General features: G+C 33.4%; 2 protein-coding genes across 2 annotated transcripts; one reads left to right on the top strand and one right to left on the bottom strand.

The window, feature by feature from the left end:
• Positions 1 to 49,646: 49,646 nt before the first annotated feature.
• On the top strand, positions 49,647 to 106,704 carry LOC126967023 (odorant receptor 46a-like). Its single transcript, XM_050811336.1, has 9 exons — positions 49,647 to 49,851; positions 95,248 to 95,459; positions 98,827 to 98,939; positions 100,355 to 100,430; positions 100,790 to 100,955; positions 103,983 to 104,082; positions 105,420 to 105,533; positions 106,030 to 106,185; positions 106,565 to 106,704. Exons 2-9 carry the CDS (start codon positions 95,270 to 95,272, stop codon positions 106,616 to 106,618), a joined length of 969 nt encoding a protein of 322 aa, XP_050667293.1. The 5' UTR covers positions 49,647 to 49,851; positions 95,248 to 95,269; the 3' UTR covers positions 106,619 to 106,704.
• A 1,448-nt stretch (positions 106,705 to 108,152) lies between these two features.
• On the bottom strand, positions 108,153 to 109,703 carry LOC126967313 (uncharacterized). The gene is made up of 2 exons (XM_050811775.1): positions 109,193 to 109,703; positions 108,153 to 108,937 (listed from the first exon to the last, which is right to left on the bottom strand). Exons 1-2 carry the CDS (start codon positions 109,701 to 109,703, stop codon positions 108,153 to 108,155), a joined length of 1,296 nt encoding a protein of 431 aa, XP_050667732.1.
• Between the last annotated feature and the right edge of the window lie 34,476 nt (positions 109,704 to 144,179).

Raw genomic sequence — 144,179 nt, 5'->3', positions numbered from 1 at the left:
AACGGACTGCACTTTATTGAGTCTTTGAAAAAGTGAAAAGTAAAAAATTGCCACAGTTGTCTGTCGTCTAAGTCTAGATTAGGTATGGTAGGTTCATAGAAATGTAAGTTAATAAGTAGTACATACATAATATTTCCATGTTTAATCATTAGACTAAATTGGATTTGGTATCGCATTGTTTTCTGAGCGATAAGATAAATTTAAGCTAATTATTTTTGCATAACAAAAACCTATAAATATTGTTAACCAAGCAAAAATTAATTACTGGCTATAATTCAAGCTTCCAGGCAGATACTTCCAATAAATGATAAAAGAGGTGCTAGATTTTATGAAATTCAAGTGTTTTATAGAGCTCCGAACTTATTACAATATATTTATGAAAATAAATTATTGAAGTGAAAATGGGAATTTTGTCTTTATGATAAATCTTTAAAATTTATATTATATTTAAATCATTAAAATTTTTATTATATTTAAAATTTATGTTAAATCAAATCAAATCAAAATCACTTTTTTCAAATAGATCAAAGAAATGTCACTTAGAAATGTCAAAATTTTGTCTTCTTTTTACTTTTGTCGATGCGACATGGGTACCTTCAAAAAAAGTGCGTACACCTTCCTTAAACGCCAGCAACACTCCTGCGATGCCCTTTGCGTTGCAAGAGAATGTGGGCGGCGGTGATCACTTAACACCAGGTGATCCGTACGCTCGTTTTCCTCCTTTTCCATAAAAATAAGTATCTCTCTCTCTAGTATACACAATTAGAAATTGAATTGTTTGCGACCGGTCTAGAAATATAGTCCAAGGCAGAAAAATTAAAACTTGTTTGGCCCTTGGAACATTCTAAAAATAATAATAAATAAAAATAAAATCATGGCCCCCTAGGCTTCATAGTTTGGAGACCCCTGCCTTAAACGATAAGTCAAAAAAAAAGTATATGCAAATAACTAATTAAAAACACAAGAGTTATTGAGTACAGTAGATGCTTCAATCCACACACCATAAATAGATAAGGTATTATTATTCAACTACGCGATTATAAAAAATATAATTTCATAAAAATTTAATATAATATAAAAAAAAATATTTTTAATTTTAAATACTTGAACCAGAGTTTCTGGTAACAAGATCATCCTCTCGCCACAAATAGCGCCCGTTCACAAGCATGTCATACGCCATCGCCTCCACCTCCAAACACAAACTGTAATCTCAGTCCCACATAAGATTATGATGATTGGGAAGTTGTAGCTTAGAATTAGTGGTCGCTATCCCAAGAAATCGCCAAAATAGAGCATTATTGTAACCATTTCATGGTGGTTTATATAAAGCTCATATTTCTACAAAAAATAATTATATATCTACACATATGAGAAGAAATTCAATTTTTCTTTACATTTCTATTTTTTATAGACAGTGCGAAAAAAATCATCAATCTACCCCTAACTTTTACAAGCTTGCCATGCTGAAGAAATAATTTATTGGCGCACGTCTCGAGATTTCGGTATTCTATTTCATATGTCAGTTAATTCGACTATTATATTATTGTATTACCATCAACTGAAAGTACTGCTCGTCTCGTCCCTTATTTTCATTAAAAAAAACCTTTTAGGGCTATATTTCACTGGGACACCACGGCGGCGCAACCAGTCGCGTCCGTAAGCTACCAAACTAACCAGAGTCACGAAGCGTCCGCGCTGGTCGTGCCACAAAATTGCTTGAGCAACCAAACGGACACCAAGTGAGGAACTCTGTACAGAGCTTTATATATTTGTTGGTAGCGACGACTGGTTGCGCCACCATGGTGTCATAGTGAAATATAGCCCTTATGGTCGGTTCTTTTGATTCCTTTGGTGTTACAAGATAATATGGGCTGCGGTGAGCACATACCATCATACCATAAAGAAACTATATAACAAGAATGATCTTTAATGTGTTAAATAAATAAAACGTCCAGTAAACAATGAAATGAATTTACAAATGGAGTAAATATATTTTCATTTTATAAATCGACCTGAATAATTTGAAACTTTGTTGACGGCCTTACAAAAAGGTATCGCGAATATCTAGAAGCATCTGACAGCCGGTACTCTTGTTTCTGAGCGACGTTAGATAAACTGATTGTTGCTTGTAATAAATTATCGGAGTTTATTCAAAATGGTGGACTTAAATTATTGTGATTTCATGCTTTGTTGGCCGCCTATTTGATAAATCGTTGTGTAAATATTATGCTTAACGAAACATGCTTTTATTATTTTACAAAGGTAACTCTGATTACCTCATTAACTTAACTTTATCTAGGTCTTAATTATTGACTGATCTCAACGTCCAACAACATTTTTTTTAATACTTATTAACGGGTCAAGGTAATCGTCTACCGCCGCCCATCATGCAACACCAGAGGAATCACAGGAGTCCATAACTATAAGCGGTGCCTTTCCCAGAATACAACGAGTGGCTGGATTCTTTGACTATGCCAGACTTCTTCTGGAAAATGTGCGTAAATGTGGAGATTCGTTGCCAAAGGTAGTCATAGCATTTTGCTTTGATTAACGCGAGTGTGTAAGGTTTCGAGTAATTGTTGTTATTATAATTTTATTCAACCCGACGTTTCGTGACCTTTCCAGAGCACGTCCCACAGTTACACGCGTTTTAATCTTTTAAAAAGTGTTTTATTTAAAAATAGTGATTTCAAATAGAAATACTATTCTATTCACATATTTCTGTAACTTGAATAAATAAATTTATATGCAAGTTCTTTTTAATGTCAGTAAGGGATGAGACGAGCAGGACGTTCAGCTGATGGCAATTGATACGCCCTGCACAAAACAAAACAACGCAATGCCCTACAATTGCGCTCGTCACCTTGAGACATAAGATGCTATTTTGACATTTGCCCAGTAATTTCACTAGCTACGGCGCTCTTCAGATCGAAACATAGTAATGCTTAAACAAAACTGCTTTACAGCAGAAATAGGCACCTTTGTGGTACCCATAATCTAGCCAGCATCCTGTGCAAAGGAGCCTCCCACTGGTAAAGTAATTGTAAGATTACAGTCATTAAAATACATTAATATTTGTATTATTTTATATAGTTATGGCTAGAATATTTACTTATCAACACAACAAATTTTTAATCGAATGTAATAGAATCCGCATTAAGCTTGTCTAATAATTATTAATTATCAACTACGCACAGGATTCCGTTAGCTGTGAAAACTTTTTAATTAACATCATCGTTTTCTTAATTAAGTATTCTGAAGAGAGGTAATTTGTAACATTTCAATTATAGCGTTATACTTGTCCGGAAAATATATTGAGTCTATCTATTATATCTGAGTTTGAGACTAATTTAACCTTTAAGGTTCGGTTAAAATTATTAATTTTCTCGAAGAATATTGTATACACAAAAATATAACTATTAATGAAACATGTTTTAGCAGCGGTAATTCATACACACTTGTGTCCGCTTGATGTGTTTACAAGCGCTACCAACGTCATGAACTGTCATAAGACATTTTTGACATTATGTGACATTTTGAGTTCACGATTTATAATTGATTAGATTAGACATCCGAATTAATTATAACATTTATTTAACTACCTACTTTGTTAGTACTATTTTATATAATTATAACTACAATTTTAGAAATAACTATCATAGCATATTTTAATCAGATCTTTGGTTAACTTTATTCGTGTAAGTTAGTTGGCACTTTTAAATTAAATTATTATTATTATTATTATTATTATTATTATTATTATTATTATTATTATTATTATTATTATTATTATTATTATTATTATTATTATTATTATTATTATTATTATTATTATTATTATTATTATTATTATTATTATTATTATTATTATTATTATTATTATTATTATTATTATTATTATTATTATTATTATTATTATTATTATTATTATTATTATTATTATTATTATAATTATTATTATAATTATTATTATTATTATTATTATTATTATTATTATTATTATTATTATTATTATTATTATTATTATTATTATTATTATTATTATTATTATTATTATTATTATTATTATTATTATTATTATTATTATTATTATTATTATTATTATTATTATTATTATTATTATTATTATTATTATTATTATTATTATTATTATTATTATTATTATTATTATTATTATTATTATTATTATTATTATTATTATTATTATTATTATTATTATTATTATTATTATTATTATTATTATTATTATTATTATTATTATTATTATTATTATTATTATTATTATTATTATTATTATTATTATTATTATTATTATTATTATTATTATTATTATTATTATTATTATTATTATTATTATTATTATTATTATTATTATTATTATTATTATTATTATTATTATTATTATTATTATTATTATTATTATTATTATTATTATTATTATTATTATTATTATTATTATTATTATTATTATTATTATTATTATTATTATTATTATTATTATTATTATTATTATTATTATTATTATTATTATTATTATTACTTCAGTAGTGCCTACTAACAGTTGGTAGCATCATCACTGTGACAGTCGTGCCTTATATAAGCCAGAGCGCTCAGTTCGAGAGAACTGGTTTTCCCAGTTTCCTGGATTTTCCCCCACAAACCTTATGTTCTCAACACGTAGATAGGGTTGTAGAAATAAGTTTTCTGATACCTACATATATAAGGCTTAATTGTAAATTGCTTTTTTTAAGTAGATTATAAGTTATTATGTACATATCTTATTAACAAATAAAGAAATTTTTTTTTCGAGAGAACATTACACATTATGTACTGTATGGGGTAACGCTGCCCAAATTGTATTAAATATTAGTGGAAAGTGTTAAAATTACCAACCCCTTCTACACTTGTTATAGTGAGAAGAATTTTTTAAACATATTAACGAAGTCTGCAGGAAAACGAAGTAAACGAATATTTTAAAGATCGTTAAACGTGATGAAACGTCTTAGAAGTTTCTTAAGTGTGTTGCGTGAAAAGCGATTAACGTTTTGTCTTCATCAATCTCAATAGGTATGTAATTAGCCACAGTGACGTTAGTCGGTCACTAGTACACCACTAATGACTGAAGGGGCGTAGTTCACGACTCACGCTTGTACGTTACACCTATGTGTAACTCTACATTGCCTTATCAAAGTAGGCGTGTAACATTTCAACCTGTTAAGAGCTTAGAAATATAAAAAACTTAAAACAATTTGATATTTTTTTAAGTGATGACCCCCACTTCTTTTATTAAGGATTAACTACACAAATTCAATTTAAAAACAAAACTAAATTTTAAAAACAAAGCCATGAACAGATATATGAACTTTATATCACTCGAACGGTTGGCCCAGTGGAAGAGCGCTCGCACTTCGAGTTCCGCATCGTCCACAAATTTTGTTTTTAAGTTTAATTTGTGTAACATAAAAACACCACATACAACCATGGTTAGTGTCATCAAGATTCCAGGTCTCACTAAAAAAATAGGCCGATAATGGTCTTGTAATTCCTCTGGTCATGCAAGAGAATTTGAGGGACCGTACATTGTTGTTTTCCTCATCCATAAAAAAATATTATCATCGCAAACTGTATTAAAATGAAATAAACCTTCATTTAGTACCTTAAAAAATATTTAGTTGATAAATATTTCTTTAAACGAATAGAACTTTTTACCGTAATCATAGTTGGTCTCAACCTAGATGGTATAAGAATAGTAATATTATTATATATATATATACTTTTCTTATGAAGAAACTACAAAATAATTTTTCTATGAATCAAAATAATAGAAAATAAGGAAATATTTAACTTCTCTGGTAAATAAAACAAAAAGGTGTCGAGGGATTTTCCAACGTGAAGTTATAGTCTATGACGTAAAGTCTCTGAGACAAAATATATTTCCGCTTTTTATACTCCTGCATCGTACTTCGTTACGGCCAAGGAAATTTATACCCAAATAACTAACTGAATTGTGAAAATGAAAAAAATGTTGGTTGGTCCTTTTTAAGTACAATTGTCACACTTTATTTTTGCTTCATAAATTTATTTTAGATAGAAATTGTGTACTTTGATGTTTTGAGTTTCGGTTTGGATAAAATAGGGGTACATTTCAATTTTGGTAGGGTGAAATAATAGATTAATATAAGAAATATTAATCTTCTTCTGTAAGGGTAAAACCGTAAATAGGATTTAATATCTGGTTAATGGATAGCGAAAATATGACATTGCACCTTATTTTCTTATTCTAACATATTTGATTCTATTAACTAAGATTAAGGATTGGTCTCCGCTGCGCTCCAACTAGATACTGCACTACCAATAGCTTTTTATTACGGAAACAATATATGATGCTTGTGTGCGTGGCATCTTGATACTCAATGGCATCTCTCAAATTTTGTAACATTCGCTTCGCTTACATTGAAATTAATAAAATACAAAATATTTTCTGATGATATGTCATCGCAGTATCTTTATTATTTCTTGTAGTTATTTTTTTTTGCATTTTAGTTTCAATTATAAGTAGAGTTTAAGAGAACATGTGGCACATCAACGTCACACATTGTTCGAGACTGGCTCGAGTACGCCCTAATGGGCAACCTTAAATAGGTCGGCACCTTATTATTGCAGAATTCTATTTTATCGTCGGTGGGGTCATATGGAACCGTTGACTATAACTACGGTGCCAACGGTTCGATCCTCACCCGCCACGCACCAATTGTTTTTTAGTTCTTGAATTGGGATGTGTTAATTAAAACTTTAAATTTGATACAAACAGCTATAAAATTGTATATTTACATAATTACATTTAAGTAATAATACATCTATAATTTGACATTATGTTTGACAAACATGAACCAAATTTACAAAAAATAATATACAATCTAGATTAACAATTTCATACGCAATATAATTAAAATACCTACAAAAATATTGGTTTTGCACTATAACTGTCGCAAGCCATCTCCGAAACCAGTTAGTTTCTTTTTCATTAAAATGATAGAATAACAACTCTCAACTTGTTATATTTAATGTAACAAAGATTTAATTATTTTAAATATTATGTCCGAATTAATCTACCTTTAGTTTTGGAAAAATATTAATTATTTTAGTAGCATACTTTTTTGTACAAATTCGTGCCCGTGATTTCTAAATCGTACCCAATTAATTTTAAAAGCAAAGCTTATTTGTATTACTTTAGTATTTTGAGATAGTATGGCCGTTAATTCGACCGCTTATAGAATCAGTAACACTCTCGTGATTCCTCTGAAGTGACAAGAGAGTAATGGCGTATGTGTTCTCGTGTGTCCCTATCTTCCATAAAGAATAAACAGTCTTCTTTTACGAAACTTTTTTTAGTGATGGTTTTTTGATCAGCGACCTGCATCGCTGTTAATTAAGGTCTGTATCTACAGGTAATTACTTCCCAAACGTTTTTGCATTTGTGTGTGTGCGGATACGTGTACGGTCAGCACATAAATAAATATAGAATACTTTAACATTTTTTTATAATTTTATGAAATGATATGAAAGACCTAACTTCAAACGATATTAAAATAGTGAAAGGAAATTTAAATTACTAGTTTGTAATTCCTGTATATATACAAATACTACTACGTATGCAAAAACGTCTCTAAAGTAATTTACCTGTACGCTGTATTGCCCTCGGCGTATTGTCAAGGCGTTTGCTATGTCAGACTGAATAGGCTTCACATACTAGCCAAGTTGTAAAATATTAATTTCCTATTAATCTGAGATAATTTTGTAATAGTTTTTTATTCCATGAAAAGAATACAACAGCAATTTCCCCTTTGGGTAAAAAAAAAATAAAAAAAAATTGACAAATAGCGCTATAATATGACGAAGTATATATAATATGGAATATCTGGAGAACTTAATTATTATGATTCATCAACTTCACATTAATGTTGAAATAATATATTACACGAGGGTAAAAGTTAATACTTATATGATTATATAAGCACTCGAGCTTTGATTTAAGCTTTATAAGTGAAGCGAAAGTGAATAAATTAAATATTTCTCTTTTTATTTGTACTAACCTTAGCACAACATTGAATGATTGATTATATTATTGGAAGAACTGTGAAGTTAAAAATTTATTTACATGTCGAACCTTTGAAGAACCGAGAAAAGCCAATTTAAAGTTTAATTAGCTAAAGTTTGTAATTTCTAATTCTTGAAAGATTTAAAATATATCTTAGCAATTAGATATATAAGATATATATATTAACAGAACATACAGGATAACCGTTAGCTTATAAACTGCTTCATTCAGTGAAATGTGGGGAAATATATTATATTGGCAAAATAATACGGATATAGAGGATGGCTTTTTTATTTATTTATTAAGATTCACCGGTGGTAATTACAATATTACACTTTTATAATTATGATAAGTGAAAAAGGTCTTATTACTAAATACCTACCTAATTACCTTTTAAGGTAAATACCGTATGCGAAAATATATGTGTTATAGTTTTATATTATATGAAACATTATATGATGTAACAAAATTAAAAAATTCTGAACTTCAGAAGTAAATGATGTGGATATTCACTTCGAAGGCTTTCCATTAAAATTAATAAAAAAAATAGCTTTTATTTATGAATACCTGGACATTACACATAATTCAACATTTTTATTTTCACTTAGAACTTTAGAACTTCTGAATTTATCTGGAATTTTCCACTTAAAGCGTATAAGCTCAGATATTATAATTGAAAATATCGATAAATTTGACAGTAGGTATTATTCTATAATTATTTCAAAAAACGATTATATCAAGCAGTATATTAGTTATATTAGACATCTACATTACTGTTTGTGATACATTATTTTAAATGTATCAAGTCTGAAATGGTGATTGAACTGATTAAACTATTAATAAACAAAAAAACAAACAAACAAAAATATTTTTATTTCCGAGGTAAATTTCATTACACTTGAAATATGTAATTTTTTCTTACAGCTCGTTCGGAAGGCAGATTTCCTTAGAGAAGAACGACCAAGAAACTCTAAGATTGCTCTTTTCAAAACTGAATGATATCACAGATTCTTATTTTCGAATTAATTTTACAAATCATTTCAATTACAATATATAAAAAGTGATGCACGAAATTACTAAATGCCTTAATCACCTAGAATACATTAAAGTTTATACATAAAATTATTTATTAAATCTATATATATATATATATTAGTTATTATAAAAAACAGTGAAAATATCTTGGAACATTGATAAATATTTAACAGACATTTTGTTCATGTTTTCCAGCGTAACAAGAGAGCAATACTATACAAATGGAAACTTAAACCGGTTCAAATAACAACCAGGAAATTCCTGTGAGGAAACATTTGTGAAATAAATATATATAAGATATGCGATATTAAGAGCAGTTCCGCAGTTCATGATGTACCTATGATAGTAGTTGTTTCAAACCCCGAGGATAAATAAATATATCGTGTGAAATGTAAACTGCTTTTCATCCATATACAATAACATAGATTAAGGATTGGTCTGCTTAACTTTTTTATTACGGCAACTATTAGATGCATGTTTGCGTGGCATCTTGACACTCAATGCATCTTTCAAATTTGTAACATACGCTTCGTATTATTTTTAATTGTAATCATAAAAATACAAAATACTTACTGATGATATGTGATCCCGGTGTCTTTCTTATTTCTGGTAGTATTATTTTTACAAAGTTTTACAACGCAAACCAGCATTCGAGTTTCGATTATTAGCAAAGTTTAACAGAACATGTGGCATGTCAAAGTCAAACACTGTTCGATGCTGGCTCAAGTACTTGGGCGTAGTAATAAGTGCCGCACTTTGCGACTACGCCTGCGGTATCTAATTGCAGCGCAGCGGAGACCAATCCTTAATTTAAGGCTTGACTTGAACTTTTATTCTACAACTTTTTCGAAAATGATTATGTTTTTCATACAAAAAAATCTGTTCGGAATAAGAAGAGAACTGCGTGTAATACTAATAGTCTCTCTTGAATGTGGTTTCTTATATTATATGATTGCAAATTCAAACTCCAATCCATATTCTTCGTAAAAGACAATATTTGTTGACCCTCCGTAAAATACTACATTCTGAGCTAGACTCCCACGCTTTGCTATCTCAGATAAACATAAATATTAGACAATTGGACCAAAAAATCTAAACCCTTTACTCTAGACAATTTCTAATAACACCTTGTATTATAATCAAGTCATAAGAATGAGTCGCTCATATAATGAAATAGCCAAATTACACATAGATGTTTCTTGATTAGAGACTTTCGTCATAGTAGACATACATATGTCTGAAAAACAAATAATACACAGATAAAATTTGAAAAACAAAATTTTATGAACGATGCGGGACTCGAACCCACGACTTCCGGCGTTCCGTGCCGGTGCTCTAACCAACTGAGCTAACCGTTCGAGTGACGTATCGCTATAAAATCTAATTTTATTTGTGTATTAATCCTAGAAGTGAGGGTTATCACTTTAAAAACATAACAAATTGTATACATATATCTACTGTGCCTTCGTTACTTTTTAATAAACTAAGTAAAGTAATTACTAATTAAGTAGATTAGGAATTTTGTAGTTTACGTGTGATAAATATTTCGCGCGCCTGATTTAAAAATCTTATTCAAGCTACGCGACCCTGTAGAAGTGCAATACGATTTAAATGTAATTTAATTAAGATCAGGTTAGAAATTTAAGTGTTATTTATTAATAAAGTAAGTTCACCAGTGGGAAGCTCCTTTGCCCAGGAAGCCGGCTAAATTATGCGTACCACAACGGCGCCTATTTCTGCCGTGAAGCTGTAATGTGTAAACATTACTGTGTTTCAGTCTGAAGGGCGCCGTAGCTAGTGAAATTACTGGGCAAATGAGACTAGACATCTTATGTCTCAAGGTGACGAGCGCAATTGTATTGCCGCTCAGAATTTTTGGGTTCTTCAAGAATCCTGAACGGCACTATATTGGAATGGGTAGGACGTAACAATTACTATCAGATGAACGTCCTGCTCGTCTAGTCCCTTATTTTCATAAAAAAATATTACTGTAATGTTTTTGGATTGCTTAAATAAATAAATAAATTCTAAATTATATCTTAAGCTTACTTATATTATATCTTGAGCTTACTACTGAACTATGATAGAATTAGTTTATCCAACCAAAATGATTAAGCAACGAATATGCGACAGTATTCACAGAGAGGTATCAATATTCTCAGTATTGGGTCGCTTCCAATTTCTGTAGCTTGGTGTAAATCTAACTTCAGGTTAAGTGTAACTTGACTAGAACCTGATGTTTACTTAATATCTCATTTATGTACGAGAGCACCGAAGAAATCTAATTTTGAAGGCAACTGAAATATAATATTATTTATAAACATAATCAGGCAAAGTAAGCCGGGTGCGTGTCCTTCCCTCAAATATTATGTGCAAAGGGAACAATGGCTGGTTCATGCGTCAACTCGTGAACGGGTGCTGCTTTTGGTGCCTGGTCGACCTGCTACAGTTAATAAATCATTGTTGAATGCAATTACTAATTGTGACAGTAATTAGGACCATCATGTTCATGAAGCATCCTTACACTAACAATGAGTTCAAGCTCCAAAGGTTGCATCTAATTTACGATAATTTATATTTATTCATTTAATTCTTTATTAGTTTTTGTGAAATAATTTATATTATATAACACGACTAATACTAATTTGATTAATAATAATAATTTGTTATGTATATTACAGCCATTGTAAAGTACTCTATTTGATTGAAAATAGTGGCCGTTGAGTTTCTTATATGTTCTTCGCATGAGCTCAACTTTTTACGAACATATGCTAAATTCAGTTATTTAAAAGAAATATTTATAGTGACGTTTCAAAAGCGCTTAGTTTATGCCTATTTGAATAAAGTTTATTTGACTTTGACGTTGACTAAGCTTAAGTACCACACAAGGAAACTTATCATTTTTATTGCAGAACTGTTGAGGAACGCCATACATCCAGCTATAAAGGATTATATCTTAGTTTGCGGTTAGCGATGCGTAATACCCTTCCTCCAGTAATAATTGCGATAAAAGGCTTACAAAAAGCGACGTCTCTACGCAACGTCAAGCCATCTGTAGCTTAGTAGGAGATACGGCAAGAAAGAACACAAAAAACAAGCGAATCTATTACTACTGTAACCGATATTGATTAACAAGTCATAAATAGTCAGCCACACTTGGAAAATCGGTCAGGTCATGTTTACGCTAGTATATGCTAATTCTTTGATCAAGCCGATCACAGAGCTAACCAGATTATCAGCGATCGGATAATCTCTACAAAGAACCCATAAAATGGGATACGCGTGAAAGATATAATTTAAAATATTGATTTCCGTGCTAAAAACAAAGTCCACGAAATTCTAACTGAATACCGAATCGATGGCCAGATTGCCACGAAATTTAATTTACACGTTCAAAGTAATACTGTGTAATCAAAAGACATACATCATCTATGAACAGACTTCTTGGGATCTTTAGAAATCTAATTGAGAAGGTGCTCGAAGTGACGTTACAGCCTTAAACATGCCGCCTGGAAGGTTATAGTTGACCTTAGTAGATAGATGACAGATGTGAAACAACGTGTTCTTTTCTTGCCTTACCCCCTTTTATTGTATATGTGTTAATTATTTATACATTAAAACAAAGTGTGAATGATTTATATTTGCCATCATAGTATGTCGATATAATTAGATTACGACATTTTAAATCCTTATAGGAAGTAAATAAGCGATTAGGGTTTATTCTAAGCTAATAAACTTTGATAAAGGAATGGTCTCCGCTGCGCTCAACTAGATACCGCACTACCTAAGCACAATAGCTTTTTTATTGCGGCTACTATTAGATGTTTGTTTGCGTGGCATCTTGACACTCAATGGCTTCTTTCAAATTTTGCAAAACACGTTTCTTGTTATTTTACATTGAAATTAATTAAAAAGAAAAATCTTACTGATGTTATGTGATCCCAGAGTCTTTCTTATTTCTTGTAGTATTATTTTTATAAGGTTTTACTACACAAGCCGGCAGTTTAGTTTGAATTATTACCAACATTTAACAGAACATGTGGCACGTCAACGTCACACATTGTTCGAGACCGGCTTGTGTACGCCCACTTGGGTGTTGTAGTATTAGTTGCCACTCTTTGGGACTACGCCTGCGCTATCTAGTTGGAGCGCAGCGGAGACCAATCCTTAATCTAAGCTTATATAATATAAATACTTCAACAGACGATTTGATTGAATGGAAATAATAACGTGTTAATTATTGACTGTTAAATGGCTCACACATTTTAACTCTGTAACACGATTCACAGCTAATTTTGATTCAAACTACGGGGTCAAACAACTGGCTGGGAGCTGTGTTCCATTTTCAAATCAGGTCTAGTTGAGTAACACGTCTATACTAATAATTATATAAATATTAAAGCCTTTGCCATAAATAGGTCTATTATTTACATAATATGTTTTCTTTATAAGGTGGGAATCAATAAATTCTTTATATGGTGGACGAGGTATTTTTTATATGAAAATAAGGAACGAGACGAGCAGGACGTTCAGCTGATGGTAATTGATACGCCCTACCTATAACAATGCAGTGCCACTCAGGATTCTTGAAAAACCCCAAATTTCTCACCGGCACTATAACTGCGATCGTCACCTTGAGACGTAAGATGTTAAGTCTCATTTGCTGTTATTTCACTAGCTACGGCGTCCTTCAAACCGAAACACAGTAATGCTTATACTTTACTGCTTAACGGCTGAAATAGGCGCCGTTGTGGTACCCATAATCTAGCCGGCATTCTGTGCAAAAGAGCCTCCCACTGGTAATATATCAACGATTTGCAAATAAACATCTAAAAAAGACACTGAAAGATGTAACAGTGCTCTAAAGTACTTGAAGTAACTTTGCTTAAATGTATAAAAATAAATGAGTTTATCCCTGGGACATCTAGGTCCTGGTGTATATGAAATACCAGAACTTGAATGGATTATTAGAATAATAATATAACAATATCCACACGTTGAAAAAATATATATCTGGTATCGAGGCGCAAGCTCGCAACATTTAGCTAGTCAGATTGTCAATATCCTGTCTCCAAGTAGGTCTAAATACTTCATAAACAGCGCTATGATAAAGTTGTTGAAATATTCCACAAATTTAAATATGGTAAAGTTGATTTCATTATTGAAAAAGGGTTAGCCTCGATTATATTTGAGTGCGTATCGGTCTAATGTCCTAATCTTTATAGCCTTTGGACCCGACCGCAAGGATATAAATTTTTTACAGCTTATCAAGCCAAGTCTAAAACCAATAAAATATCTCACGATAGAAGTATGATACGGATTTTACGATGTAACATCACTTATTCAGTCTTACATAATATCTCGTAAATATTTTTCTAAAGTAATAATTTCATACGGCGCGTCGTGTGCTCAATTTTTAGGCATTCAATCGAGACGTAGCCGACTTATACTCACTCAGTGAAATTTTTTAAATACTTTCTTGACTAAGAGGATATTGAACACTGCAATCCTCATGGATCCTACAGCATCTATGATATAGCTTCTCGCATCGCAATGTGGCTGATAATGTTTTAAGGAGAAGAGGTTATAATTAACTCTGAAGGGAGTTCATGTACTTCTAGATACTGGCGCCTTAAAGAGTTTCATACTTTTCACACTCTCGATGGGCATAGTTGTATTTCGTATTTTGCTGTTTTTACTTCTGGCACACAAGGTTTTTTTTTCATAATGTATTTGACGGAGTTTATTCAAGTTTGTGTGTTTGCTTATTAGATTTTCTTCCATAATTATGTATCTTTGAAGTGTAATAAACATCAAAAATACACTCTTACGCAATTTAACAAAATTTTAATACAACACTGACTGCATTGTATACATCACATAATCTAGAAACATAATTTAGTCATTGTTTTAGAAATCATGTAGTTTGATATATATTTTAGTTAGTTAGTTAGTTTTGTATTAACTGTAGATAAATTACTGTGATAAAATAAATAAAACTTGAATTATGAATGTCAATATTTATGGTAATGTGTATGTGTTATCTAAATATTATCATTCTTTTTTTTCGTTAAGCTTATAATTTCGCTTTACTCAATTATTTCACTCTAGGCTGAAAGCTAAGTTTTATATTTTACAATTTTGGTCCAGTTATCTAGATTCACCAACTATTCAAAACTATTAAAAATATTTAAAACATAAAATATTTTCAATATTGATATGGTCTCTATAAAAAGTTGTTAAGTTAGCTAATTAAGTAATAACTTAGGACAGCTGAAGGACCCAGGATTAAGTAGGAACTAAAAAAATTGACAGACATGGATATTACACGGATCTCACAAATTTCTAAGGTAGAGGAACTGAGTTGCGAGCTTTCGTTTTTTTTACAAGTTATGTTTTAATGGCATAGTATATAAATATTAAATAGGATAATGTGTATGTGTATATAAGTAATTAACTACTAACTATTTCTCGGTAAATGATATGCGTATCATGGCAGTATTCTTAAATAAGCATTTTTTTTTTCAATTTAAAGAAATTAACAAACGAAAGACACAGAAACTTGGTAACACCAGTTTTGTCTGAAGATTTGTCTGCACCTGAGCCATCCATAATATGTAAAAGGAAGAGAATAGAAAAAACAAATAGCGAAGATCTTGCAGAATTTAAAGAAGAAGTATTAGAATTATTTGATATATGGGCAAAAAAAAATAATGAACAAATGACAAAGCTTTATCCTATTTTAGATGGTATAAAAACTAGTAACACAAATATTGAGTCATCAGTTGCTTTTCTTGCAAAGCAGAATGATGACTTAATAAAGACGATTGAGAACTTGGAGCAAAAACTAAAAATTAAAGATCAACAAATAATTATACTTGAAAATAAAATAGAAGATATGATGCGAATGAATCGTAATAAGAGTCTAGAAATAAAAAATGTTCCATTGAATGCCAGTGAAACCAAAGAAGGACTTATCAAAATAGTCGAAAATCTGACTCAAGAAATGAAACTTGAAACTAAAAGGTCAGACATAGTGGACATTTTTAAGATTAAGTCAAATAATGAAAAAAAAATCTATTGTTGTAGAGTTTACAACAGTATTAGCGAAAGAAAACATATTAAGATCGGTGAAAACCTACAATAAAAAGAACAAAAATAATAAGCTATGTGCCAAAAATCTTGGAATTACAACTAATACAGATACACCTATCTTTGTATCAGAGCATTTGACCCAAAATGCATCGAGACTATTTTATTTAGCTAGAGATCTGAAACGATTGAAGAATTACAAATACTGCTGGACTTCATTCGGCCGAGTATATTTGCGGAGAGAAGACAGTTCACCTATTATTATGGTGACGGGTGAAGACCAAATTATTAAACTAAGAAACCAATGACTAAACTTAGGTAAAAATATTTTTATTTTAACTAAAATAATTTATTTATATATTTTATCATTATTATATTTTTGCAATTATTATATCAACATATTGTACAAGGCCAACTACACACACTCATTTATATCAATAATTATAATATTAATTATCTACCAAACACATAACATAACGGGTCATTACTTAAAACATGAAAATAGTATTTTAGCGATTTATAAAATATATTGTAATGGATAATACAAACACTGTTTTGCATGAATTAGACAATCTCACTAATATAATTACACATCAAGGTTCAATTGATACATTTCATAAAAACGCTTTAAAAAAAGTCCCTGCATTTACATTAGTTAATCAAAATATTCGCAGTATACATAAAAACTCTAACTTAGATGACTTAGACATTAATATTAGTTTGCTAAACATAAACATTGATGTGATCATTCTAACTGAATGCCGAATAAACCTTGATAAACCCCTCCCTCAAAAAAGTAATTATGTGACTTACAGTACCACAAATAAAATTAATCAAAATGATGGAGTTGTCGTATTTATAAATGAAACTTTAAAACACACAGTCAAAGAAATAAAAATAGAAGGTGCTTCATGTCTTGAAGTAGGTTTTACAGATGGTTTTACTCGGCTTAAGCTAATATGTATATATCGTCCTCCTTCGGGAAATGCAGAAATGTTTGTGAACTCCCTTGAAAAATATTTAGAACAACCTTATCTTAATAATAACACATTAATAACCGGAGATATTAATATAAACATAATAGATGGAAATAATGATAAACACTCGGACTCTTATCTTGAAATGCTAGCTGCACATAACTTACTACCAGGTCATAAATTTGACACACGTATAAATAGTTGTATAGATCATGTAATTACAAACATAGATAATACCAAATTCACAACTTATCTTGGGGTATTAGATACTACTGTAACCGACCACAAAATGACGGCAATATATTTGTACCACACAACTATATCCAGTCAACCTCCAAAAACAAAAGAGGTTACAAATTACAAGGGTGCATTAGATACATTACAAGCCAATTATGATCCTAACTTATTAAAGGAAGAAGATCCCAACACACTTACCAAGAAAATAATAACCTTAATAGTAGATTCACTTAATATAAATACTAAAACTGTAAAAATACCCTCCAATAAAAGAATAATTAAACCTTGGCTAACTCCTGGTCTTCTTAAATGTATAAAAAATAGAAATCTTCTGCAATACAAACTTAAAAATGATGACACTAATGAAATATTAAGAATAACATATAAGAGGTACCGAAATTATTGTAATAACTTAATTAAAAAACTGAAAAATACTCATGAAAGACAACTACTTGAAAAATCAAAGACAAATAACAAATCATTATGGAAATGTTTAAAAAGTATTACAAATTTAAATAATACAAAAAGTAAGAATATAGAACTTATTAATATAAAACCGACAGCCATCGAATCAGCAAATTACGTGAATAACCACTTCAGAAATGTGGGTAAATTACTTGCTGAAGATATACCTGTAAGTAATAATCATTCAACTTCCGCATATTTTAAACAACTTCCATCACAGATTAATAGCATTGGCATAATAGAACCTGATCCACTTGAGATCGAAAGTATTATTGATAACCTTAAATCTGAATCAGCCACTGGATACGACAATATCCCTACAAAATTTTTGAAATCAGCTAAATCCGTTTTGATCCCAATTATTACACACCTAAGCAAGATCTCTTTACAACAAGGAGTATTTCCATATGAATTGAAAAAATCAATAATACATCCAGTGCACAAAAGTGGGCCTAAAGACAATGTAAACAATTACCGCCCAATTTCTGTTCTTTCAACTATATCTAAAATACTAGAGAAAATTATTAACAAACGTTTACTAAAATATTTAGAGACGTATAACATACTCTCACCATCTCAGTATGGCTTCCGTAAAGGTGTAAGCACTGAAGACGCTATACAAGACTTAACTCAGAATATTACAAATCAACTTGATAATAGAAACAGAGCTCTTTGTATTTTCCTCGATTTAAAAAAGGCATTTGACACCATCTCTGTCCCCATCCTCTTGAAAAAACTTGAAAATATAGGTATAAGGGGAACTTTTTTAAGTTTAATAACGGATTATCTACAAAATCGCACACAAAGAATGAAAATTAGTGATGATATAATTAGCTCTGATGCACCTATACTACAATTCGGAATACCGCAGGGAAGTGTATTAGGGCCAACTTTATTTTTAATATACATAAATGATTTATCTAACTTTAAATTAAAATATGGAAGGGTATTTTCCTACGCTGAAGACACCGCGTTACTCTTTCATGGAAGCAGTTGGGCAGAAGTATTTTCCACAGCCGAGTTGGGATTAAACTCAGTGCTTAAATGGTTACGATTAAATCTCTTATCTCTTAATTTAACTAAAACAAATTATATTACTTTTGCCATTCGTAATTCTACACAGCCTAATAAGAGCATGAGATTAACTGCTCACTGTTGCAACTTAATAAGTCCTATTAATTGTAAATGTTCTCAAATAGAAAGATAATACCACAAAGTACTTGGGTGTGATTATTGATCAAAATTTGTCATGGTATCCCCAGTTAGAACTTGTTGCTAACAGAGCTCGGAAAATGATATGGATATTTAAACGCCTGCGAAATGTATGTAATAGAGCGCTGCTAACTTATATTTATAAAACTCTAGTGGAATCCGTTCTCCTATACTGTATAAGTGTATGGGGTGGTACCTTTAAAACAAAATTTCTACATATTGAACGTGCACAACAAATAATAATAAAAATCATATATTCCAAAAGTAAATTCTATAATACTAGCAAACTTTACCATGAAACATCACTACTTACAGTCCGCCAGTTATATATTCTGCAATGTATATTAAAAATTCAGAAACATAGAATCATTGACTCTTCCCTTGCTTTGAAAAGAAACCCCTATACTGTCCTAAAACACAAAATCGTAAGAACAGAATTTGCCTCAAAACAATTTGTCGCACAATCCACCAATATGTATAATAAAATTAACAGATCCCTTAATATTTATTCACTTACATTTAGGGAATGTAAAATTAATGTTATTAAATGGCTAAAAACACTCAACTATGAAGATACGGAAAAAATACTTAAAAATTAATTAGATTAAAAATTTGTAACGGTTTCTAACTATAAGATATTATTTAAAAAAAAAAAATGTATTATTATAAAACATAAAAATTATAAGATTTACAGCCCGTTCACAAAATTTGCTCCTATGTACCGTATATATATTTTTATATAGGTTTAATATATATATATATATATATATATATATATATTGTTAAGATGTTATATTTATGTAAGTTCCTATGTTTACGTGCATATATATATATGTGTGTGTGTGTGTGTCATAATATGTTTCAAAATCAGTAATAATAAGTAACTACAATGTTTGATATATTGTACATTTTTACTATAATCTTTATTTATATCAAAAAAAAAATGTTTGTACATGATCCTAACTCCCATGTTTATGTAGTCGTCCGGCTGCGTACCTGCGGCTAGCATGACGCTAATATAACCTGATCCACATTGAAATTAATGACTTATTTCGCGTGCGATCGCCCGGGCCGCCGGGCCGACTAGATAACTGGTTTTGTTTGTTTATAATCCAATTCACTTGAGTCAACAACTTCCTTACTTTTAGTTTTTAATATTGTTTTGCATAACTTGCAATGAGCGATTCTCTCCTAACACAGATTATCTAAATCTACCAGGAGAGTTTCATATGTGATTGTAAATGACTGTGTACAAATAAAGAAATTTTGAATTTTTGAATTTTGAATTTTTGAAAGAAGGAAGAATTTTATAATTCAAAATTGTATGACTTTGGGTATTCGAGTCTCCGGATATTGAAAACGGATTATCCGATCTTTCTATATTTAGAATATTTTTCTTAAAGAAAGTCGATTTCTCAAAATATAAGTAAAGTTATTACCAAATATTTTATTTATTTGAAGCCGATATTTCGACCCAAATGAATCGTATTCATGGCAGTAACACGATTGTATCTATCGTGAGTCACCATAATAATAATAATAACTTTAGTACTTTCAGTTACTTATTTAATAAAGCTTCGTTTTTGTAGTAGTAGTAGTGTCTAGTTTCAAAGGATTGATTTATACCTTATAAATTAAATATATTGCAATCTATATATTATATAAAAGAGAATGTATGTTTGTATGTTCCCTAATAACTCCTAAGCTATTCGACCGATCTCAATGAAATCTTTTGTAATAGATTCGTTGAAGCTCAAGGAAGGTTTACATATATAGTTTGTCGTGTCACTCACGCACTTACCCACGCATTTACCATATCTCTCGAACCGTTTATTGACAGAACAACGTCTGTCGGGTCAGCTAGTTATATTTAATTATATTACACACAGATATATTACAACTGGGCAGGTCCAATTTCGGGAAAGAGGGCAGTCGTTGAATCCAACTTGGATTGGCAGCGTTCGGGAAGCTCCGTAAAATCTTCTCGTCCAAAATACCACAGTGATGACATACGGAACGCAGAAGTTGACGCTAACAATGGGCCTTTTGGGGAAGCTCATTGTCGCTCAGAGGGCAATGGAGAGGGCTATGCTCGGAGTTTCCCTGCGAGATCGAATCAGAAAGGAGGAGATCATAGCTCATTGACCGACATAGCTCAGTTGGTTGTGCAACAGACAGCCGTTGAGCAGTAAAGTCCTCGAATGACGACCACGTACCGACGATCTGGTCAAGATGACCGGAATATGTTGGATGAAAGCTGGACCGATCGACCGATTTCCGGCTGAAATGATGATGATTTTATTACAATTATTATAATAATCATCAAACTGTTAGAAAAAACAAAAAAAAAGTAAACAGGTATTAATGTTTTTATGAGCAAAAGTGACCAAAATTGCAAATCGTACATCTTATGGTATGTGATACTCCCTGCCCATTCAAATCAAATCAAAATGACTTTATTCATGTAGGTCACGGAAATGACACTTATGAATTTCAACAAAAATATTTTTTCTTATTAAATCTACCGCTACTTCGTAAAGGGTTGAGCTAATGAGAAGAAGTAGCAAGAAACTCATTGCCACTCTTTTATATCAAGATTTATATTTTCATCGATAAACATATCATTTCAAATAGAATATAATAAGTAAAGTGATGCAAAAAACATACTTAAACATCAAGTCAATGCTTTACACGAGTAAATCAAAAAGTAAATGTAAATTAATGCAACAGTTATTGAGTACAGTAGCTGCATCATCCTCACACACCGTAAATAAATAAAGGTATTCTGTGAGCATTTTATAAGCGATTATAAAAAAAAATGTATATTATCATAACTTTTGAGAATCTGAAGCCGAGCCTCCGGCAACAGGATCATCCTGCCACCACAAGCAGCGCCCGTTCACGAGAATGACGCATGAGCCAGCCATCGCCTCCCTCAATCATTGTTTAGGGAAGGGGATGACCCGTCCCATGCGCCGCCACAAGCAGTGACATTTAAGCGAGCATTACGAAACCTGTTACAAAAACTCACGCAAACAACAATAAAATAATCCTAATCAACATATCATGCAAAACTCACCGAATACCTCTATTTACATTTTGACAATTCGGCTTAAATTGGTAATTAATATTATATTTGAGGCTATCTAGTCGTAGGCGAAACGGTCACTCACGTATTCTTGGAATGTGCGGGGGTAGCCAACCAACGGGTAAAAACCTTAATAAATACGTGGTTGCTCCAGGAATGTTCTGAACTTCTGGAAGGAGCTCTGCTGGTTGGAGTAACTGGCCAGTACTGCACGCAAAATGAACGCAACCTAGTGGTTTCTATATTTGCTTAGAATAAATTTTACATATGTTTAATTAATCCTTTATTTAATTCACATAAAATAAAGATTAAAATTTCGAAATTTAATGGAGGCATACTATAGCAACTATCACAATTTGTATCTATGTATGAATCATTAACGTTAACATTTATAATGTTAACACCAGAAACAAATATAAACTTATAATGCCTACTACTCCGCTAAGTCAAGTTAGTAAGTCTTTTGTGGGCCGTTGTATATGCTTTTACAACAAGATCCCAGATAATGTTCAAAAGAAATGTATTACGAAATTCAAAAGAATTGTTAAAAAACGTGTTTCGGGTAAAAGTAAAAGGTTACTAAAACATAAATGACTTTCTTAATGATACATTGGGAATAGAGCGACCACCCACAGGCTATTAAATAATAAATTTAATTTTACGATTATACATTGTAACCACATTTTTATAAAAAAAAAGGAGCTCGCTGAGTTTGTTGCGCCCGTTCTTCTTAAGTCTGAGGCATACCTTTTGGAATGAGTGGTAGTAGGTTTTGTATTTCAATTAGTGATTTTATATCCGATTTTGAATAAAAATATTTACATTTGAATTAAATCATAAGCTACATAAGAAGTAGGAGAAGAAAATAATCGATCGTAAAGTACTCAAAGCAGATGACTCTATACAGGGATTTGGTATTTGTATCTATTCAACTTGAGTTACTGTGATGAACAAAGTTTTTAGGTGGCATATGATTGACGCTATTTACCAAGGTACAAAATACTTAGTAACTCTACTTAACTAAGTATTGGGCAATACAAGTTAATGTTTGTACCACGTGTTAATATGATAATCCCAGTTTCTAGAAAATACGCGAATGTAATTATATAACACTTTAGTTTCATGTTTTACACATTTACAATATTTATTATATAATATTAGGGGTTAAAGTATGAAATTGCCGATTTCTACCGAAAAATTTAAATTAGTTTTTTTTTTAATTTAACATATTTATTTAATCCAAAAAATTTATAAAAACGCAACATTGATATTGCGAGCTGTTTCTGCCACGTAAGTTCCGCGTAAGGAACTCGTATTCAAAAATCACTCGAATTTTCGAAGTAACCATCTTTCTTGTCTAAGCTGAATAAAAAAACAACTGAAATTCGATAATCGAATGTTGTACATTTTTTAAAAGAAGAACGATATGTCTTTATTTTTATTGTAATAAAATTCAAAAACGGTTTTGCAGTAATATCGAAAGGGATCGACCCTTAACCCCCGAAACTAGTTATAACTGGATCTTCGGGACAGAATATAATGTGCATACACTATATAATCAAAATGTAAGTCACAAATCAATATAATAATTTCTTTAATTTTTTTTAGGCATTTTAACCGAATTCAAAGTGAACAAATAACCACCGACAAACAATAGATATATTATGTTCTATAAACGATATAAATAATTACGTATTTTATCCAATCTAATTGATTAATCTAATTGTAGTTATGAATATTGTTATTTTTGGAATCGACTGTCCTCCCACGCCCCCGCTCTCGCCTCTTGCCTCCCCACGTCGCGCGTGCGACACAAGCACATCTCACATATAACTATGTATGTAGTTACAAACCTACCTTGGCTGACAGTAAAGAAACAAACAAGAAGTTTTTACGTCCTACAAGCAGACACATCTTGAAATATTTGGGTTTCATAGATTTTAGCCTAAACATTTCGAAAATAAATAGTTTATTTTTTCTTTGAAGTTGTAAAACTAGTTTCGTTAAAATAATAGTCAAAGAAACTTTAATTTGTGTTGTGTTTCACACGATATTTCAACCTAAAATTATATCCTTTTATGATCACGTTATTTCAGTGCATTGTATAAATTCAATTTATAAGTCTATTAAAAGTGCTATATAGGTATACGAGAAAAACTGTTTAAGTTCCAAAAATAACAAATAAATTTAATTTGGTAAGAGAGAATTTCACAAACTTACAAACACTGGATAAAAAGGTTTATTCACGACTGAGTTGACGCCTAAGCCCAATTTATTCACATTCATTTTCAAGATATTTTTACGAGAAAATCCTTCTATCCGCCATAGCCTTGATTTGCCATTCTTTTGTTCTGAAAAGAAAATAAAGGGCTCTTTAAATATTTGATTACATGTTTGAATCAAATGTATGTGTAGTGTTTAAAGGATTTTTTTACACTTTGTAGTGATGGGTAAACCTGAAAGAGTTGAATCTTTATATCTCTTCTGACTTTACTTTAGACTTTTTTCAGTCAATTATTTCATATCAGTAAGATTTTGTCAACGCAAGTAAGTCAACTGAACTTTATTATTACTTCAAAATATTGGCGTTGTTTCAATATAAAACTATTTAAAAATGATGCGCAAATTTTGTGTTTATTTCTAACGTGAAAATATATTTTAATCGTATTTCGATTCTCCTATACAATACTTTGAATAATATACATCAAAAACTAGATATTTCTAAAATAAAGTATATACATATAAATATTTATTGTATCTATATATATATAAATGAATTGCTGTTCGTTAGTCTCGCTAAAACTCGAAAACGGCTAGACCGGTTTGGCAAATTTAAGTCTTGAATTATTTGTGGAAGTCCAGGAAAGGTTTAAAAGGTAAAAAATAACAAATTTCTTTTTCCTTTGATGTGTCCATACATAATATCTATGAGAGAATTTATTGACGCACGGTTTGACAGTACTGCTGTGAAACAATTTCATTACGACAGCAGGGTTTGCCCTGTGCTGCCCCGGGGCGTAAAAAGAATAGGGTAGTCCCAGGTCCAAGGGTGTCGTAAGAGGTGACTACGGGCTTTTTGAAAGTGGGAGAGTCACGCTGCTGTCTTATGACGTCAGCACAATCGGGCCAAACTCGTCCGGGTTACTTACCATACTCGCACAGAATACCGGCGTGAAGTAGCGGCCTAGTGCCGCTATGTTTCGCATAGGTTGGTGTCGAGGACCGGAGGCCATTGATGACGTGCTTGCTCAGATCCCCTCCGCTGAAATCGTAGTCTTGGGTGATTTCAACGGGCACAATGCCGAATGGCTTGGATCACGTACCACAGACTACGCAGGGCGATCTGTGCATAATTTTGCATTGGCGTATGGTCTGTCCCAATTGGTTGAGTCGCCGACGCGGCTCCCGGATGTGGATAGCCACATGCCGTCCTTATTAGATCTTCTGCTGACTACACATCCCGATGGTTACCAGGTCTCTGTAGACGCCCCTCTCGGAACGTCCGACCATAGCCTGGTCAGAAGTGTAGTGTCTATCCGACGCCAACGTCGCAGACCACCAGCGACTCGCCGCGTTTGGCACTACAAGTCAGCAGATTGGGATAGGATGCGTTCCTTTTTTGCATCCTACCCTTGGGGCAGGGTTTGCTTCCCTTCGGATGATCCTAGTGCCTGCGCCAATGCAGTAGCCGATGTGATACTGCAGGGCATGGATATTTTTATACCAAGCTCTGTAGTACCGATCGGTGGCAGATCACAGCCCTGGTTCGATGCGTCAGTTAAAGCAGCATCTGACTGCAAAAAACAGGCGTATCGAACTTGGGTTGCGGTGCTGGGCTCAAAGGATCCGAACTGCAAAGTTCTGAAGAGGAAATATAACCGTGCCTCCAGATTTTTTAAGCGGCAAATCGCCCCAGCGAAATCGAAGCACGTCGTCAAAATTGGCGAGCAGCTTTCCAGTTACCCGACCGGAACACGCAAGTTCTGGTCGTTGTCGAAAGCTGCTCTTGGTAACTTCAACCAGCCGTCCATGCCGCCGTTGCACATGAGGAATGACACCCTGGCCCATACGGCAAAAGAGAAAGCCGATCTCCTGTGCACTCTTTTTGCCTCCAACTCGACTCTTGACGACAACGGAAAAACACCGCCGACCATTCCGCGGTGTCAGAGCTCCATGCCTGAAGTACAGTTCTGACAGAAAACTGTTAGGCGAGCTCTGTTTTCGTTGGACGTCAGGAAGTCGAGCGGGCCGGATGGCATTTCTCCAATCGTGCTTAGAACGTGTGCCCCTGAGTTGACGCCGGTGCTAACGCGTTTATTCCGGCACTCTTATTCAAAAGGCGTAGTCCCTGATTCATGGAAGTCAACCCTTGTCTATTCGATCCCAAAAAAAGGAGACAGTTCGGATCCGGCAAACTACAGGCCTATTGCTATTACCTCCCAACTCTCCAAAATCATGGAGAGCATAATTAACCGCCAGCTGTTGGTATACCTTGTCGGTCGACTGGCGATCTTCTGGTATACCTAACACATAGATGGGTGGCGGCTATTGAAAGCAAGGGGGAAGGCCTGGCAGTTGGTCTGGATATAGCGAAGGCCTTTGATCGTGTATGGCACAAGGCGCTCCTCGCAAAACTTCCATCATTTGGGCTTCCCGAGAGCTTATGCAAGTGGACCTCCAGCTTCCTCACTGGGCGCAGCATACAGGTCGTTATCGACGGTTATTGCTCGAATCCCAAGCCCGTGAACGCTGGAGTGCCCCAAGGCTGTGTGCTATCTCCCACGCTGTTTCTTCTGCATATCAATGATATGTTGGGCACCGCCAACATGCATTGCTATGAAGACGACAGCACTGGTGATGCCGTATACACGGGCCATGCAGGTCTCTCTCGGGAAAACGTCAACCAGTGCCGGGAGAAACTTGTGTCTTCTATCGAGTACTCTCTCGAGAAGATCGCGGAATGGGGTAAGTTGAACCTTGTCCAATTTAACCCCCAGAAGACTCAAGTTTGCGCGTTTACCACTAAAAAAAACCCCATTTGCCGTATCACCGCTCTTCGAGAACACTTCCCTTAAAGCCTCGCCTAGTATCGGAATACTGGGTCTCGAAATCTCGAGCAATTGCCAATTCCGTGGCCATCTGGAGGGCAAAGCCAAACTGGTTTAAAGAAACTAGGCGTCATAAATAGAGCACGGCAATACTTCAAGCCGGCCCACATTCTAGCGCTCTACAAAGCGCAGGTCCGGCCTCACATGGAGTATTGCTGTCATCTCTGGTCTGGCGCACCCCAGTATCAGCTCGATCCATTTGACCGCGTGCAACGCAGAGCAGCTCGAATTGTCGGGGACCCAGTACTCTGTGAACGGCTGGATCACTTGGCGTTGCGTAGAGACGTCGCTTCATTGTGTGTCTTCTACCGCATTTATCACGGGGAGTGTTCCGAAGAGCTGTTCAACCTGAATCCTGCCGCCGAATTTCACCTTCGCACGACACGCCACAAGTTACGATATCATCCCCACCATCTGGATGTGTGGCGGTCCTCCACAGTGCGGTTTTCAAGGAGCTTTCTTCCACGTACCACGAAGCTGTGGAATGAGCTTCCTTGTGCGGTTTTTCCGGGACGATACGACATGGGTACCTTCAAGAAAAGCGCGTACACCTTCCTTAAAGGCCGGCAACGCTCTTGTGATTCCTCTGGTGTTGCAGGAGAGTGTGGGCGGCGGTGATCACTTAACACCAGGTGACCCGTACGCTTGTTTGTCCTCCTATTCCATAAGAAAAAAAAAAGGGTGCATATTTTACGAAGTAATTCTTGATGTTATGATATATTATTGACAAATTCATAAAAAACATTATTTTATTTATCATATAAAGAACAACGTCTGTCGGATCAACTACTTATTAATATAGAAATATTTTTAAAGACTCTATTAAAACATTTTGATGGAAAGTTGAACTATTAAAAAAAATTCATGTCAATCTTCAAGGATTAATCATAACGTATTGACTATTTCGAAATGTGTTTTTTTTCCGTAAAATATTTCTTTATTTCTTTATGAAACAAATCTATTCATAATTACATGGTACGAAGTGTGAAATTTTTATGTCAGATAGAAAATATGGCATCAATACTTACTTTAATGTTTGTCCCAAATTTAAAAATTTGTAGACAAGGACTTCCTTTAAAAAATATGAAAATTTTTGGCATTGTACAAAAAATAGGTACTAGGAAAATATACGTATGTTTAATATTGGTATATTATTAAACCAAGTAGGTCTAGAAGTTTTATAAAAAGCACAGTAATAAATTAATCTGTACTAATATTATAAAGAGGGATGATTTCATTGGTCGTCTGTTTGTTTCTTTGTTTTTTTTTTATGACAGTAAGGGACGAGACGAGTTCAACTGATGGTAATAGATACGCCCTGCCCATTACAGTGCAGTTCCACTCAGGGTTCTTGAAACACTCAAAAATTCTGAACGGCACTACTCTCGCGCTCTTAACCTTGAGAAATCAGATGTTAAGTCTCATTGGCCTAGTAATTTCACTAGCTACGACGCCCCTCAGACCGAAAACACAATAATGCTTGTACATTACTGCTTCACAGCAGAAATAGGCCGTTGTGGTATAATCAACCGGGCATCATGTGCAAAGAAGCCTCCCCCTGGTCCACTGTTGTCTTGGTTGGCTTCATTGAATAGGCTCCTAAAATACTGAACCAATTTGATTTTTTTTTCCGATTTCCACTGTTGGGAAGCATACCGGCGGATCCTTAATGAAACTCCGATAATGTAAACCAAGGTGGAAAAAAATTACTTAAAATATTCTTTACGTTTATTTCCCAAATATTGCAATATTATTAATAGTACAAGTATAAAATATGTTTCTTAAATATATTATTTACATACAGGTAGCAAAGACAGCTAAACAAGTATGAACTGTGTGCCATAAAGTGTTTTATGTGTGATAAAATTTGATTTACTTACTGGAAAAGGTTCTAGCCTCGATCAAATTAGAGTGTGTATCGAGTCTGATGTCGTAATTTTTATAACTTTAGTACCAGACCGCTAGGATATAAATTTTTACAGCTTATCAAGCTAACTCTACAACCAATAAAGTATGCTACGAACTTAGATTAGGTAATGGTCTCCGCTGCGCTCGAACTAGATACTGCAGGCGTAGTCGCAAGGAGCGGCAACTTATACGACGCCCGAGCAAGTCTCGAACAATGCGTAACGTTGACATGTTCTGTTACACTTTGCGAATTTCAATAATACTACAAGAAACAAGAAAGACACTGGTAACACATATCATCAGAAAGTATTTTGTATTTTATTAATTTCAATATAAAATAACACGAAGCGTAAGTTACACAATTTTAAAGATGATATTGAGTGTCAAGAAGCCACACACACAAGCATCTAATAGTTGCCGTAATAAAGAAAACTTTTGTTTTTAGGGTGTACGGTACCTAGTTGGTGTGCAACGGAGACCAATCTTAGCTTCAGCTTAGGCTATGAATGATACGATGTAACATCATTTGTATATCGTATTGAATAAGACTTGGTCGTCAGGTCGACTATAAAAAGTTCGGGTAAAGTTGATTGTAGGAGTTGGTCGGTGAACTATAGACAGAGACGAATATATATTTCGTGTTGTTAGCCACGGTTTAATAAAGTTTCAACATCAGTGTATGTGTAGTTATAAGCACACACCATTTTTATTGATATTTTAGATGAGATATTGAACATAAACTTGGTTTACTCAAGTTGGAGTCAATTTATTACACATTAGAATTTATCACACGAAATATATTTAATGACGGTTGATAATAGTGTTTGTTAGACCAGGCACTAAATAAATTTTCATTTAATATAAATTTTATTTTCGAGTCATGGCCGTTTCATATACTTATGTATGTTTATTTATTTATTTAATAGATACACACAACAGAATTACAACAAATACATAATTAACAAAAAAACTATCAGTTAAATACAAGATAAGTTGCAACTCCATGAGGGTGTGCACACAGCATGTTTTTAGCATAAATGCACTTTTAAAATAGACTAATAATAGCGATTTTTAAACTAGCTTTAAGTAATGTAATATTATAAAAGACAGAGAAAGCATATATTTGGACAAATAGACGTGAATAGTTTTAGTAATGGTAATGGCTGTGTTAAATAATATATCGTGTCCGGTACTAATATCACAGGCCATATTAATTATTACTTGAAAAAGACAACGCTTTCTGACGGGAGTCCTTTTCTCATATTTTTACAGCTGTCATCGAACTAAAACCGTCCCGCTCACTAAAGCAATCCCGAGATTGCCGGTAAACTCAGAAGTTTACCCGCAGAATGGAATGACAAGCCGACATTTTTAGTTTGTTTAACTGGTTTGGTACAATAGGTCACAACCTTGAATGAGGCCACATCATCTTTATAATGAAAACTAATATGGTGTAACGTAAAATTATTAAAGGCTTTACAGCTGAATCAAATAAAGTAACATCTTTTACGGGAAATATCACTTAATTTATTCAACAAACCAATCTGTATCAATCTGTGTCGGCCTAAACTTAAGAGCGTACACACGTTACTTAAAGGCCGGCAACGCTGCTGTGATTCCTCGGTGTTGCAAGAGAAAGTGGGCGGCGGTGATCACTTAACACCAGATAACCCGTGCGCTCGTTTGTCCTCCTTTTCCATAAAAAAGAACCTACATAAAATTACTATTAATTAATATTTTATTTTACTATTACCACATGAGTAAGTACTATTGTGCAAATACAACCCTTCTAATTTCGAAAGTATCATTGTATATTAAATAAGACATCAATAAATATTCGTGTTATATTGCCTCGTTAAGCAAGTTGATTAGCTTCGTACGACTCCAATTGTAAATTTTCATAAAATCAAATTACCAATCAACGTTATTTCTCTAAGAGACAAACAGTACAAATATAAGCTTTGATTGACTTATTATCATTTTAAAATGTTTCTGTACTATTTTGATGTTAAATAAACATATTATGATGAATTAAAACAGTCCCAAAACTGAGTCAGAAAATCAATATCACTTTAATGAAAGAACTCTGTGATCACTTTGATATCTTTCGTAGGCAATTCAAAGCGAATCCTTTTTAGATTTAATATTGGAAACCTCATTAGGCAAAACACTTGAGTAAATGTTGGAAAATGAGGCTGATTCATTTCCACAGTCCAAAACTAGCGAATGAATACAAGTGTCTGGAACCCAAGGACCAAGTTAAAGAGAGAGAAGAAAAATAGAATACCTGAGCTAAAATATTTTTTTGGTAGAATGAGGAGTTCCTTCGATACTGAGTCACTAAGAATTCTTCTTTACGGCTTGGTTGGCATAAGTGAAGTAGCATATTTTTTTATGGAAAAGTAGGACAAACGAGCGTACTGGTCACCTGATGTTAAGTGATCACCGCCGCTCACATTCTCTTGCAACACCAGAGGAATCACAGGAGCTCTGCCGGCCTTTAATCAAGGTGTACGTCCTGGAAACACCGCACAGCTTTGTAGTACGTGAAGTAAAGCTCCTTGAAAACGGACCTCGTGGACCGCCACACATCCAGATGGTGGTGATGATATCCTAACTTGTGGCGTGTCGTGCGAAGGTGGAATTCGGCGACGAATCAGGTGATACAGCTCTTCGGAACACTCCCCGTGATAAATGCGGTAGAAGACACACAATGAAGTGACGTCTCTACGCCAAGTGATCCAGCCGTTCACCGAGCACTGGGTCCCCGATATTATAACTACTTTAGCTAGGTTTATTTTAATCTAAGTATAATGAATACGGGTAACGAAAAAAAAATATTTGGGTTCGTTTTTGAAATCACACGCATCAATATTATTGCAACAATATAGATATGGATAGTTTCCAAGGTTCTGAGTGGCAGAGAATAATTTGTGATCATATTTTGAAGACCATTGCAACAACCAGTGGGAGGACCCCTTGCACCAGTGTGAGGCTTATTTGCACAGGATGCCGGCTAGATTATGGGTACGTGAAGCAATAATGTGGAAATATTATTGTGAATGGCGCTGTAGCTGGTGAAATTACTGTGCAAATGATACTTAACATCTTATGTCTCAAGGTGACGAGCGAGTTTTTCAAGAATCCGGAGCGGCACTGCATTGTAATGGGAGGCAATTACCATCAGGTGAACATCCTGCTCGTCTCGTCCCTGATTTTTATAAAAAAGGCAGATACCAAATTCAAGTTTGACGAGGCCGCAAAGAATAAAAAAGAATCATTTTACAAATGTGTCGCAGCCACACACAAAGAGGAAACAGAATTTAATTTTTTAATTAGTGATATGAGTGATTTAAATGCTTATTATATATTTATTTCTATGTTGTTCTACATAAATGTTTGCATTGATATGCGCGGCCGAATCTCAACACAGAGAGGTTTCAATTTTCACAGTATTGGCCCATTTCCAACGGTAACTTGTTATAACCTGGTTAACTCTAACTCTGTTAGCACCTGTCGCTAATTTGTCTTTATATTACTTATTCATGGAAGCTTTATTAAGAAATGAAACTTATTAGAAACGCTCATAGCATTAGTTTTACGATTTTTTTAGTTTTTGTAACGATATTTAGTAATTTAAATCTTAATTCTCCTTAACCCTCAATCTTATACTATTTTAAGAATAAGTGCATCGTGTCGGTAAATCATGTAACAAAGGCGATTAATTGTAATAAATGTAATAACTATTGTTTAACCTCCAAAAATCCAAATCTAAAGTTTGTTTTTAAAGTTTATTTACATACATTTATAGCAAAATTCATTTCCTTTTTAATTATAAATATATGAATATTGAGCGAAATGAGTTAATTTTTATTTGTAGTATTAAAAAGGTGATGATTCTTCTCTAATAATAATCTATTTCATTTTTGGAAAAATCTATGAGAGTTTCCCGTTAAAGTGACACCATTAAAAACGTATAATTGTTTTCGTTTATTTAAGGTCGCTTTTTAACAACAAGGTCATTAACGACCACGGTATTTTACAAATATTTATATAAATCTGTAATTTTTAAAAATTCTAGTGTTCTTATACATCCATCTTGATTTAACAATCTTTTATAGTATTCGGAAGATTACATTTAATTTTTACATTAGAATAAGAATTACACTCTAACACTACAACACAGCTAAGTCTAGTCCACATTTGTTAGATTCGGAGTATAATTGGTAATTAATAATATTTTTTAAAGCGTTAAATAAATTCTGACGTGCCCACACAAGAACAACTGAAAACTTTTTAGTCAGGCATCTGGGAACATCAACTACATCAGAATGATAAAGCTGATTAGATTATCGAATAAGAAAATAAATGAAATGCAATTGAAGATATGTTTTTCACAGACATAAAAATATTACAGCCAGATTGCATAATATCTGGAAATCACCAGGAATAGACAACATTAATATTATTTTTTTGTACCAAATGTTATTAATTAACATTTGGTACAAAAAAATATTTTCTTTACATAAGATCATGGCCAAAAATTTTACAGATATCATTATTGGTAAACAGAAAACTCCAGACTTCATTGCTACTGGAATATATGCTCCCAAAATCACCGATATCTCCACAACCTTCACAATACAGACCAATCACATGCACACCAACTATATATAAACTCTTAACATCAGCTATAACAACTAAAATCAATAATGCCGAATATGTTGAACATTATAATATAATTGTGGAAGAACAAAAAGGATCCAGACGAGGCCACATGGGATGTAAGGAACACTTAATAATATATTCTACTATTCACAAACATGCGAGTTCAAAAAATAGAAACCTATATAGCTCATATATAGACTATAAAAGCTTTCGAAAGTATTCCATGTGGAATCTTCGTTGATTAAAATATTACGAAACAAACTCGAAAATAATAAACCTTTTACATGATATTATGGAAAACCTTACTTTATCTGACCACGACTTGAAATAACATCACAACCAGAGAAATAGCCATTAGAAAGGGCATCTAACAAGACGATTCCTTGAGCCCTCTGTGGTTTTGCCTCACCTTAAGCCCCCTGTCTCATTTACCGCATGATTGTCGGACAGGATATCGCCTCAAACACGATAAACAAGAAATAATAGTCTTCATCTCATATATATGGGTGATATTAAGGTATATGGAAAAACAAAAATGGAAATGAAAAAGTTAAAAGATACTGCACAATTTAGCAAAGATATTAATACGGAATTTGGTATGGATAAATGTAGAACACTTCACATAAAACGAGGCAAGATACGGCTGGGCCGTTGCAGTTAATAATATCGATATTATTACAGCCATGGAATCAACCAACCTATATAAATACTTAAATACAATAGAATTTAAAAAACGAATTAATGCTCTTTGTATAACTCAATTAACAAGCAAACATCTCATTAAGTCCCTAAATACATATGCTATCCTAATTCTAACATATCATAAAATGGATAAAAAGAGACATAGAACAAATAGAGCGCACGATTCGCACCACACTCACTAAACACAACAATCTACAATCAAAATCTGCAATTGAAAGACTTACTATAAAAAGAGAATATGGAGAAAGGGGCCTTATTGATTTGAATCATCTCTGTCAAAAACAAGTCTGCAATTTAAAAGCTTTTTTCCACTTAAAATCACAGACCAGGGAAATACATAAAGCCTTAGTTAAAATTATATTAACTTTATTCCACTTAATTTACACGAAGACATAAGCTTTCAAAACACTCGAAGTAACGATCCCCAAATACAAAAACTAGACAGCTGGAAGCGAGAAGTGTAACACGACCTAGAACAACCCCACATAAACACCGCCGCCTCAAACAAGTGGCTTAAAATAGGAAATCTATTTCCAGAGACCGAAGAATTTATAATAGCGATACAGGACTAACTAGTCAACACCAAAAACTACACAATATTCATAATCAAAGAACCCTCAATATCAAACGATAAATGCTACAAATGTCACGTTCAACCAGAGACCATCCAACATATGACCAGAGCATGTACAAAACTCACACAAACAGATTACACGCATAGACATAACCAAGTAGTCAATATGATTCACCAAAACTTAGCACTCAAAAACAAACTCATAAAAAACACAAATACACCTTATAACAAAACTTGTATATTTTATATAAGCCACAAACAGTTTTAGAAAACGTAACATAAACTTTATTTTGATCACGCAATACTTACAGACAGAACCATTCACTACAATAGACCGGATATAATGCTCCAAGATAAATTAAATAAAATAACCTACCTGATAGATATTGCTAATATTCCCAACACTCATAACTTACAAAAAATAATTCCTGAATAAATCAACAAATACACTGAACTGAAGGTAGAAGTGGCTAGAATCTGGAACCAAAATAAAGTATATGTAATTCCAATAGTCCTATCTATCACAGGTCTTATCCCAAACCATCTGTTACATAGTCTCAAAATACTAAAATTAAAGGAAACTCTTTACATCACCTTACAAAAAGCCGCCATCTTAAATTCATGCCGAATTGTAAGAAAGTTCTTGCAAATAGATACACTTGCAAATAACATGGCATTCCCCCCAACACCTAAGTTAACACACAACACGCTGCATTTACTTGGTTTTGACCCGTAAATTCAGACAAACCAGCTAAAGGCTGAGAAAAATTATCAAATATAAAAATAATAATAAAGACAATTATATAATATCGACACAGAAAATTAAGAAAAAAATAAGAGCAGTTATTCAATTAAGTTTGATTTCTTAACAAAACGTGATAAAAAGTTTTAAATTTTTCATATTAGAGAGTCTATGTTTCTCTTTCGGTTATATCGCGATATAAACTTTTATAATATTTAGATAAGCAAAATGAAAATCTAAGTCTCAACTTTATAATTCTCATTTTACGTAATAATACTGCAAAATAAATTACTTAACACTTTTAAAACAAGTCCTTATCATTCCTGTCCCATATGTAATTCTCTTACACTGCAAAATTTATGAATGTCTATAGAAAGGCTAATTATTGCATTTTCGCGCCAATACCGTGATAAATGGCCACCCCTATTGTGGTGCAGTTTCTAAGCCTTTGAATAAGACCGCCGCCTCCATAATGCAGCCTTGGGTCCCAAATTACTTAGGCGTGATTTATCAATCTATAACGTTGTGTTCAAAGTTTGTAAATTGTGATATTAGGAAAATGTGTGGAAATATTAATATCTCGGACTAAATTTTCATGTTACATCATGAAAGTCAAAGTCAAATAAACTTTATTCAATTAGGCATAAATCAGGCGTTTTTGAATCGTCACTATAAATGTATCATTTAAATTACTGAAGGTACACACGTACGGAAAAAGTAGAGCTCGTGAAAAGAACATACAAGTAACTCCACGGCCCCTTTTTTCAATCAATTAAAGTTTTTTACAATGGCTGTCTTTAATTAATTATATTATATGCCTTACAAACTAATTGTACATAACATATTAGTTTGTAAGGCATCCAATGTATTAATCGTGTTTAAATGATTTCATAAAAGTAATAAAGAATAAACTGTATAAATTTAAATTGTCGCTTATTGGATTCATCAACATTTAGAGCTTGAATTCTTGTTTTTTATGGAAAAGGAGGACAAACGAGCGAACGAGTAAGTGATCACCGTCGCCCACATTCCACACTCTTGCAACACCAGAGGAATAATCATGTTTTGGGTGTTGGCCTTGACACTAATCTATGCGAAACATACCTAGCGGCTCTAGGTCACTGCTTGTTTAGCCAACCAATTCATTGTTTGTGTAAGGATGCTTCGTGAAATTGATGTGTTTGTCAGAAAAATCATTAAAATATTAGCTTTTCTACAAGTGAGCGCTGAAATAAGTAAATGATCCACCTCAGGTTGAGGTTAGCCACATAGATACATTCAATGTAAATATATATTTGCAAAGACATGCACTTAGCTCACTATAAAAGCTAGAAAGAGGCTCTTGTGCTTCTTCCAATGTTAAAATAGTATTGGCGGTGGAGATCGCTTACCAACAGTTGATTGATGATGTTCATTTAAACAATACCATGCAACATATTCAACCCGAGACTCCGGGGCGGGCTATCATTGTATAAAATGAAACATCAATCTTTCACACCCAATTAGCAAACAAGAGAAATGAACAAAGTTAACCACTTTTGTAAAAGTGAAATAATGCACTGAATCAGACCATAGACAACAATGAAAAACAAATTTATGCTTATATACCTACTACTTTCAAATACTGACAAGACTCAAATAAATTAATGAGGCAAAAGTTTTGATGTAACCCTCCACAATTAAAATTGAAAATATATTGTAATCATTACTACAACAATGGATATTGTTATATATTAAAAGCTGTCGATAATTGTGTGCTTGATAATGAAATCATTTTGGGAAATTAATTTTGTTCGCAACGAAAAAATATTCGTCCTGAAAGTTCCAATAGCTGAGTTGTTAACTTGTAGCAACAGATAGCGTTTAGTTGTAATTTCTTTTTTACTAACTCAAAACAAACACGTTAAACATAATTTGTACAGCTTAGTCAATGTATTGTATATGGCTACAAAATTCTGAAATAGCCTGATGAGTGCATATCATATTCTCCCCAGTTTTGCATCAATATTATTATTATAGTTATTTATTAAATGACACATTTTCATTTCCGAATTTCTTACTACCTCCAACACTTAATTCCATTATTGCTATTTTCACGGGTGGATTCACAAAAATTGTAACTCCGGAGTATAAACTTTATAATATACTGCAAACAGTATTGGGCAAACCCAGTGCATTTGTTATAGTGTGTAGGACTTTTATTTATGTGAATAATAAAATTTTAAACTGTTAAAAACACTTTTATCAGAATTTTTTAATATTTTATGTTACCTTCGTTATCCATTGACAATGACCATATTTTTATAATTAACTACATATTTTCACGTACTTACGTCGGTGGTATTTCTATACTGTAAATTTTTCCAGTATATAAAACGAGTATGTATTTAAGTATAATATTATAACACTGCAAATATAAAGTATAGTTTTTACTTACAGCTTATTTAAATAGTTTTATTTTAATTTTAATTAAAATTAATTAATTATTAATTTATTTAGTTTAAAATTGTATAAGTTTTGTTAGCCCTTTATTAACCTAAAGGAGACACTGTATTTATATAATTTTCTATAAGAAATGTAATTATATTGTATTTTTTCCATAGATTATTATTAATCATGTTGCCCCACAGGTGACATACCAGAAGCAAGTAAATAGTGAATTAGTATTTAGCTTTAGTTTTTTTATTTTAGTAACGTTGTGCATACCTTTAATTTTGATATATAAATAGTAACACTTATTCATATCTATCTTATTCGTAAAAAGGCATTTATGTTATTTTCTCAAAATTGATTCCTTTAGAATTATTTTTGATGTCATTTGTAATAACTACTAGATACTACTACCGCTTCGGAGACAAATGGCGCTCTGAGAGAGAAGAAGTGGCGCCAGAAACTCTCCCAGCATTCTTTTTTTGCGCTCTTTTCAATAAAACTATACAACATTGCACAGTCATTTCTATTGCTATAAAATAATCACAATCTAGTCCCAGGCTGTCCGCTCATTTAGATATTCAGCAGTGGAGTAATAGAATTTACGACAATGCCATTTTTTTATAAAACATTTAAATTTATTTATGGATAACGCTTGAACAGTGGCTGGGACTTTATTACAGAAGTGTATACATTTACCCTTAAATAATAATATTTAATAGAAGTGTATACATTTACGTATATGTTAAATTATGTATCTAGTTGGTAAGCCTTAAGGCTTTTTTATTAGGCTAAGTTTATATTTATTTATTTATTAATAAATAATAAAAATTAAACTCCTCCACAACCTGCAACTATACCAATAAAAAACATTACATTTCATTGCTAAGTCCATTTATAACTGCTGTTTATTTTTAAATATAATAATACAGCACATCACCGTCTTCATTCTCCAAGAACTTGGCATAAAACAACGCCTTTCGGTGTGAGTACAGAGTCGCATTCTTAAGTTCTTCGGACACGTTTTCGTGAGTCCATAGAGCGCCTTGTCGTGCAGGGCAAAGTGGAGGGAACCACGGGGCGAGGAAGGTCGTTCATGTGATGGAAACGAGTGTATCAGACTGTCCTTCAGCAGCGAAAAGTGGCGAATGCTCGTGGGGCTAATCACATCTGCCCCAAATGATATCACTTCACACCACGATTGCTCTGCCAAGAGTGTAACGAAGAAGAAGATATGGCGATAATTTTTCTTGTGAGATTCTAAATCCATTCGTAAAGCCAATTTTGCATACTATTGCTGCAAAAGTCCCTTAATATCGAGTGCGTTGCACGCGTACGTACATAGCAAAGTAATGTATGTTGACAGAAATAATTGCACTAATAACGTTTCTATAACCTTCCTTTTAGACTTCGATGATTCTCTCTATAGGGTAAGCTAAATCCAAAACATTTCCCAACTTGTTCCGTGTACACAAAATTTATCTTCTCATATATAAAATTCTCGGAGTTTGTTATCAAACTCCTCCGAAACGGTTGAACTGATTTGTATGAAATTGTGTGTGCATATCGGATAGGTATGCGAATCAGCCAACATTTAATTTGAATTTAATTTATTATTTGAAATTACAATATTTTTTATTTTTTTAATCCCTTTTTTTGTATCGCGATTTTTATATAATTCTGTTCCATCCACAGATCCGCGATAGGGTTGCAAGATGGCAATTGAATATAAATATGATTGTAGTACGATAAAATGTATGTACGGTATATTCCGTCGTCATCTATTTTTTATTCCCCAAAAATTTTAATTATCAATTTTTTTATTACTTTATATGGCAATACAACGATTGCTGGGGCAGCTAGTAGTTCTATAATAGTTGGTTATCCATCAGTATACGTCAGACAATAGGACTAAGGGATCAAGGGTGTTGTGCCATGTTAAATTATTGTTGTCTCGTACACACTGTGGACGTAGCGCCCGCATGTTCTAGAACAATCATCCTAACGATGCTTTATACGAAACTAGACACAAGTGGTGATTAACAGAACACGTATTGTACTCCATTACGTATTATTATCTTCACAATTTTCAAAAAAGTTTATTTAGAAGCTATAGTGAATCATTTTGATGCATGAACGCAATTTAGTATTCAGGTTTTCGAGCAGTTTCTTTGAAAACAATAAAGATTTATTACATACAATTATTTTTGAAGTAAAACTTCTTTAGGCGCGTATTTGTTGCCGCGTTTACGACCACGACAACGCCTGCGGTATCTAGTTGAAGTGCAGCGGAGACCAATCCTTTATCTAAGGCTTACAGACTTTGAATGACAGACTCCAACTTCGTTTTTATCAATAATTAGAACAAAAATCTTAGACATCACATGACAATCATAATTTTACATTAAACGCCAGTAATTAAACACTACATTACAAAATTCAAATGATATTTATATCTACATGAAACCACCTCTGGGTTTTAAACCCATATATCATGTACGGCACTGCTTTTAATCTTGGTAGTCTTAAATATTTATTCACATTTATCCCGCAAATGTTTCCTCTCAGGAATTTCCTTCTTAGAATTTCAACCGTTTTCCGTTTCCAGCTGTATTGTATTGCTCCCTTTAGTATAATGAACAATATGTCTACTAAGTATTTATTATTGTGACACAACATTTTCCTAACGGGTCATTTTTCAATATTATTTTTTCAAAAGTATAAATAAAATACAATAATTAAAAATAAATGTAAATCATAATAATTTAATAATATACTAGTTTCGTTTCAATTTATTAGTTACAGATTGATTTTAAACTGGTTAATCAATTGTATTTTTCCTAGTTTTCTGTAGTGTCAGTGCTAAAATATATTAGTGAATTTTCAATAAAAAGGTATTAAAATTTCGATTATTAAAAGTTTACGTGTGACTTAATGTTTTTTTTATTTGTTTACATCCAACGAAATAGTATAAACTTATTACTTAGTAAAAAACTAAGTACAGACATAAGTTACCAAAAGTTAGTTTTACCGAAAGTTTTAGAGTAAATTGAAAATACTTATTCATAATATTATACCTAAAACTAAATGCAATATTAGTAACTAAGTTTAATTTATATTTATAATTATAAATATAATTTGGTGTAAGCGAAGTTCCAACAATAAAATCGATCAAAGGTTTGTAAGTAGATGCGATGTTCGCAACTCTACTCGCAAGTTTCGCCAAGAATGGGTGAACCAACACTAGTAAGAAAGATACTATACTTAGGGGCTGTTTCACAATGTCCAAGCAAAAGAAGCAGATTGTCATAGGCTAGATAAATTAATGGCTACATAAAAGTTCTATTTTTAATTTTTAGCATCTAATCCTCACAATCCAATAGGTGCCGCTCAACGCTCGAGTAAATCTCTAGTTAGCTCTTGAGCTCCCCTACCATTACATAAATTGACATTATTTTGTAAAATGCTTGTCGCTCTGCTAAGCACTACTCTGCTAGATAACCATGATATTTGCCACTAGATATATACATGTGAAACCCAAATGATGTGATAAGTAGCAAGTAGGCTATTCGTAACTTTACTAGGACATCGTGAAACTGTCCCTAACTCTATTATGTTTTTTTTTTTTTTCAATATTGTGAAAGACACTGACGCATTAATATTAGTTCATGCGTCAGTGTCTTTTCGGAAATTTTATACTCTTGGAAGCTTATGTCTGCCATCTCGTCTGTATGCACTTGATACTTGGCACTGAGGTGATAAAATTGTAATTAGTAGTAATTACTAATACAAGTACATAAATACAATTAAAAATTAGTATTAATTACACCAAACAAATGAACCGAAAAATGGTCCCATTAATGATATTGACACATGCAATGATTTAAAAAAGATAACGTGATTAGAACTGTTAGAAAAAAGAAGAGAGAAAACGTATTTTAATGCACAATAGATACACAATAGAGACAATAGATTATTGTGCATTAAAATATGAGTGTGGTTATAATAGAATCTATACATTAATTAGTTATACAGGCATTTAGAAAAAAACTCACGGAAAAAAAATTGGCGTTTTAGGCCTGTGCTGGCAAGTATGAAGGATGGTGAGGGGCTATAGGAATATGGGCATATATCTCTAAATTTCTTAAGCGACATACTCCAGAGTATGTTATTTTTTTTCTTACAATATTGCTTCCCCTCCAGTACCCTCTCTTGTTTATAAAAGTATTTATTTATAAAGACTGAATGAAAGGGTGATATGGAATTCTTTGTGTCCGACTGACCATTTATTTTATGATTAATTCTGATATTATACTTCGGTGAATACTAAAGGATCAGTATAGAACACTTTTTAACTCTATAGAACCTCTATATACCTTTGAGAGAGGAACTTTTATCTAATCACTTCATTGCCCTAAGTATTTCCGTCTCTTAAACCGCTTCTTTGCATGAACTCATTCAAAAATTTGACGGAAAGAGCGCTCTTAGAAGAGAAATTACGTATATTAGGTTCAATAGCTATAAAAGATTTTATTGTCTTAAAGTGATAACCCTAACTTCTGGAATTCATTACACAAATAAAATTTGAAAACAAAATTTTATGAACGATGCGGGACTCACGCAGGACGGGATGCGGGAGTTGAATAAAGCATACAAGATTTTAACAAGTATACGTCAGGAACGGTTGGCTCAGTTGGGAGAGCGCTCGCACGAAACGTGAGAGATCGCGGGTTCATATCCCGCATCGTTCATAAAATTTTGTATTCAAATTTTATTTGTGTAATTAATCTTAGAAGTGATTTGCACGAACATGTCGCTCTCTCAAGTAAAGTGGGTCCTGTAGATGAAGCCACAACCTCAGTAACCTAAGTAAACTCATTGTTAAAACAAAGCTTACAAGATTTTATCAACGATACGTCATTCAAACGGTTGGCTCAGTTGGGAGAGCGCTCGCACGGTCGCGTCGCGGGTTCGAGTCACGCATCATTTATAAAATTTTGTATTCAAATTTTATTTGTGTAGCTATAGAAGTGGACTTTTGTTTTTGTGATGGTTTTACTGTCGTGCCGCAGCTTTCATCTAATATAATAATAATATTGACACACTTTATACAAATTATCTTGCCCCAAACTAGGCATAGCCTGTACTATGGGTATAAGACAACGATATATTTAATACAATATACTTAAACATATGTAAATACATATAAACATCCATGACTGGGAAACAAACATCCATATTTGTCATATAAATATTGCACCTCCCGGGATTCGAACCCGGGACCTCTAGCTAGTAGAGGGTCTCTAACTATTCGGCTATATGGGTCGTCAAACGATATCAAATCTCACAGATATATTTCTCTCTCTGAGTTCTCGATTTAATTCGATTCATTCGATTTCTCTCTGTATTCTTTCTCTCTTGTCATTCCATCTGTACCGACGCTCGACATAAGAGTGTATTAAAGTCAGCCACACAACTGATTTTCAATTGTATCAACATCATGACAAAAGCGCAGTTAAAGCTTCATATCGAAGGCCTATACTGGTAAATAATAAGTTTAATTATTAAGTTTATAAGACATTTGTTTGAGTATACTTTGTCATTTATAAATATTTCTAAAACGATTCATTGATTTAAGATTGACCTTAAGTACATTTTTGTTTTCTTAAACGACATCCAAAATTGTTGGTTTCCTAGATGTATTTAGGTTATTACCGCATTAAATATTGGCTTCCATAAATACGTACTCTGGTTAAAATCCTATATAAGAATTCTAATTGAGAAATGAATTCTATCATTGTAATATTTGTATGTTGAAATACACCAAGCACAAAACTTTCCTCAAAAAGGCGTCCAATATTCTCGATTATTCAGTGAAAATAAATTGTTTGGAATCAAACCACAGCTGAGACAGTTTTTCCAATATGGAGTATGTTGTATTAAATCCGTACAAATACTTGGTCGTTGGCAAAGAGGACTGATTTTTTTACGAAATGTTTTACTCAAACTTTCATGAGAACTTTGTAGAAGGCAAAAGTTTAATGGTACACAAAAACAAATACTTAAGGTGTCTCTTCAAGTTCTATATACATTGAAACTATAAGATATATGTCTTGAATATACGCCTTCTTCTTAAAACTCGTTAATAATTAGCTGTATAGTGTAAGTTGGAATTATTAATGTAATAATTATATTATCATCATTGTAGTAGACATTATGTTCGATAACATTTCTGCAAAATAATCGAATCCAATCTTATGTTTTGCTTGTCGAAAAGATGTGTATTACGAATATAAGATATGTACAATAACTGTGTTTCTGTATATTAAGTGTATTACGCAAAATTTTTGTATTACTCATGCCGGAAAAGTAGTATCTTGGCGCTGGCGGTTGAAAAAGAGCCGTTTGACCATTTTAAAATTACGCGTGAGAGTTTTCGTAAATGAAACTGTTGTTTCATTGCAAATCGTTTACATTTCGCATGCAAATTATATTTGGCACACGGAAATTAAGATAAAATTGCTTAAATACATAAAATAATAACTAACAATAATAACAAAATTAAAGTTACAAAAGTTTAAAAACGAATATGGAGTGAAAAATAATACATAAATGTTGGCATTTGTAATACTAAATAGTATGTGCAACTCGAGCAACGTTGGGGATCGCCCAACAAAGTGATGTTGACGGTCATTCGCTTAAGTACAATATGCTATTTCCTATAGTACTTACACAACGAGAGCGTCCGCTCACCGCTGTCCACAACCATTACAATTTGCTGAAGCAACATAATACCTTCTCTACTCAAATGTTAACTTGCATTCAGTGATAAAACATTTTGATTGACTGTATGACTGTATAAAACGAATTAAAGATATAACTAATTTAATACATCTAAGCCAGTGGGAGGCTCCTTTGCACAGGATGCCGGCTAGATTATTGGAACCACAACGGCGCCTATTTCTGCCGTGATGCATCAATGTTTAAACATTATTGTGATTCGCTCTGAAGGGCGCCGTAGCTAGTGAAATTCCAGGGCAAATGAGACTTCTTATGCCGAGCCGATTATAAGGTGACGAGCGCAATTGTAGTGCCGCTCAGAATTTTGAGCTTTTCAAGAATCCTGAGCGGCATTGCAATGGGCAGGGCATATCAATTAACATCAGCTGAATGTCCTGCTCGTCTCGTTTGTTCATAAAAATATCCTTTACTTAAATTATCATTATCGAGTCAACTTATATATTGTTTTTTTGGTGAGTTTCAGTAGGTAATTCTTTCACCATTTTTCATCTTAAAATCCTTGCTCTGCAGCTTGAGGCAGCAGAAAGATAACATCCAGTTAATATAATTACAAATATATAGATAATACTTTTGAAAAGTTCAATATGAATGGAATTCGGATTTAATCATTTTCATTAAAGGCAATGATGCAGATGGCTCAGTAGCAGATTAAAGAAGCGTGGGGCCCATAGCAAATTCTTTCCAAGAGCCCTTAGCCTATATTGGAAATAGTCGGTTACCGAGTGTCTGTTATGGATTGTCTTAGAAGTTGTAACGATTCATGTTGTTTTTGTGACATCAAGTAATTTTTATAAGTAGTTTGAAAACATGGGACGAGACGGGCTGGACGTTCAGCTGATAGTAATTGATACGTCTTGCCCATTACAATGCACTGCCGCTGAGGATTATTGAAAAACCGAAAAATTCTGAGGGGCACCACAACTGCGGTCGTCACCTTGAGATATAAAATGTTAAATCTTATTTGCCCAGTAATTTGACTAGCTACGCTGCCCTTCCTACGGAAACATAATAATGCATACATTACTGCTTCACGGCAAAAGTAGGCGCCGTGCCCATAATCTAGCCCGTATCCTGTGCAAAGGAGCCTCCCACTGGTATATATCATCAAGTAAATAATAAGCTTTACTCAAAAAATTACGATTAGGCTGAGATGAGTGGGCTTAAATATGCGGGGCCCCCTTTCGCTCGGGACCCGTAGAATTTGATACTCTTGCTACGTGGTTAATCCAGCACTGTGATGGTTTACGAACTAGGACATGTGTCATCGTTGAAATTTAACTACTAAATGAAACGAGAACAATAATTAAATATATCTGTGCCAGGCCACAGAAATTTAAAAATACTTCTAAAAGATATCGACGAATGAAACTCCGAGGAGGTGTCTTTTTTAGTAGGGCTTAGATAAAATTATTAATCAGGATAGCAGTCTAAAAAAACAGCTACGCTATCATAAAAAAAGAAGATACCGTATCTCATCATTTTACTTATTTATTTTACTTGAATTAAAACAGTTCACACCAATTACATTAATTTCAGATTAATCATAATTAATTCAGACATTCGTCTCTCTCACAGTACTTGAGGCATTCTGACATTCATCATAATCAGCCGGAAGACGTCCACTGCTGGACAAAGGTTTCTCCCAAAGATTTAACATCGGTCCTGCGCTGCCCTCATCCAACATATTCCGGCGATCTTAACCAGATCGTCGGTCCATCTTGTGTGGGGCCTGCCAACACGACATCTTCCAGTGGTCGCTATCTGCCCACTGGCACTTCAGTTTCGCAACCATCTGGGCTATGTCGGCTACTTTGGTTTTCCAACGGCTTTGACGCAGTGCTGCGTCTTCCGGTACGTGGTTGCCGTTTGAGAACTTTACTGCCCCAACGGCCATCTGATAAATAATAATGATATTTTTCTGATATTTTTCCCGTCCATTCCTCCGCGAATAAGTCACACTCAGTGTTTGCGTTCAGAAGAGCGTTGAGCACGGTGAGGGTGCGGGTTATAAGTTACTATGCATGCGTTACTGTACGCCAGTGCAAACCGCAAACGGTTCATGCCTATGGTTACGGAGGTTTTTTTCGGAACAAAAAACCGACACAGCTTATAATTTAACTCGGGAGCATCTATTTTACCGTTAAAACTTGACAGGCAGTAGTGAATTGTCGGTACTCCCGCGTTTACTTTCAATCATAATCAGTAATCGCTCAAGGCCAATGCATTTCGGAAAAAGTTTCATTGTAATAAAAGTACAATTATTAAATTCATTGAAGGTTTGTCTGGGAAAATAGATCCAACTAATATTGTGATACCTGTACTCCCAGCCCATCAGAGTCATTTTCAAAATGTTTCTCATGCTATATTTGGAAATTCCGCATTATAATTATTGCCTAACTTACCTACACAAATAAAATATTATCAAACTGAGAATTGTCACCCGAACGACGTTGATACCTGGCATTAAATAACCAAGTAGTAAAACAGATGTATGTTGCCGATCCAATACGAACTCAAAACCTAGGGTTTTGTAGAGCCCCGAGGGAAGCGAGTGAATCAAACTGCCCAAAATTAAGACAGGTTTTATGACAGAGGTTCATAGTCTCATTTTCATACCATAAGCTAAGTCTGGTGCTATGCTAAAACTTTCATTCTGGCTGTATGGATAAGAAAAAAACATCTTATTATCGTTGCCATTTCCATATCAGACGCCACGGCCAATAAAAAAGTTGGATTTTTTAATAAGCTCTCTTAACAAAGAATGTAGTTCCGTATGCTAAGAGTATTCGTACGAATTCTAACGTTCCCTATTCAAATCATGTTACTGGGGAGTTTTTACAATATTATTTAGCTCTGCGATTTGAAAGAAAATAATGACATTCTTTTCTTTGATATTTCGTAACATAATATAGTTGATAATTGCCGACCAGGAGGTATGAAAATTCTCTGCGCAATACCTCTATGCTAGGTGTTTTCTTACGAATGTTAACTCTTTCAATTAAAACAAATCCTTCCCTTCCATCCCTTCAAAATATTATCTAACTCTGAGTTTCGAAGTAAAGAAGTCTTGATTTCTTGAACATTTCCAGAGGTATAGTTGGATAGGAGATATGAAGCTCAAAACATTTTCTCGTCCACTTTGAGGGGCTCTGCTGCTATTTTTCAGTTTTCATAGTCCATTACTTATATTATTTCTACGTTTAGACAGGCTATGACAGTTGTGAAAAAGTCGTTAAAAGTATTAAACCTGGCCTGTTTTTATCGGTTGTCTAACAGCAAGAGATTGTCTAACAGCAAGAGATTGTCTAACAGCAAGAGATTGTCTAACAGCAAGACACTTTATCTAGACGTATGAATTATCTAAGATCCGCCAGGTGAGTGACTTGTTCATTTTAATACAATGAAATAGAATTGTGTAAAGTATTCAACTATATAAAATTTGCTTTGAAATCTCTCATTTTAACAATGGACAATTGACGTACTTTTAAAATTAAATTTATTTTATGTTCATATTCAAATATTTTTAATCAAAATAGTATTTAAATTCACTTATTGAATGATTTTTTTAATAAAATTTATTCGCAATATATATATATATACCTGTTGGCGGTCGCTCCATTACCTTTCTTTGGTATCATTAAGAAAGTCATTTATGTTTTAGTTACAAAAGACTCACTAACTCGACTAAAACGTTAACAAATATTAGTTTGCTCTTTCTGTAAACATTGAGTATCACAGTTTCTAGAAAATTTGCTAATGTGCCGATTAACTTAAATAAAATTATCATATATTGAGAAGAAATAGTTAAAATATTTATTTATTAAAATTTTTCTCTTTCATACAATAGCATTTTAATATGTATTATCAAACAAAGTCAAAAAGCAAATCTACACGTACAATAGAAGCGTAACAATATAAGAGCTGTACATTGAATATTTCTTCAAAAGAATGCTGTGTGTTCCACAAAACATTCCGAAGCCAAAAAAGTACTAAAGCCAAAAATATCTAAATGTCGTACATATTATATGCAATTGTAGATATTAAATTATAAATATTGTGTTATCATGATACTTTATTCATTGTACCCTTCATTAATTCGCTTTTTTATATATAGTTATGTATCATCCATACACACAGATTGAAACATGAAATTTATAATATTTTTTGACACAGAATCTAAAATATCGCCCAGCGCAAGTAATTTAACAAAATAAACGAAAACAGGTCATGATAAAAATAACCTTAAAAGGAATAAAAATAATATTTAAAGGAATGAAAAATAAAGTTAATTATCTTTTTTTTAATAAGTTTTTATTTTATTAAATAAATTATATCTTCATAAACCTTATTCATCTTCCCTCTCTTGTCCGCAAGCGGATAATTATATATATATCCGGTTTATTTCGAATGGGACTGAAGATACGTGAACCGTCGATACATCGTAGTTGCAACTGGTTGATTGAATCATTCATTCAACGCCCATCGCCAGTTACCTTCCGGTCACCGATATATACGCAGGTGCATTCGTGAATCGAATGGCACCGCTCGCCCACTGCACCGCAAATCAACTCGTGGATTCTTGACACCGCATTTACTAGTAATATATAGGTACCTCCTATGGTGTAGTAAATTGTAAAGGAAACCCACAAATCCGGAACAACAGACGATTGAAGCTGCATCGGCGCACGAGCATACCATCACTGTTATATTTCAGGTTAGTGCGCTTGTTCCCTTTATCAATCCTTTTGTTCACACCTTAACTCATCCAGCAAATTACTCTCCATTATAAATTCTTCAATCAGCTGGGGATCCTAGAACCAGATCACTTTCAAAGTTGGCCTTCTCTGGAAAACAATATGTTTGTATTATTAAAAGATTAGATATACATTAGTTAATAAGTTTATATTAGTAGTTGATTATTAATTATGCGTGTAGTGCCTGACTTATTAATTCATAGTGTATAAGTTGTTTGATTGCTAAGTTATTGTTATCTAATAATAATTTTAATAGTTATATAATAGTAAACCTAATAAACCAAACGAAAAAATCAGATATTGTGCGTCGGACAGTGATATTCTCCAAGTCGTTAATAGCTTAGAGCTATTTGATGCTTCGGAAGATTTTGTTATTTAATTAATAAAATATATAAATAAAAAATATTACAATAGAAAGTTACACATGAACGGATCTTTATTATCCATTCAATCTCGTACATTACATTTCAAAGAAAGTATGAAATACACGTTTCGTGTTAGCTTAGATTTCCTTTCCTTTGTTGGAAGGAAAGGAAACAAAGGGCTTTTTAAATATGATTTTATATTAGAAGCCAATGTTTTTTTCAAGCCCTTTCTTGACAATTTGAAACGATAATTTCTTTATAAAATATAGTATTATTTTTGGTTTGTTTTTTTGATGTCACTTTACACCGAAAGATCAATTTAGAAACCAGATTATCTCAAAGATTAATTTATTTAAGTACTGTAATACTAGTCCCCCTGAAAACGAGATCTAAAAGGTCTTGAAATAATAAAAATGTAATTTTTACGCAAAAACATCTACTGTTAAAATAAAGTTACAATTACACGCGTTTTAATCCTCTAAGAAGTGTTTTATTTAAAAGTATGCTCTAAGCTTAAGTCCCTAAGTCGTATCAGTTCAGGAAAACAGCAGCCTGTAATTGATTTCATAAAGTGGCTGTGCGTGGCAAGAAGTCCGTCGCAAAATGCGCGAATGTAGAATGCCTGACGTCAACATGATGCATCACCTCGTCTATTTCTTACTAAAACGGTTCATTAATGAAGGGGATATAGTTCAAAGTTCAAACTTCGAATCCGTTTATACGTCTCCGAACCATTGAATTTCCTCAGCTTGCCACATCTATTGTCTCTCGACTGTAGACAACTCCCTGTCATTATAATTAAGAATTCAGCATGTCTGGTGTCAAGGCTGAAGCGACTATTTGTGTTTGTGTTCTTGAAGATAATATTGTGTTGTCTTGTATTCAGTTCTTAATTTATCGCTTATTTTCAGTGCCGTCGGTAGAAAAGTATATTTATGTATTTCAAACTTCTATATACTATATATTATGTAAAGGAAGACATAAAAAAATACTGCCTTAATGGAATCGCAATGTATAATATATTTTGATAATTAGTTTATAAGAACGCCTTTTCAAGAACTTGATATATTCCATTTGGATTTTCCGCTCCGAAATGATTTTCAATCAAGCCACCTAATGCGGGTGATGCTAATCATAAAAATGGATTCACTGTTTTAGGATCTGAATGTAAATTAGATAGTAGAGTATGAAAAAAATTGTTAATTGTGTATGAACCTAAGTGAGATTTCAGCCACTTGTACAGAACTAACTGACACGGCAAGTCAAATAAAAAATTCTAGAAAAAAAAGGCTTTACCAATCTTTTACCAATTTATTTAAAGCACGTGACAAAAAAAAAGAACGAGGAATTATAAGATATGATTTTTTTAGGACATTGAGTATGTACAGAATAGATATGATTTATTTAGGACATAGGGTGGGTACAGATTAGATAAATCTAGGGTAGACAACAATGTGAAATTTATGTTGGGTTTACAATTCTTTTGTAAGTGGATCAAAAAGTGATGCGAACGAAGTCGACGGCTGAAGCTAGTATTAAAATAATATTATCATTAATGTTACTGTGAGTTAATTATTGTAGCGTAACTAACTGGAGTATGCTAATGATCCAAAGCGAAAGGCAAAATTAAATATTCAACGTTCTTGATCAGAAATTCCAACAAACGTTTAGATTGGAGGGAAATTGTTTATTTACCTCATTATTCTCAGCTTCCGCAAAATACTGTTTAATGAAAGCTTTCCTAATTTCATGATATTCATAAATAATTTGATTTGGCTTATTCACACCAAGGTACGTCGTAGCGTCCTTGAATAACCGCGCAAGGAAGTTTATTCCATCGTACGGTTGCACGTGGAAGAATGTCATGCAAAGGTGGTATTTTCGTCGTCGATAGATCACTGGATCTCCGACTGGTCAAATGGTTTGAGCTGAACTGGGGAGCACCAGACCAGAGATGAGAGCAATACTCTAAATGTGGCTGAACCTGAATTTTGTAGACAGCTAGAATGTTGATCGACTTGAAGTCTAGCATTGCTTCCCAGTTACTTCGAAGCCAATTTGGCTTTGCCTTCCAGCAAGTATAGAATTGACAATTGCTTGACATTTCGAGACCCAGCATTGTGATACTAAGCTGAGTGTTGTCTAAGAGCGCCCAACATATCATTGATATGCAGAAGAATCAGTGTTGGAGACATAGCATACAGCTTTGAGGCACTCCATCATGCACGGACTTCGGTTTCAATTAAAATCCGCTGATATCGAAGTGTATGCCGTAGCCAGTGAGAAATTTGGTGATCCACTTGCATAAACCCTCAGTAAGCCCTCATAAGAGTCTGGCTCATTCGTGCTATCGTCATAGGATGGCAGTGCACCTCTCCCACATTTAACTTAATAATTAGGCTCTTAGTCACCTCTTACGACACTCATGGAGCTCGGACTCCCCTATTATTTTTACACCCCGGAGAAGTATAGGCCGGTATAACAGTAAAATATTGATTATTAAGTAAGTAAGAAGACAAAATATTATATTAAAACAGCAGTTTAAATAAATAGTGATTTTGAGAGCATTCAAGAATTTATTTAGCTGATGGGACATAAGGCTCTAAAATTTATTCACTTCGAAATCGCCATTTTGGTTTAATTCTTTTCGTAATAGTGGCAACAAACTCTGTTAGAATTTTAGCTGTTGAACTATTGCGGTTCATGAGAATCGTTAACAGACAGACAGAGGGACAAGGAAACCATAACAATGAGGGTTCACATTGGTTACACAGAACTATAAAAAGCTTCTTAATTACAGAAACGTTTCTATAATAATCTGTGAAAGATCTAGAAGATTTGCGAGAGAGATAGTTCTAGAATTTGTTTCGAATTTACGGTGTCAAGAGAACATTGACTTAATGTAGTTTGCTGTTTGGATGATTGGATTCAAACTTACATTTTAAATAAGAGAAACTAATGATATAATGATGAGATGAATCATTGTTACTTTGTACAAGCAATAAATCGATATGAAACGCAGGATAAATGGAGCATTTTAATTGTCAAAATTTTTTTGGTCTAATAAATACTCTGTTTTTGATTTTTAATTACGGTGTTGCTTTTATTTTTACAACCTAACTTGATACTTTTTAGCAAGCAACAGAGCGAATGTAACCGTGTGCGCTATATTAGTGTTACATAAGAATAATTTAATCAGCTTTTTAGTTAATCAAGTCAAATGAATAAGCCATGAAATTCACTCGATATTTAACAATATACTCTCATAAAGTCCTAGTTTAAGATATGTTGCAAGCCAAAATGAACAATCACAATGAACAAACAACAATACACAAAACACGTAGACAGTATATATAAACATCCTTTATAAGATTAGATTGTATAAAATACACAACTAATAGTAAAAATCAAGGTTTTAAAAGATCAAAAAGTTTTACTCTTTTAAATCCATGCACAGCTCGTTAGATAATCTCTCTGAGTTTGTTTAATCAGAAAGGTAAAACATAGATTTGCGTGTTTGCAATCAGAGGGAGTAAGTAGTGCATTTCTAATTAATAGCTCGATGTTACGTGAAAACAAGCACTTCCTTTTCAGACGAGGATACAATCAGAAATAGGATTGCAATCGCAAAAGCGCTTAAATACATTTAATAAAATGTTTATTTGCATGCTGGATTGCTATGTTGGATTATTCATCCGTAAAAAGATAATAGTATAAACGTCCCAACGAGTCCAAATTATAATTGAATACAATACCTTATTGTGTATTTGAATCCTTATTACTTACTATACATAAATAAAAATAAAACAAAGTATTTTTTTCAAGCTATTATGCGGATTTATGTCGTATGCATAGCGATAGATGGATTAAATCAATAATTTATCCAACGACTTATAGAAGGCATAAAGCGCATAAAAGGCATTTATTTTCTCAAAATTGATTCCTTTAGAATTCTTTTTGACGTCATTTCTAATATACTAGATACTACTACCGCTTCGGAAACAAATGGCGCTCTGAGAGAGAAGAAGCGGCGCAAGAAACTCTCTCAGCATTCTTTTTTTGCGCTCTTTTCAATAAAAATATACAATATTGTACAATCATTTCTATCGCTATAAAATAATCACAATCTAGTCCCAGGCTGTCCGATCATTTCGATATTCAGTAGTGGAGTAATAGGATTTACGACAGAGCCATTTTTTTATAAAAAAATTAAATTTAGTTATAGATAAGGTCAGGATACCTACCGTGGAATGCCTGAACAGTGGCTGGGACTTTATTATAGAAGTGTATACATTTACCGTTAAAGCTATTATGTATCTTATTAGCCTAGTCGAATTAGTTACAAGCAATCCCTTATTTCTAGTGTTATAATAATGAAAATCACTATTAAGAGCAAAAAGGTGACGATTTTTGTGAACTTATATTAAATTTTCATAAATGCACTGAGAATGAACAGTCATGATATTGATTTCTTTAAATTTTTCTTTGAGAGACTGTCTATAAGAAGGCTGATATATAGCACGAACAGCTCTCTCTATAGTACGGTCAATTGGTCGCCAAAGAATAAGAGATAGATACATTTATTAAAATGTTAATACCGGACTTGATGATCAAAACCTGGGATACTGGAAACTATAAAGTGTTAGGGGAGACCTACGCCAAAGAAGCGATTACTAATATTGCGATTGTTAATATTGTAATTTTGTAAATTAACTATAGTTTTTTTAATTTTGCAAAACAATATAGTAGAATATGACTTTTACGTACTTATTCGCTACGAAATAACATAATATACCACTTTTATTTGTGAAATAAGAGCACAAACAAGCTTACTCACCTTAAAAATAATAAAACCAAGAAAATTAATTCCGAATTAATGAATTTTTACAAGTTTATGTCATACACCTAGATAACACCAAATTTATTTTATTTCAATCAAAAACATACATAGATAACATCACTGGCGCTAAAACACGAATGAATAAATACATTGAGGAGAAGGACACGGTTCTAATTTGGAGAAAATATTCGTGCGAGAAAATTTCTCCGAAATAATTTTGAATGAATAGGGATTGAGGGATTAAAAGTGGGTTGTCATTTAAGAACGGTCCCGCATGTGGGGCTTAAAATTTTGAATAATAAATACTTTATCAAAGTCAAATAATATATCATTTGTATTTATTATATTTATTTTCATATAATTAATGAGTGATAGCGCCACGTTGCGCTCCTTAGGACACAACCGATTTCGGCCCTCACCACGGAAGAAATACCACTCTCGGACTTAAAACCGACGTGAAATAACGGGTCTGTATTTCGTTTGGTCTATAGGCTAGCTGGAGACCTAGAAAAAAAATAGAAAATACGATTTGGTGAAGTGGAACGATGAACAAGACCACAAATGGTCACCGAAATCTGGAATGAGGTATTACCGAAGTTCTCTTTAGCAATTCTTGAAAATATTGGTTTCAGAAATTAAAATTTATAACAATAAGTTTATAGACCATCTAGGCGTCCATATAAATGAAATTGATACAGAAATAAAAATAAATTTTTGAGTTGAAAGTTGTGTGAAATGATTTAAATTGTTGGGGTTTGCGCAAATGAATTAAATCCCATAATAATGTGAACGAAATCCGATTTAATTATCTCAATGATGTATAAAATATCTCATATCACATAAGTACAGACGAAGTCACGGGCGGTTTATTGTTAAACGTAAAATATAACCACGATACACGTTTTTTTATTTTAGTATCCTATGAATTAGGGGCACAATACATCTACAGAGATATCTACTCGTATATAGATGTCTGCTTGAGCAGGCAGTCGTTAGCAAGCTGTACTTTTAATTGTTGAATTTTGAATAGCCCAGGCCTGCTGTCACTATGATATCACTAAAATGATAGCCCACCCTAACTTAACACAGGGTTACTAGAAATTATTTTGAAGTAAAACTTCTTTACAGACGTTTGACTCAGGGAATAAGCTGGTGAATGTGTGACGAGAGCGTTATGAACTAAGGCTAGCGTTACGCGAACGACGATTTCTTAATTATTTCATAATTAAATTTTGTTTTTTAATATTTTTTTTAATTTATACTTTGTTTTACTTGTCTTGTGCTGTTTACCGTTTACAAATCTTATTAAACACCTTTGGCCTTTGAATGAGTATTGGAGAAGCCATTTGATAAGGCTTGCGGCAATGTATAGTACAATTACAACTGGCAGCACCTTTCAGCACACAAGAAAAACACCATCCACCAGATGTCGCACATGCGTGCAGATTCTTATCACACGTGCTGCTGCCTACTAGGTAATCCACGCTTCTTAATAGTGCCACGAAAAAGCCGTGTAGTGAAAGCTCCTGCAGGCGATCATATGTGTACCGTATATAGCAGTTCTGGCTGTCTACAAACAATCAAGATCTTCAATCATTACTGTCAGTACTCTCTTTTATCATTTAAATTGCCAATTTTATTCCACCAATTAGTAGATTTTCAGAACGGTGAGATTCATATCTTGACCCAATATCGTGAAACTCATCAACCCCACATGTGGTCGACAACGATTAGTTAACTCTGTAATTAAAGTCTTTTCCACGCTCTACCCCAATGCTACAAAAGTTAAAATGTTAACGTTCATTATGAGAAGGTGCATCCAGTGTGAGAGAAGTTTTATCTAAAGCTTGACCTAATTAGTGACGCTGTCATAATGAGGACTCTTTTTGTAAATTCATTTGTTGCTATAATAACTTCGGGTTTCTGAATACAGTACTCAGTTTAACTCAGCTCTATGTAGTAACGACGCTTAATTTGCTCATTAAATTTATTTGGGAAGCATTGAGACGGTTAAATTTTGCTAATTGTTAGAACTGTCTACATAAATATTAATCCATTACTTATAAGTTAAAATCTTATATTATTTATAAGTCTAGATAGACTATGATACATGTGATAACGTCTATAAAAATTGTATATAGAACTAACCTCTATTTTGAGCAATTCACGCTCCCTAACACAAATTGTTATACAAATCGCGAGTGTAAGACGTAGCTCGTCACACACACTAGACTTATATTCCTGACTCTATCTAGAAATATATACTATCTAAGCTTAAAATATTATCATGATTTCTTTTTATGTGAAAACTTCTTTCGGTGTGATTTTTTCAGATTGGAAAAAATCCATTACCTACTCGTGGTCACACCAGTTTGTAGCACCAGTGTGACTACGAGTAATTTTTTTTTCCTCGTCGTCATACCAAGGGTATTACTACACCCTGTCGGTAATTGATATAAGTGATTTGTCAATTTCTATTCTCATGATCTTGACATTCTCGATAGTTTAGATAACGGATGGCTAGGGACGGAAAATGTTTTTTTCCTATTCTTTACACCACGGGTTTTACTACAATATCTTAACGTTAGTGGTGTGATAAGTATAATTTACGTAGTACTTTTGTATATAGGTTTATTAATTTACGAAGTATTTTCATAAAATAGCCTCTTCAGGCTAATAACGAAACTTATTAATAATTATATATCATAAATAATATTATCTTTATATATAATTATTAATAAGTTTCATTTGCGTATTAATAACCAATATATCTTTCTTAATTTTATTTCAAAAGTAAGTAAATAAGAAAGTAAGTATAGTTTTATTGCAGCCACTCCACGCTAAACAAAATAATTAACAAAATTTGTGTGTCTTAAAAGAGGACATGGAAATTGACATGGAAAAAGATAAATTGGCTATTAATGTGCAAACGAAACTTATTGATAAGTATATATAAAGATAATATCATTTATGATATATAATTATTAATAAGTTTCGTTATAATTATTAATTATATATATTTAGGCCATTTTATGGAAACACTACGTTAGTTAATATACCTATGTACAAACAAACAAACACATCACTTATATCAATTACCAACAGGATGTAGTAAAACCCTTGGTGTGACGACGAGGAAAAAATATTACTCGTAGTCACACTGGTGTGACAAACTGGTGTGACCACGAGTCGGGAATGAAACAGTCATGGAACATGCGACACTGTAAACATTGCCATTACTGACATACTACTACTGTTTATAAGTATGTACATTTACTATTTATGTACGTACATAGATGCACATTCATGTTGAGATGGGCAAAAAGCAAAAAACTATTGAACCGGCGACGCTGTTACCGTAACCGTTGCGAAAACACTTCATTTAAAATTATTTCCTGCACAATACAATATTTCCTGAGAGTTCAAAAAATACACACGTAATTGTTGTTTTTAGCTGTCGAGTGAGGTTTTAATCACCCCCCTGATGTTTCATCATAAATCAATATGCGCTGTCATTACTACTAACTTACTTAAAGTGATGATTAACCAAAACTGTGTTTATCAATACAAGACCAATCTGTTTAAAATTTGTTTGAAATTAACGATTTATTCCTTTTATGCGGTTACCCGGGCTTATCTTACTTTGAAGTAATACTATTTATGGCGTATTTGGGAAATATGAGAGTACATTATATTTTTTACAATACGGCCGCGCAATAGTGTTACAGTTTTCCGACACCATGAAGTCAGTTGGTAAATCTCTTTTTCGTATAAGATACGAAAGATAGTATAGTGTGGAGTGATATCTACATAAGATCTAGATATTTATTAAGAAAAATACGCCAGGTAGCTATAGTGGCTCACGTCAGATCACTACACGGTTTTGTATTCAAACTAGTTTTAGTTTAGCTTCGGTCACATTTTCGCGAAAAGGTGACGACATACATTCATAACATTGTGTTTCAGTTTGAAGGGCGCTGGAGCTAGTGAAATTACTGAGCTAAAGAGTCATATTATCTCCAAGATGACAGCGCAATAGTGATGTCCCTGAGAATTTAGGCCTCAAGAATCCTGAGAAACACTGCCTTGCAATCACTTACTATCAGCTGAACGTCTTATTCGTCCGATCACTTTTTCTCTTTAAAGAAATCTTAGCAACAAGGCAACAAATAATTATAAAATAAATTTATTTTGTATGTTGTCTTTGGACCAGGTGGTATTTTATACATTCTCTCGATATAAACAAACATACAAAAATACTTAAAATCTTGCCATGGTATCTATAACAACTAACTAACAAGCAACAGAGCGAATGTAACCGTGTGCGCTATATTAGTGTTACATAAGAATAATTTAATCAGCTTTTTAGTTAATCAAGTCAAATGAATAAGCCATGAAATTCACTCGATATTTAACAATATACTCTCATAAAGTCCTAGTTTAAGATATGTTGCAAGCCAAAATGAACAATCACAATGAACAAACAACAATACACAAAACACGTAGACAGTATATATGAACATCCTTTATAAGATTAGATTGTATAAAATACACAACTAATTGTAAAAATCAAGGTTTTAAAAGATCAAAAAGTTTTACTCTTTTAAATCCATGCACAGCTCGTTAGATAATCTCTCTGAGTTTGTTTAATCAGAAAGGTAAAACATAGATTTGCGTGTTTGCAATCAGAGGGAGTAAGTAGTGCATTTCTAATTAATAGCTCGATGTTACGTGAAAACAAGCACTTCCTTTTCAGACGAGGATACAATCAGAAATAGGATTGCAATCGCAAAAGCGCTTAAATACATTTAATAATATGTTTATTTGCATGCTGGATTGCTATGTTGGATTATTCATCCGTAAAAAGATAATAGTATAAACGTCCTAACGAGTCCAAATTATAATTGAATACAATACCTTATTGTGTATTTGAATCCTTATTACTTACTATACATAAATAAAAATAAAACAAAGTATTTTTTCAAGCTATTATGCGGATTTATGTCGTATGCATAGCGATAGATGGATTAAATCAATAATTTATCCAACGACTTAAGGCATTTATTTTCTCAAAATTGATTCCTTTAGAATTCTTTTTGACGTCATTTCTAATATACTAGATACTACTACCGCTTCGGAAACAAATGGCGCTCTGAGAGAGAAGAAGCGGCGCAAGAAACTCTCCCAGCATTCTTTTTTTGCGCTCTTTTCAATAAAAATATACAATATTGTACAATCATTTCTATCGCTATAAAATAATCACAATCTAGTCCCAGGCTGTCCGATCATTTCGATATTCAGTAGTGGAGTAATAGGATTTACGACAGAGCCATTTTTTTATAAAAAAATTTAAATTTATTTATAGATAAGGTCAGGATACCTACCGTGGAATGCCTGAACAGTGGCTGGGACTTTATTATAGAAGTGTATACATTTACCGTTAAAGCTATTATGTATCTTATTAGCCTAGTCGAATTAGTTACAAGCAATCCCTTATTTCTAGTGTTATAATAATGAAAATCACTATTAAGAGCAAAAAGGTGACGATTTTTGTGAACTTATATTAAATTTTCATAAATGCACTGAGAATGAACAGTCATGATATTGATTTCTTTAAATTTTTCTTTGAGAGACTGTCTGTAAGAAAGCTGATATATAGCACGAACAGCTCTCTCTATAGTACGGTCAATTGGTCTCCAAAGAATAAGAGATAGATACATTTATTAAAATGTTAATACCGGACTTGATGATCTAAACCTGGGATACTGGAAACTATAAAGTGTTAGGGGAGACCTACGCCAAAGAAGCGATTACTAATATTGCGATTGTTAATATTGTAATTTTGTGAATTAACTATAGTTTTTTTTAATTTTGTAAAACAATATAGTAGAATATGACTTTTACGTACTTATTCGCTACGAAATAACATAATATACCACTTTTATTTGTGAAATGAGAGCACAAACAAGCTTACTCACCTTAAAAATAATAAAACCAAGAAAATTAATTCCGAATGAATGAATTTTTACAAGTTTATGTCATACACCTAGATAACACCAAATTTATTTTATTTCAATCAAAAACATACATAGATAACATCACTGGCGCTAAAACACGAATGAATAAATACATTGAGGAGAAGGACACGGTTCTAATTTGGAGAAAATATTCGTGCGAGAAAATTTCTCCGAAATAATTTTGAATGAATAGGGATTGAGGGATTAAAAGTGGGTTGTCATTTAAGAACGGTCCCGCATGTGGGGCTTAAAATTTTGAATAATAAATACTTTATCAAAGTCAAATAATATATCATTTGCGTTTATTATATTTATTTTCATATAATTAATGAGTGATAGCGCCACGTTGCGCTCCTTAGGACACAACCGATTTCGGCCCTCACCACGGAAGAAATACCACTCTCGGACTTAAAACCAACGTGAAATAACGGGTCTGTATTTCGTTTGGTCTATAGGCTAGCTGGAGACCTAGAAAAAAAAAATACGATTTGGTGAAGTGGAACGATGAACAAGACCACAAATGGTCACCGAAATCTGGAATGAGGTATTACCGAAGTTCTCTTTAGCAATTCTTGAAAATATTGGTTTGAGAAATTTAAATTTATAACAATAAGTTTATAGACCATCTAGGCGTCCATATAAATGAAATTGATACAGAAATAAAAATAAATTTTTGAGTAATTTTCTGTGTGAAATGATTTAAATTGTTGGGGTTTGCGCAAATGAATTAAATCCCATAATAATGTGAACGAAATCCGATTTAATTATCTCAATGATGTATAAAATATCTCATATCACATAAGTGCAGACGAAGTCACGGGCGGTTTATTGTTAAACGTAAAATATAACCACGATACACGTTTTTTATTTTAGTATCCTATGAATTAGGGGCACAATAGATCTACAGAGATATCTATACAGATGTCTGCTTGAGCAGGCAGTCGTTAACAAGCTGTACTTTTAATTGTTGAATTTTGAATAGCCCAGGCCTGCTGTCACTATGATATCACTAAAATGATAGCCCACCCTAACTTAACACTGAGGGTTTCTAGAAATTATTTTGAAGTAAAACTTCTTTACAGACGTTTGACTCAGGGAATAAGCTGGTGAATGTGTGGCGAGAGCGTTATGAGCTAAGGCTAGCGTTACGCGAACGACGATTTCTTAATTATTTCATAATTAAATTTTGTTTTTTAATATTTTTTTTAATTTATACTTTGTTTTACTTGTCTTGTGCTGTTTGCCGTTTACAAATCTTATTAAACACCTTTGGCTTTTGAATGAGTATTGGAGAAGCCATTTGATAAGGCCTGCGGCAATGTATAGTACAATTACAACTGGCAGCACCACCAGCAAGAAAAACACCATCCACCAGATGTCGCACATGTGTGCAGATTCTTATCACACGTGCTGCTGCCTACTACGTAATCCACGCTTCTTAATAGTGCCACGAAAAAGCCGTGTAGTGAAAACTCCTGAAGGCGATCATATGTGTACCGTATATAGCAGTTCTGGCTGTCTACAAACAATCAAGATCTTCAATCATTACTGTCAGTACTCTCTTTTATCATTTAAATTGCCAATTTTATTCCACCAATTAGTAGATTTTCAGAACGGTGAGATTCATATCTTGACCCAATATCGTGAAACTCATCAACCCCACATGTGGTCGACAACGATTAGTTAACTCTGTAATTAAAGTCTTTTCCACGCTCTACCCCAATGCTACAAAAGTTAAAATGTTAACGTTCATTATGAGAAGGTGCATCCAGTGTGAGAGAAGTTTTATCTAAAGCTTGACCTAATTAGTGACGCTGTTATAATGAGGACACTTTTTGTAAATTCATTTGTTGCTATAATAACTTCGGGTTTCTGAATACAGTACTCAATTTAACTGAGCTCTATGTAGTAACGACGCTTAATTTGCTCATTAAATTTATTTGGGAAGCATTGAGACGGTTAAATTTTGCTAATTGTTAGAACTGTCTACATGAATATTAATCCATTACTTATAAGTTAAAATCTTATATTATTTATAAGTCTAGATAGACTATGACACATGTGATAACGTCTATAAAAATTGTATATAGAACTAACCTCTATTTTGAGCAATTCACGCTCCCTAACACAAATTTTTATACAAATCGCGAGTGTAAGACGTAGCTCGTCACACACACTAGACTTATATTCCTGACTCTTTCTAGACGTATATACTATCTAAGCTAAAAATATTATCATGATTTTTTTTTATGTGAAAACTTCTTTCGGTGTGATTTTTTCAGATTGGAAAAAATCCATTCCCGACTCATGGTCACACCAGTTTGTAGCACCAGTGTGACTACGAGTAATTTTTTTTCCTCGTCGTCATACCAAGAGTTCAAAAAATACACACGTAATTGTTGTTTTTAGCTGTCGAGTGAGGTTTTAATCACCCCCCTGATGTTTCATCATAAATCAATATGCGCTGTCATTACTACTAACTTACTTAAAGTGATGATTAACCAAAACTGTGTTTATCAATACAAGACCAATCTGTTTAAAATTTGTTTGAAATTAACGATTTATTCCTTTTATGCGGTTACCCGGGCTTATCTTACTTTGAAGTAATACTATTTATGGCGTATTTGGGAAATATGAGAGTACATTATATTTTTTACAATACGGCCGCGCAATAGTGTTACAGTTTTCCGACACCATGAAGTCAGTTGGTAAATCTCTTTTTCGTATAAGATACGAAAGATAGTATAGTGTGGAGTGATATCTACATAAGATCTAGATATTTATTAAGAAAAATACGCCAGGTAGCTATAGTGGCTCACGTCAGATCACTACACGGTTTTGTATTCAAACTAGTTTTAGTTTAGCTTCGGTCACATTTTCGCGAAAAGGTGACGACATACATTCATAACATTGTATTTCAGTTTGAAGGGCGCTGGAGCTAGTGAAATTACTGAGCTAAAGAGTCATATTATCTCCAAGATGACAGCGCAATAGTGATGTCCCTGAGAATTTAGGCCTCAAGAATCCTGAGAAACACTGCCTTGCAATCACTTACTATCAGGTGAACGTCTTATTCGTCCGATCACTTTTTCTCTTTAAAGAAAACTTAGCAACAAGGCAACAAATAATTATAAAATAAATTTATTTTGTATGTTGTCTTTGGACCAGGTGGTATTTTATACATTCTCTCGATATAAACAAACATACAAAAATACTTAAAATCTTGCCATGGTATCTATTATTTTTTCAAACAAAATAAATCTTATAACTATAATATTCAGTACATATACCATGACTACGCATTTCCGTGTTGGATAGCTAGGCTGATCCGTTGACCGAAATAGCTGCCAGCGCTTGGGTTTTCAGTAGCCTTATTGAGGCGCGATGATAGTACTTTGTACATTCTTCGCGCCTCTGGGCCTCACGGGCCACGTGTCTCAGCACCAAACTAAACAAAAATGTATGACTCTCTCTGTATGTATATATATATTTATTTTTCTATATATTGTGTCGGTGTTGTATATATACATATATTTTTATTTCTAGAATACTTTATGTCTTTACTCCAGTGAGACTCTTCTGTATTCGAACAAAGATGTTGATTGCAATAAAAATATATTGCTTTAAAGAAATAAACAGAAACAAAGGAAGCAAGTTTTAAATTAGTTCGACGCAAGGAGTTTAGCTAAGATAGAGTCTAAATAAGTTTGCTAAACGCCTTGTTTGAACAAATACGTTTGGGTGAAAATTTTATACTAGTCTTGAAATTCTATGTTTTAATAGAACTTTATTTTGCTTAGTATAAATTGTGTTCAGAATTACTTGATACAAATGAAAGATTTCTTCACTTTCACTATAGGAAATATTTAAACTTAAACTTAAAACAATTCAATTATTAAAATTTTATTTGAGGTGAATCCAAAAAAAATAATTGTATAATTAATGATAACAAGTTGTGTATTACCATTTGATTAAGAAGGGGATTAACATCCCATTTTAATTCATGTTTTCGTTTGTGACTGTTTATTTCTACGTGAAACTTAATTAAATATACTTATTAATGACAAAGTCCTCCAAAATCTTTTATAAATGCGAAAATAAATGACACATTTTTTATATATAGCCTGGTATATAAAATCTCTCAATCTATATATATAAAAATGAATTGCTGTTCGTTAGTCTCGCTAAAACTCGAGAACGGCTGGACCGATTTGGCCAATTACCGTCTTGAATTATTTGTGGAAGTCCAGGGAAGGTTTAAAAGGTGAATAAATAGGAAAATGCTGCCAAATTAAATAAAAACAACAAATTTGTTTTTCCTTTGATGTGTCCATACATAATTTCTATGAGAGAATTTATTGACGCACGGTTTGACAGTTCTGCTGTGAAACAATTTCATTACGACAGCAGGGTGCATATTTTACGAAGTAATTTTTGATGTTATGATATATTATTGACAAATTCATATAAAAACATTATTTTATTTATTATATACAGAACAACGTCTGTCGGGTCAGCTAGTTCACAATAAAATTCTGTCAATTCAGGGCTTACACTGAGCGCAAATTTATTTTATTCGCTGTGTTAATTTGAAGGCTTGCTGCTTCAAATTATCAAAACATTTTCTAGACATAGACAGTTTATCACTGCATCTTAGATTAAGTACTGGTCTCCGCTGCGCTCCAACTAGCTACCGCAGGCGTAGTCGCAAAGTGCGGCAACTAATACTACGTCCAAGTGGGCGTACTCGAGCCAGTCTCAAACATTGTGTGACGTTGACGTGCTACATGTTCTGTTAATTGCGTAGTAAAACTTTGTAAAAATAATACTACAAGAAATATGAACAGAAACATGAAGCGTTTCTTAGAAAATTTGAAAGAAGCCATTGAGTGTCAAGATGCCATTACACAAACATCTAATAGATACCGCAATAAAAAAGAATTGTTCTTAGGTAGTGCGGTATCTGGTTGGTGCGCAGCGGAGACTAATCCTTAATCTAAGCACTGCATTATGTAAGATTTTATGTGACTTATCCTTTCCTTTATTATTATTATTTTAACTCAATAATTTATTTATCAGAACAAATTTTATTCGTAATTGTGTTCGTTACGGTGTTACTTGTCATATTTTCTTTCCACTCCAATTTGTATTTAATTTAAAACAAAATAATTCTATACATTTTAAGGACAAATTTTGCTGTTCAACTTGAAATATTACAAATCGAGTTGAAAATGTTTAATTAAGAAAGCGACGTTGTTAATTGAAAATATTACACGGTTATAGCTCCTCGTTTCTCAGAGTAACAGATTATTTGAGACTGATTTTGTTCGGAAACTTATTAAATCCGTATTATAAAAATATCGTCTAAAATAATAGCAATAACCCGTTTTTCTTCCCGCTTCGAGTCCCGCAGTGTCCATGAAATTTAATGAAATAAATATGTTAAAAGAAAAAGTAAAACATATTTTTGAAAATACGTCATACATGAATTCACATAACAGTTGTTTTACCTGTTCTGTGCAAGAATTACGTTTATTTTTGGTAATTTTATGATTTATCAGTGTCCTAATTATTCAATTCTCATTCCGATTCCGTGATACATGGTCATTTCTATTATGCTACAATTTGAAAGCCTTTCAATAGTACTGCCAGCTCTATTGTGATGAGGCCTTTAGTATTTCGTATGGACCGAATTTATTTAATGTTATTTTACCTCAGTATTATAAGTCAGTAATTAAATGATTGCAATTTTAATGAAATTGAGTTTATTTTACAATTTGAAATTATACTGTACTATTTTGATATGTATAATGTAATATAAATACATTCCAATTATAATATAAAAGGAAACATTGAATTTATTTACTATAAGATACATAATAGCTTTAAGTGTAAATGAATACCTTTTTATAATATAGCCACTGTTCAGGCATTATCTATAAATAAATTTAAATGTTTTATTAAAAAATGGCTCTGTCGTAAATTCTACTACTCCATAGCTGAAAATCTAAGTGATATATATGATAGCAATGACAGTACACTATTATATATTTTATTAACAAGAGCGCGAAAAAATAATGCTGGGAGAGTTTCTTGCGCCGCTTCTTTTTTATCAGAGCGGCATTTGTTCCCGAAGCGGTAGAAGTATCTAGTATATTAGAAATTACATCAGGAAGGAATTCTAATGGAATCTATTTTGAGAAAATAAATGCCTTTTATGCCTTTTTTTTTCAGCCAATTACCTCATTAGATTTGAGGCTAGTGGACTGGGCGGCTGCCTTACCAACTCGGCACTCTCTTCCGCCTGGGTCCTGCACAGTGGACTGTTAGCGACACCTACATTAAACAGGTACTCAATGATCTATGTATTCGATGCTCTTAGTCACCTCTTACGACACTCATGGAGCTCGGACTCCCCTATTATTTTTACACCCCGGAGAAGTATAGGCCGGTATAACAGTAAAATATTGATTATTAAGTAAGTAAGAAGACAAAATATTATATTAAAACAGCAGTTTAAATAAATAGTGATTTTGAGAGCATTCAAGAATTTATTTAGCTGATGGGACATAAGGCTCTAAAATTTATTCACTTCGAAATCGCCATTTTGGTTTAATTCTTTTCGTAATAGTGGCAACAAACTCTGTTAGAATTTTAGCTGTTGAACTATTGCGGTTAATGAGAATCGTTAACAGACAGACAGAGGGACAAGGAAACCATAACAATGAGGGTTCACATTGGTTACACAGAACTATAAAAAGCTTCTTAATTACAGAAACGTTTCTATAATAATCTGTGAAAGATCTAGAAGATTTGCGAGAGAGATAGTTCTAGAATTTGTTTCGAATTTACGGTGTCAAGAGAACATTGACTTAATGTAGTTTGCTGTTTGGATGATTGGATTCAAACTTACATTTTAAATAAGAGAAACTAATGATATAATGATGAGATGAATCATTGTTACTTTGTACAAGCAATAAATCGATATGAAACGCAGGATAAATGGAGCATTTTAATTGTCAAAATTTTTTTGGTCTAATAAATACTCTGTTTTTGATTTTTAATTACGGTGTTGCTTTTATTTTTACAACCTAACTTGATACTTTTTAGCAAGCAACAGAGCGAATGTAACCGTGTGCGCTATATTAGTGTTACATAAGAATAATTTAATCAGCTTTTTAGTTAATCAAGTCAAATGAATAAGCCATGAAATTCACTCGATATTTAACAATATACTCTCATAAAGTCCTAGTTTAAGATATGTTGCAAGCCAAAATGAACAATCACAATGAACAAACAACAATACACAAAACACGTAGACAGTATATATGAACATCCTTTATAAGATTAGATTGTATAAAATACACAACTAATTGTAAAAATCAAGGTTTTAAAAGATCAAAAAGGTTTACTCTTTTAAATCCATGCACAGCTCGTTAGATAATCTCTCTGAGTTTGTTTAATCAGAAAGGTAAAACATAGATTTGCGTGTTTGCAATCAGAGGGAGTAAGTAGTGCATTTCTAATTAATAGCTCGATGTTACGTGAAAACAAGCACTTCCTTTTCAGACGAGGATACAATCAGAAATAGGATTGCAATCGCAAAAGCGCTTAAATACATTTAATAATATGTTTATTTGCATGCTGGATTGCTATGTTGGATTATTCATCCGTAAAAAGATAATAGTATAAACGTCCCAACGAGTCCAAATTATAATTGAATACAATACCTTATTGTGTATTTGAATCCTTATTACTTACTATACATAAATAAAAATAAAACAAAGTATTTTTTCAAGCTATTATGCGGATTTATGTCGTATGCATAGCGATAGATGGATTAAATCAATAATTTATCCAACGACTTATCAAAGGCATTTATTTTCTCAAAATTGATTCCTTTAGAATTCTTTTTGACGTCATTTCTAATATACTAGATACTACTACCGCTTCGGAAACAAATGGCGCTCTGAGAGAGAAGAAGCGGCGCAAGAAACTCTCCCAGCATTCTTTTTTTGCGCTCTTTTCAATAAAAATATACAATATTGTACAATCATTTCTATCGCTATAAAATAATCACAATCTAGTCCCAGGCTGTCCGATCATTTCGATATTCAGTAGTGGAGTAATAGGATTTACGACAGAGCCATTTTTTTATAAAAAAATTTAAATTTATTTATAGATAAGGTCAGGATACCTACCGTGGAATGCCTGAACAGTGGCTGGGACTTTATTATAGAAGTGTATACATTTACCGTTAAAGCTATTATGTATCTTATTAGCCTAGTCGAATTAGTTACAAGCAATCCCTTATTTCTAGTGTTATAATAATGAAAATCACTATTAAGAGCAAAAAGGTGACGATTTTTGTGAACTTATATTAAATTTTCATAAATGCACTGAGAATGAACAGTCATGATATTGATTTCTTTAAATTTTTCTTTGAGAGACTGTCTGTAAGAAAGCTGATATATAGCACGAACAGCTCTCTCTATAGTACGGTCAATTGGTCTCCAAAGAATAAGAGATAGATACATTTATTAAAATGTTAATACCGGACTTGATGATCTAAACCTGGGATACTGGAAACTATAAAGTGTTAGGGGAGACCTACGCCAAAGAAGCGATTACTAATATTGCGATTGTTAATATTGTAATTTTGTGAATTAACTATAGTTTTTTTTAATTTTGTAAAACAATATAGTAGAATATGACTTTTACGTACTTATTCGCTACGAAATAACATAATATACCACTTTTATTTGTGAAATGAGAGCACAAACAAGCTTACTCACCTTAAAAATAATAAAACCAAGAAAATTAATTCCGAATGAATGAATTTTTACAAGTTTATGTCATACACCTAGATAACACCAAATTTATTTTATTTCAATCAAAAACATACATAGATAACATCACTGGCGCTAAAACACGAATGAATAAATACATTGAGGAGAAGGACACGGTTCTAATTTGGAGAAAATATTCGTGCGAGAAAATTTCTCCGAAATAATTTTGAATGAATAGGGATTGAGGGATTAAAAGTGGGTTGTCATTTAAGAACGGTCCCGCATGTGGGGCTTAAAATTTTGAATAATAAATACTTTATCAAAGTCAAATAATATATCATTTGCGTTTATTATATTTATTTTCATATAATTAATGAGTGATAGCGCCACGTTGCGCTCCTTAGGACACAACCGATTTCGGCCCTCACCACGGAAGAAATACCACTCTCGGACTTAAAACCAACGTGAAATAACGGGTCTGTATTTCGTTTGGTCTATAGGCTAGCTGGAGACCTAGAAAAAAAAATACGATTTGGTGAAGTGGAACGATGAACAAGACCACAAATGGTCACCGAAATCTGGAATGAGGTATTACCGAAGTTCTCTTTAGCAATTCTTGAAAATATTGGTTTGAGAAATTTAAATTTATAACAATAAGTTTATAGACCATCTAGGCGTCCATATAAATGAAATTGATACAGAAATAAAAATAAATTTTTGAGTAATTTTCTGTGTGAAATGATTTAAATTGTTGGGGTTTGCGCAAATGAATTAAATCCCATAATAATGTGAACGAAATCCGATTTAATTATCTCAATGATGTATAAAATATCTCATATCACATAAGTGCAGACGAAGTCACGGGCGGTTTATTGTTAAACGTAAAATATAACCACGATACACGTTTTTTATTTTAGTATCCTATGAATTAGGGGCACAATAGATCTACAGAGATATCTATACAGATGTCTGCTTGAGCAGGCAGTCGTTAACAAGCTGTACTTTTAATTGTTGAATTTTGAATAGCCCAGGCCTGCTGTCACTATGATATCACTAAAATGATAGCCCACCCTAACTTAACACTGAGGGTTTCTAGAAATTATTTTGAAGTAAAACTTCTTTACAGACGTTTGACTCAGGGAATAAGCTGGTGAATGTGTGGCGAGAGCGTTATGAGCTAAGGCTAGCGTTACGCGAACGACGATTTCTTAATTATTTCATAATTAAATTTTGTTTTTTAATATTTTTTTTAATTTATACTTTGTTTTACTTGTCTTGTGCTGTTTGCCGTTTACAAATCTTATTAAACACCTTTGGCTTTTGAATGAGTATTGGAGAAGCCATTTGATAAGGCCTGCGGCAATGTATAGTACAATTACAACTGGCAGCACCACCAGCAAGAAAAACACCATCCACCAGATGTCGCACATGTGTGCAGATTCTTATCACACGTGCTGCTGCCTACTACGTAATCCACGCTTCTTAATAGTGCCACGAAAAAGCCGTGTAGTGAAAACTCCTGAAGGCGATCATATGTGTACCGTATATAGCAGTTCTGGCTGTCTACAAACAATCAAGATCTTCAATCATTACTGTCAGTACTCTCTTTTATCATTTAAATTGCCAATTTTATTCCACCAATTAGTAGATTTTCAGAACGGTGAGATTCATATCTTGACCCAATATCGTGAAACTCATCAACCCCACATGTGGTCGACAACGATTAGTTAACTCTGTAATTAAAGTCTTTTCCACGCTCTACCCCAATGCTACAAAAGTTAAAATGTTAACGTTCATTATGAGAAGGTGCATCCAGTGTGAGAGAAGTTTTATCTAAAGCTTGACCTAATTAGTGACGCTGTTATAATGAGGACACTTTTTGTAAATTCATTTGTTGCTATAATAACTTCGGGTTTCTGAATACAGTACTCAGTTTAACTGAGCTCTATGTAGTAACGACGCTTAATTTGCTCATTAAATTTATTTGGGAAGCATTGAGACGGTTAAATTTTGCTAATTGTTAGAACTGTCTACATGAATATTAATCCATTACTTATAAGTTAAAATCTTATATTATTTATAAGTCTAGATAGACTATGACACATGTGATAACGTCTATAAAAATTGTATATAGAACTAACCTCTATTTTGAGCAATTCACGCTCCCTAACACAAATTTTTATACAAATCGCGAGTGTAAGACGTAGCTCGTCACACACACTAGACTTATATTCCTGACTCTTTCTAGACGTATATACTATCTAAGCTAAAAATATTATCATGATTTTTTTTTATGTGAAAACTTCTTTCGGTGTGATTTTTTCAGATTGGAAAAAATCCATTCCCGACTCATGGTCACACCAGTTTGTAGCACCAGTGTGACTACGAGTAATTTTTTTTCCTCGTCGTCATACCAAGAGTTCAAAAAATACACACGTAATTGTTGTTTTTAGCTGTCGAGTGAGGTTTTAATCACCCCCCTGATGTTTCATCATAAATCAATATGCGCTGTCATTACTACTAACTTACTTAAAGTGATGATTAACCAAAACTGTGTTTATCAATACAAGACCAATCTGTTTAAAATTTGTTTGAAATTAACGATTTATTCCTTTTATGCGGTTACCCGGGCTTATCTTACTTTGAAGTAATACTATTTATGGCGTATTTGGGAAATATGAGAGTACATTATATTTTTTACAATACGGCCGCGCAATAGTGTTACAGTTTTCCGACACCATGAAGTCAGTTGGTAAATCTCTTTTTCGTATAAGATACGAAAGATAGTATAGTGTGGAGTGATATCTACATAAGATCTAGATATTTATTAAGAAAAATACGCCAGGTAGCTATAGTGGCTCACGTCAGATCACTACACGGTTTTGTATTCAAACTAGTTTTAGTTTAGCTTCGGTCACATTTTCGCGAAAAGGTGACGACATACATTCATAACATTGTGTTTCAGTTTGAAGGGCGCTGGAGCTAGTGAAATTACTGAGCTAAAGAGTCATATTATCTCCAAGATGACAGCGCAATAGTGATGTCCCTGAGAATTTAGGCCTCAAGAATCCTGAGAAACACTGCCTTGCAATCACTTACTATCAGGTGAACGTCTTATTCGTCCGATCACTTTTTCTCTTTAAAGAAAACTTAGCAACAAGGCAACAAATAATTATAAAATAAATTTATTTTGCATGTTGTCTTTGGACCAGGTGGTATTTTATACATTCTCTCGATATAAACAAACTAACAAACGATAAAATCTTGCCATGGTATCTATTATTTTTTCAAACAAAATAAATCTTATAACTATAATATTCAGTACATATACCATGACTACGCATTTCCGCGTTGGATAGCTAGGCTGATCCGTTGACCGAAATAGCTGCCAGCGCTTGGGTTTCGAGTAGCCTTATTGAGGCGCGATGATAGTACTTTGTACATTCTTCGCGCCTCTGGGCCTCACGGGCCACGTGTCTCAGCACCAAACTAAACAAAAATGTATGACTCTCTCTGTATGTATATATATATTTATTTTTCTATATATTGTGTCGGTGTTGTATATATACATATATTTTTATTTCTAGAATACCTTATGTTTTATTGAAGTCTTTACTCCAGTGAGACTCTTCTGTATTCGAACAAAGATGTAGATTGCAATAAAAATATATTGCTTTAAAGAAATAAACAGAAACAAAGGAAGCAAGTTTTAAATTAGTTCGACGCAAGGAGTTTAGCTAAGATAGAGTCTAAATAAGTTTGCTAAACGCCTTGTTTGAACAAATACGTTTGGGTGAAAATTTTGTACTAGTCTTGAAATTCTATGTTTTTAATAGAACTTTATTTTGCTTATTATAAATTGTGTTCAGAATTACTTGATACAATTGAAAGATTTCTTCACTTTCACTATAGGAAATATTTAAACTTAAACTTAAAACAATTCAATTATTAAAATTTTATTTGAGGTGAATTAATTAATTGTATAATTAATGATAACAAGTTGTGTATTACCATTTGATTAAGAAGGGGATTAACATCCCATTTTAATTCATGTTTTCGTTTGTGACTGTTTATTTCTACGTGAAACTTAATTAAATATACTTATTAATGACAAAGTCCTCCAAAATCTTTTATAAATGCGAAAATAAATGACACATTTTTTATATATAGCCTGGTATATAAAATCTCTCAATCTATATATATAAAAATGAATTGCTGTTCGTTAGTCTCGCTAAAACTCGAGAACGGCTGGACCGATTTGGCCAATTACCGTCTTGAATTATTTGTGGAAGTCCAGGGAAGGTTTAAAAGGTGAATAAATAGGAAAATGCTGCCAAATTAAATAAAAACAACAAATTTGTTTTTCCTTTGATGTGTCCATACATAATTTCTATGAGAGAATTTATTGACGCACGGTTTGACAGTTCTGCTGTGAAACAATTTCATTACGACAGCAGGGTATATAGGGTATATAGGGCATATTTAACGAAGTAATTTTTGATGTTATGATATATTATTGACAAATTCATATAAAAACATTATTTTATTTATTATATACAGAACAACGTCTGTCGGGTCAGCTAGTTCACAATAAAATTCTGTCAATTCAGGGCTTACACTGAGCGCAAATTTATTTTATTCGCTGTGTTAATTTGAAGGCTTGCTGCTTCAAATTATCAAAACATTTTCTAGACATAGACAGTTTATCACTGCATCTTAGATTAAGTACTGGTCTCCGCTGCGCTCCAACTAGCTACCGCAGGCGTAGTCGCAAAGTGCGGCAACTAATACTACGTCCAAGTGGGCGTACTCGAGCCAGTCTCAAACATTGTGTGACGTTGACGTGCTACATGTTCTGTTAATTGCGTAGTAAAACTTTGTAAAAATAATACTACAAGAAATATGAACAGAAACATGAAGCGTTTCTTAGAAAATTTGAAAGAAGCCATTGAGTGTCAAGATGCCATTACACAAACATCTAATAGATACCGCAATAAAAAAGAATTGTTCTTAGGTAGTGCGGTATCTGGTTGGTGCGCAGCGGAGACCAATCCTTAATCTAAGCACTGCATTATGTAAGATTTTATGTGACTTATCCTTTCCTTTATTATTATTATTTTAACTCAATAATTTATTTATCAGAACAAATTTTATTCGTAATTGTGTTCGTTACGGTGTTACTTGTCATATTTTCTTTCCACTCCAATTTGTATTTAATTTAAAACAAAATAATTCTATACATTTTAAGGACAAATTTTGCTGTTCAACTTGAAATATTACAAATCGAGTTGAAAATGTTTAATTAAGAAAGCGACGTTGTTAATTGAAAATATTACACGGTTATAGCTCCTCGTTTCTCAGAGTAACAGATTATTTGAGACTGATTTTGTTCGGAAACTTATTAAATCCGTATTATAAAAATATCGTCTAAAATAATAGCAATAACCCGTTTTTCTTCCCGCTTCGAGTCCCGCAGTGTCCATGAAATTTAATGAAATAAATATGTTAAAAGAAAAAGTAAAACATATTTTTGAAAATACGTCATACATGAATTCACATAACAGTTGTTTTACCTGTTCTGTGCAAGAATTACTTATTTATTTTTGGTAATTTTATGATTTATCAGTGTCCTAATTATTCAATTCTCATTCCGATTCCGTGATACATGGTCATTTCTATTATGCTACAATTTGAAAGCCTTTCAATAGTACTGCCAGCTCTATTGTGATGAGGCCTTTAGTATTTCGTATGGACCGAATTTATTTAATGTTATTTTACCTCAGTATTATAAGTCAGTAATTAAATGATTGTAATTTAAATGAAATTGAGTTTATTTTACAATTTGAAATTATACTGTACTATTTTGATATGTGTAATGTAATATAAATACATTCCAATTATAATATAAAAGGAAACATTGAATTTATTTACTATAAGATACATAATAGCTTTAAGTGTAAATGAATACCTTTTTATAATATAGTCCCAGCCACTGTTCAGGCATTATCTATAAATAAATTTAAATGTTTTATTAAAAAATGGCTCTGTCGTAAATTCTACTACTCCATAGCTGAAAATCTAAATGATATATATGATAGCAATGACAGTACACTATTATATATTTTATTAACAAGAGCGCGAAAAAAGAATGCTGGGAGAGTTTCTTGCGCCGCTTCTTTTTTATCAGAGCGGCATTTGTTCCCGAAGCGGTAGAAGTATCTAGTATATTAGAAATTACATCAGGAAGGAATTCTAATGGAATCTATTTTGAGAAAATAAATGCCTTTTATGCCTTTTTTTTTCAGCCAATTACCTCATTAGATTTGAGGCTAGTGGGCTGGGCGACTGTTAGCGACACCTACATTAAACAGGTACTCAATGATCTATGTATTCGATGCTTATATCAACTTAATTCCTTTACGTGATCCCAAAATCCTGTTGATTTGCCACCGTGAGATCGAGAAGTCGTTTGGAGGCACACTCAAAGGAATTTTGAAGAACTTAGGATATTGGAGGAGAGATGAATACCGGCTTATTCCTACGATTTCTTGTCAGTTCAAATGAACTCACTGACGCAACCAACCTTGTACTTTTTGAATAGTTTTGTATAAGTTAAAGGAGAGGGCGCTATTACGAAATGTAATAATATTATGTTTGTTTGGAATTGTCATCTTGGTTCTTATATAACATAACTGGCTGTTATAGCGGCAATAATAACACATTCAGCCAACAATTATGGCTTACGGATACACTAACACAATCCGCAGACAAAACCGATGATGAAGCCATAAAGTAGGTTTCCGTTGGTTATTCTTCGGGAAGGGAACCAAAACAGGAATCTGGACATACAGGCGGAGAATGATAAATTCTATCGGGTTTCCATTATACATTCAGAGGTTCGTATTCATTGTCAATTTTTTTTTTGGAAGAGGAGGGGTCCTGGTGTTAGGTGATCACCGCCGCCCACATTCTCTTGCAACAACGCTCCTGTAATTCCTCGGGTTCATGTGATTGTCGAAGGTGAACGTACTTTTTTTGAAGCAACCACATATCCCCTATTCCACAGTTTGTTTCTTCGTGGAGGAAAGTTCATTGAAAATCGCAATGTAGAGGAACGCTAATTGAATATCATCTCCACTATCATCCGGATGATAGTGGAGATGATATTCAATTAGTGGCATATTCACAGAGCACCGGATCCCCAACAATTCGAGCAGCTTTGCGATGCACGTGGTCAAAGGATCGAGCTGATACAGGGAAGGTACCCCTTACCTTGATACACTTGTGGCGATGTTTTGATACCTTTTTCACAAAAGTATGGTTTAGTCACTCCTTCATAACTGATACCCCACCAAACCATCACTGAAGTCGGATAGTGCCCACGTTGCACTCTGTCGACTAAGAAGCTTCCTTAGAGCTTTGAGCATGAATACGGTCATTTTGTTTGTTAAAATGTTACTCAATTGTAAAAAAATCTCATCCGTAAACAAAATTTTTCTGTGAGCTCCCTTTGCGTAACGCTTCAGTAGTTGTTTCGATTTCTTTCTTAAATTATAATTTAGAAATGACCAGTACGTCTCTTATAGGCTGCAAGTCCTAAGTTATCTTTTAAAATATGCGACATGTTCTATGTGCTATCTTCATCTCCCGAGATAAATTGTTTTGCTTTTGGACAGGATTTCTTCGAATTCTTTCCCTTACTGCATTTTCCACCACCTTTTTCATACGAACACTACGTGGACGGCCAGATCTTAATCTGACACAAACAGAGAAGGTCTCATTGTACCTATTAACGGCCCAGTACATAAACATTTTACTAATACCAAGCGTATGGAGAGTTTTAAAAATTGCATTTGCCTCCATACCTACTTTGTGTACTGCAATCACAGCGAGTCGGTTCTCTTTATCACCCCACTCTATTTTAATATCGAAAAATATTGTACATGTTGTATTGGCGTCAAAATGAGAAAACTCAATGAAAAATCATGTAAAAATGTCAGATTCCAAATTCAAATGTAATATTTTGTTTATTTTTAATTGTAACAGTATTAATGGCCAGACTAAGTATATTCTTATACAAAAATTTACACTACCACGGATTCTTATCAATATCAAATACCGAAATAGAAACTTACTTGTTATAATGAAATTAAATGCTTGTAAACATTTACTACGCCTCGCTGCGGGAATTTATTTCAAGCAGCAATATTTAGAAAATCTAAAGAGCTTTGTGAAGTTTGAAGGATTTATAAGATGGCCTTGTTTGTTGTAATAATTGGGAAAGTAAAAGGGAGATGCGAATAAAATATAGCTTTTTAACTCTAACGTACCTTAAGGTTTGTGTATTTATTTTGTTAAATATACAAATTCATATAGAATCTGTGTAAATGCCAATTATCTATTGGACATGTATTTTTAAAAGCAATCCTAGAAAATATTTTTTGGAGTAAAACACACTGACCACTTCAATTCGTGAATAAGACGGAGATATCATGCTACGCTTTGTAACGCTTATTCCAGTAATGACAGCTCGAGTCGACTAAGGGAGCGTGAGTAATTTATACACAAATATAATTACTTATTATATTATTGTAACAGCATAAATTAAACAAAAAAATAGAGGAATTCGCATTTAATTATATGTATTATTAATTAATAACTCGCTAAGATGAAGATTTTTCGTATGTGATAAGCAAACACCGCTTTTTTTATTAAGCTGTTGTCTTATAGGTAAACATTGTGACATCCAATATGCGACAAGCATGATTTTCTTAATAACTGTGTATAAGAATGGTTCATCAAACAACAAATGCTAATGTTGTTTACTTATATTATGGATTCGTCTCCACTGCGATCCAACCAATAGATACCGCAAGCGTAGTCGCAAAGTGCGGTAACTAATACTACGCGTAAGTGGGCGTACTCGAAAAAGTCTCGAACAATGTTTCACTTTGCTAATAATTGAAACTAAAATGCCAGGTTGCGAGTTAAACTGTAAAAATAATGCTAATAGAAATAAGAAATACACTGGGATCACATATCATCAGTAAGTATTTTGTATTTTATTAATTTCAATGTAAAATAACACGAAGTGCATATTAGTTACAAAACTTGAAAGATGCCATTGATTGTTTAGATGCCACGCAAACAAGGATATTTATAAATAGCCAATACACACTACAACATAAAGTTGCCGTAATAAAAAAGCTTTTGTTCTTAGGTAGTACGGTATCTAGTTGGAGCGCAGCAAAGACTAATCCTTAATCTAAAGGTCGTATGACAATTGTAAGAATATTCATACAGCGTATCACTTGCACTTCAACAAATAAATATCGTAGCCCGTAGCAAAATATTGAGCATGTAACGTAGCAAGTGGCTACAAATAAACTTTACTGTTTTTATTGTACAGGTTATATTATATTATAATAATATCTATTCTATAAAGACATCGTCGGGATGATACTGCTGGCTTGGGCACGGGGTAGGTTCACTGGTCCGTGACGCGACGTGAGTCGACACTGTGGCTCCTTGTCATTTCCGAAATCTTGTACATTCAGTTATTGCTAGCTACTTTGTTATTACTGAAGACAGTAAGCGGCTCAGTATTGTCGCGCTGAGTAATTCTTACATCTTTATTTTTTTTATGAAAAAAAGGGACGAAACGAGCAGGACGTTCAGGTCATGGCCATGCCCATTACAATACAGTGCCGCTCAAGACTCTTGAAAAACCCAAAAATTCTTCAAACTGAAATACAGGAATGCTTACACATTTACTGCTTCATGGCAGAAATAAGCGCCGTTGTGCTACCCATCATCTAGCCGCCACCATGTGCAAAGGAGCCTCCCGCTGGGCTTTCCATAAGTTTACTAATAATACTAGAAAATAATACAATTTAAAAGTCGTACTAATTTCTGTTATATTACATTTTTTTTTGGCTAATCAGTCAAGAATATTACTGTTTTTTAAACTGCTAATATTTTTTGTAAATTACAAGTTATATGATCTCAATTTACCAGAACTAATTCATTATGTTACATTATGTATTTATGCTAACTAGTAAAATTGGTGCTAATATTATCAGCAAATAATACAAGTCACAGTAGTAATTAAGTAAATTGCTTGGCTGAATGGGTGAAGTTTTTGCCTTAGTCTTATTTTTATTCATTAAAAAATGGCGGCAATTTGAATTTTGATATACTAAGAATTTGTTAATTTTTTGCGTAATAACTCACTTCTGGGATTAAATAAACAAATTAATTTGAAAACAAAATTTATGAACGATGCGGAACTCAAACCCGACTTCTAACGTTCAGTGCAAGCGCTCTTCCGCTGAGCCAAACCTTCGAGTGACGTATCATTGATAAATCTTGTTCGACTCTGTATATGTAGATATCAGTCATTATCAACCTTACTTAGATAAAGTAGAATTTCTATTTGAAAAATTAAATTTGTTTTGTAATCCGTTAAAATGTAAATTCCAATAACTTTATTTATTTATTAAAGATATACCAACAAAAACTCAACTTAACATTAACAATTGATTTACACTTACATACTAATTCTAGGTTGGTTATTCTAATTAGGTACATTCAGCATTTTAATTATGAAAAAATTAAGGAACTTAGTAATAAATCTTAATTCTAGAAACTCTACAATGTAAATAATTATAAAGTGTGGAATTACAAAAAATAAAAGTAAGAATTAATAGGTCATTAACACAAACTATTATCTACCGTAGTCGTTATTTTTTCTAAAACTTAATTTCTAAATGACTTAAACGTGTCGTGAAAAATGTCAACGTCATGATTGTTGATATCATTGAATGTTGTAGATATTCTATTATAAGGACCGTATTGTTTCACATTCGTTCTAGAGTAATTATTTGAAAATATTTTATTAATCGGTTGTCTCGGTAAACATCTTGGAATGGAGAAATTTAAGTTAGATATTATGTTAGGTTCTAAGGATCCGTGCATAATTTTAAAAAGGCCGCAAAGGTCCAGAAACTTTCGTCCGTCCGAAATCCGATGCCTAACATACAAATGGAAACGAAACTTTGGCAAAGATTGCTGGAAGTAAGAAGAATGACTTCAAAAAATATGCCTACATCTGATTACGGTGTTGTTAAAAACCCTTACCAAAGATTTATTTAATGCAGCAAAGAACCGAAATAGAAGAATACGATTATCAAAAGAAAAGGAATGATACCTATAAAGAAAAGTAAGAAGAAGCCTATGATAAAAATACGAAACGTTTAAGTGATCTAGACGCATTTGTATGTGCTAATTATTATGAAAATTGATGTTTAATTACCTCTATTAGTATTAGAAAGAGAGTGTTAGAAGTGACATCAAAAAAAAAATTATTGTCTTTAATTTATCACCTTCTTCGAATATTAATCGAGATACAAGTTTTTGAAATCAGGTAGGCCTTATTTGTATCACTTACCTTAATATAGTAACAATATATTAAAATAATAAACACTCTGTTGTTTCTATTATTGCCAATAGGTGAGAAAAAATATGAAATATTAAAAATTGTATTATGTACTATTTAGATATACGCAGAGCTTATTAACACTTTAGTTTTTAACAAAAAATTAAAATAAAAAAATTGATATGAGACATAATGATATTTAAAAAAGTGTTTAACTTGATATAAATATATTATAATCAATAAAAAAACATTAAATTACATAATACTTCCTTACAACATACTGCTTCACCCTATTTAGTATGATGACAGACATTCAAGTAACTATTTGAGAACGACAGAATTAAATAATGAAGCCTTTTGCTAGCGTGGTAGAATAAGGCAAAAAACTCGTTGATAAGACAGCTTAATAAAGTGTGGTATCCAACGCACGCAAACAGAGCGCTATTAAAGAAATTCGAAACTTGGAAACTCCACTCACCACTAACTGCAACCACAGAACTTTCATATGCTCGCACCGATATTCTTAATACACGATGCATTTTCTGTACTTACTTGAAATATTGATACTTAGATCACATCATCATACATCAGATGAAAGTAATAAATATGAATATCCTTTCATCAAATACTTTTAGATTCTTACAACTTCTTCGCCGTCAAATACTTAAAGTTTTATTTTATTTAACAATATTTTGAATACAAGTCTTTGTAGTACTGTTACGTCTTTCTGAGATTTGTATAAAATAAGCTTGTCATAAGCCTCTCAACTAAATATGATTCCCTGGTACATGTCGATAGAATGAGACGTGAAACATTATCAAACACGTTTCTATCACCTCCATATTTAGAATATACTAACGTAAATATGACCTGACAGCCCATAGTCTGTGACCAATTTTGATTTGTCAATGTAGTAATTTAATATACACAATACTAAGGAGCTTATATCAAGCGTGTCTGACTGGCAGACTTAACATCCTATGTGTCAAGGTGACGAGCGCAATTTTAGTGCATCTCAAAAATTTTAGGTTTTCGAAAATCCTCAGCGACAATGCATTATAATGGCAGGGCGTATCAATTACCATCAGCTGTACGGCCTGCTTGTCATGTCCCTTATTTCCATAAAAAAAATCCTTAATCAAATTGTTAAGCTTAGTGATAAAATGTATTTATTGTATAACAAATTATTGTAAATCATAAATAATTTGATAACAATAAATGTTTTTTCGTCTTAATTAGGGACACATTTATTTATTCACATTGATGTTAATGGATTTTCAACACTATAAAACCTGTTTGTTGTTACAAAAAATACTGTATTACCCGGTTAAATTGAAAACGCTCTGTTTAGTTTCATAAAATTTGCAGGTAGGTACTAACTTAACTTTGTGGGCATTCTATGCACTAGTGTAATATTTTTATGCACGTGTGTGTTATAGTTCGGTTTACGGCCCTAACTACGATGTAATAAGGTTCACTTTACGAGGAAGTGTGTGGAAAAAATATTTCACTTCAAAAATATTTACTAGCTGACCCGACAGCCGTTGTTCGGTACAATTATGTATCTATTAAGATAAAATAATGTTATTATGAATTTGTGAATAATATTTCATAACTTCGAAAATTATTACGTAAAATTTGCTCGCTGTTGTAATAATGCAATTGTTTCATAGCAGAACTGTAAACCGTGCGTCAATTAATTCTCTCATAGAAAATATGTCCGAACAAAACAAATGTTGGAAATTAAAATAATTATGGGTCCCAAATCAAAATAAAAATTATCGTACCTCTCAAATTGGGCTAAACTGCACTCCATGAAGTAACTCCATTAAACCCGTTCGATTGTTCAGGAGGAACAAACACACTGAATTTATATATATTAAGATTTCACCTATGTACTTTATATTACAATTATATCTCTGGAGCAATAAGTCTTGAAATGTGGTATGAATATTCCGTCAACCCAGTTCAGGTTAGCTTGGAATGGATTTTAAGAAATTTCACCCGTAGGGGGGTTGCGTGGATGTAAACACTTGGTTACACTGGTAAATGCAGGCGAAGTCGCGGGTGACCGCTAGTGATTTATACTCGCGTTAATAAAAGAAAGTAACTCAAACATGCAAAGTTCATTTAAAACAAACCGTAAATAAGTACCTTTATTAGTCCACTTTACGTTGTTTTACATCTGCTGCAACGGTTCGCTGAGCACTTGGATCGGTGCCAAGTCAGGGTTGGTTATGAGTCTCCAGCCAACGTCCACCGTCGGTCATACCTTATTGTAATCATCTGTAGTTTATCAACAACTTATGACTAACGTTAGTCTTAAACAACTTAACATACATCAACTTATCATTATTCAAGTGAATTATCATTAATTTAGGTTTACAATATCTCAGAATTTGTCCTGAGATTTCAGGATGTTTGGTCTCTCGCTGTCTTATTAATTAATGATATGTTAAGAGTAATCCAAGTTTAATATTACTTCTCCCTGTCATGCAATTTGTAGTGACAAAGGTAAGATAAAGACAAAATGTTTCAAATTTGGAATAACTTTACATCGCGTAAGTTGACGTATTCCGCCGATAACCCCCAGAAGACTCAAGTTTGCGCGTTTACCACTAAAAAAACCCCATTTGTCGTATCACCGCTCTTCGACAACACTTCCCTTAAAGCCTCGCCTAGTATCGGAATACTGGGTCGAGCGATTGCCAATTTCGTGGCCTCTGAAGGGCAAAGCCAAATTGGCCTCAAAGAAACTGGGCGTCATTAATAGAGCACGGCAATACTTCAAGCCGGCCCACATTCTAGCGCTCTACAAAGCCCAGGTCCGGCCACACGTGGAGTATTGCTGTGATATCTGGTCTGGCGCACCCCAGTATCAGCTCGATCCATTTGACCGCGTGCAACGCAGAGCAGCTCGAATTGTCGGGGACCCAGTGCTCTGTGAACGGCTGGATCACTTGGCGTTGCGTAGAGACGAGTGTTCCAAATAGCTGTTTAACCTGATTCCTGCCGCCGAATTCCACCTTCGCACGACACGCCACAAGTTAGGATATCATCCCCACCATCTGGATGTGTGGCGGTCCTCCACAGTGCTGCTTTCAAGGAGCTTTCTTCCAAATACTACAAAGCTGTGGAATGAGATTCCTTGTGCGGTGTTTCCGGGACGATACGACATGGGTACCTTCAAAAAAAGCGCGTACACCTTCCTCAAAGGCCGGCAACGCTCTTGTGAATCCTCTGGTGTTGCAAGTGAATGTGGGTGGCGGTGATCACTTAACACCAGGTGACCCGTACGCTCGTTTGTCCTCCTATTCCATAAAAAAAAATCCCGATAGGAGGTGATAGACCATTATGTTTTTAAGCTTTTTTCAATAGAACTCAAAAATGGTTCACTTTTGCATAATGCATGTGAGGGTTTAAATTATTACAAATACTCACCCCTTTCACCTCCTAATACGTATAATTACCGAATTACCAATAACCTTGTATATTACAGACACACCTTATCTCTGGCACCTTAATAACACCTATGTCTTGAAAATAGTTGCAAAAGATGCTTGTCCTTCTTTTGTTACAAAAAATACTATTAAATGCTGCAACTTCTACGAGTTAATGGAAATTGGACTGCCGCCACACAATTTTCAAGATCGAGTCGAGAGTAGTCCCTGACTCATGGAAGTCAGCCCTTGTCCATCCGATCGCAAAAAAGGAGCATAGCAATGACCTCCCTGCTCTCCAAAATCTTGGAGAGCATAATTAACCGCCAGCTCTTGGTATAACTAGAAGGTCACCAGCTGATCAACGACCGACAGTACGGCTTTCGCCATGGTGGGTCGGCAGGCGATCTTCTGGTATACCTAACACATAGATGGACAGCGGCTATCGAAAGCAAGGGGGAAGGCCTGGCAGTTAGCCTGGATATAGCGAAGGCCTTTGATCGTGTATGGCACAAGGCACTCCTCTCAAGTCTTCCATCATGTGGGCTTCCCAAGAGCTTATGCAAGTGGACCTCTAGCTTCCTCACAGGGCGCAGCATACAGGTCGTTGTTGACGGTTACTGCTCGAACCCGAAGCCCCTGAACGCTGGAGTGCGCCAAGGCTGTGTGCTATCTCCCACGCTGTTTCTTCTGCATATCCTCGATTTGTATCCAAATATATGTAGTGTAATTGAACATAATTATAATATTATAACTTATAGAATATAGTATCGTAAGTAGTAACTATAAGACTTTTAAAAACTAAACTCATTCTACTTATAGTTACTTATATTACTATGAACAGTTGGTCCATAATTATACAACTGCGGCGGCACAAAGGCCGGTTTTGGAATTCTAAAGCTGTGGAATGAACTTCCTTGTGTGGTGTTTCCGAGACGATACGACATGGGTACATTGAAAAAAAGCGCGTACACCTTCCTTAATTACCGGCAACGTTCCTGTGAGGTTGCAACAGAATGTGGGCGGCGGTGATCACTTCACACCAGGTAACACATACGCTCATTTGTGCTCCTTTTTCATAAAAAAAAGTAATAATACAAATAACAATAACATTTTCCACCATAGCAAAATTCTCAGAAAAAGCGATTGTATGAAACGTGCAGTCATTGATAGATTGAATCTTGTAAAAAACGGAGATAGTCGAAATCCATTACATTTTAAGCAACTGTTGGCTTACAACCTAAGCCAATATATACTTCGTTGCCATGTTGTATTTACTATTTCAAACTTATGTCAAATCACTGTACGTTTAATACTAATTTAATAAATTTCAGTTATTACTTAGGCAGTGTCGCCTCTAGTAGTATACATGACTTTCTTCAAATATTATAATTTTTTTTTTAAATTCAATTACAAATGGCCAGTCCAGAACGTTTCAGTGTTATGAATGGAAACGTGATAAACCTGTCAAGCATGTTTGGGTTTCATTTTGTTAATCTTCTCAGTGGTGGAAATTAAATTATGATCGATTCGTCGCACATCTTTATGGACGTAGAGGATGGGTGGAATATTAAGATATTGTCACAAATACATTATGACAATTAGGAATCGAAGCAAAAATCGTAGTAATATCTTATGGCACAAGAACATAAAATATTTCAACAAACTAAGGGAATTTGGAATATCAGAAAGTGAAGATCGATGTTGGTAAATCTTGTCTGTATAGTTCCATTAATTTCCTGTTCGAAATAGTTTCATTCGAGGGATGGGCTGTAATAACTCGAAAGCGTCTTCGGGTTTCTACTTGAGATGATATGTGTCTAAGAAATATACAGATATAAATAATATGTAGTTTACTTCGGAGATTACATTTACACAATTACTTCTGCTACTGACTTTCACAATAGGCGTTGTTCTCGTGGAGAAAATAGTAAAATTAACAAACAATAAAACTACACAAGCGGCTAGTGACAAAAAATTGATAACTAAAACAAATTTATCTTATCTGAATAGGTATCAATTATGTATATGTGTGTATGTATGACAGTGTGAGTTTTGTGTAAACGTGTTCTAGTTGAGATTGCACCTTAAGAAGGTTTCCGTTTATATATTGGATAGTTGCATTAAATATTCAGATAAAAGTAATTTGCAAGCATAATTTTGTTTCAGTTTACAGGGCGCCGTATCTAGAGAAATTACTGGGCTGGTGAGACTTAACATATTCAAAATTACAGTATCATTTAATATCAGGAAAAATTTTTGGTCGCTCGTCACTTTTTCTCATAAAGAAATCTTATTTTCCCTCCAAGATCCTTCAGTAGTTTAAAATCAAGAGAAAACCGAAATATTTTTGCGATTTCAGTTTGGTTTTCTTGATACACCAACGACATAAATATCTTTGTAATCCTATATAAAATATATAGAATTACAAAGTGATTACGCAGGTGTTATTTGTGTGGTAAGCTTACGTGGACCTTTCGAGAGGTACAAGACTGGGTGGCTTACATCTAATTAATGTCAACTTAAGAAGTATTAAAACGCAAGAATCTATATCACGAAATATCCCTTAATGTATAGTACCGATGAATTTTCCTGAAAGGATGATAAGATTTTTTGACTTATAAGTACCAAAAACAACAATATGTCGCAGGTATATTGTCGAAGCCGTTATATTACAATTTCAATTGTGATATTATTATTAAACGGTAGATTTTCAATCGATTTCATTTCTTACAATTTAATGTCCTAGTTTTAGTGACATTGTAATGTCACTGGTACACTTTATATATAGATATTATAATAAATCTAAGTATATCACAAATGAAGTGAGCAGTGTGTGATGTCGAGCGTTCTGATTGGTCAGAATCAGGTTTGAGTGTTTTAATTTGTTTTCATATTTCATTCAATTAGCAAAACAATAATTTTTCATCTGAATTTTTGTTGAACTAGTAGTGTAGTAGACTGCTAGCCCTTGCCCGCTGATTCGGTACACTATGATGACTCGTGCGTTGTGATTAGTGTGATTACTAGTTAAAAAAGGGCCGCTTCGGTTCTGCCACTCGCCGGCCGATGCGGCGGCACCTTACGCTCGGTTCGTACGTTGTGGTCAACAGTCTAAATTTGTTTTTGGGACCTACTAGTCAACAAAGGCCGATTCACATAGATAATAATTAGTTGATTACACTCATGCATAATTAAAAAATAATGACTATAAAATAAATACAAGAAACAGACCAATCAAAGACAGTCTAATGACTAACTAACAACTAGTAAAATTATCAAAATATCAGTGCCTTACAATATCACTTTAGTGTACCCGTGACATTACAATGTCACTAAAACCAGGCCGTTAAATTGTAAGAAATGAAGTTGACAATCTGACAATCTACCGATTAGTTATAATATCACTAGTGAATTTGTAACATCACGACTATGACAATAAACCTGCGACATGTAGGTGTGTTTTTCGTACTTATAAGTCAAAAAATCTTATTATCCTTTCAGGCAAACTCATAGGTACTGTATATTTAGCGATGCATTTTTTGAATAAACAATTATTTCTCGCTGTGTATGAACCAACACCAAAATAAGTGATATCTTTTATACTACTATTTATTAGTCAATATGAGTTCTCCGGTTTCTGTGTTTCACACAAGTATCCTCAGTAGAAATTTGCACATATCTAGTTATTCCGTTAAGCAATTTTATTTTGAATTAAAAGAGTAAAGGAAAATAAATTGTAGCAAATTAAATCTTAATATATATAAATCTCGTGTCACAATGTTTGTCCTCAATGGACTCCTAAACTAATGAACGGATTTCAATGGGGATTACTTCATGGAGTGCAGTTTAGTCCAACTTAAGAGATAGGATAGCTTTTATTTCGATTTGGGACCCATAATTATTTTTATTTCCAATATTTGTTTTGTTTGGACATATTTTCTGTGAGAGTATTTTTGACGCGCAGTTTGACAGTTCTGCTGTGAAACAATTTCATTATAACAACAAGGAGCATATTATTATGTTACAATGAAAAATTATTGACAAGTTCATCGAAAACGGTATTTTATTTATTATGTACAGAACAACGTCTGTCTGGTCAGCTAGTGTTTAATTAAAATATTTATAGCTTAAAGAGTCGAACACAAAAATATGAATCTAAATATATAACACTGTTTCAGTAAAGATTGCATCTTACAGAAAATAGTATAAAAGTAGCAAAACAAGCATCTCTGCTCAAAGAAAGTTCCAAGAAAACTCCTGTAAGAAAACATTTGCGGGATAAATGTGAATAAATATTCAGGACAAGCAAGATTAAAAGCGCTGAGGTTCATGATGTGGCCTTCTAGCTGTGAATCTTCACGTTAGATACAAGTACAGAATAATAAGTTTTGCACTAATAATACTTCGATGTTATAATAATTTCTTCGTGTTCGAGAACGTCAATATTAGGCAAATTACATATTATATAGGTATTTGTTTGCCAAGTAAGTAAAGCGTTATTATTTTTGTGTTAAGTAAAGCGTTTAGTTCAACACTTAAATATCGTGCCATGCACACTATTGTTAATTTAATTACTTAAGTTTGAAATAAAACTCTTTAAAGCAGTTATAATTTTATTTTTTATTGTTACTATCGATATATCTAAAAAAGGAACCTTATTCCAGATACTATCTAAATTTAGGAACCCCTAGTATCTGAAAATAGGAAACCATTTGAACAAGTCTAAGTTTCTGACTTCTTTTAAATAAATAATTTTAACGAAAAAAATATTAAATTTATAACATAAAAACATCTATTATCTCATAATACAGTTTATAAAGCAGTCTAAAGTAATTTTCAGTCACCTAACTAACTAAAGTCTTAACTTTAAGTCGAAAATAAAAATGGTATCTGAAATATGGCACCCTTACCCTACCTCTATAACATTAAAGTATCTGTCATATTATCAAAAAAAATATTTAAATAAGAATAATAATTATAATAAATGTGACGGGTTCTACGTCAAAAAAAGAAAAAACCTAAGAAGCTGTAAACAAATTCCAACCATTGTCAGATAGCCCCGTGAACAATACATAGAAACCAGTACATACAGAAGGCTCCTTTGCACAGGATGACGGTTAGATGGGTACCACAACGGCGACGGTATTTCTGCCGTGAAGCAGTAATGTGTAGGCATTACTGTGTTTCGGTCTGAAGGGCGCCGTAGGTAGTGAAATTACTGGGCAAATGAGACTTAACATCTTATGTCTCAAGGTGACGAGCGCAAAGGATTTTACAAGAATCCTGAGCGGCACTGCATTGTTCATTACAAGGTTCATTGCAGGGTGCATCAATTACCATCGGCTGGCAGTCCTGCTCGTCTCGTCTATATTATCTAAAATATTGAGATGCTAAGATCGACGGTTCTAAAAGAAAAAAGCGGAAGATCGGATAGCGGTAATGGAAACGAGTTTGCATTACAGTAAGTTTCCAACTTAAATCAACCGAGTTATAAAAGTATTATTCCACAAATTGAGTTAAAGTTATGGAAGCTCATTCTGTTAAAAACTAGATGCCAAGAATGAAATGAGACTCAAGTGAGATACTTATAACCCCACTTGCGACAATATTTTTGTTTCTTTTTTAACCTCTATAGTTCGGGGAAAATGCCTTCTCGCATATAGTATGTATCAACTTGTGATTAAATCTGTGCTATTCTATATCAGACAAAATAGTTAATTTCTTATTTGTTTTTTTTCCCTAGAAAAACTATTCTATATCAACAGATTAAATTCAAAAAATTAAAAAAAATGCAACGCAGTTTGCAAAAACAGTTTTAAAAAAACTAATAAACACGCATTGATTGAAAAGATAATGGATGAAATTTAAAATTAATATCAATTCCTTATTGACGATAAATGAAAAAATTACATAAATTAACAAAAAATCTTATTTTGTAAATTGGTAAATGGAATAATTTTATCAAATTAATGTATTTTCATCGGTCCTCGATAAATCTACGAGTCGGTTACAAAATTGTAAGGTTTATGGATGTAATGCAGTGGCAGTAAGAGCAAAAATTTATTTTTCAATCGGTGATGTCAAATGTGCAGCTCGCTCTCGTCACCCAGTTATGAATAAAATTTACGCCATGACAAAACAGTTTTGAAGAAATCTCGGTATTTTTTATGGAAAAGAAGGACAAAAGAGCGTACGGGCCCTGGTGTTCACCGTTATCACCGCCGCCCACATTCTCTTGAAACACCAGAGGAATCACAGGAGCGTTGCCGGCCTTCAAGGGAGGTGTACGCGTTTTTTTGAAGGTAGGTGTCCCGGAAACACAGCACAAGGAAGTTCATTCCACAGCTTTGTAGTACGTGGAATAAAGCTCCTTGAAAACCGAACTGTTCAGGACATATCCAGATGGTGAGGATTATATCCCAACTTGTGGCGTGTCCTGCGAAGGTGGAATTCGGCGGCAGGAATCAGGTGATACAGCTCTTCGGAACACTCCCCTATTGAGGTGGCACATGAGCTCTCTGAAAGAAATCTAATTTGCAATTCTTAAGTGAGACTTAATAAAACCAACCCGTTTTTGAAGAGTTTGATAAAATGACGTGATGAAAAGTGGATCACGTACGATAAAAATGTTTGAAAAGGGTCATGGTTAAAGGTCGGTCAGACTTTATAGACTGAGGTAAAACTCGGGATAAGTATGGTGATGTTGTGCCAAGTTGGGTTACCTTGGCTGACACTGACTCGATAATAATAATAATAATTTATTTGTTTCACAAAAAGTACTTATCCTAATTAATAAGAAATAAATGCAATAAACAAAGTTTAGTATTTACATAAAAGTTTTAGCAGCTGAAGCCGAACTAGGATGAACTTGTATTACGGCTTACAGAGCGAATCCCCTCGAATCACAATAAATAATTTACTTATATGTTTGCATAATATATAATATCTAACTAGCCGTTCCCGCGCGCTTCACTGGGCGAATTTTAAAAGGAAATAAATTAATGAAGGAACTTTGGACTTCGAAAAATAAATTAAATAAAATAAATTTCGCATCGAATAGTGGTAGTTTCATGTCGATACGATCAGTGGTTTGGGCGTGACTGAGCCTCAACAAAGACCATTTTCACTATATGTATATAGATAATTATTACTTACACTAATATTGTGTGATAGTGATCTGTGGTCTGAACCTCTCTTTGGGTGTTATGATGAATGAGTGAGTGTCAGTGTGAATAACAATAATTGTAACTATATTATAATATTGTCGTGATAATTTGATTGACTTTTTACTTATTTTTCATATCATTTAAATATTTTGATCATTGTTTCTTATTCTTATTTATGTGTTGAGTTACAACTGGGACCACAAGGGTAGCACCAAGTTTCAACTAAAAAAATAATCATCAAAATCGGTTCATACAGTCGAAAGTTCTACACCTCCTTTTTTGAAGTCGATTAAAAGAGTGTTAATGTTCGGTACTAGCTATTCAAAAACTGCCAGTACACCCGCCCAACCGACGTATTTTATGATAGTTTGGGAAGCGATGACCACTAAATATCAAGTGACCAGTAGCATCGTTTTTCAAAAAAATTATGTGATGTGTGATAGTGACTGACATGTTAGAGCGCCATTTGCTACCGAAGCGGTAGTAGTATCTTGTATATTAAAAATGACATAATAGTGGCTAAAAATTTAAAAACTTTAATTAAAATACACCCAAATTTCAATAGAGAAGACGGTCTGAAATTATCTAACACCTAGGATCCAATAATCTCTAAATTAAAACCAATAACTACACATACCAAAAAAGAAGAGGACACTGTCAGTAAATTTTGCCAAAAACCATATGTGTACCAGCAAATACCACCTCCGAGGCAATAAATGGCGCTAAACTTCATAATGACAACTATGATAAATATAAATATTTATATCTTTATTTGACTAATTTTACGTGCGGTGCAGTCCGTTCCCAAGTCCTAATTTCGAAGTCCAAACTTCGGGTTAACTAATATAAAAATATAACTTTTACGCTAAAATCTAATCTAAAAACAGTTAAAATTACACGCGTTTTAATCCTTTAAAAGTGTTTTATTTAAATTAAAAAAGAATATTAAACAATCAATTTTGAGAAAATAAATGCTTTTAATGTCAGAGATATAAGATTTATGGATACATCAATACTAATGTTGCCATAATTAAACAAATATAGTAACAATTAAACAAAAGGACACCATTATTTCCGCATAAAATTTGCCGAAGTATCACATTGCTTTAATAAGAAATTCTGAATTGCTGAGACGTTCTTTGAAAATACAATTATCCGTATTTAAGAGAGCGCTACGTTTTCTAATACCAACTAATTACATTGTCGAAGTAATTATAATAATTGCTTTTGAAAACATGTTAAATTAAATCAGTAAAGGGGTAGTATGTTCTCACTATTAATTTTATTAACATACTTTCAGAGATATTTTATGGTATTTCTATGTCAGTCATCAACGGGTATGGTTTTCGCTTAATGATTCGTGATTACCTTCTTCCATCTTTTCAAATTATTTTTTATTTAACATATTAAATAAAAACCGCAAAAACATGCCCATTACAATGCAGTGCCGCTCAAGATTATTGAAAAACCCAATAATTCTGAGCGACACTACAACTGCGCTCTTCAGCTTGCGACATAAGATGTCAAGTCTCATTTGTCGAGAAATTTCAATAGCTACAGCGTCCTTCAGACCGAAACACAGTAATACTTACACATAACTGCTTCACGGCAGAAATAGGTGCCAAAAATATAGAATTTGTATTCCTTTTAATTTTAACCTCGAAAAATTATGAAGCAGAAAATTATATCACATTCTAAAATATGAAACGCGTTCTATATTTGAATTAAAAAAAAATAAGTTTTATGATACAATAATATTTTTATGTCCAGACTAGTTAAAAACTCTTTAGTGTCAGTAAAATCACGTTAAAGTATTTTTATATTACATGAAACATGTATATAAATAGTATAGTTCTTCGCCTTAATAAAATTATCATTAGAATAATGTACGAATATGTAACGACTAAAGTTGCTTTAAAACCAAAAGCTGCTATCAGGGGAAGCATTTTTGATTTAATCTTCAAAGGGTTTACAACATTATTACACTGGAAATTATTTCTCCAGATAATATGATTCAGTCTATATTAAAACCATATTTGCCTTACGGCGTATTGCAAGCATGGGATGATTTAAATCCTCGACTTTACCTTTCTGTACATATTTACTGGCTGAAGTTTTATGGCATGTGGTACAACAAATATTCAATGAATACTATTCGATTCTGGATTCATTTAATATACACGTTGATAGTGCTATGGCTTGTTTGTTTTCTGCCGCTGAGTGGAGAAATTATCTATTTGTTGAAACGTCGTGATAGCGTTGGAGAAGTGGCTGAGGGGTATGGAACTTTCAATTGTCTTTCATCTACTTCGTGTACTCGAAATGGTTACTAGTATTCAAGAAAAAGATGTTATTTTATATTTAATATCAACAAGAGAGTACAATAGACTGTAATATAATGTTGTAATTTGATGAATAAAGTTGTTTTATTTATAAAAAATCTGTATTTGACCAGTTCGCCAAGAGAGGAGAAATAGCAATGCTTCAGTTTTTTATCCATTAATATTTTCACAAATTTAATGAAAGTTATGCATCTTATCATGTAACTAAATCATATAAATATGCAAAAGATATGGCAATATATTCAGACTCATATAGCTCAGTGGTTAATGAGCCTGACTACTGAGTTTGGGGTCCAGGGTTCGAATCACGCTAAGTTGAACCATTTGTATGGTGGATATTAATATTTGTTGTTTGTTTATTGTATTATATTACATCGTTATCTGAAGTCCATAGTACTCACAAACTATGCTTTGTAAAATGCCTAATTTGTCGCTACACATTGTGTGTCAATTATTATTACACTACCGATTCCGCCCGCTTCGCTGGGTGAATTTTAAAAGGAATTATATAATATAAATTAATGAAAGAACGTTGATATTAAAAAAAAAGTATTTCATGTCGATACGATCAGTGGTTTAGGCGTGAAAGAGCCTCTAACAAAGACTATTTTCATTATAATATATATTAAAACATAGAATATTATGTATAGTTATAGTTTAATCCACATTCCAAAATGGTTATGTTATCGTTGAATTTTCCAAAGTATGCTCTCAGAACGCGACCCTCTTCAGAGAAATGAATATTCAAGCACGACCTTTAACTATATAAAGTGTTTTATAAGAGAATCGAATGTATTCACTACTTTACATGAATTAGAGAACTTATTTAATCGAAATAAGTAGAATTAGTAATAACACTAAATAGGGAAAGAGTATATCGTCTATCAGGAAGTCTGAGAACTTTAGTTTTACTAAAACAATCATGAAAAATATAAATTCGCATACAATTTATTCTAGGTTGTACCTGTTTCTGAGTGAAATGTACACATATTTTAAAATAGCTGTATTTTGGTTAAACAAGGAGAAAATACTAAGTCTTCTCAAGTATTTGCACTGCAATGAGTTTAAACCTGACGAGGAGGAACATAAAATTATTTTAAAACAGAGTATTAGGACAGCTCGTTTTGTGATGACGTACTATTCCACAATGTGTGTTGGAGCTGTTTTGGGTACGTATAAAAAATGATAGAAGAAATATAAAGTACATATTATGTGATTTACAAAAGAATTGATTGAATCATCATATTATTAAATCTTTCGTGTGACATTATTCATCATCATCATCATTTTAGCCAGAAGGCATCCACAGCTGGACAAAGGCCTCCCTCAAATATCGCTATGACGATCGGTCCTGCGCTGCCCTCATCCAACCTACTCCGGCGATCTTGACCAGATCGTCGGTCAGTCTTGGGGGGCCTACTAACACTACGCCTTCCAGTACGTGGTGGCCATTCGAGGACCTTACTGCCCCAACTGCCATCTGTTCGTCGAGCTATGTGCCCTGCCCACTACCACTTCAGTTTCGCAATCATTTGGGCTATGTCGGTGACTTTGGTTCTCCTACGGATCTCCTTATTTTTGATTCGATCTCTCAGGGAAACTCCGAGAATTACCCTCTCCATTGCCCGATGAACAACAGTGAGCTTCCTCACAAGGCCCATAGTTAGCGACCACGTCTGTGTACCGTATGTCACCACAGGCAACACACATTGGTTAAATACCTTCGTCTTCAGACGGACGGGAATATTTTTCGGAGCTTCCCGAACGCTGCCCATCTGAGTTAGGGAAGTAGTAGGGAAAAGAAGAGACATTATTAACTTTATTTATTTAAATCATATTTACTCACGGTTCATCGATGTTGGTAACGATTAGTTTCGGTCCATTCGGAGGTCCTTCATCAGTGTGAAGTCCGCGGAAAGGAAGAAGTGGAAGAGTGAGTCCGCGGTTACGTCCCTTCTCGCAACGAAATGAAATAAAATAAATTAATTAATAAAATTGACTTATTTATAAAACTTGTTGATGTTGAGATAATATTTATGTACATTATATTATTTTTTATTTTATTACCTTTTAGCGAGATTTGCAATCGCTTCGAATGTTTAATATTAAGTCTAAGGTCAAAAAACGCTTGTGGCGTCATACGTTGCGATGTTTGCTGCGGCAACCCACGCCACTTGCGTTTTTGTACCTATTTATACAACTTGTGCATAAAATATTTTTAAGACTTGGTTACTTAGTTTATTAATAAACAAACAATTACCACAATTTTTTTAGTTGTCGCTTAAATGGGCGGGAAATATATTGTATACATACTTATCTCTGGTGAGTGGTTTCATGTTTCCTTCAATGAAAGGCAAAGGTATACCCATACAGCCAACGCGGAAATATTACAAAATATACCTAGCAGCATCTTGGCATATTATATTAACGAGTTGTTTTGTTAAGTTGACATTAAAATATTCCGTCTAATGATTTATACATGAAAATATTATGTATGTAATATTGTATGTACTACCTAATATTTGTATGAACCTACCGTACCTAACGTAGATTTCGTTGTCTGTGGCACCAACACAACTGTGCTTTTTTGGCGACAGTACAGTAAACAATGCATTTTTAGGCCATACAGTATATAGACTTTTTCAAAGACTTAATAAAGAATGTACTTATAGGTACTAGTGATCGTGGCTGTGTAAATGACAGTTATAAAGTAGAGAAGTAGAAAAATTATTTTACGTATTTAACAAAAATTTTCAGGCCTACTTTTCTATCCAAATATAATCTGATATCCGGTTATTCTTAAAAAAGAGCGATATAGTCTCTTATTTTTTCTATGTCGCTCTCTCTTTGTAATCACTTTTTTATTTAAATTTTTCATATCTATCATGTTTTTCAATGCAGTAAAATTACTTTTAAAATGTAGAGTTATTACTAGAATCACATAGTTTAATTGAGTATTTATATGTCCAGTAAAATATTCATTTACTAAAATTATAAATTTAAAAGCAATAATTATATTAAAAAAACCTATTACGCAAATTTATTCCCATAAAGCCTTACTGATAGCGATCTGTCTGTCCATTGCTAGACCACGACCAAATAGACTAAAAACTACGTGAACAACAAGCTAAAGATACTTAACGATTATATCTGAACTAAGCTGGACGGAAATCAACCAGGCATAACGCAGTTTCGTTTCGTGATGTTTTCGCTCATACGAATCCCACCACAAGCCTTTTAAAAAAACCTAGTTCCAATAATAAGACTCGTTTTAATCTCGTGCAGTCAATAAAAAATGTTGTAAGTACTATGTAGACGGTTTTACTTTATAAACAACGGATTTTTATTTGACTCATTAAAAAATGAAGTTATATTTTTGAAGTGAAAACTTCTTTAGCGGCGTCGAGCACTTTCTTTGGATTTGTATAAATTAATGGTAAGCTCGCGTCAGGATACGCGACCTGATCGAAAATCCGTAAGATAGTCGTTGTAATTATGGATGAAATTTGATTTTTCTTGTTAATGATGATGAGATATAGAGATAAAATTTTTAATGTAAAATAATTGGTTAAAGTGAAGTGGAAATGTTAAATTTATTAAGTAATATAAATTGTCATTTTCGTATACGATAGCGCAATAAATGAATATTGTATTTAAAAACATAAGTGCTACTACATTTATACTGATAAATATTGCAATCCGTGCAAGATTATTCTGCAGATTATTGCCATTCCAAAATATTCAAAAATGGACAACGTTAATGTTCAAGTTTTCACTTCTGCTGGCACTCCCGGAGTGCAACCGGTATTTACCCCTCTAACATCTAACATCTAACATCAATGTTATCCAAAGGCAGCAAAACATTATATTAATAAATATTTCAGGTGCACCGTGATTTTTTACTTATACATAAATACCTAGGTATTGCCATAATCAAACATGAAATTAAACGGGCTTCAGAGAGATATAAATGTAGACTGTCTTAGCACCCCAACGCTTTAGTAACACTTCTTGTAGACATTAGCTACGGGCAAAGCTTGATCCGCTATGATGTGAAAACACTTGACTCCAGAGACTGAGTAAGCAGGTCGAGTAGATGCAGCTGGGAAGTACACCCTGCATGGGATAACTGACAACATATCCGATTAAAGTCTAAAAGTGGTGGCATTAAAAGATTAAAATATATACATACTAGCCGTTCCGCCAGCTTCGCTGGGCGATTAATAAATTAAAATTTATTCATCTTACTACAAATAAAATAAATAGCCATTTACCATCTAGAATAATTTCGAATAGAATGGTAGTAGTTTGTTGTCGATGCGATCAGTGGCTTAGGCATGATTGAGCCTCAAATAAAGACCATTTTCTATAAATATATATAGACGAGCCGTTTCCGCCCGCTTCACTGGGGGAATTTTAAAAGGAAGGAACGTTGTAATTCAAAAAATAATAATAGACAAAGACCATTTTCTTAATATATATAGATAGATGTAAAAGATAAGTGTAGAGCTTAACAGTGTTTTCATTTATTTGCAGTGGCTATCCTTGCACCCTTTACAGAAAACTTTGATGTGTTACCCACGAATGTTGCTTATCCTTTTGTAGACATAAACTCTCCCTCTACATATGTCATCTTATATGTTCACCACGTAAGTACTATCGCTTAATTTAAGTACATTTTTTTAGTCTACATAAAGCGAAGCATAAAGTATACTTTATTCATATACCTTGCTTGTCATAATTATAAATTTATAAGCGATATTCAACAGACACTCTCTACTCAGAGCTTAACCTTCTTCGTATAAGACAATTATATATCTACTCTACATGACTTTCTCACAGAGCGATAATATGGGATCGCCCAAGAGTGTTTTCTTTCTTTGCTCGAAGAACATATTATTATTTCCGGGGGCCTTACCTGTACAGTTGTAAAAATGAAATATTCGAATGGTTAGAAGTGTTAAACTGGAATGATACAGAAAAACTTTTAAATTTACTAAGCTAAAAATCAATTATTTAAATTATTATACCAACGTTATCAATTTTCTTTACTTAATTAGCACATACACACACATACGCGCGCGAATTCCTTGTATTTTTATTTTGTATTAAATGTAGGGGAAGAGTCTGGACCTCACGACACTGGGAATCCTAGTGTGAGGTCAGAATACTTGAAAAATTAAAGTTACTTACTATGTACCAATAAATTATTTCTTACCGATATTATATAACAATTATGTAACTAATATATGATACCCAATGAATTATCTTATCATAAATCTTATCTTAAAAACAAGGGTTTTCTTCCTTAAAATAGTCTCAACAATAATATAAATGTACTTTGATATAATCAACTGTACAACTGAGCTATGTTTCAATGGGTCACTTTCCCAGTTAGTACTAGAACCACAACGATTTGCTATAAACAGAATTGTTAATTACTCGCCGAATACCAAATGCAGCAATGCTTTTGATTTCATATGCTTATTATTGAGTAGTTGGACGTGGAATATATTTGAAAACTAGGTAAATAATTTAAATTAGGCACATGTTGTTTAAAGATTGCAATTCAACTATGTTGTTGAGTTGAGTATTATTTTTCGTTTCTTATCTTAAATTCGTTGTTTGTGAATTGATATGATAACCAGTGGGAGGCTCCTTTACAGCGGATGCTAGCTAGATTATTGGTACCACAATAGCGCCTATTTCTGCCGTGAAGCAGTAATGTGTAAGCATTACTGTGTTTTGGTCTGAAGGGCGTCGTTAGCTAGTGAAATTACTGTCCAAAGTGACTTGACATCTAATGTCTCAAGGTGAAGAGCGCAGCTGTAGTGCCGCTCAGAATTTTTGGATTTTTGAATAATATTTAGCGGCACTGCATTTTAATGGGAAGGGCGTGTCAATTACCATCAGCTGAACGTCCTGCTCGTCTCTCAAAACTTTCTGCATTTAAACTGGCTTAATCCCAGATTGGTCTCTTTGGATTGTAAATTCAATAGTTTGAAAGGTTTAGCTCAACAATTAATTACTGCCATACACTTACGTGAGTTTTTATAAATTTTAGGTTTATTATAAGCCGGCGACTTGCATTATTGATGGAGTCATGGACACGTTACTAGCAGCTTTTGTAGCCTCTGCAAGTGAGTTATATAATAAACATTTTCTCTTCTCAACAATTTGGTGAATTTTCTAAACAGTATGATAATCATAAGGTTAACACTAAGATTAAATATACACATGTTATGCATAAGTACTAAGTCGAGTTAGTAAGTATTTTATTGAGCGATACAACTGTACCTAAAGACTTTTACAACATGGAATGAAATTCAAAAGAATTGTTAGAAAAAGTTTGTGTATTAAAGGTTCTATAAATGATTTAAAATCCTATTTTAAATAAAAACATGAATGTGAATATTTTAATCTGTAATCTTTTTTCTTCAAGTGGAAATACTTATTTAAAATTTACAATAATCATTTTCATATTTTATTTATTTTTTAGTTGGACAGATAGAAATTTTATCTTTCAATTTGCGTCACTTTGATAAATTGGCGGACAGGAAATGTAAAAGATCTTCAGTAAATAGATCATACTACACAAAAGATCGTCAATTTTACATCAACGCCGTGCTCAAAAAGTGTATTGTTCATTACAATGCTATAATACGGTAAGTATTGTAAAGCTATTATTTATATTTTGTAGTTATTTTATGTGATTATTAATTAACCGACTTCAAAAAAAGAGGAGGTTCTCAATTCGTAGGTATATTTTTTTTATGTTTGTTACCTAAAAACTTTCGACTGGGTGAACCGATTTGGATGATTCTTCTTTATTTGAAAGCTTGTGCTTCCTGTGTGGTCCCACGTGGCATTTGGAAGATAAATTTACGAATAACTCAATATCTCGCCAACCCTAAATGGGTAAATTATTCTTTTTTTATTAGAAAGGATATCCGTCAAAGGTAGTTTGGTGAGAGTTTGGTTAAGTTCTGATTACGGAATCCATGACAAAGTATCGGAGCTCTTCAATTCTTAGGAGCAAATTAACGATATTCGGCCGAATCTTTTTTATACAATTAGGATATTTCATTCATCTACCATAACATAGTTATGGTCAAGTAATTGTCGGAGTCGGATATGATGATCAATGGACTCCTTAACGACTTACAGTAAGGGTACGATCTGTGGCAGAATTTATCACTGGCTGTAATCAAATTACGAGGCGTTTACGTTCATTGATGCATTGAAGTTTTTTGTATATATACACATATTTAGACAAATTGTAAATTCACACGAAAAATCTAAAAATAAAAAAAATAACAAAAGAACAACCAACTTCAAATACACTATTCCAAAATAATAGATATAATATGCAGTAAAAAGTATAAAAATAATTGCGTATTTTTATATAATCTAATTCTAGTTACGATTATTGAAATTTCTTGAGACGGTGTCTTCCATGATAGGTTTGTAACTACATACATAGTTATATGTGAGATGTGCTTGTGTCGTGAGGAGGCGAGAGTCGAGAGCGGAAGGACACAGAATGTACAAAACTTGAACAAAAAATTAATCTAACTTCTTCTGCTTCTTCTTCTTCTGGCTCTTCTGCTTTCCGGATCACCCAATTTCCCATCTGAGCTATTATGGTCTTCTATACAACGTGAACCAGAAAGGGTATAACATCCCTTCAATGGTACGTTATTTGGGTCATATGCAATAGTATGGTGATGTTTAAGTTTAATAAATAAATAAAAAAAAAAAGAAAAAGACTTCCCTACGAAATAAAAATATTATTTTTCAATTTCTTTTCTTAGACAACCCTGAATTTTAAGAGACTGCCAGTTTTAGGCGGGGCCTTTGTTTATAAACAGAATGAGGTCACCTACCTATGGACTTAAACATAAACAATAATCTATGATTAAGGAGTATGCACACTACATGAAATGTGGCTTGTGTCTATGTTATTATTCATTCATTTTTTACTTCCTGTTATTGAAACAAATAAACAAAATAAGAAATTACATAACATTACACAGTTTCACGTCTGTATTCCTGAACGGTTAGAGGTGTATTTTTTCCACCCACGTTTCACTATGTTTAATTCCCACGTAATAGGGGGCGAGCATCTACATTTCTGAACTATGGGCTGCTAGTGAGAAATTTCCTACGAAAAACTCAATAACTTCCCCATTCTATACCCAGGCCGGGTACAAAACCCGTTCCGGGAATGGAGTACATATTATTAATACGAGGATGGTCAAAGATATCCATATTTGACAAAAAAATTCCGTGAAGAACAAATTCTTAATAGGAGTCTATTAGAATTACATATCTTTATTGGATAAAACATTTTTGAACATTTTTGTATCAAGACTCATTTGCCCAGTAATAAGAACAGCTACCATCATACCATCATCCAGCCATTCAGACCAAACCATAATAATGCTTACACATTTTTGCTTCACGGCAGAAAAAGGTGCTGTTGTGGTACCCATAATCTACAATTACAAATCTGGAATTATTTTCAATGTAACTTGAAGAAAACTTCAAATAATTCTACATTGAAGTATGTGTATATGCCTTTAGAATAGACATTAAAACACAAACACAAAGCAGTAAATATCGTGTTTCAAAGCACAATTCAAAGAGTATTAACGCAGACAGGCCGATCTTTTCAACCTAACATATTTAAAAAAACACAAAATGTAAAAACACAGTTACAATTACACTAGTTTTTATCTTTTAAACGTGTTTTATTTAAATTTGTAACACTCGCGGAAATCAGAGTAAATACTAACATAACATAGTTACATAATAAGATTAGAATTAAAAAAATCTTTAGTGGGTAATACATAACTACAGTAAATACAAATTTAGAAGTATTTTCAATGTCAGCTAAAGCAAATGCACATACAAAATAACTTTGTCTTCATGGCAAAATGAGAACACAAATTGCTTCACAGCTGCAATGAATCGTAGGCATTTTACTATTATCTGATCTACGTTTGTCACATGTACTTTTTTCATCTGTTTAAGGTCAAAGAGAGTTCAAAAAAACAGCTGATTAGGGTTGAGGGAATCATAGTTTTTGCGAAAACTTAGCACTTTAAATATTGTATTAAATTATAATGCTAATTCAATTCTGACTTCACATAGTCATTAGAGATGACCTAAGGAATGTCTGGTTCAAAGCATAGTATACCCATTTAGTTTCACCTTGTATAGTGGCGAAATATACGTTTGTATTCCAATGTAATTGTAGCTGTTTCTCGTTAAATCAAGGTTAAAACTACATTTTTTTAAACTGAAACCCCCCGAAATCCCATGTTGTACTAAATTTTATTAAAATCGTTGGAGCCGTTTCCGAGATTCAGATTATAATATATGTATACAAAAATTACTCGTTTAAAGATATTAGATTAGCACAATGCAGTAAAATTCCAGGGACTAACCTTGATATCTTCAACAAGTCCCGCCAGGACGTCCTTCACTTTTTAACACCACAGATACAGCTTCCTTTCCAAATCAGTATAAATTATGAATGTGTAAGACGTAGTTGTCACGCAAACTAAAATTATAAACTGGCCTGTTTTCTTCGTTTGTCTAGCAGCAAGAGATTCTCTAGACGAATAAATTATCTAATAGTAAATATTAAATCAATAAGCTGTATCTGACAAAATATTATTTTCCAGGTACGTGTCTATGATTGAAAAAGCCTTTAGCTTGGCTTCAGCATTACAGTTTATGTTGAGTGTTATGGTACTCTGTTTGGTTGGAGTCAGATTTTTATCGGTAATAAAGGTTTAAAATCATTATTAAGTTTTCAAAGTAAAAAGTTCTAGTAAGTTGGATAAATTCACCTACGTACACAGATATGGAAAAATTTTTAGAACAAACATATTAATTTAACTGTATTACACAAAAATATTATTAGAGACACACAAACAAAACACATTCATTATTTTGATCACAAATACGCACTGACTCACACATGCCTCTTTATTTCACACCTTACTTATCACTAACTTACACTCAATGCACACATACATCTTAGTATTATTTTAATAACATATTAATTTAACAGTATTAACACAAAAATATTAATATAGATACACAAACAACACACATATTAATTCATTAATTTGATCACAATTAATACACACTGACTCACACACAACTCATCATCACTCTCACACCTTGCTAATCACTAATATACACCCAACGCAAACATATAGCTTACTTCTTAGTAAACATACATCTAAGTATTATATTAATAACATATTCATTTAACAGTATAAACACAAACATATTATTAGAGATACACAAACAACACACATTCATTAATGTGATCACAATTAAAACACACTGACTCACACACACCTCATTATCACTCTCCTACCTTGCTTTTCACTAACACACACCCAACGCACACATACAGCCTATTTCTTAGTACACATACATCTTAGTATTTTATTAATTTAACAGTATCAACACAAACATTTTATTAAAGATACACAAATAACACACATATCACTAACACACACCCAACACACACATACTTAGCTTAGCACACGCTTACATAGCTTATTTCCTAGTACACATACTTGTCAATATTTAGAATATTATGCTTATGATTGTCTGTAAATAATATTATATATTAATAAGCTATGGAAGAGCGATATCTTCTAACACAGGCACTATAGTGCTAGACGGGAGACTCCAACCATAAATATTTAATTTTGTACATAATTGATAAAGAAACAAAGGTAAGATTGTATGTATGCCACATGCAAAAATCATAACTATAATCGTGTTAGTCATACAAAAACTACGAAATGGGCTAGGTTGAAGTTTGGCACCCAATTTATAACCTAAACTAGCATAGGACAACAAGGGAATTAATAAATATAGTCTATGATTTTGTTAATGAGAAGAAGTGCCGAGACGAACAAGATATTCAAAATGGTAAGAATTACGCCCTGCTTTTTACAACGCAGTGCCACTCAGGACTCTCGAGTCAGGAGGTCTCCGGTATTTCTCCTGTCGAAATAAGAAAATAGTAAATTAATAATTCAGATTCATTAGCGTATTAAAATGTAGACATTAATTATTGACTTCATATATTTTAGATTGAAAGCCCGAGGAGTCATCCGATACAAATAATTTGGATGGCAATTTACTTGACCTGTATGTTAATAGAGATATTTATATTATGTTGGTTTGGAAATGAACTTATATTGAAGGTAATGTTATTTCTTTTATTAGCTAACTACGAAAGATTCATGTGTAAAAATTTCCCAATATTCAAGTACAAATTCACAGGATATGACGTAATTTCTCATATTATAATAAGCCCATCACAATAATATATCGGTTCGGAATAAATTCGCTATAATTTTACTTATTCAATTAATTAATTAATTAGTAGACAGAAATTAAATAATTAAAAGTGAAATTAATATTAATATTATGTTAATCTTGTTCAATATTTTTTTAAATAAAACACTTTTTAAAGGATTAAAACGCGTGTAAATTTAACTGTTTTCACATTAGATTTTGCGTTAAAGTTACATTTTTATTATTATATCTCAAGACATTTTCAGATCTCGTTTTCAGGGGAAACAGCTTTAAGAAGTGTTTTATTTAAGTGTGTAACACTCGCGTTAATCAAAGAAAATATTTTTTTTATTAAATACATTTTGATCCAGTGTATTAAATACGGTTATGTTATGATTTTAGAGCTTAGAGCTCCGGCAAGCTGCATACGATGGTTCCTGGATGAACATAGATAACAGAAGTACAATGCTCATAATAGTTTTTATGGAACGATGCAACCGCCCCTTGAGAGTAACAGCTGGAAAAATCTTTACGCTCTCTCTTGCTACCTACACAAATGTAAGCCAGCTTAGCGAAACTCTCTAATAAAAAAGAGATTCGCGCGATTGTATGAAACGTGCAGTCCTTGATAGATTGACAGATGACGGATATAATCTTGTAAAAAACGGAGACCGCCGAAATCCTCTACGTTTAATGGGACTATTTGCTTTCAAACTTAGCCGGATTATACTTCGTCGCCAATCGCCATACAGTAATTAATAATATTTCAAACTTATGTCAAATCACTGCACGTTTTATACTAAACTACATTTCAATTTTAACTTAGGCAGTTCCGCCTCTTATTACGTAGTATTTAAATCCTCTTTGACGTAAGCATCTACTATTCATTGAGGAATACTGTGTGTTGATATTTGATTTACTCATTATTTTGTTTCAGTTAATAAATTGGTCCTACAAAGCGTTTGCTCTTATGAGAAATATGAAGAAATAAAATGTATTATTTTACGCTGCAAGTAGACTTCGACTTCTGAATTTTATGCTTTAAAAAATAACAAAATATATTGTGGTTTCAAAAATTAAAGAGTACTCTTTAATAATTTCAATATTATTTTTTTTTATCTTTATCATATTGGTGACATTGTCAGTAATTATGCTATAAATTTTGATTCTATAAAGATTAAGCAAGAATAAATCTTTGTTCTAGACCTGACGTGTGTCTCTCAAAAATTTTTGATACTGTCATTTTTTAAATGATAGAATCGTCTTCATAGTGCTGACAATGAATGTCCAAAAAGCAATTTGCTCTTTGATCATTTTTACGTCTAGATAGACTATGGCAGCTGTGAAAAGGTCGAACAAAAATTAAGTTTATAAATGACCTCTATTTTCACACGCACTACAGTATTAAACCTGGCCTGTTTTTATCGGTTGTCTAACAGCAAGAGACTCTATCTAGACGTAAGGTTATCTAAAATCTTGTTGCTAAAGACGTGATATGGATTCGACAGCCCATTTCAAGTCTAAGTTTTTCTGCAATTTTTTTTATTTTATTTTATTTTACATTTTTTGGAAAACTTACAGCTAGGTTAAAAAATATAAGTTACATACATAAGTACAGAAGGACAATTAAAAGTTTTCACAGATAGAAATCGATATATGATGTAAGAGTTAAGTGGACAACAAATACGAAAATTATATAAAATGATAAAGAGACAAAAATAAATTAACAAAATAACTCAAATTTACAATTACACCTGATTGAAAAAGTTCTCGGTAAGGAGCTGTTTTACCTGCCTAATTGGAGTGGTGAACAAATCCAGGTCTAATATCTTAGACAAGTCGTTGAAAGACCGACCAGCCCGCAGTAGATAACTATTTTGTCTATAATTAGTTCTAGCTCCGGGAACATGCAGGCAGCATGGTCTCCGGAGTGAAGCAAACGGAACCTGAAGACCAATGCGCGCGAGCAGTTCAGGACAGTCGACCGAACCCCTCGCTATATTCATTAAGTAAATGAGATCGGCTATACGCTCTTCCAATGGCAGAATATGGAATTTTTGACAGCGCTGATTGTAGTTCGGAAGATATGCTATTATTTTAAATTGAAGATGACGCAGAAACCGTTTTTGTAACGCTTCAATACGTCTATTGTATATACTGTAGACGGGGTTAGACTATTTTAGATTATATTTTTTTATATGAAAATACGGGACAAGACGAGCAGGACGTTCAGCTGATGGTAATTAATACTCCCTGCCCATTACAATGCAGTGTCGCTCAAGATTCTTGAAAAACCTCAAAAATTCTGAGCGGCACTACAACTGCGCTCGTCACCTTGAGACATAAGATGTAAAGTCTCATTTGCCCAGTAATTTCACTTAAGTAAGCGTCATGAGAAGCTACAAATTTTGTAAACAAGTGTTCAGGAGTTCACAACATTTGGACCAACAAAAAAATTAATTTGTTTAAGATTTAATAAATTATTAAGTAACAAATATTAATTAACATATATTATTTAAGAATAATTATTCGTCAGATTCAGATGTTTCCATTTCTGTGTCAGAATCAGTGACATGTATCACGAAGCTGTCTACAGTTTTATCAATCATCTCATCGATTTTGGAATAAAAATTATCTTCGTCCTTGATAACATGCTCCACACAACGCTTCCAATTTTCCGAAGTAATCTGCTGCAGTCCCTCTTGTAATAATTGTTTTACCTCGTCAAATTTAAAATTTGTATTTTTGCAAGCAACATATCCTTTTACAGCCCAAATTAGCTCAATTGGATTAAGCTCACAATGATATGGCGGGAGTCTCAATACTTCCAGCTTATATTTTTTTGCAAGCTCGTCCACTACATATGTTTTAAAATTGTCTTTAACATTTTTTACTTTTAGCAGTAATTCAGTCTTAATTTCATTGTCGTCGTAAGAAATATTCTTACTTACAAGCCAATTTTGTATATCATTTTTTTTCCAGGCAGTAGTAGGAATTCTTTCAAGACGCCTTGAGTGGTATGGTGCATTGTCCATTACCACTACTGCATTTTCTCCGAGATATGGGAGAACGTTTTCAAACCATTGTTCACAATGTGTTGCATCCATTGATTCATGGTAATCTCCCGTCTTCTTGCATTCAAATATATTTTCACCGCCCTCTACAAAACCGTTCTCATTGCCGATATGGGTGATTATTAATCGTTTACCTTTTGACGTTGGGTTACGTGCACCAATGCTAAGTCCTTCTAGGAAAGCCTGCTTCTTACTTTTAACTTGTTTGTCTACCCAAGTTTTATTTACGGTATGTCCTGTAAAAACAATTAAACATTTGTTAATTAGCGTCTTGCGCAGTAAAAGAGTTGAAGTATATTGTTATTAATACACACTTGTGATAGCCCTTAAGAACTAATGTCTCAAGGTCAGCGGCGCATGGGTTATATTTTGCAAATAGATTTGCAGTATCATACACATTACTTCACGGTAAAGGCGACGGTATTTGCTTACAATCAGGCGAACCGTATGGTAGTCTGCCGTTTCACTGCAATAAAAAAAAACACACTAACCTGCATTCACCCATGTCTCATCCATGTAAAATATCTGGCGATTTTGTTGTCTATAGTCTTTAATAGATTTCAAATATTTTCGCCGCCATATTGTTATGTCATCTCTATCAATAAGTGCGTTATTTCGCTGTCGTTTTATATATTTAAAGTTTAAATGCTTTATTAGCCGCCTGAGAGTTGTTTCGCTAAAATTTGGCAAATCTTCATCGTCATTGACTGCCTGAATAATCTTGGGAATTGTTGGTAATTGGCCATTTAAAAAGAAACTGTGAATTTTTTTCCTAAGTACGGATTTATCAAAATCGTCTACTTTCTGATAAAATTTAGGATTGTCTTTAGGATTGATAGGTGATTTTATTCCCTCTTCTGATTTATATTCTTTTAATATATTATACACAGATGCTATGCCAATTCCCAAAATCGATGCTGTTTTTTTATTTATTTCGGTTTTGTAGGGATATTCATTCGATGGCCAATTTTCTTTCACGTACTTATATACGTTGATCACCATATTTTTCTCATTAGCCGTAAAGCTTGTCTCCTGTAAAAATCCCCTGTAGTCACTTGTCACACGAAGCTCAAGCTATATCTCCAGGTATACCAATTAACCTAACCAATTACTTCACAATTTAAAACCTACTTCTAATATTAACCTTAAGTTTCCAAAGATTAGAGCGCTTGAACAAACAACTCTTTCTTTTTACTTATTATATATTTTAGATAAATTGTATTACGCACCTTTTGACGTTTTTTTCGTGGCGAATTTATTTCCTTAGATGTACTGGCTACTGGCTGCATTATACGTAATAACAAATAAAATTAACGCAACAATTAAAGTAACAACAATAAAAAAGTGATAATGAAACAATAACAAAATTAACAATAACAACCAGATCCGCGATATATGCAAAGCAATGAAACAAACTCGTACGCATTCGAAACGCGAATGACGCGTTTATTTCAAAATGGCGTCCCGATAGTTTACAATCCCTGCGACGGACGCGTTCCGGTGCCAAGAAACACAAACGATAGCGCTTTGCGTCGTTAAAATATGATCCGACTAAATTAAATAGGTTGTTACTTTTATATAACCCGTCTATATTTCATGTCGATTGAATATGGTCAATTTATTATTATCTCGCAGTATAAAATGTTTACTTAGTAAAAGATGTTTGTTTACTTAATTTATAGCTTCTCGTGACGGGTACTTTAGCTACAGCGCCCTTCAGACCGAAGCACAGTAATGCTTACACATTACTGCTTCACGGCAGAAATAGGCACCGTTACCCATAATCTAGCCGGCATCCTGTGCAAATAAGCCTCCCACTGGTGAGTGGTGTGCATTGGGAATATAATTTAGATTTCTTGAGTATTAATTGTTATCTTCACGTAATACCTACTTTTACAAATACTTTGTTCCTATTAATTTGAATTTCAACATTGAACACATTATTTTCACTTGATAAATTATGCGAAAGTAATTTGGGACTCGAGAGACTAAAGATACCGCGCAAAATGTAGGCGGCAGTCTTATTGAAAGGCTTACAAACTGCACCACAATAGGAATGGCCATTAATCACAATATTGGAGTGAAAATGCATTAATTAGCCTTTCTAAAGGCGCTCATAAATTTTGTTGAACAAGAGTGGTCCCATGAGATTTTATCATAATAAGGAATGGAGTATTATGCTTACAACAAAAACAAGAGAAAAACATACTTTTAATATTCTATATACTGTGTGTATTTTCTGTGTTTTATGTGTGTGTTTCGGAATGGCTCAGATGACTCAGATTTACAACTTTGTATTTAGATTTAAGACTTTGCTTTTTATTTGTATCAACATAAGGTATCTAAATTAGAAGGTACGAGAAGTGACAAAGCTGCGATAAATATGTCGCCTCACAGGTGATACGTAGACCACCAACGAGTAAGCAGTGATTTAGTATTAATACAATCATTCGATCAGTAAGTCTTATTTTTTAATTAATTGTTTTTTTAATAACGACGTTCCTAAATATCCGGAGCGTTGCAAGCGTCCGTAACAAAAATAACATTTTTACTACCTTATTATTAAGATATCTATAGTGTCTTGTAAGAACGTGATTTCACAAAAACTGGCTTCTGAGATTAGACTTTTTTTATTAAAATAAGGGGCGAGACCAGCAGGACGTTCAGTTGATGGTAACCTAAACGCCATGCCCGTTCACGTACGCCACGCTCAGGATTCTTGAAAACCCAAAAATTCTGAGTGGAACCACAATTGCTCTCGTCACCTTGAGACATAAGTTGTCAAGTCTCATTTGCCCAGTAATATCACTAGCTACGGCGCCCTTCATAACTAAACACAGTTATGCTTACACATTACTGCTTCACGGCAGAAATAGGCGCCTTTGTGGTACCTACGGGTACCACAACGGTAGATTATGATCTAGCCGGCATCCGGTGCAAAGGAGCCTCCCACTGGTTATAATATAACTATATTAGACATAACTAAGGATAGATAAGATCTTGTCACTAAACGGTGGTAACAATGTATCCGTAACTAGAGATACGTAATTGAAAACGGCCGTAAGGTGATCATCGTTTGCCTCGGGACAGTCATTAGACACACACTACTCATATCTTAAGTCTGTCCCATTCTGGGCTAAATTGATTGGAAGACCAGATCAACGCAGTCCAGTCAACGAAACTTTTGCCTGTCTTTGCTTTTGCGATTCTTCTGCTCATTTCAGCCGTTAATTATAAGTTTCGAAACCAACTAAAACATTAATTATTATTGCAGTGTGAGAAACATTACTTTTATACAATAGATATTTCTTGAAATATGAATTACATTTAACTTTTTTTTGCTTCAAAACCTTTTCCTTCCTTTAGATTTTTCCTGCTTTAATCGCCTTTATAGTACAAATATGTAGATGACCACACCTTCATGTCTCACAAACCAGAAATTTCAATTTTCGCTGATCTCAAATATTCGATCAAGTGGATTGTGAGTTTTAAAACTGTACAATCTGTGGTATGCTATCACTGCAATTCGGCTTGCTTTATCACCCAGCACCATTTTAATATCACATGAATATTTAACATTGGCGGGAAAATAAGAAAATTCAATGAATATTCATATGAGAATGACAGGTTCCAAACTCAAATGTAAAATATTTTTTTATTGGATGAGTATCTGTTGCCAGACTGTGTATTAGATTTTTAAATTTTGTTTATTTAATCCACATCAACCATTCACTTATTTTCATAATAGTTTTTGTCATTTTTGGTCTTTTGTTTTTTTTTTCATTATCATTTTATACAATTTTCGTTTTTGTTGTCCGATTAACTCTTCATATTTCTATCTGTAAAAAAATTTAATGACCTTCTGTAATTATGCACGTAACTTATTTTTTAACCTAGCTTAAAGTTTTCCAAGAAATGGAAAATATATTATATAAGTAAAACAAAAATATTTTTTATTTAAGCATAATAATACTTAATAACAAAATTTTCTTACTTATATATCTTATTGTTATAAAGATACACCTGAGCCATAGAATGTGTGTATGTTCACGGGTGGGGGGGTTTGTGTGTGTATGAAGTAAGTATAGGAGTGTGTATTTAGTGCCACATGTCGCAATGACAACATGACCTGTCGCGACAGATTGTGATTCTTTATTTTTTATAATATTTGTTGCAGAAGAAGTGCCGTCTCGTCGTTATTTAATTCCTGTAACCATTGTGGTAATTGTTTATTACAATCGTAGTAAGCTTTATCATAAATAAATTTGCTTAATAATCTTATTATATTGGTCAGCTGCACGTATATTGGACAGCATGCTGGCAAAGCTTATCTTCCCTGTAGGTACTTTCACTATTCTATAGTACTCCCTTCTTTTTTGACGCACACTGGAGTCATATGGTAGCTCTTTATGCTTTTTGAGTATAATGTGTGTAAGATGTACTGTTTTCTTACTGATTGTAGGTAACTGATCGAGTACAGCATTTCTGTAGAAAATGTCCTTAATTTAAAGTACATTATTTACTGAGGATAGAACGTGGAGGACGTTCTAAGGCAATACATCTCATTTGGGCCGTATCCATTACACTGAATGCACAAACTGTTAGCAGGTATATTATTTTTTATTTATTTATTTCATTAAAATGGTACTTATGAAACCAATTCTCTATTCAAGCTGTCAGTAAATATATGAGTAACCGGGTGGACTTAATCGAGGCGATTAAACAATCTGAAGACTCGCAGTACGGGCGCCGTAGTGCGTGCGACCGTTTTCCACAATCAGTGTAATTGTCAGGAATATTCAGTTCATTATAAATAACAGGGACATCTGTTAAATCCCGGCTAACTTTCAGTAAGGTTATTGCTTGATCTAGAGCTAGTTTTTAGAGTGTTGTACCGGAGACAGCCGATGACGGCGTCGGGTACTACTACGAATAGTAACCCAGGCCCGGCTTATATAAACGCAAAACTGCTTATTGCACTTTCTCCAGGATAAGGAAATAGGCCCCTTCGTAGGGATCCCATAAACACGAGCTCGGCTATAGCTTACTATGCACAAGGGTACTTTAGAGCAGTGCTGTTATATTCAGGCTGCTAAAATCCAGCACATTTCTTAATACGAACCCTTGTCTCTTGAATGACTCTTTAGTGACTGTTATTGTATGGTCATGGATATTAAGTTTCTGATCAAATGTCACACCCAAATCATTCATTGATATTTGTTTACTTATAAGCTTACCATTAATTAATATGATATTGATAGGTAATTGGATAACGCATTCTACTAAAACTTACTACAAAACTTCATGTGGGATTATATTCCATTTTATTATCCACTCCTCATTGATAAACAGCAGCTATGTCAGCCTTAACAATTTCACATCACCATCCGAAATGAGGTATAATGCCTCATTTCGGATGTTCGCCTACAATTTTAAGTCATCCGCGTAGAGGAGAAAATCACATATTTGAGGTCCAAGGTCCAAGGTCCTAGGATTGAACCTTGAATCACCCCAGAGCAGGTATGGTAAGGTTCGACTTATGATTTCCAAGTTTAACGACGTTTTAGTTGCCGATCGCGGAGACAGACAACCAAGAGATTAAGAAGCTTTGGACAAAAGCCTACAGCACAAAGTTTAACAAGCAGGGTGTCATTATTTACCCCGTCGAAAGCCTTACGGAAATCAAAGTAAACCACGTCTACTTGTAGTCGCATTTATAATTGTGTTGATATCTGTTAGTGTTTATAAATTAGAATTTACTGACTTTCTGCACCTAAAACTGTGCTGAAAATTATTAAGATTTTTATCTCGTTATAAATGAATTAGTCCGTGGAGAACATGTTCAAATATTTTCGCTGGTGTTGATAGAATTGCTATGCTATGGCTCGATAACTTTCAATGTGGCATTAATCAGAAAAAGTGTTATTTTTTAATGAATAATAAATAGTTTACCAATGTTTCTGAAAAAATATAATCAAATTAAAGAGATAGAATAGTCCTAGCGTAATAAAGAGTTTGATATTACCGTTAAAAATAAAGCGTATAATACTATAAATAAAATAATAAAAAGTTATTTTTATTTAAAAAAAATCTGTTTAAAGATGTACATATAAAATAATAAACCTGAAGAGATTTAATTGATTGTTAGAGGCAATAATGTAGTTATGAGTGACTTCAAACTCATTTCATTTTTTATATAATAGCCAGATTTATTGGGCTTAAAAGGCTATAAATCACAGACCACTCCACTCAGCTAGCTTTAAATATTGAAACTTGTAAAGTAAGTGGGGATATAAAGAACTGACAACGGCTTCATATGAGTACGAGTGAATAACGTAACGATTAGTGATGGATACATAAATAATAAAACCTAATAGCAATTGTTGAACTATTTATAAACACAATGCGAATATAAACTACTAATCAGCTTCACTGTAATTTTTTCTTTCTCTTCTTATTTTAATCACCTTTTGTCGGTTATAGGATAATGTGTAAATGTTACTGAAACTGATTTAATGGTTTTAATTGCTGTATATTTAATATACTGAAGTTTGTATAGTAGAGTTTGAACATTCTCAATAACTCTTTGAAGAAATAATTCTTATTCATTATTCAAATGGAAATATAGGTATTAGATGTTACATCCGAAATCAATTACAAATTAGGGTAGCAGATAAGCTTTGAAGATTTAATGGGATGAAATTTCGATAACTCGCAGCTCCATAAAGTTTGTTGAAACATTGTCGCGAATTTCTTAATATAAAATAGATAGCAATTTCCTTCTCAAGGGTATTGTAAAACTTTGTCTTTAAATTGACAAGAATTTATAAATGTTATTTACACACAACTGAAAACAGCTGGAAGTAATTAACAGATTAGTTTCAATAATATGTTCGTGATATTCTGCTTCGTACCAATATGTTAAGTTGAGCTTTGTTATGAAAAAAAATATACGCAAATTCCAACAATTTATTAACGTTCCACCTTGTTACAAGAATACGCATTATACGATTTACTTAAATCAAAATGTAACTTCATCACAATCGGAACTGAAACTTCGTTTTGTGTTACTAGAATACGACATTTAACTTTTTCACATAAGATCGCTCCGATCCTATTCTCGTTTTGTTACGTGAACAGGGCTACTATAATGCACTGCCGCTGAAAGTTCTTAAAAATTCGAAAATTCCGTGCAGCATCGCAGAAGCGCTGCTCAACTCGAGACATAAAATGTTAAACAGAATATGTTACAAAAACAAAAAGTTATCGCGAACTCAGCCTAATGAAGGACCTCCGAATGGTCCGAAATTAGTTGATCCAAACACCAATGAACCGTCAGTAAAGCTGATTTAAATAAATGAAGTTAATTCAATGTTACGTTTAGCTTATTAGGTAATATAACGATTGTCTATGACGGAGAAATAAGATATGTGTATTATTTTAACAATAACTATTTTCATATTAAAGCAATGATGTTCTATGTGTTAAATATAATAATTTCTACGTATATTATAACAGTAACATCTTGCTTATAATATCATCGTGAGATATAATTCTAACAAAATTCCGCTACAGAAGTGGAGGGTTTTACTTGATGTTCATCATACTTAACTTGACAGGAGGGATCCCCGGGTGCTTCTAGCTTCACATCTTTCACGGAGCTCTATCACATTAGTAGAGCAATACTACTGAGGCTATGCTGGAAAAAGTAAAGTTTATTATGGCGGCGGTTAGCATTCTGTTCCGTACTCGTAAACTCGTAGATGTGCCTTGAAAAACTTTTGTTAAATTATACTATTTATCGCACAGATTAAAATAAAAACTGCTTTAATGATATTTTAAAGTTCTTGTTTTTGAATTAATTATCCGAATGATCAACTTCATGTACATTATTTATCGTCAGCCCGTGCTACTGGTGACTAATACCCGAAATACTGTTGTAGTTAGAATTAATGGCAGCGGATGCTTAGATTAATCTATATCATTCACATCGTAGTGAACTTTCGAAAGAAGCAGTTAATACAATAAACAAGATCCTGAGATTAAAATTACAAACGAAGTCAGTGGACAAAGCGTATCATAACCATGACCGTATTTAAGCATCTACAAGTACCGTAAGATTTTATGAAATTTACCAGTAGGAGGCTCCTTTGCCCAGGAAGCCGGCTAGATTGTGGGTACCACAACGGCGCCTTTTTCTGCCGTGAAGCAGTAATGTGTAAACATTACTACAGTAATATAACTGAATCAAGAATCCTGAGCGGCACTGCATTGTAATGGGTAGGACATATCAATTACCATCAGCTGAACGTCCTGCTCGTCTTGTCCCTTATTTTTATTTAAAAAAACGGTAAGGTGCATGGTTAATAAATCTTGGAGACATAGTCTGCGTCTTACTTCGTTCGTTGCCAAATACTACATCTTAGCATGCATACTCCTTAAATCTATATTATATATCTATAATATATATATATATATATATATATATATATATATATATATATATAATTCAAATTAACTAACTATAAGCTCATATGTATGCCTAAAAGTTTATTTTCATTCTAACTCTGGAGAAACCACAAAAAATGCCAACTTTGCCGTGAAACATGTGTTGATAGGCGGTTGGTGATAGAGTGCCCCACCAACTAACTCACTCTCCAAGAACTCAGCATCAAGCAGCCTTCACCGTAAACAGTACAAACTCACATTCTTCAGGCACGCTTTAAGATGTGGAGATGTGTCTATTGAACGCCTTCTAGAAGGGTTGACGGTCCACAAGCAAAAGACAGATGGATTAACCAAATATAATCAGTTTTTTTTTTCAAGACGGACTTTTGTGCGAATAAACTAAGAGGGTAGTGGTACGCAACGAGTACCCTCGACTAAGCCTGGAAGCTAAGACCTCGACCACTCTGTCGAGGGTGTAGGCTTTCTATCACGGGGATTGTACCAAAGAGTTTTATATATAGTTTTAAGTATTCACCACACGCCATAAGCTGCATATAAGACTCACCAACTAGATGTGTGGAGTTCGTTTACAGTTCGGATTTCAATTTTCTTGCAAAAACACGAACTGCGGAATGAATTTACTATGTGATGTTGGCAGCTCCATATGAGCCTGAAAGTAGCACGGCCTTTAAAATAAGTTTACCTACTCCCAAATTAAATGCCAGCGCCGCATCTATAATTACTGTGGTGCTGCAATAGAGCATCGGCGTAAGGCGAATAGTACTTTCATTTGACTTCTTACCCCACTATCCAAAATCCATTTCCAGTTTATCCTCGTTTTTGGTTTTATCACAAAATGAATACTGCATAAATAATCTACACTGAATAAACTATACTTTCTAGACACACTTTTGGTTTGAGCGTAGATTTAAAACGTTACACAAACGATTTTTACACGCCATTACCTATCATGTTATTCGTGCCTAACCAATACAGTGTGATAAATAAAGTAAACTACGATTTATATTTTAGTAAAATTGTATTATTTTTATTATCATTCCTGTTTAGTGCGAACTATAGTTGTTATTGTTGGCAACACACATATTTTGTTCTTTTATTTTTATTATATTCTTACAACTCAAAGGATCTTTTTTTTTGTGTTTCTACTTGTGATCTATGTGTGCAAACGTATCTTTATTTTAATGAAAATAAGGGATGAGTCAAGCAGGAAGTTCAGCTTATGATAATTGATACGCCCTGCCCATTACAATGTAGTGCTGCTCAGGATTTTTGAAAAATCCCAAAAGATCTGAGTCCCACTAAAATAGCGCTCGTCGCCATGAGACATATGATGTTAAGTCTCTTTTACCCAGTAATTTTACTAGCTACGGCACCCTTCAGGCCGAAACACAACAATTCTTATGTTAGTGCTTCACAGCAGAAATAGGCGCCCTTGTAGTACCCATAATCTGGCCGGCATCCTGTGCAAGGGAGCCTCTCATTGGTAAAATCTGCATTTGGTCTATCATTGTTAACAGTTATTATTGTGCAATTTATTTTAAACTTGCAGTTAAACTATAATATGTTTTTCATCAGATCCATCGTGATCACCGCTGCCCACACACTTGTAAGGATACAATACCATATGACCATACTAACACTCTGGAAAAGCATCATACAGCAGACGAAAGCTATATACAATAGTAAATTACACTCATTTGTAAAAAGTATCTCATTTCGATCCTATGCTGATAATAAGTGAATTCATCCAGCTTGTAATAACTTTATTAAAACTTATAGAACAAATCTAAAAGCAAAACAGTCAATATGGAAATTACTTAAAAATTAAATTATAAAATGGCCGGCTATTTAAAACAATAATGGAATTAAAAAAATCAGTTAGGGCCTGAATTTATAATAAATACATACTTAATGGAAACTTGGTATATTGCTGAACAAATTTTGCAAATGAGTAATTAAACATTTAGTGGATTATAATATCTTATATCTCAGAGGCAATAACAGGGATTCAAACTTTGTTCTTAGATTAAATAATAACTTGTAAATATGCAAAGCTCGAAGAGAACAAACTAGAAAATAAATATAAGTATTGTTGAAGCATACCATCTTGGTTTAAAAGTTTTTAAGTAATTTTTAAATCATATTTATTAGTAAGCTTAAAAAAGTAAAGTTTGTAAGGTTGGCTCAACAGAACTATCCATCAAATTAAAAATAAACCTTGTAGTTTTAATTAGTATCAAGAATGAAAATTAAATAGTGTTGAGGAATGTAAAATTTATAACAAGCACCATGCCAATGATTTTTATTGAAATAAATTGATCATTATGGGCGGCAACGCTCCTATGATTCCTCTGGTGTTGCAAGAGAACGTGGGTAGCGGTGATCACTTAACATTAGGTGACCTGTACACTCGTTTGTGCTCCTCTTCATCTAATCAAATATTATATAAAATACGTCAAGGTTTTTATTGTTTTCGCTCGAAACCATTATTCATTCCATTATATTTCATATTTTACTTCCTAGGCGTAATGTTTGTTTTAAATTATGTAATTAAATATTTTTTTGATTCTTTGGTCAACCAATAGTGTGGTGTGGACTTGAAGGGTGTCGTAGCTAGGAAAATTACGTGGCTCATGAGACATGTGTCAAAGTCATAAGCGCAATCGCAGTGTCACTTAAAATTGTCGGTTTTTCAAGAATCCTGAGCGGCACAGCATAGTAAAGGGCAGAGCGTATCAATAACCATCAGCTGAACGTTTTGCTCATCTCGTCACTTTTATCATTAAATAAGACAAATCGGGGATTTAAAAGCTAGAAAGTGAAAGGCGAAAAGTCTATACTTACGATTAGAGGTTGCAATATTAAGGTATTCAGTCTACTGCCGAAGTTCTTTTTAAACTAGTTTTTGACATAAAATAGATTAAATATGCTTTTTAATTTGATAAAGTTCTTGAACTCACATATCTATTTATAATGGATAGATAAATATACCATATAATCGAGCCTCACATTCCTCCCTATTAATTTATTACTTCAGGTCAAAAAATTCCCACTTATGACAGTTTAGACATACATTTTATCATTTAGCACCTCTTTGGAAAACATTGACATTTAATGAGAAGAAGTTGCAAGAAAGTTATTGCAACTATTTTCAAAGAATATTTATAGCTTTATTTTTTTTTACAAATATTCAATTTAATTATCGAAATATAACCCATGTAAAGTAAAGCAACAGAACCAATCCTTTCAACATACTTTAGCAAGTTAAAAAATATAAATAATAAATTATAAAATAAAATCAAGAGTAATGGAGTAGGCAAATAAAAAAAAGATCGCAAAATGCTAAAGGCATTATGCGATCTTTTGAAATATTTGTATTATTTAATGAAAACATACATAAAAGTACAGAACTTCTGCATGGCAGGATCTACCAGCGAGCATGATGACTGGATCAGCTATCGCATCCGTCGATCATAATTTTGGAAGGAGAGCCACTTCTATGACTCCGCCACATGAAATGACACTTTAGTGGACATGACGAAGCATGCTACGAAACTGACGCCAAATAATAAGAAAAATAATACATAACGTAATCCTCAAGGAATACTTCTACTTCCAAAAAAAGTTGTACATTTTGATGAGATTGGTATATTGAAAGCTCAATGCCTGTAGGACAATTCAAACCCAAGCTTAAGAAATCTTACTGATACGATCAGTAATAAAAACCTTTCATGTAGGCTTTGATCTTCTCGAGAGACATTCCCAATATGTTTACAGGGCTTCATCCCTTCCGAATACCTAATTCAAATTACAGAATTAAGTAAAGGTTAATAAAATTACACTGGTTGAATATTTTCACTACTAGATATGATTTCGTATAATGTATACTATTTTTTTTTTATACATATAATATTGACACACTTTTTACACATGTTATCTTGCCCCAAGTTAAGCATATATAGCCTGTGGTATGGGTTACAAGACAATGATATATTTATTACAATATACTTACTTAAACATACATAAATTTATATAAACATACATAAATACATTTAAACATCCATGACTCGGAAATAAACATCCATATTCATCATATAAATGCTTGCACCTACCGGGATTCGAACCCGGGGCCTCTAGCTAGTAGGTAGGATCGCTAACCACTCGGCTATACAGGTCGTCAAATGATAATGAAACACTGGTCCCAGCTTGTTGAGTATAGTAACAGTTTCAATTGGTCATTTCATCAAAACTAGAGGAATTTTTATTACAGAGAGAATATGCAAGGAGGAGAATCAAAATTAAGAAGAATCAGTTAGAAGTATCTACTAAAATTCCAATGAGAATGAATCTCTATTAGACTCTACATATAGACAAAATTTCACAATAAAAAAACTGTAGTATCATCTTTATAGTATGTAGAACTGAACATAATATTAAAACCATCTACAGAGAACAGACACGAAAACATTCGCTCCTTACAGAGGTATCTTTATTCATATTGATTTCGCTTAAGTTATTGGGATGAAAAAAGTTGTAAGGAGACCAAGGATTGATGTTATTTCCCGAAGCCTTGAGACATGGGGGTGGGAAAGAGATGCGTATCTCGTTTTCACTTTACCAATATGGAAGATTTCAACTCAAAATTTGCGTTGTTGACATGTCCAAATATATAGACTTTTTCAGGCTGCCGTTACCCGATAAATAAAAAAATATGGGATTATCACATATGAGTTTCATCATCAGATCTTTTTGTAGTTGGACCAGTGTATTAGTAAGAATTTAACTTATTTAATCCTTTAAAAAATATAAAACAAAATAAACGATTCTTTAGGGACTAGGTTATAAGTAACGCAAATTGTGCATTTTTTAAAGTTATTAGTTAATGTTAAAAATTGAACGATATATACGCACGATTTCATAACCACTATTAAGGAAGACCTTTTTGGAAAAAAAATTACACAATTGGCGATCTATCACATTATTCTTACTCTGACAGTAATTCCCAACATCTCAAAACAAAACTGTTAAAGCAAGTCACACTTTAATCTTAGTCTCAAGATAAAATCAAGTTTAACAGCGATTTGTTCGCGTCCCCCTTTCGCTCGCAATAAGTTAAACAAACAAGGCAATCTTGTAAATCCCTCAAACTTTGAAAAGCCCTTCAGATATTCTGCCTTGTTACTTGGAATAATACCGAGGCGAGGCGAAAAATTTTAATAAAAGATATATTTTCCTTCTTCACAATTAATTATTGTAAGTGGCTATTTATTTTACTTATATGAGCGGAGGCAATGGCAACTTTGCTCAATTTCTATATCGAATGTACTATCTATGAGACTATTAAGAATACAGATTATAATATGTCATACGTCAATCAATTATAAGTCTACATAATATATGTCACACTCTCTTATACCACAAACATCACAAAAGTGTTACTGACCTTATAAACCTTAGAATAAATGTACACACGAATTCTATAACTGAAAACACATGGCGGATAAGACTGAACCCATAGGCGGTGAGCGTCAACGACATATCGCAACACCGACTTGTAGATTGGGTTGAAAAAAGAGATCAACAAGGGTTCCATAGGTTATTGTTATATCAAATGCAGGTAGCTCAAGATGTCATTGACGGGAATATATCGCATGATTGGCTCGCATGTGTGTCCTGAGCGGGACCTTATAGAAAATATCGTTAACGATATATACAAAAATACAAGGGAAATCAAAATACGCATGAAAAGATACATCCTGAAAAATAGATTTCAAGAAATGAATGGCTCTCAGTACCCAGATTAATCGGTGAGGTTTTCGTGGAAATTACGTAATAAAAATGTTATGTATCTGATCTGTATTGGCCAATAAAAAATATCAATGCATTCCTATACATAAGCATAGCATGTAAATAAGTTAAGCGTTGAAGTTTTGTACATAGTATTGTTTTAATGTATTCGATGGACACGCAAATATCTTGAACTTGGACACTGAGTATGTAACACACGCCGAAAACGAATTGAGCATTTTATGACTAATGCCATAGTTGCTGTACTTGCTGTTCCATCTCAAGTTTCCGCTGATGTAACGCATGGAGTAGGATTACGATATCATCAGAACGTTTTAATGGGAATAATATTTCATTAAAGCAATAACAATGCCAAATTATAATATATTATATATATCTTTTATAATTCGGTGATTCGTTCACATTGATAAAGGGATAAAGGTTTATGGTTATAGGTTAAAGGGTTATCAATGTATTCAGGTAAGAAAACGTTTACATCCTGTCGCCTTTGTAAGTATTTTGTATGAGTGATTGCTTACAAAGCTGAAATCACTAATGTCAATGTGCTGTGTGCACACCTTGTAATTCAGATAAAGTTTGTTATACAAATTTACTAACTAACATATTCTTGGCATAAACCCAAGTCGTCACGAAATTGGTACCGCCAATGTGAAACAGTCTCACTGATTTGAATAACTTTCACTTCAGTTTTAAGTTCCCAAAATCAGGAAAATATGATCTCAACCTTTACTAGTGTAGTTAATACGACAACTGATTTTCTTTACTTTTTTTGGATAATTTAAAGAAAAAATTGTGCACCTTACACCAACAAATTTTAAATGATATATAATGAAGGTGAATTCAGACAATAATTAAAGTTACACTCAAATTTTAAAGTTTAGTATAATACTAGCAACCCAGTTTCACGGGACATACTCAAAATGAAAAATTTGAATGAGGAAACTTTTCATTTTAACGATATGTCCGGTATCATATCTCATTTTAAATCGAAATAGGTACGATTAATCCAATAGTCATACATCATCAACATAATGTTGTTATTGGTTTAAATAATACTGTGTATTTCAGCGAAAAAGCAAATTTCCAGTGGCATATAAATTAACTCATTCCGCAGTATTGAAATATGAAAATCTGCGAGGGCAACTTTATTGACACGCGATGTTACTCACGGTTTAAGTCAATTATGCATTGTGGCACAATTATCATTTAAGCAATTTATAAAGAATATGTAAACTGTTAATATTTTTTCATCTTCACCAGAGATTTATTCTTTATTTTGATGAAAATAATCTATATAAATAAATATAGTATAAACAAAAATCGATGAGTGTTTTTGTGTACCTATTGTTTCATTAACGACTCCAAACTGTACCGGTTTAAATGTAATTTTCAGAATTTTCTGTAAAATAATGATTTTTCTCGTCGCTAGTCTTTATGAGTTTTGTTAAATTTAAACCGTAAGATGATACATTAAATTAATTTGTTTTTAGTTTTATTTACTAATCGGTATAGGCACTGAGATAAACAGTCGGTCTGTTTGTCTGGCAGCGGGCTGTGTCTCATAAATCGTTATAGTTATAATAATAACCACCGTTAAAGATTGCGAAAGCCAAATGACGCCATAGAAACAACAAAAATATTTATTTTAAAAAAGTATTGAACAAGTACATAGTGTTATATCTTCTGGGATTTTAAAGCATCGTTTACATTAGTCGAGTAGGCAATCGAGTCGAGTTGCAAGATATAAAGCAGACGAGATAGACCTATGCATACGAGAGAGCAAGTAAATTTAGCGGACTACGTACTGTGTGAGTCGGATAGTCTCGTGCTGAGCGAAATTACTCGGTCGAGTAGTAGTCCCAATCACCTATTTTACTCGATTCGGTCTCCATTTTCTCCTCCAGGAAACCACCGACTTAGTCCAAGAGCGTGTTAAATGCTACATTAAAAAAAAACTCTGTGGAAAGTTATTGTTGTCTGTGGTTATTGTAAGTAATCTATGAGGTTATGTTGAGTTTACTTGTCCCAATTACTTAACCAAAGTAAATAGTGGAATGTGAATGGAATGGTGAGTTACTTGGCCCTGTTTGCTAGGCCGAGCTGCTGGCGTAAGGTAAGCCCAGCTTCAGGAGATCTCCGTATGTGAGTCTTGTAAAGTTAGTCAGATTGGAAAATTTTCAAGCAATATTACTTGTAGAACGTTTGTAGTTCTCACTTCTCTTTTGTAACAATTCAGAGAGAAAATATATTTATATAACACATTAAACGTGTATTTAATCACCTATAATAATAATCAGTCTATCTGGTGCTACCTTTTCGAATAACCATGGCTTTTGCTATCTTATGAAACTAAAATGTAACTTATGAATTCCTAATTCTATTTCACTCGAATTTCCAGACACTTACACATACTGTTAAGCGAAACAAATCAAATTGCTAAGCTAATTGCGACATGCTATGACAGCATTTCATTGGGAATTGCTTGGTCCCAAATCGTATGGCAATTTTATAGTCTAATCTGACGGTAAAATGTATTTTAAAAACAATCTTCTAGTCCTGTATGTTTTCGCATTTGGTTTGTTTCTACAATGACGTATAAGTTTATAACAACAAAAAAGTGGAGAGGATTGGAAAGTCGGTCTGACCAATAATGTCGACTTTTTCTAGGACTTATTGACATAAAAAAAGTTGCAAAATTAAATTTTCGTCAAAAATACTGATGTAATTTGAAAGTAGTAAGGCTTATTAATAAATATTGTCTCTCATGTGATGATGCTTACGCATATCTACATATACGCTACCATTACTATATAATATACGGTCAATTAAGCAAACAACAAATTTACTTTTTTGGGATCTTCCTTCTCTGTCTATTGTATGAGGAAAGCATGCGTGGTATAAAGTAGAAATTATAAAATCAAGATTCATAACAAACCACATAATAATACACGACTATTTAAACCAACTATTTAACTCCACAACTAAATGGAAAAGCGTTCTTCGATTGTCCTTATAGTATTCGCATAGTATAGTCCTTATAGTTGTATTCAATATTTTACAATTATGTATGTGAAGGTAAATATAAAGTTATCTGTAATTACATATTTTGACATAAAGGCACAATATATATATGTATATTTTACCCAGCAAAATAGAAAGAATCGTATATCAAAATTTCGTGTAGACTTTGGATGCGCGTTTCATATTTCTTAAAATATGACTCTTTGGCGTTAGAATAAAAATATTTTCATGCATTAAAACAAAAAGTTATTCAGTAAAACCGTGAAAAAAGACATAAAATATTTTAATTGTAATTAAAAAATGCTTAATATAACCTAACAAATACACATCTGTATTACGAATTTAAAAAATATTCGAGCGTCACAGAAAAACTATTGACCATAACCATTCAGAACTGCGTAGATGGGACTTTGGGCTACATATAAAATATTCCTTATTCTATAAGGAAAAGCCAGAGCGAAATTGGGTCGGATTCAGTTGGTTAATTAACGTTAAAAATTTAATTTGTAAAGTTTAAATACAATTTATTATTTAAATCTATACATAACTACACGTTTTCCACAGAATAACAAGATAACACTAACAATGACAATATATATGTACTATGTTATCTATACAACTTTATATTAATTTTGTATCAACAACATATTTGCTACAGACTGTTATGAATTAATTTCATAAGTGTCATTTTCACTTGTTAACTGATTGTTATATTACAGCTAGTAAAGAGAAATACAACTCTTGCAGATATTATAAAATTACTTACCAGTAGAAGGCTCCTTTGCACGGGATGCCGGCTAGATTATGGGTGCCACAACGGCGCCTATTTCTGCCGTATAAATGTATTTCTGTCTGAAGGGCGCCGTAGCTAGTGAAATTACCGGGCAAATAAGACTTAACATCTTATGTCTCAAGGTGACGGGCGCAGTTGAAGTAACGCTTAGAATTTTTGGGTCTTTCAAGAATCCTGACTGGCACTGCATTATGACGGGCAGGGCGTATCAATTACTATCAGCTGAACGTTCTGCTCGTCTCGTCACTTATTGTCGGAGTGCAAGCTTGATTTACGCTAGGGTTGTATGTATTTTTGTCTTTAAATATTAAAATTATTTATTCTGCAAACAAATAATATTTCTGATTTCAGCATTAAATGAAGGAAGTCATTATTATTAAAGCTATGTAAACACTGGGAAACGATCACTCAAGCGGGAACAGTACTCGTCGCGAGTGTTAATTACGGAGTGCTATCAAGTGTAAGCTTCATTCACCTGAGTGGCATCTCTGGCAGGATTACTCCGAAAAAGAAATCGTTGTATCACTACCTAATAAATATTTTATAACATTTTCTAGGATGTCCATAGATTTTTGTTCTTTTTAATGAGGTGCCTCTCCACGGAGGTTGACCGTCAGCTCAGTGATTTTCACTCCAGTTCTGGGCCAAAAAGTCTCAGGTTTTCATTCTGTCAATACTGGTCTATTCCCGGATATTTTGTAGCTATACCCATTTTTTTTTTGGATTTTATGGCCTGGTAACGAGACCTTTAAACCATGTCTTTTTTCGGTCGCTTCACGACTGTTCACTAACTTTTAAATGTTATCTGTACTCTTAATGTATTTGTACGATGGCTTATGTACATCAAGCTATACACAAGCTCGTCGCTTATAATAAGGTAGACGATTCCGCCCATCGTTAGAATTTATAGAAGGTCGAATGTTATTTGCGAGAGAGAAGACTTTATTCGCCAATTTCACGATTCAAAACAATATTAAGAGGTGACCAACTGAAGATTCGGTTTCGGTATATTCACGTTTCGACAAAATAGCTTCGGCAACAGTTAGTTCCAAGAAGTGTAACAAGTTTGATTGTTTGTCTATTTAGTAACAGTTATAAAAAATATTTCTTCCACACAGATCAAGTATAATTTTTATTTCATTTTAAACTTATATAGACAGTTAAATCATCAAGTTTTAACTATGACGGCTTTACATATAAACGTTTTACAAAGTTATTCCTAAGAATAAAACAAGATTATGCAAAATGTGAGCTATATCGCTTACAACAATGTCTGATGAAATCTGCCTTCCGAAAGAGCTTTATGAAATAAAAAAATATAATATAAATATATAAAAAAGTGTAATGTAATTTACTTATTACTACTTACTTATTACTACTTTACTTACTTTACTTACTTATTACTACTTTACTTATTAAAAGTGTAATGTAATGTACTTACTTATGTATTTATAAAGTGTAATGTATTTAATGTATTTGAATAAAATATAAAATGGTAGTTTTTACTAAAACAATTCAAGCATTTCTTTGTGATTTTTTTTAAAAATATTTATTAATTTATTTCAAATCCTCGATATCTATTCTTTTCTGCGATCTCATGGTAAGGTCATTTTTGCAGTTTGGGTAGAACCTTGGGGATTTTTAGTAAAAAAATCGTTGAGGCCAGACGAATACAGGCGTCGAAGGGCTTTTATTTAAAAAAAACTAATTATACTAGTTTTGAACTTTTGTTTCTTCTTAGTGTACACCTATATAGCTAAACCTATTTGGATGCTGTTGGTTTTGGCGTATTTTGCGATGATCTCCGTAACATATTGTGTTTGTTTCGTTCTCATAGATTCACAAACAAACAATTATCAAATAATTCGAAGAAATCTCCGCGGACACAGCCGCAGGCTCGCAATAGTAAGAAATAATTTTAATATTATGAATAATATTTGCTTAGTGTCTATAAATTATAGCTGTTTGCAATTAATATTTAAATCAACATAATACAGACTCGTTTCCAAAGAAAATTGGTCTCAAATAATCTTTTACTCTGAGAAATGGGGAGCAATAACCGTGTTATCATTTCAATTAACAACGTCGCTTTCTTAAACATTTTGAATATAACTTGTAATATTTAAATTTTAATGAAAATGTTTTATTGAACTATTATTTTGTTTAATATTAAATACATTTCTGAGTGGCCTTGTGTTTTACATACATGAATAATGTTTATATAACGGCTTTTAACTAAATGTTAATCATTACGTGTCACTTTTTTATTAGGGTTCCGAAGTCAATTGGCAAAAAACGGAACCCATATAGATTTCATTATTCATTAAACCCTTACGTGTAAGCTCTCTATGGATAAGTCTTCAAAAATCATATTGTGGTTTGTAATATAACTTTTTTTCTAAGCTGAATAGTTTACGTGAGAGACTTCCAAACTGTTAAAATGTGTGCCCCACCCCCTCCTATAACTTCTAAGATAAAGAATGATCAAATTAAAAAAAATATATGATCCTTTCCTCTTCAAAGATAGGGCTTCATTCGCATAGCTGCTGCTGAATGCCCTTATCAGTGCTTTAGAGTGGCTTAAACCTGAAGAGTTGTTCCAGCGTTTAAGTGCTTCTTGTTTACATTAGTTACTCAGGGTGTGTCGGAAGGCGTTCTTAGGCAGTCCACAAATGGGTTCCGGACCATATTGGACTGTTTTAGCCCCAGCTCTTGCAAGCTCATCGGCCATTTCATTGCATATGATTCCGGCATGCCCTGAGACCCATCTGAGAATCACTCTGTTTTTCATGCCTAATGAATTCAGGCATTCAACGCAATTATTGACTAACTTAGACGTCGTCAAGTCAGCGTCTAAAGCCAACAATGCTGCCTGACTATCAGAGTGAATGTATATGTTATGATTGAAGAAGCCTTTTTGGATATTGGTTTCCGCGCATTCCATGATGGCGTACACCTCTGCTTGAAATATGGAGGTAAAGCTCCCCAGGTTTGTGCTGGATTTAAACCTGGAGCGTTCTCCATAGACCCCACAGCCAACTTCATTTTCCATTTTGGACCCATCGGTGAACCACATGAGGCTCCCGTCCTTCCACGTGACTTTGTTGTTCATCCAGTCGTCCCTGGAAGGTATTTCCACGATATAGTGTTTAACAGAGATTAATTGTGGAATCATCTGATCAGGTAAAATGCCTAATATGTGGTCTCGCAGAACTGAGTCTTCTAAAGTCCTAAGCGTTTGCGACATCCAGTTACATGAAACCACCTGGGCGATTGCCCTCAGCATGCTTGCCTTCGCCTCTTGCTGTGTGAACAGTGGAAGAGGCGGTAGGTTTAGCATTGCTTCAAGGGCCGCACCAGGAGTAGACGTCATGGCCCCGGCTACCAACATACAGGCAAGTCTCTGCAGGCTATTTAGTCTGTCTGCAGTTGTTTTCTGGCTGGCTTTGTTCCACCACACAATGGAGGCGTATGTGATTGTTGGTCTCACAATTGCTGTGATTAGCCATAGGAGGATCTTTGGGCGCATTCCCCAATGTCTCCCTACCAGACGTCGACATACACCCAAGGTTGTTTTGGCCTTTTTCACGGCTTTGTCGATGTGAGAATTCCATGTGAGTTTCTGGTCGAATGTGACTGCCAGATACTTAACCTCGGCTGAGAATTCTAAAGTAGAGCCGTTCAAGGTGGGTACTTAACAAACTTCAGTTTGTTAAGTGTCCGTTTCCTCGTGAATGGCACAATAACAGTCTTTCCTGCGTTGACTGACAGTTTGTTGGCTGTACACCACTGTGAGATGGTGTTTAGCGCCTTTTGCAATATAGAGCTTAGTAGGCTTTGGCAGAAACCTCTGACGATAATAACTAGGTCGTCTGAGTTCTGCCAGCTTACTAAGTAGTTCGTCTTCTGCTAGTGTCCATAGAAGTGGCGAAAGAACGCCACCTTGTAGGCAACCTCGAGTAGTGTATAGCTCCAGTGATGTCCCATGGAGGGAGATTAGAGCTTTGCGATTTGAGAGCATTGACCTTACCCATTTGACAGTGGTGGAGTCTACATTTTTGTTAATTAGTCCCTTTACTAGCGTGTCTATCGGGGTATTGTCAAAGGCGCCCTCAATATCTAGAAACGCACAGAGTGCAATCGGTTTGTCTTGTAACGCCTTCTCGACTCTATCCACAAGTTGTAGAAGGGCCGTTTCTGTAGACTTGCCTCTACAGTAGGCGTGTTGAGAACTATGAATGGGCTTTAGGCTTAGAACATCCCCTCTTATGTGTCTGTCCAAGACTTTCTCAATAACCTTCAGGAGAAAGGAGGTAAGGCTTATGGGTCTGAAGAGCTTGGCAGGGAGTAGTCCTTTCTGCCCGCCTTAGGTATAAATAGTACTTTAGCCTTAGTCCATTGTTCTGGGAGATAGCCCCAGGCAAAGCTTACCCGGTATATCTTGACTAGTAGCGGTACTAGGATATCCAAGCCTTTTTGAAGAAGCGCTGGAAAAATGTTGTCTAGACCGCTTGACTTGTAGGGTTTCAGAGTCTTGATGGCGCACCTTATATCCCGGGGTCTGATTATCTTTGCCGCTCTACGCCAGTCCTCGTCAAGAGGCCGTTGTGTAGGCGTTGTTACAGATGGTTGATGGGTAGCCCCCGGAAAGTGGTGGGCCATCAGTATTCTTACATTTTCTACCTCGTCGGCTGTAAAAGATCCATCTGGTCTCTTAAGCAGGCCGATTTGGCTAGGTTTGTCCTTGGCGAGCAGTTTGTGTACTCGGGCTCCTTGGGGAGTTTTAGATAAATCCTCGCAGAACCTCTTCCAAGATGCTCGTTTGGCCTTCCTAACTTCTCTGTTGTATTCTGTCATGGCTTCTTTGTAGGGTTCCCATTCTTGGGTCTTTTTGTCTTGGGTCTTGGGTCTTAGTTTGTTCAAGTTTGAATTCCACCAAGGCACTTTCCTGTTTGAGTGTTGTAAGGAGAGAGGGCAGCTAGCCTCGTAGGCGTCAGTGATGCCATCCGTGGTTACTTTCACTGCCAACTCTAGCTCATCCAGGGTTCTGATGCGCTTATGGATGTCCTCCAAATTACTCCTGAGTTTCTCTTTGCAGACAGTCCAATTGTTTTCTTTGGATCCCTAAACGTATATCTTTGTTTTTCGAGGCAAGCCAAGATGTCAAATGCTATGTGTCGGTGATCCGATAGCGAAATTTCATCACTGACTCGCCAGTTTGATATTCGCCTGGCAATGTTGTCGGTAGCGAAAGTAATATCTAGAACTTCCTGCCTGTTCGAGGTAACGAAGGTTGGCTTATTACCTCTGTTTAGTACCTGTAGGCCGTTAGTGTCTAAGAAATTAAGAAGTTGCTCACCTCTATGGTTGACGTCGCTGCTTCCCCAAGTTGTGTGGTGCGCATTGACGTCGGCCCCGACAATCAGTTCGGCGTTGTTGCGTCGTGCATACTCGACCACTCTCGCCAATTCTGTTGTCGGGTCTCTTTCTTCATATGGAAGGTACGCCGAGCAAACGATCACCTTGGTACCTTCCCAACCTTTGAAATAGATGTACGCCGTAACAAGGTCGTCGGCGCAGACCTCTGTAACAGGTAAGAAATTAGTGTTCTTGTTGAAGACTCTGCAAGCTCTGGGTTTTGATCCGCTGGTATTGTAGATTAACTTACCAGCGGTGTTCAGTCCCAGTATTTTGCCGGTGTTAACCCACGGCTCTTGTAGTAGGGCAAAGAGGATCTCTCTACTCGCGAGGCATTTCTCCAATACTGCAGTAGCAGCTTTGGCGTGGTGGAGGTTTGCCTGAAGTATCCTCGCCCTATTACTGCGGTGCTTCATTGGATGCCACCGGAGGTGGAAGGCTTAGGTCGGTCTGTCTTCTGGTATGGGTGTTTCCGCCCGCGGCCAGAATTAGCCCAACTCTGATCCTTCCCTTCCCTGAGACGTTCCTCGACATCGGCCCTTTGCCCCGGGTCGTAGTTATGGGGGCAATCGGCCGTTGCGGGGTCCTTGAGATCCCGGATGTTCCCGGTCGCACAGGCCCGCTGGTCTGGGTGGATTGCTGTTCACTCGCTGCTGCGGAACCCTCAGAGACCATAAAAGTCTTAAATTTGCTATACATATGTATAGCAAAGTGGATGATACATTTACGAATAACTCAATATCGCGCCAACAGATTTCGATAATTATTGGAAAGGATATACTTCAAAGATAGTTTGATGAGAGTTTGGTTAGGTTCTGATTACGGAATCCATGACAAAGTAACGGAACTTTTCAATTCTTAGGAACAAATTAACGAAACTCGGTCGAATCTTTTTTATGCCATCCGGATATTTAAGACATCTACCATAACATAGTTATGGTCAAGTAATTGTCGTGGTCGAATATGATGAACAATGGGACCCCTTAACGACTTACAGTAAGGGTGCGATCTGTGACAGAACTTCTAACTGTCTGTAATCAAATTGCAAAGCACTTACGTTCATTGCTGCATAGAAAAATTTAGTATATCTACACATATTTAGACAAATTGTTAGTTAGTGTACCTCAAATTCACAAAAAATCATAAAAAAAATTAACATAAAAACATTAGATATAATGTGCACTAATAAGTATAAAAATAATTGCGTATTTTTATACAATCTGATTTATTAATCTAATTCTAGTTACGATTATTTGGACCCCACCAGCCATTTGGACAAATTGCTTACGGACTGTCGATTGCGACAAATTAAATTCTCTTTAATATTTCGTTTTTCTGTCTATGAGGAAAGTCAAGCGATCATTCAAAAATAAGTATTTAGGAAAAGTCCTATTAGGAAAGTATTAGGAAAGTCATTCTAAACTTAAATTAGTTTAAAGTTTGCGTGAATGCTCGGTGACTTGTCCCGACATAAAACGAGATGCCAATTCTTCGAACATATTCAAAACTTTCACGTTATAATATCAACCAAAAACAAACTTCATCTTGTCCATATACCTTTTGAACGTATAATTTCACTGTCACTTTTAGGTTTATGTAATAAAAATAAATATTAGTTAAAAAAACACGCTTTTTATAGAAAATAGAACTGTAATATATTGGTTTCTTTATATAAGTGTTTTTATTGCATTGTTGAATTAAAAATTCTCTTTGGTCTTCGAAAATTTCCTAATATTATAGATAAAGTTAAAGATTACGGTTGAAAAATTAACATCAATTCCTATAGAATAAAATTTTATCAAATTAATGTATTGTCATCGGTCTTCGATAAATCTACGAAGTTTGAACGAAATCTGGCCGTTTAAGGTGGTCAAAATTGCACCAAAATGAGTCGGTTACAAACAAATATACATACAGGTGTAACAAAACAAACATACATACAGCTAATAAAAAGAGTGTAATAATTATGTCCTTAATTTAATCTTCCGACTTAAGTAATATAAATGAGGAATTATAAGATAAATTATAAATTAGGTTAAGACAGAAAAGTTAACATTGATAAATAATAGGCTAGCATTAGAAATAGCAGGATAGAATCTGGAAAAGCTCTATGACTTTGCCATTAAAGGAACAATTTTTCATTTTCTCTAGAAATTGTACAAGATTTCTCATTTGCTATTTTCATCGACTGATATATTGCACAATTTTCTTCGATAAACCTGAACTACTTGTATTTATATTTCGATTATTTTTCAAGAAACTATAATATAGATAATGACTGAAGTTACACTATTACGAGGGTCACTTACTTAATTAAATATTTTTTATACATTCTCAAAAAGTAGACTTTTCTATGGATTTAGCGTGCGGAAAGATTTTTCCGCACTAGTGCTCTTTCTTTTCTTCTTCTTCCTACTGCATGAAGGTTATTAATCAAGAATTTTCTGTACGAAATTTTAGTATGAAATATCTATTTTACAGCGTAAATTTTAATAGATGACATAAAATATATGTTTATTAATAGATACGGGGCTTATTTCTGCCGTGAAGCAGTAATGTGTAAGCATTACTGTGTTTCGGTCTGAAGGGCGCCGTAGCTAGTGAAATTACTGGGAAAATGAGACTTAACATCTTATGTCTCAAGGTGACGAGCCCAATTGTAGTCCGCTCAGAATTTTTGAGTTTTTCAAGAATCCTGAGCACATTGTAATGGGCAGGGCGTATTAATTACCATCAGCTGAACGTCCTGCTCGTCTCGTCCCTTATTATCATTAAAAAAATATACAATAAAAGTATAATGTATATAATTAATAACACACATTAAATTATTTTAAAATCAGCTTCTTCTTCCTAATGCATGAAGGTTTTTATCAAGCATTTTCTTTACGAAATTTTTGTATGAAATATCTATTTTGCAGCGTTAATTATTAATATATGACATAAAATATATATTTATTAATAGATATAATGTATATAAATAAATAACATAATTTAAATTATTTTAAAATCAGATAAAGTCAGATCAGATCAAGTAATTGTCATTGAATTGGCTGAATGTGTAGAACTCATAAAGAATTTTTGAATATACCTCACATACATGTGAAGGACATGCCATGTGTAACTATGAATACTATACTATACTATAATAGAATATAAACCTTGACCCTTACCATCAAGCATAGAGAGCAGGAGGACTAAGAGAGACTAAATTACAAAATATAAGAAGCAAGGCAAAAATTACAGATATACAATGAAGACCAATATACCCCACGTCGTGCACGTAGACTTTGAAGAAATATAAATGAAAACGGTTTAAGGGATCCCATAATGCGTTTCATCTTTCTACAACATCTTATATAATGATAGGAGGCTAACAAACCGCAGAAATTCCTCGTTAACCCCGCTATAAACTGCTCTAATGTGACGTCGAGTACGAGAATAGACTGGAAATACTCGGAACTATAGTGTATTTCCGAGCAAATGAGACAGATACCGTCTCGGTTTATGATAATTATAGGCCTCACTAGTATTATATTTACATCTGAAGAGATTTTAGTTGGAGTGTATATACCAGTGGGAGGCTCCTTTGCACAGTATGCCGTCTAGATTATGGGTACCACAACGGCGCCTATTTCCGCCGTGAAGCAGTAATGTGTCAGCATTATTGTGTTTCGGTCTGAAGGGTGCAGTAGCTAATGAAATTAATATGCAAATGAGACTTAACATCTTAAGTCTCAAGGTGATGAGCGCAATTGTAATGCCGCTCAGAATTTTTATGCTTTTCAAGAATCCTGAGCGTCACTGCATTGTCATGGGCAGGGCGTATCAATTACCATTAACTGAACGTCCTCCTTGATTCGTCACTTATTTTTATAAAAAATATAAAAATAAACCGCTAATCTCTGAAGTACGAAAGTAAGCACTAACTCTTTTTGTATAATGTAGCCACATTCACGAGACTCTCGGCTATCTTACCTACATCTCTAAACAATTCTTAAATATCGATTTTGCCGAAGTAATTCGAAATAATAAACGTTTATGCAGACGAAATATATTATGAGTTACAAAACTCATAATATATTTCGTTACACTGCAGCTTGTCGCCGAGTCGGTCTCTGTTATTGCTGCGGTCGATTCGTACATTTGCGGCTGATGATTTTGATGGATTTTCAGAAAACGAAAAATGTATATTTGAAACCTATATGAAATCAATTAATACGATAATAATTCGCTATATAACGTATCTAGTGACTTGTAATCAGTATCTCAACCACACAATTCTTCTCAATTTACGCTTTTTAAGTGCCTGTCCTGTGGTCAAAGATTAATTTCCAACAAATTCCCGAAGGTCAACTGATTTTGTGTATAAAACAGCTTAAGCACGCCAATTTTCGTACTCAGGAAAATTCATCTACCTCAACCGCAGAAACGCTTTTCGCGTCAGCTTTAACTCTGTCAACGTCATCATCAGTATCTTAATTTTTTACGTTTTAAATGAACGATGACCAGTTCAGACTACACCATCAAAAATTGGTAAATCTTAGGTTTTACTGGAAAATCTCAGGATTTACCGCAGTTCAGGCTTTTATAGTAACATAGATAGTAATTTCATAATTTTTGCCCTAAATTGGATTTATGAAATAAATTAATTGGTAGAATGTGCAGTGCTGTGCAAGCACACCTAGTTTAGTTTGAAGGCTGTTAGCGTCTTTAATCGCCGTTAGTTAAACTAGAGGGACAGGTTGCCATCTTGGTGAGGTCAGGTCCAGACATACCACAAAAACTCAGCACCGTTTGCATTATTTCTCGTTATATAATCATCAGATAATTTTTAATCCACCCATTTAATTTTTAACCGACTTCGAAAAGGAGGTTTTAAATTCGATTGGTATTTGCCATTTTGTGCCATAAAAATTTTACATAGTTTGGCTCAGTAGTTTTCACTTTATGAATATTTTTGTTTACGTGGATGATATTATTATGGTTTGTGTACTGCTTTTTTGGAGTTTTCATTTAGTATGATTATTATATACTATTATTATTAATCAGTTTGCCGATAAGTGAGTTTTAGGCTGCCTGTCATTCGTAGGTAACAAACACTCTTCACGATATTTCTGTGTCTGACAAGAGCGTGAAATAGGGGATCTATATTGTTTAAGTCACGCGGAACCTTTCGTAGGCTAACCCATAGCTGCTTAAAAAAATTACCATTTAATATATGACGATAAAAAACAACGAAATCTTATTGTATACTTAATAAATGAACAAAAAATTAAAAAATAAAGGAACATGATGGTTTTGAAGTCGGTGCCAAGCCAAATGAAATAGCAGGTACCAACATTCGCCACGCTTGATTTTGAGCGGGATTGCTTCGTCTAGAACCAAATAACCCAAGCCGGCAGGCACCGACCTAGACCCTATTAATAGGTAGTACATACAAATAAAAGTATTTTATTAATATTAAAGGTATAAGATTTGCATAAGAGGTGTATTAAATGAAATCTCTATTATGTTTATTTTATACTTTTTAATTGATTCATTTGTATATCGAAAAGCAGGTTGAAGTTAAAACCTACATAATTATGTTCATTCAGTATAAATAATAGCTGTTATTTTACAAATACGGTTTGTGCCACAGTGGAACAAAGTAACATACACAAAAGTAACATCAGAGCCACTTAGCTACTCTTCCCTTACTAGCTAATAAATAAAAAATATTTGGAAGAACTTGGAAAATGTATGGACGACGTTTTAGAAGCAAAGCAGTAAAACAATGCTTTAAACGTAGCCAACTATCCACTGCTCCATAGGTTTTATATATAATAATATTAAAGGTTATTCTAACAATCTCTGGAAGAAGCAGTCAAAGATTGGATCATTCCAACCAGAAAGATTCCAATTGAATTAGTGTGATGACATAACTTGTACTAAAGTAATGTTTGGGAGAGGCGTAGGGTTAGAAAGTTTGAGAAAAATTTTCAAGCCATGAGTGAGACATGGCAACTCTGCAGATAGCAAAGTTTTATGAACCGCTATTAGTGTTTCCTCTGAGATTCAAGTTATGAGCCTGTTGGTATAACGGATCTAAGCTTTTGTCTTTTGATTTTTGAAGGAATGATGTCTGTGTAAACTTTCAGTTATTTTAATAGAAACATTCAAAATATTTTATTTAAAATGCAATGAAATAAGCGAGGATCAGTTAATTATTTTAGGCTTCAACTTTCTTAATACCACATATACATAAATTCTGGTCTATTATGGTGAAAAGTGGAATATAGGGAAATATAGAGGATGACATAGGTTATAACAAAAATATGAAATATATATTATAATTTGAAAATATTCACCGCCAGTTGGAAACTACAAGATCTGTAAATGTCCATATTGTGGGGCCATTACCGACAATAATGAGTATATAATATTCCATTTGTTAGAAAAAGAAAATCATTTGTGAAATGATAAAGGGGAGTTTGTCAATAATATAACAATGGCGACATAGAAATTATCGGCTGATATTGTGATGAATTACTGACCAAAAACACGATAGCCAACTTGATCCCAAAACTATTGAACAAGTTCTTGGTCCATAGATCCTATATTTTAATCAATCTATGAAGTTACTGAACAACTAACTCAAGCGGTCAAACTGCCGTGCAACAATAATAAAATAAATCTTTAATATTAATAGATTTAATCAAGATAAATGCCAATAAATATAGCATATTCCACCGGTTGTACCTGCTCTTTAACAAAACACTCTTCTCTACATTTTTGATATTTGGTGCGGTTTATATGATATGTTGGGACACCTGTATATGCTGGATTGCCGATTAAAGTTATTCGTATTAGTATTATGAAGTTGATTGTGGATAGTACTCTACCGTGTGTTTACACGTGTAATGTTTCACAGCATTTAAGACGCTAGCACTCGTATCGTATTACATTTCTTCTGTAGACGTCTACTGTTTTCTACAAACGTAAAATAGTACGAGGACTAGAAATTTAAAAGATTTTTGCTTTGTTTCGCCAAAAAAATAATAATTTAGAAAGAAAGTATGATTTCTTGCGTGAGTATATAAGTATACACACACTTTAGTTTTATGCTTTCACGCCTTAACTACAACCAATGAAAGGACAATGTGGAAATCTGCCCCAGAACCGATGCACCATAATCATTTAAATATTTTATTATATTAGTAGCAAATATTGTATAATATCTACATCGGTACATTTTTACATGTTGTTTCATAGCAATCTCAAATTGATTATATGAAAAATCACAATTATTCAAATCGATATTATACAGTTTATTTTTTACTATTTAATCTATACTAATATACTAATACTAATACTAATTACTAATATTACTAATAATATTATAAAGCTGCAGTGTTTGTTTGTTTGTTTGTTTGAACGCGCTAATCTCTGGTACTACTGGTCCGATTTGAATGATTCTTTCAGTGTTGGGTAGTCCATTTATTCTTTTTTTCAAAATTAGGTATCCGTAATAAAATTGCTATTTTGTAAGACAAGGTGTAAAATCGAAAACCTATTTTTGCGTGCGCTGCAAAAACTATTGACAATAGAACAAAATGATGTACAGGCAATATTTTATTACTTATAAAACTATCGCGTGAATTATTCTTTATATGGCAAAACAACGTTTGCCGGGTCAGCTAGTTAAAACGATAAAATATATTAATTTTAGACTCTGCTGTCAATCTTTTTATCTGTGCTGCCACTGTCAATCGCTCTATCACCTTCGGTTGTTTTGTATGTTCTCAACGTCTCAGTAATTCTGTTCTTTTATACTTAAAACTCGGCTATTCTACCGTTAGAACCGTGTCCGTACACGGATTTGATTTCTGGGGTTGGTGCTAATACTCTTAGGTTGTTGATTCCCTGGTTAGTAAATATATAAGTACGTTCACTTACGCGTACATAGTGTAAACATAATCAATCTATCTAAAAATAATTTTAAATCATATTGTAATAGCATTGTATCATATATTTGTTGACTGCTCAATTACAACCTCAAAACCACGGACGAGTAAATAAAGAAGGACTCCGTGTCACCTTACCTATCAGTGAGGCACCAAAACAAGCCGGTAAACGTGTAAATATATAGCACGCATACACTTACACTAATACAAGCCGATCGGCCGCCATTTTGAGATTTTCCATCGTCTGTGACAGATCAGTTTGCGTCGCAATAAAATATTTTAAAAATGACATCGTACGTTGTGAAAAAGTGTTAAAACAATACTGTAAAAGTATTTGTGGATATATGATTATTTAAGGGGAAAAATTGTGTAACTGGTATACCCCGTAACCGCACACACACTAGCATAAAGGTGCTTCACTTGCTAATATCACGGCGCGGAGTCCTTCTTTTTTACTAGTCCGCGCTCAAAACGTGATATTTTTTTAAATAATTTGATATCCTGAAGTGTCTGTTTTATAAATAATATGTGGAGAGAATGTGTAGGTTATTAACCATACTTCAGGCGTTTTTTTCCATTGCTGACGGTGCTGGGGCGAATAATGTACGGACACAGAACAATGTCCTCTACATACACCTTTTTACTGTCAACTGTTGCCACCTGGCAAGCTTGGGAATTATTAGTATTTAAATTTGCAATAAAAATAAAAATACTATAATATATTTTATTATTCAATCTGAAGAGTTGTTTGAAATGCTGAGTATAATAAAGTATTAATAATTTTCATAATTTTACAGAACAACTTCCAACATTACATTTCAGGAAGCACGAGATAACAATAAACGCTGCAATGATTTCTTACTGTGAACGTTGCGGTTGTGAAAAAGTAGTGTTTGTCCCGGGGACTTCGCAGACAATAACTTGTCAAATCCCTCGACACCTCTTTCTTACATTTATCATAGGAAAATATTTCTATTTCCCTTACTTGTGTTATAATATTTTTTACGCCAGATTGAATAAGAAATTGTTATTTCATATGCTTGAGTGTTTTTGTAATTTGATTTGTGACAATATAATTTAATGTTAGTAATTTATACTTAGTTAATGAACTTACTATAGTCATGTATTATTAATAAATCTTTAATCATATTCAATGAGTTGGAAGAATTATAAATATTTGTTATAGACTCGCTACAAAACTTTTATTTTATTTTTTATATATATATAACCATCGTAAAATGCGCTTATAAAACCAATGTATGTTAGAACGTCATTGGATTAATCTAATATTATGTGTGTCAATGTCAACAGAGCCCATTAAATATTGTAAGCCTATGATTTCGTTAATTTATAAATTATAAAGCTGTTAATAGATTTTCTAATTATTACGGTTCTGTACCCGAAGGATAACTAACAACACTCTATCGTCTATAGAATATACACTCTATAGTCTATCGAACAGCAGAGCCATGCTCACTCTATAACTATACACTGACCTCTACTGTATACCACTGGACTGGCAGCAGTCAAAGTGCTTTTGTGCCTGTTTGATATTCGCCATTTTGGCGTATTTGCATTCTAACCATATAGCGAGAGTATGCGGTACTAAAACTAGTGATGATAACCTAGTGGACAACATAAATGGTGGGAAACTATTTACAAAAAAAAATGTGTACTTTATTACGTTGATTCTTGAAGTATAAATAACACGGAAAACGAACGAAATTAATTCAAAATGTAAAAATACTTCAGAGTATTGTACGTTCCTTCGCAGCCATTTGTATTATACGTCAAAATTAGGTCACTGGACACTCGCGAGTGGCGCTTCAAATAGGCCCAAAAAAATTGCTGTCAAACATATGGAACAGCCTGTCCAGTGGTATTTATACATGTCAGTGATCTTTTCATATTAATATCTTATAAAATCGTATGTATGCGTATCTCGAACCTCAATAGTCAGGCAGACAGTTTGACAGACTGGATTATTGCCTCTATAACAAACCAACATAGCAAATGCATATTTACAAATTTTTATAACACTTAATTCTTACACAACAGTATTTAAATGACGTAGGAGTTAAATTAAAGCACAGTTTGTACAAAAACACGGAACGATTTCGACTCGATCTTAGCCAATTTTTTGTTGTAATAAGCAATTTGGTTCGAACACAAAACAAAAATTCAGAATTGCTAAATAGGAATTATGTGTTATTTACGAAGACGGAATACATTTCTTCTTTCAATGATTACATAGATAATGATATCATTTTTCTTCTGCCGCTTCCCCAAAAAGATGCAAATGAAATGAATTACTCGTATTCTTCAAAATGTGCTTGACGGTGAATGATCGCGTGCTTGCCAAATATAATTCCGGAAAAATATGATAAGATAAATAATTTGACGTTTACTGCTTTGAAGCTTTTATTTATATGCTCATTTAAAGCACCCATATAGAAAGAAAGAATGAAAGAAAAACATTTATTTTACAAAACACAGGATACATATAATAGAATAAGATGAAAGTACAAACGGAAAAAGAACGTATTTAAATAAAAATTGATTTAATATTGAAGAGTTCCTGTGCAGTGCAAGAAATGGGTCACCAACTCAGGATTATCTGTGACATGGCCGTGGCTATGAAACAGCACTAATTTTCAGCAGAGCCCGTTTAACTCTGGAGATAGAGTGCGCTCTACATAAAATAAATAATTCATAATAATGTATATAAATTAATCTCATATAATAATTGTCAAAAATAAAATAATAGATGTTTTAAAAGTGATGTTTAAAAAGTAGTAAGTATTAAAAGAAACATATAGTATTATACAAGATATATCTATTATATTGTTAGTATATTCATTTTAACCCCAATACAAACCGAGTGGTTATAAGTTTAACGTATCAATTTTTCGAACCTTAGGTTGTCAGCCATACTATCAAATATATAAAATTCTCGTGTCATGGTGTTAAACTTTGAACTCCTCCGAAACGGCTTGACCGATTCTAATGAAATTTTGAGTGCATATTGGGTAGGTCTGAGAATCGGACACCATCTATTTTTCATCCCCCTAAATTTTAAGGGTGGTCCATACGATTTTTTTTTTTTTGTCATTTTTTTTTAATTTGTTTATGAGTCAGCATTAAAAAATACAAACAACTTCAAATTTTCACCCATCTACGATCAACAGTTACTTTTGTATCGCGATTTTAATATCGGCAATACAACGTTTGCTGGGACAGCTAGTATATATATATATATATATATATTTCACGCAGGTATACTTTTCAACCTATAACACTAATAAGGTACACTAACTGTATTTACATGACTGACTTTTCTGGCACATGTGCGCCAAGTAAACAAAATAATGAACATATTTCTATTTACTCTCAATAATGGTAAACTCTATATAGTGGTTTCTGATTGGTTACCAAAATAAATCAATCACACTTCACCATCGTCAATAATTACATAATTGTTAAGGCGAGGTTTTCCCAACACTTTAGGCACAAAACACTCGAACGTATTTATCTATAGCTCTAAATATATACGTTCGACACGGGCATGGCTGAGACACTAGCCGAGCGAAGCGGGTCAACGACCCCACCCTGGAAGGACCGCGTAATATTTTATAAAAATGGTTGCGCAAGAGTACGAAATGTTGTGATATTTGTATGCATTTTGAAGTGAAACTTCTTTAGGCGCATGAGGGTAGTTTTCTTTTACAAATGAAACGGAAAAGAACGTCTCAGAAATTTGAGACGTTTTTGTTCAAGGGAGAGAGCGATTGACACCGATTGAGGAAGAGTATTTCTTACTCTCGAGCTTCCCTACTAGCCTTGTATCGTGCAGGTTTAGCGCGCGGCCGCTAGTAAGTAGAACGCGCGGCCATCTTGGATATAGACAATGAATTTCTGCATCCTCGAGGACCTCGGACAGGATATCTATATTGCTGAAATCATAATTATGAGCGGCGGCCAACTTGGATTTCAAAAATGATCCCAGAATCGTTCTCTGCACCCTCG

The sequence above is a fragment of the Leptidea sinapis genome, chromosome 12 (assembly GCF_905404315.1).
Source record: "Leptidea sinapis chromosome 12, ilLepSina1.1, whole genome shotgun sequence".
In the NCBI taxonomy this organism is placed as follows: domain Eukaryota; kingdom Metazoa; phylum Arthropoda; class Insecta; order Lepidoptera; family Pieridae; genus Leptidea; species Leptidea sinapis.
This window is presented reverse-complemented; position numbering and strand designations above follow the sequence as displayed.

What these genes read in the sequence shown, in the direction of transcription:
- LOC126967023 (XM_050811336.1), top strand. Translation starts at nt 95,270, where the DNA reads ATGTACACATATTTTAAAATAGCTGTATTTTGGTTAAACAAGGAGAAA. An exon ending in TCATCTTATATGTTCACCAC is followed by an intron (nt 98,940 to 100,354) that starts GTAAGTACTATC and finishes TATAAATTTTAG; the next exon opens with GTTTATTATAAGCCGGCGAC. An exon ending in AGCTTTTGTAGCCTCTGCAA is followed by an intron (nt 100,431 to 100,789) that starts GTGAGTTATATA and finishes TTTATTTTTTAG; the next exon opens with TTGGACAGATAGAAATTTTA.
- LOC126967313 (XM_050811775.1), bottom strand. Translation starts at nt 109,703, where the DNA reads ATGGTGATCAACGTATATAAGTACGTGAAAGAAAATTGGCCATCGAAT. An exon ending in TGAGACATGGGTGAATGCAG is followed by an intron (nt 108,938 to 109,192) that starts GTTAGTGTGTTT and finishes TTGTTTTTACAG; the next exon opens with GACATACCGTAAATAAAACT.